This window comes from Myodes glareolus, chromosome 9 (assembly GCF_982192425.1).
Source record: "Myodes glareolus chromosome 9, mMyoGla1.1, whole genome shotgun sequence".
NCBI lineage: Eukaryota > Metazoa > Chordata > Mammalia > Rodentia > Cricetidae > Myodes > Myodes glareolus.
Window position 1 is genome coordinate 72,740,622 of NC_142034.1, and position 121,896 is coordinate 72,862,517.

The 121,896-nt window shown below is 43.0% G+C and overlaps 4 protein-coding genes and 1 pseudogene across 4 annotated transcripts; 4 read left to right on the forward strand and 1 right to left on the reverse strand.

Annotated features, from left to right (window-relative positions):
• Positions 1 to 4,947: 4,947 nt before the first annotated feature.
• Positions 4,948 to 5,872, forward strand: LOC148120971 (uncharacterized). Its single transcript, XM_087910669.1, has one exon. It carries the CDS (start codon positions 4,988 to 4,990, stop codon positions 5,678 to 5,680), a length of 693 nt encoding a protein of 230 aa, XP_087766795.1. The 5' UTR covers positions 4,948 to 4,987; the 3' UTR covers positions 5,681 to 5,872.
• Positions 5,873 to 6,219: 347 nt separating this feature from the next.
• Sar1b (secretion associated Ras related GTPase 1B) lies at positions 6,220 to 38,207 on the reverse strand. Its single transcript, XM_048437617.3, has 7 exons — positions 38,056 to 38,207; positions 23,770 to 23,844; positions 18,876 to 18,995; positions 15,990 to 16,055; positions 11,344 to 11,447; positions 10,270 to 10,401; positions 6,220 to 6,821 (listed from the first exon to the last, which is right to left on the reverse strand). The coding sequence occupies exons 2-7, from the start codon at positions 23,825 to 23,827 to the stop codon at positions 6,705 to 6,707; spliced, it is 597 nt and encodes a 198-aa protein (XP_048293574.1). The 5' UTR covers positions 23,828 to 23,844; positions 38,056 to 38,207; the 3' UTR covers positions 6,220 to 6,704.
• Positions 38,208 to 39,568: 1,361 nt separating this feature from the next.
• On the forward strand, positions 39,569 to 40,426 carry LOC125402684 (calmodulin pseudogene; annotated as a pseudogene).
• Positions 40,427 to 48,677: 8,251 nt separating this feature from the next.
• On the forward strand, positions 48,678 to 112,926 carry Sec24a (SEC24 homolog A, COPII component). Its single transcript, XM_048437615.3, has 23 exons — positions 48,678 to 49,039; positions 59,413 to 59,868; positions 66,141 to 66,293; positions 68,825 to 68,902; positions 69,599 to 69,759; positions 70,143 to 70,315; positions 71,318 to 71,420; positions 74,310 to 74,436; positions 77,491 to 77,600; positions 80,239 to 80,351; positions 82,980 to 83,098; positions 84,477 to 84,532; positions 85,601 to 85,807; positions 86,788 to 86,908; positions 88,203 to 88,361; positions 88,904 to 89,077; positions 95,380 to 95,490; positions 97,801 to 97,976; positions 100,188 to 100,325; positions 102,996 to 103,100; positions 103,316 to 103,408; positions 108,083 to 108,186; positions 109,971 to 112,926. The coding sequence occupies exons 1-23, from the start codon at positions 48,943 to 48,945 to the stop codon at positions 110,083 to 110,085; spliced, it is 3,249 nt and encodes a 1,082-aa protein (XP_048293572.3). The 5' UTR covers positions 48,678 to 48,942; the 3' UTR covers positions 110,086 to 112,926.
• A 3,452-nt stretch (positions 112,927 to 116,378) lies between these two features.
• On the forward strand, positions 116,379 to 120,475 carry LOC125402721 (trafficking protein particle complex subunit 2-like). Its single transcript, XM_048437614.2, has 2 exons — positions 116,379 to 116,533; positions 119,743 to 120,475. The coding sequence occupies exon 2, from the start codon at positions 119,779 to 119,781 to the stop codon at positions 120,199 to 120,201; it is 423 nt and encodes a 140-aa protein (XP_048293571.1). The 5' UTR covers positions 116,379 to 116,533; positions 119,743 to 119,778; the 3' UTR covers positions 120,202 to 120,475.
• The last annotated feature ends 1,421 nt before the right edge of the window (positions 120,476 to 121,896 follow it).

Below are 121,896 nucleotides of genomic sequence, written 5' to 3' on the forward strand. Positions count from 1 at the left end.
TACACTTGCTGGAGAAGACATTTGTTGGGAGACATATCAGCAGTTAAGTTTTGATGGGACAGTGTATGTCCAGGTTAGTGCAACTGCTAATAAGTTTGGAATAAGCTTCTGTCTTCTGGAAGGCAGGTCGAGGGCTTGTCGAAAGTAAGGCAAGGGTCTGATGAGCTGCATCAGGACTTTGTCCCTAGGCTAATGCAGACAGCAGCAGGTTAATTGGGGTACAGAATCTGGACTTTTGCTTGTTAAACAGCTAGCCTGTGAGAATGCCAATGCTGCCCGTCAGGCTGTTCTGAGACCTTTTAGAAAGAAAGGCAACATCTCTGATTACAGATGACTTTGTTTGGATATTGAGCCATCACATGCAAAGGGCTTGGCTATGGCTGCTGCATTACAGGGAAAAATAGTTAAGGATGTTCTCTCCCAGCAAAGAAATGAAGGTCCCGGGTGAGGGAGAACTGCTGGACCTCCTGGAAGTTGTTCTGGGTATGGTCAGATGGGGTACCAGGTCAAGCAGTGCCTGATAAGGAAATTAAGTCTAGGGGCAAAAAAGGAACCTGGATTGTGCCAAAGATGCAAGAAAGGGAAGCACTGGATTGATGAATGTAAATTAGAGAAGGATGCCTTCAGGAAAGCGAGCAGAGGGGCCACCCCAGCCCCAAGACAATGTTGTGGGGTGATTCATCAGCCTGCTCCTCTGCAGGGGAATCCATTCAGGACCTCTCCAGAGCAACCCCAGGCAGTGAAGGATTGGATCTCAGCTCTACCATTTGCGCGGTTTTAACTCTCGGAACAGGGCTACAAGCTCTATCTACCGATGTTTATGGACCTTTGCCAAAAGGCACAATAGGGTTATTGCTGGAGAGGAGTAAAAAGTTTCTGCACCCCAATAAACCTCTCCGCTGACGCAATAATCCAAATTAGACCAAATCAGACTGAATTAGAAAAGACCCAGATTTAATGGATACAAACACTCCCAGATGGCTTTCCAGCCCACCATAGAGGAGACAGGAAAGGAAGACGGGGGGGGGGAAAACAATGTGCTTGTTCTCTGAGGGGCAGTTTAAATAACCTGTGGGAGTGGTCTTGGGCATCTCTGGGGAGGGGGTCTTCCTTTGGCAGGCTTTCTCAGGGGTGGAGTCTGGACTGCGGCAACTCCCAGGGAAGAGGGCTAGGGGTGGAACTTCCATCCTAACAAGTAGTAGTGCCACCAGCAGGGGATCTTTGTTGCTCCCAGAGTGATTGATTCTAATTATGAAGGAGAAATCAAGGTTATGACTCACTTACCTAATGGAATTTCTGGGGTAAAGACAGGCCAGAGGCTTGCACAATTAATTTTACTTCCCCAAGTACAAACTAGAAATCAAGTTAAAGGAGGTAAGAGAGGAGAGGCTGGATTTGGTTTATCTGGTGCCTATTGGCTACAAGCCATAGGTCCATAGCGCCCAATACGCACTTCGTTTATAAATGGAAGGAGCTTTTCTGGTCTCTTGGATGCTGGTACAGATGTGTCTGTTATCACTGCCAGTCCATGGCCTTCAATGTGGCCAAAAATGAAAACTGTTACACAGCTACAAGGGACTGGTCAAACTCAGAGCCTGAGCAAAGCAGCAGTGAGCATTCCTGGAAAGATGAAGAGGGTCATGAAGGAACTTTTCGACCGTACGTTGTTCCCCACTTGCCTGTAAATTTGTTTAGCCCCAATGCAGTTATTGCTAATCAAGTGTTCCAACAAGGATTGTTACCTAATAAAGGGCTAGGCAAGGAGAATGAAGGAAGAATGGATCCTATCCTGCCTAGCAAGAGACCTCCCAAGACAGGATTAGGATATTTTTGGGAGAGGTCACTGAGAAACATGCACTCCATGCAGACCCTATAATTTGGAAAAGTGAGGCAGCTGTATGGGTGGACCAGTGGTCTCTAACAGAAGAGAAGATACAAGCCGCCCAGCAGTTAGTGCAGCAACGGCTGGATAATGTCCATATTGTACTTTCTAATTCTCCCTGGAATTCTCCTATTTTCCTGATTAAAAAGAAATCTGGGAAATGGAGATTGATACAAGATTTAAGAGGAGTTAATGCAACCAGGCAGCTAATAGAGCTTTGTAGCCTGATTGCCTTCTTCTACAGCCATACCAAAGGATACATATAAAATTATTTTAGATTTAAAGGATTGGGTTTTTTTGTTATTGTTGTTGTTGTTTGGTTTTGAGATAGGGTTTCTCAGTAGCTATGGAGCCAGTCCTAGAACTCACACTGTAGACCAGGTTGGCCTCGAGCTCAATGGGGTCTGCCTGCCTCTGCCTCCCAAGTGCTGGGATTAAAGGTGTGCACCACCAGCATCTAGCTTTATTTTTTGTTCATTGATGTGAAAGTGTCAGATCCCCTAGAACTGGAGTTACATAAAGATAGTTATGAGCTGTCATGTGGGTGCTGGGAATTGAACCCAGGTCCTCTGGAAGAACAGCCAGTCATCTTAAGCCCTAAACCATCTCTCCAGTCCCTGGCTTGTTGTTGTTTTTCTAAATTTATTATATATACAGTGTTCTGCCTGCATGTGTCCTTGCAGGCCAGAAAATGGCACCAGATCTCATTACAGGTGATTGTGAGCCACCATGTGGGTGTTGGGAATTGAACTAGGGATCTCTGGAAGAACAGTCAGTGCTCTTAACTGCTGAGCCTTGTCTCTAGCCCTAAAGGATTGTTTTTATACCATTCTTTTGGTTTCCCAAGATTGTCAAAGGTTTGTATTTAGTGTTCCATCACTTAATTTCCAAGAGTCCATGAGTTGCTATCATTGGAAGGTTTTGTCAATGGTGCTACATTGTGCCAGATATTTGTGGCTCAAGCTACACAAAATATTAGAGATCAATTTCCACAAGTTTATATTATTCATTATAGGGATGGTATCTTGCTTGCTCATAAAAATGAAGAAGTTTTGCCTTCAACATATAGACAGCTTCAGCAGGATTAGTAATTACCCCAGAGAAAGTGCAAAGACAATACCTTTTCAGTATTTGAGACATATTTTGTATTCTAAAGAAATTAGACCTCAGAAATTAGAAATTAGGAAAGATAGCTTGCAAAATTGGAATGATTCTCAGAAATTACTGGGGGATATTCAATAACTATGGCCCTATCTGAAGTTGTCTATGGGGGATCTTGAGCCCTCGGCGAGGGTCTTAAGGGGAGCAGTGATCCTAGGTTCCCTAAGCATCTCACAGATGCTGCTAGACAATTGTTGGCTCAGGTGGAGCATGCCATTCAAACCAGCATGTTGACTATGCAAAACCACGGAAAACCTATGTGCTTCCTATACAACATGTGCCAACAGCTGTGCTGTGGCAAAATGGACCATTAATGTGGCTTCATCTACATGTTTTCCTGACCAGAGTGTTGAACCCTTATTATGAAGCAGTAGCTTGTTTAGTACAGAAAAATGGGATAGAATCTAGGCAATATTTTGATAGAGAACCAAATGTGATCAATGTTCCTTATACTAAACAAGTTGATTGGTTATTTCAAATTAATGATTCTTGGGCAATTGTTTTTGCTCATTTTGGGAGGGGCTTAATTGATAATCATTTATTATTATTATTATTTGTGTACAGTGTTCTGCCTACATGTACACCTGCAGGCCAGAAGAGGGCATCAGATCTCATTACAGATGGTTGTAGCCACCATGTGGTTGTTATGAATTGAACTCAGGACCTTTGGAAGGGCAGTCAGTGCTCTTAACCTCTGAACCATCTCTCCAGCCCCGATAATCATTTTCTACCTGATCGACTATTACAAATTTGCCCAAACATATTCCTTTATATTTCCTAAAGTTATAATGAAAGATCCCATAAAAGGTGCTATGCTAGTTTTTACTGATGGTTCCTCCAGTGGAAGAGCTGCCTATGTTATTAATGATAAAGGTTATGTAGTACAAACAGCTCCAGATTCAGCTCAGAATGTAGAATTACAAGCTGTAGCTATGGATTTTCAGCTTTTTGCAAATAGCTCCTTTAATTTGCATACTGATTGATAGTCATATTTTTAGAGCCCTTCAGGTTATAGAGATTGTTCCCTGCATTGGTTAGGATGCTATTTCAACAATTTCAAGATGCCCCTCATCAAAGAAAGTTGCCATGCTCTGCATACTGGAGCTCTTTCCAGTCTTCTTGGTCCTCTAGCTGATGGCAATGCAGCAGCTTCTAAATTAACCCAGATGGTCGCCTTGTCCCAGGTAGAATCAACAGCCACATGCTCTTTATCAGAATAGCAGAAGTTTAAGAAAACAATTTGGCCTTACCAGGGAAGTTGCTTATCAGATTGTTAAGCGATGTGGTATATACCCACAGTATTTGCCTATGCCTCCCTTAGGAGTAAATCCTCAAGGCCTTCTTCCTAATCATTTATGGCAAATGAATGTTACTCACGTTGTGGAATCTGACAAATTAAAATATGTGCATATGACAGTTGATACCTACTCAGGGTTCTTGATGGCCACTGCATAAATTGGGGAAGCCACCAAGCATGTGACAGCTCATTGCTTAAAATGTTTTTCATATTTGGGAATTCTGAAAATTATAAAAATGGATAACGGATCCAGATATATTAGTAAAACATTTCAGCAATTTTGTTCCCAGTAGAAAATTGAGCATAAAACAGGCATTCTTTATAATCCTCAAGGACAAGGTATTGTTAAATGAGGCCATGGATGTCTCAAGATGCAGCTTAAAAAAATAAAAAAGAGGGAGTTGTACCCTCAGTCACCACATAAGGCACAGCGTGGATAAACAGTCAAACACACGGTCACAGATTCATTTTTGGAAAAACAGATAGGCGTTCCTTGGCTGGATCCAGAATAATTAAAACTCACAGAGGTCTGGGAAGTTGGTGCAGCAGGTCTATCAAGCTGGAGAAGTTTCTGACACAGAGAGCTCTTTAGGGAATGAAAACGCTATAGACAACTAACCATAGCTGATCCGTGAGCACCGCGGAACATGGGAGAGCCCGCAGCAGCAGAGCCCGCAGCAGCAGAGCCCGCAGCAGCAGAGCCCGCAGCAGCAGAGCCCCCAGTAGCAGAGCCCGCAGCAGCAGAGCCCGCAGCAGCAGAGCCCGCAGCAGCAGAGCCCGCAGCAGCAGAGCCCCCAGTAGCAGAGCCCGCAGCAGCAGAGCCCGCAGCAGCAGAGCCCGCAGCAGCAGAGCCCCCAGTAGCAGAGCCCGCAGCAGCAGAGCCCGCAGCAGCAGAGCCCCCAGTAGCAGAGCCCCCAGTAGCAGAGCCCGCAGCAGCAGAGCCCGCAGCAGCAGAGCCCGCAGCAGCAGAGCTCACAGCAGCAGCAGAGCCCGTAGCAGCAGAACCCGCAGCAGCAGAGCCCGCAGCAGCAGAGCCCGCAGCAGCAGAGCCCGCAGCAGCAGAGCCCGCAGCAGCAGAGCCCGCAGCAGCAGAGCCCGCAGCAGCAGAGCCCGCAGCAGCAGAGCTCACAGCAGAGCCCGCAGCAGCAGAGCCCGCAGCAGCAGAGCCCGCAGCAGCAGAGCCCGCAGCAGCAGAGCCCGCAGCAGCAGAGCTCACAGCAGAGCCCGCAGCAGCAGAGCCCGCAGCAGCAGAGCCCGCAGCAGCAGAGCCCGCAGCAGCAGAGCTCACAGCAGAGCCCGTCAGAACCCAGGCCTTGTGCTATTCAAGCTCAGCAAGTTGAGCACCAACGAGACAAAGATGGACCCGAACAAGCTTTCATTTTCCTCCTCTCAGGAAATCAGCATGGCCCAATGCAGAAGAGCCCCAGGACAGGAGCAGAATCCCACCTGACGCTGCTGCTTCCCCCAGGCATGCAGGTCTAAGCTAGGCTGCTCCCTTTTGAAAGCCCTGGGAGTGACTCTCAATGCGGACAGCCAGGTCACTTGTCACTAGTTTTGACAAAGAATCACTAAATTCAGAGTTGCTTAACTCAGCATCAGAAACCAGCGTGGGATTGCAGAGCGTGCAGGACAGGACAGGCCAAAGACTGAAGTCGTGGTAGTATCAGCAGGTCGAACGACTGGTAAGGAAAATGGAGGACTCAGGACCTTGGAGTCAGGCACACTGGACTCCAAGTGCTACGAGGTCACATTCTGATATTCTGAAGGAACCTCCTTGCCCATCAACCATCCTCTCCTGTGTATAACACCAAACTCACATTTTCAGAGCACACTAGCCACACAAGGCATCCAAATGAAACAGTTGCCCAACAAAGAGCCAAACGCTGGAGTTTGTTTTATTGCATGACGTTTGCATAAGAAAAAGTAGTCTTGAAAACGGTAAGGCATCATGCAATCGCTGATAAGCAGATTTTAACTGTACACAAGGTAGGTGGACAATCTAAAATGGAAAAACTATTTCCAAAAAGTACATAAAAGTTTCACATGATGAGCTTTTAAATATGGTTTATATTGTAGTTTCACATTGTTAAAAAGTGCTTCAAATGTACCGCTGGGAAGCTAATCTTTATAAACGGTGACGGGGTTGATGTGGGGCTGTAAACTGTAAAAACTATCTGTATGGAATTAGAAAGCTAACATTGTGATATTCAAACTTGAATCAGTTTTCATTTCCCACTCAGGTAGATATATTAATAATCTAAAAAACACCTATTCTGAAACCAACCAAAGTCTATTGAAATTCAAGTTATGCATGTCGGGGGATGGGTCTTGGAGGCCTGGATGTGAGTGGCAGGACCCCGGCTGCTAATCGATGTACTGGGCCATCCAGCGAAAGCCTTCTCCATAGCCTTGCCTTTTCAGCACACTGCACATGAACACTTCCAGAGGCCTGGCGTTCAGCTCCTTCAGCGACACACTGCCCTGGAAGAGAGGAGAGCTGTCAGACCGGGGTTCCACAGAATCAAAGTTCTACTCTCAGCTCTCCTTCAGAACAAGACATGGTTGCTTAGAATCCAAGTCCCCTGACACGTGAAGCTTTTCTTACTCTACTGTGATGATGTGGCCAATGAGTGGGAAAGATGTGAGCTTGGGACATGCAAAGGAATAAAACAATCACCCGGGTGCTGACGCACGCCTGTGTTTCTAGTACCCGGGAGCCCTGGGCTAGAGGATCTCAAGCTCTAGGACAGCCTAGGCTGGAAAGTAAGATCCTGTCTCAAAAAGAAAAAAAGAAAAAAACCCAAATTCTCTTTCCTGATATTTAGGACAACATTCTGCAAGGTGGTGGCATTCAAGAGGATCAGAGTTCAAGGCCAGCACTGGCTACAGCGAGATCACCGCCTAAGACTGGAGTGGAGCAGATGTATTACAAAGGATGCCCACAGCAGTAGCGCCGAGTCCCTTCCTTCCTCTGCTGCAGTATTTCTTTGTCCTGAAAGAGCCTGTGTGAACTAAGGAGGTTCTGTTTATAAACTAGGAAGTTCATTCCATGGTTTAGCAGGGAATATTTCTTTTCTTTCTTTTTTCTTTTTGGTTTTCTTGAGACAGTCTTACTATGTAGCACCCAGGGTAGCCTTAAACTTATGATCTTCTTGCCTCAGTTTCCCAAGTATTGAGATTTCAGACCATGTCCTGGTTTCTAGAACTTTTCAGTATTTACATTCCCCCTCCCATGCCTCAACAAATCCACTATAAATAAAAATAGGAGCTTCAGGGGCTGGAGAGATGGCTGAGCGGTTAAGAGCACTGACTGTTCTTCCACAGGACCTGGATTCAATTCCCAGCACCCACATAGCAGCTCACAACTGTCTACAACACCAGTTCCAGGGGACCTGACACCCTCATACAGACATACATGCAGGCAAAACACCAATGCACATAAAATAAAAATAAATACATTAAAAAAAATAGGAGCTCTAGTTAGGCAGTGGTGGTGCACACCTTTAATTCCAGCACTCAGAAGGCAGAGGCAGGAGGATCTCTCTGAGTTTGAGGATAGCCTTCTCTACAAACAGCCAGGGTTACACAGAGAAACCCTATCTTAAAAAAAAAAAAACAAAAAAGGAAAAAAAAAGAGCTCTGGTGTGATTGGTTAATGTGGTTGTTTATACTAACAAAAGCATAGTGTGTCCTGTCTGGGGCTAGAGAGACAGCCCAGTGCTAAAGAGCAATTGCTACTGCTCTTCTAGAGGACTTGGGTTCAATTCTCAGCACCCACATTGCAGCTCACAAAAGGCTGTAACTCCAGTTCCAGGGAATGCCCTCCTGTGGCCTCCTTATGCACCAGGCACATATGTAGTATACAGACAGGCATGTAGGCAGAACAGCCATGAACATAAAGTTAATTTTAAAAAAGAAGAAGGGGTATTGGAGAGATGCACAATGATTAAGAGCATGTGTTCTTGCAGAGGAGCTGGGCTCAATTCCCAGCACCCACAGGTGGCTCACAACTGCCTGTAACACCAGGCAATAGTATATTTTAAAGTTATATTTTTTTCTATTATTTATCTATTTTAAAGGCAGTGGTGGTATATGCCTTTAATCCCAGCATTCAGGAGGCAGAGGCAGGTGGATCTGAGTTTGAGGACAGGCTAGTCTACAAATTGAGTTCCAGGACAGCTAGGACTATTACATAGAGAAACTTTGTCTTGAACAGCCAAAACAAACAAACAAAAGTTTATTATAAAGTGTAAGTTCAGGGCTGGAGAGATGGCTCAGAGGTTAAGAGCACCGGCTGTTTTTCCAGAGGACCTGAGTTCAATTCTCATTACAACCATCTGTAATGAGATCTGATGCCCTCTTCTGACCTGTAGGGATATATGCAGACAGAATATCGTATATACATAACAAATAAATAAATCTTTTAAAAAAAAGTGTAGGTTCAGAACATAAAATATAGGCTAAAAATCTGGCTTAATAGTAGATTATATGTAGGGTTCTAGGTTAATTCCTGCTAACACACACACACACTAAAAGTACTTAAAGAAAAGAATAAACAACAACAAATAAATCAACTCAAGTAGTAGTTACAACTGTTAATCTCAGCATACAGGAAGCAGAGGCAGCAGCCTGGTCTAGAAAAGTGAGTTCCTGGCCAGTTAGGGCTTCAAAACTCAAAATAGAAACTTAAAATGGGATCTAGGAGTTCATGTATATATGTATGTATGTAACACATGTATGTATATATGTGTGTATATGTATGGTGTGTGTACATATAGATTTATGTGTATATATAGTGGCTCACAGCCATCTGTCATGAGATATGGTGTCCTCTTGAGGAAGAGACCTGATCAGTCGTCCTCATCAACTTAGACCATGAAATCCAATATGAACAAGTTCAACAGAACAGCCATATATAGGCTGCCCATGCATGCCTCAGCATTGTCAGGGCATACATTTCAAAATTTCAAATTAATATAAAGTATGTCCCTATGGTAAATGTGTTTATGCATATATATTGCATATTTATGTGTGTATGTGTGTATATTGTATATTTATATAGGTATATATATGAAGCATGCCCCATGGCCTGGCAGTGGCTATTTGTTTTGGTTTTGGGTGGTGCTGGTGACAGAACCCAGACCTGAGCTATATTTTTAGCCCTTGGAGCTAATGCCAAAAGTTTGTGATAATTAAAACTTTGAAATCTTGACTTAGTTTTCCATAAGCACAGCACATATGAATGATGACCTTGAAATGGTTATCATGAGAAAAGCTCTCTTGCACTAGCAGACAGGAATGGGGATATTAAAAGGACTCTCAAATGTATAATTTTCTCCTCCTCCTCCTCCTCCTCCTCCTCTTCTCTTTGAGACAGGATTTCTCTGTATAACATCCTGGCTGTCCTAGTCCTGGTCTCTCTGTAGATCCGCCTGCCTCTGCCTCCCGAGTACTGGGATTAAAGGCGTGCGCCACCACTGCCTGATGCGAATTAGGCTTTCTTGAAGGGAAAGAATGAGCTTGTGCAGCTGTACACAGTCACTGAAGATGTTCCTACTGCAGAACTAAATATTCATACTGGTCACAAGTGGGCACACCGGGGCACGCCTCTGATCTCAGTCCCTGGGAGGTAAGGGCAGGAGAACCAAGCTCTGTTAGCATTAAACTCTCACGCTAGCTAGGACTACATCACAAGCTCAGTTTAAAACCGAAAAAAAAAAAAAAAAAAACTAAACAAATCACTTTTTAAAGTTTTTTTTTTTTACTTTCTTAGCTAGGTGTGGTGGCAAAGGCAAGATCTCTGTGAATTTGAGGTTGGTTCAGTCTACATAGTGAGTTCAAGGACAGCTAGGGCTACACGGAAAGACCCTATCTCAAAAACAAACAAACAAACATATAAGAAAATAAAATAAAAATAAGAGGATTTTACCTTTCCTGTTGTCTGCCCAAATAAGCCGAACATCTCCCGTAACCTATCTTCGCTGATGGCTTCAGGTCTGTCAATCTTATTTCCAAGAATTAGTATAGGCACATTGGCAATGGTTTCATCTGTCATTAGTGACTGGAAGAAAGCAAATAACAAGATGTAAAGCTATCTGAAAAGCTTATTTTGAGAAGATACCAAATAGCCAAGGGCTCCTTCTTCACTGTATCATGACACCCTGATCTGTTTAATCACTTTCCTCACGTGAGCATTAAGAAACTGGAGGCTGGATCCTACCACCTCCCTACAGCTCTCTGAGAGGCTCATTTTGCAAGTCACTAAGGGAATGTGGACACCCTGGAGGTGGGGCAACCTGGTTTCATTTCTGGTTCTGCGACTAGGTTCTGATCTTGGGCAATTAGCCCCACGGAAGCTTGAGAAGGATCAGCAGTGACTACTTAGGGTTGATTTGAGTGCTGAGTGAAGCAATTTAGTGCTTGTAGAGGACCAAACACAAGGAAGAGTCAGCCACTACCTGACCCTGTGGCAGAACTTTTCTAAATAAAGAAATGATCGGGGTTAACCTTCAGTCAGATCATGGACCTCCTTACTCTGAGGTCTCAGATTTAGGTCTGCCTTGCTGGAAACTGCTGAGCCTCTTTACAAAGTATCTGACCTAGAGAGGGTGCAGAGGGTGTGAACATGCACCTGCTTCCTTCTGGAAGTGGTCACAAAGATGGCTGGATAATTGCCAAAGGCATGGGACCCTGAGGTGACACTGAGTCAGCTGGCATCAGGAGTGAGCAGCATGCACACACATGCAGGGCACACTCTGGAGAGGATGAGTGCCTCAGTCTGCAGAAGGGCGTGTGGCAGCACTTCCTCACTGGTTAGGGCTACTGCACTTTACTCCTCTCCATCCTAGAGGCATTGCCAGTGAAAACCATCACTGAGCCCAACGGACTGCTGGGAGTTTGCTCAGACGCTGCAGGAAAGCTGCTCCAACAGCTCAATCTCCACCTATTCCTTCAGGCTGCCCAAAGGGAGTTCACTGTGTTTAGTTTTAATTATTCAACTTACATCGAGTTCTTCTTTTGATTCTAACAGCCTTTCATGGTCTGCACAATCCACAAGAAATACAATGCCATTGATAGCAGGAAGGTAGTTTTTCCATACTCTTCGGGCTAACAAAAACAATCAGGAGTTAGGATTTATGTGTTGGTCAAGCCTATCAGGTGGTTCATGGGAATCCAATAAGGTTTCAAAAGTACTGAGGCAGCCCTCTGGCTGCTGCTGGACAGCCAACTGCCTGTATTGTCAAAGATTTTGGTATAAGCTTTTTCCCAGAATACCAAAACAAATTCCAGACTTTCCTTGATTGTGGACAATTCAATTCCTTAACTCTCCTCCCATAAAAAAACTGAATTAGGAACAGGTGAAATGGCTGAGTGCTTAAGAGTGCTTCCTATTCTCCCAGAGAACCTCAGTTTGGTTCCTGAAACCCATATCAGGTGGCTCACAACCACCAGCAACTCTAGTTACAGGGAATCCAGCACCCTCTTCTGCTTCCATAGGCCCCTGCACACACATGGTATATGCTGACAGACATAGTAACTCTCACTAGAGAACCACTATGACTATCATCAACCAAATTTAAAAAGTAAAAACCATATATAGAATGTGTGTGTGCAGTATTAACTTTTTGACATTCTACTTTCTCAGGTTTTCGCTAGTGATAAATATGAAGCCAATGACAGAACGATGTTAGCGCCAGGTACAGGCTTGGCTGAGTTACAAACTGTTGTATTCAAAACAGAAAAAAAATTAATGATGAAAATATACCAAAATAGCAAAATCATCTAGGGATTGAATGTTCAACACATAACCTTGTAAGGACATTTCATATGCAACTATAAGAACATTTTCATGGGTGCTAGAGAGATTGCTCAGTGGTTAAGAGGGATGCTCTTCTGGAGGACCAGGGTTCAGTTCCCGGCACCCACAAGGTGGCTCACAACCATCTGTAATGCTAGTTCCAGGGAATCTGATGCCCTCTTTTGACCCCTAAGGGTGCACAAACATGCATGCAAAACACTCAAAATAAGTAAATCTAAACAAAAGGTTTTTCAATATTTGAAAAATATTTCTCCACTGTCTTCATGTTTACCTTGTTTCTGATAAATGTGTTATTTATCTTTTTACATTTGTTATTTATTTTCTATGTGTGAGAATATGTGTGTGGGAGCAGTCATGCCACAGTAAATGCATGAAGATCAGAAAGCAATTTTTTTTTTAACTTTTTTATTTTTTGGGACAGGGTTTCTCTGTGTAGCTTTGGAGCCTGTCCTGAAACTCACTCTGTAGACCAGGCTGGCCTAGAACTCACAGAGATCCTCCTGATTCTACCTCCTGAGTGCTAGGATTAAAGGTGCATAGCACTACCACATGGTCAGAACAATTTTTGGGAGTCTATTCTTTCCTTATACTGTGAGGATCCCAAGGAACTGAACTCTGGTCATCGACTCGGCACAAGCACCCCTATCTGCTGAGCCAGCTCTGGCCTGATGTGCGTCCTTATCTCCATTCTGGGTGGAGTACATGTCTTTTTTCCTCTCAGTGCGTGGCTCAGAACACTTTCATTCTCGTGGGGTTTAGTGCTGTTTGCATCACACGGTGCTTGCAGTTCACTGAGCTCTTTGCACCTGAGAGGTGACAGTTTTCTTAGATTTATTTTATTTTATGTGCATGAATGTTTGCCTGCATGTATGTCTGTGTACCACATATGTGCCAGGTAGTCAAGGAGAACAGAAGGAAGTGGATTCCCTGGCTCTGGAGATGGGGTGGCTGTGAGTCACCATGTGGCTGCTAGGAATCAAATCTGCAAGAGCTTAGCCAGTGAGCTCTCTCTCCAGCCCCAAGTTTCAGTTTTCAGACTGGGAAAACTGGGGTCCACTATTTCACTTACTGTTTTCTATTCCCTTCTTGAAGAATTTTTGGTATATGTACATTATAACCAGTTTTTAACTTCATTAAATTTTATGTGTAGTGTTTTCCCCGGATGTGTATCTGACCACCACATGCATGCATTGCCCACAGAGGCCAGAAGAGGTCATCAGATCCCCTGAGACTGGAGTTACAGACAGTTGTTAGGCATCTTGAAGGTGCTGGGAACTGAACCCAGGTCCTTGGGAGGAGCAGTCAGTGCTCTTAACTTCTGAGTCATCTCTCCAGCCCATACCTCAGCTTCTTAAGCTGTGGGTCAAGAAAAAATGGACAACAATAAAAGGATTCTGAATGCCCAACAACCAGAAATGAACTAAAAAATCAGGGAGTCTTGATTCTGAGGTGTTTCTGGCAGTGCTGGCCCATGTGCATGGTCACAATTGTCTTCACTGCTGCCTTTGTTCTTACCACATGCACATGCACTGGGCATGCATGTATCACATCACACAGCTCCAGCCAATACTGCCTCAAACACCTCGGGTCAGAGTTCAGACTTCTGTATGTTAGGAATTGCAGTGTTTTAGCTGTACAGAAAGTTTTCTGTTATATAAAAATAATGGTTTAATTACAGAAAATAAAGACTTTCAATATTTTCCTACCATCATTTTCCACTAAGTATCAAATTAATATAACTTTGAATTGTATTGCTTTTGAATGATTCATTATAAAAACTGCTGGTTAAGTTGCTGACCTTAGTTCCATAAAAGGAGAGGGAAAACCATTAAATAAATCTAGACTGAAAGTAGGCTAGAATTTCCAAAAGTTTCTAATATGGCCCTGCACATACTTTTGCCATTTTGCCTTTATGCAAAGCAGCATTCAAGGCACTGCTGACTATATAATCAAAACATCAGGGCTGGAAAGATGGCTCAGTGGTTAAGAGCATTTATTGCTCTTGCAGAGGCCTTGAGGTTCATTTCCAGCATCTACACAGTGATTCCTAACCATCTATAACTCCAGTTCCAGGGGAATCTGACCTAGACAGACACCAGGCACACATGTGGTGCACAGGAAAGGCACGAGATCCCCTGGATTGGAGTTAAGGACAACTGTCCGCAGCCATGTGGGCGCTGGGAACCAAACCCTGAGAGAGCAGCTTTTAGAGCACCCCATGGGAAACCCTCTTTTCTAACTTGAGCTTTATAGTCCATCTAGTCAAACTCCATTAGATTCTAAGTTTTATTTTATTTTTTATTATTATTATTTATGATGTATCTGTGAGTACAAGTGTGTGTGTGTGTGTGTGTGTAAGAGCAGGCTTGTGGAATTTACAGAATAATCTTTGGAGTCTGTTCTCTCCTCTCCCCTGGGTTCTGGAAACTGAACACAGGTTTTCAAGTTTGCGAGGGAAGCACTCTTGCCCACTGAGTCATCTCCCCAGTTCTAGATTCCAATTCTCTAATCTTCATACTCCAGAGATGAACCAGTATATGTCTCAAATGTGCTTTTACTAGCCACAGTCACTGAAAATCTTTTTCAACTATATGCTGCATCATTTAAAAACATATTTTACTATTATTATCTTTATGGTGCTGGAAATGAAGGGCATATGAGGTGGTAAGCTCTACCACAGAACATCAGCACTAGGGGATGGCATCCCATCCTACCACCAGGCTTCCAGAAGCCCACTAGCTCTAACCATTCCTTAGCAGCAGGCTTCAGGAGGTTTCTAGGTCTGTTCATTAGGTGTGCTGTACCATGTACCTCACATGCTAAGAGCTATTGGGACATAAAAAATGGACAGGATGTTGTCACAGAGATCCAGCTTAGGGTTCAGATCCTGCAGAGATGTACACAGAAGCACTAGGTCTCACGTATGTACAGCTGGAGCACTCCCAGCTAGGGTGCCTTCTCCAGGGGGGCAGCCACATCTCACAGATGGGGATTTGTGAGCAAAAGCAGAGGGGGAGAACTGGAGGTCAGCTCTAGTGGGAGAAAGAGAAATGGGAAGAGAGAAAGGACCATGGAGAATGTTAGGACAATCACAAGTCTGTGTGTTATAAGAAATGGGTGGTCACTGGGAGCTGGGGTGGGGGGCTGTATCATGGGTTCATAGGAGCTGGGGGGGGCTGTATCATGGGTTCATAGGAGCTGAGGGGGGCTGTATCATGGGTTCATAGGAGCTGGGGGGGCTGTATCATGGGTTCATAGGAGCTGGGGGGCTATATCATGGGTTCATAGGAGCTGGGGGGCTGTATCATGGGTTCATAGGAGCTGGGGGGGCTGTATCATGGGTTCATAGGAGCTGGGGGGGCTGTATCATGGGTTCATAGGAGCTGGGGGGGGCTGTATCATGGGTTCATAGGAGCTGGGGGGGCTGTATCATGGGTTCATAGGAGCTGGGGGGGCTGTATCATGGGTTCATAGGAGCTGGGGGGCTGTATCATGGGTTCATAGGAGCTGGGGGGGCTGTATCATGGGTTCATAGGAGCTGGGGGAGCTGTATCATGGGTTCATAATACGATTTTGACAACAGGTGAGAAGAGCCTGATGAAAGGGAATGGGAGCTGGATTTTTTTCCTCCCTCCCCACCACAAGCAGTTCCGACTTCAGTGAATCAGAGTATCATAAAAGCCCTCTTGGCTTCCAAGGCCTGCACATCTGCTGATGACCCTTGACCTGACTCTGCCTTACTTGAAGAGCATGCAGTTCCAAGCCCTGGACCATAGCAGCCACATATACTAGTTAAGAGAAAACAGAGACTAAGGGGAATAGAACCTTACCTTGGATGTGCCCACCCAGATCAAAAGTTGTAAAAGTCATGCCAGCAATAGTGAGTTCTTCCGAAGCTAAATAAAAACAAGATATTTTAACAACATAATCAGAAATCTGTCAGGCACAGGGACTCTGACTATAATCCCAGCACTTGGGAGGTAGAGACAGGAAGAACAAGTTTAAGATTATCCTTGGCTACAGAGCAAGTTCAAAGCTAGCCTAGACTATAAAGACATGTTTATAATCTTCCATTTATCTCCTCATTGAGTACATATTTTCCTTTAAATCCTTAGTCACTTTAAATTTAAAAGAAAGAAAGAAAAAAGGGCCAGCAAGATGGCTTAACAGGTAAAGGTGCTTGCCACCAAGCCTACTGGCCTAAATTTGATACCCAGAGCCCAAAGGGTGGAGGAGAGGACTGACACTGACCATCTGTCTGTTGACTGCACTTGCAATACGACATCTATCCTACTCCTGACTAAGTCAATGTAATAGAAGAAACAAAGAGCCTTTCAGACTTCATTCTTCAGACAGGTCTCATGCAACCCCAGTTGGCTTTGAACTTCTATAAAGCAGATAACTGGTATGATCCACCATGTTTAATTCATGCAGATTCTGCCCAGCTTTATACAGGCTAGGAAGATAGTCTACTAATTAAGCCACATCCCCAGCCCACCAGAGCTGCCTCTCCCTGGTAATCCTTCACCTTCGTCACTTCTGGGTCCATTTCTTCTGAGAGATTTTTCTCTTGGTTATGGGTCACATTTAACCTACTTTCTGCATGTTTGACTGATTTGATGTTATAAAATTGTAATATATACTAAACTTCACTGTATTCTTTTGAACTCCATTCTAGTGGAACTGTTTCTTTCTCCAGATGTGGGTTCTTGGGTTCTGCTCCACAAACACACAGACAGGTATTGTCCATGCTAACTTCTGGAGTAATTTCCTCCCATTCTTTTCTCCAGGGCTGTACCTGGCAGGTTCTACCCTCCCAGTTCTGGTCTCTGTCTCCTTAGCTGACTGGACTGCTTGGGTTTCCTCTTACACCTGAGACTGAAAACTACCTTCTGCATAAAAGTTGGAACATGAAGAGTTGGTTTTCATTCTCTTAGGAACTCGTCCTGCATCGGCTATTGCTCAGGGTCTGAAAACAGCCGCTCACATGCATTTCGGTCTAGTTACCTAGTGTGTAGTGGGAAGACTTCCAGACTCTTATTTTCCTCCATAGCCTAAAGAGAAGTTTCCCATAATCACAATGAAAATTTCCACGTAACTACATAGCGCCAGAGCATTTATTCTGTTAGGCATTTATTGTAACCTGGCTCAGGTAGAACACACCAGAGCACACATATCTCCAGCACTGTGAAGCTAGGGAAATTGAGGGATGGTGAGTTTGAAGTTAGCCTGGGCTACAAAGCAAGAGCCTGTCTCAAAAACTAAAGGGAGGGAATTATACAGTGTTTCAAGTAAATTAAATATTTAACTGGGTCTGTATTTAAAGTCACTACCACAAGAAAGGACAATGCTTGAACATGGCTGGCTACCCATTCATATGGTCATACCCCTGAACACACTCTACTCTAAAAAAAGAAATACCTATTTAATAACAAAGGTACAGAAAGGAGACTGTCAACACCTCAGAATGCCCCATCTCCCTTCCCTGTCGGCCCCCCACCTAGACCTCACCCCTAGAAGCAGCTCAAGCCTATCCCCATGGATTATTCTTGCTAATTCTAACATTTCATGTGATGGTGTAACGCAGCAGGGAACGTCATGTGACCAGCTTCTCTCATGGAATGTGTCAAGACTGAGGTCTATTTTATTTTTCTTTTTTGAGACGGAGTCTTATTTATCCTGGCTGGCCTGGAACTCCATGTAGACCAGGCTCCAGTGTTGACTTCCAGCCTCTGCCTCCCACATGCTGGAACCACAGGTGTGCACGCCCAGCATTTACTCCTTTTTCTTGGAGAATATTTTCTGCTGCTTTCCTTCTCTTTTCCATACACGTCTTTTGGCAAATACATATTCTCATTTTTCCAGATAAATACCTAGTAGTAGAATTGCCAGATTAGAGGACACAGGGCTGTTACTTTTAATGAAAAAAACACAAGTTGGAATGAATGTGAGATGCAAGAGAGTTGAGACAGCACCTGCTCTGTGCTCTGCAGGGTCATGTGTCTAGATCAGGTGTGGCACACAGTAGGTGCTCAAGAAACACTCCTGGGGCAAATGAAGGGAGCAGCAGCAGCAGTCAAAGAGAAGTAAAAGTACTCGGCTGGCTCTAATTTTGCACACGGACACTCCTTGTCTTAACAAATCAAGCTCTTTTAAAACGTTATTTACTTTTATTTTACGTAGATATGAGTGCAGGTGGGTGCATGCTACAGGCACATGTATAGGCCAGAAGGCGACTCTCTTTTCATTTCTATTTTCTGTGGTAAGGTCTCACTGTGGAGCCCCAGTTGACCTAGAATTTACTACGATGTCCAAGATCTTGCAGATCCACCTGCTCCTTCTTCCAAATGCTGGGGTTAGAGGTGTGTGCCATCACACATCCTCCAATTAACTTGTTTTTAAACTGTATCTGCCTGGTTTAGCATCTTTTCACTGAGACAGTTACAGATATAAATTAGCCCTCTGTTTCTGCTGCTGGCTTTGTAGGTTCTTACTCTGTAACGTAGGCTGGGCTCATGGCTGTACAGGGATGAAAACGTCTGAGCGTTACCTCTAGATCTTAATTTGTGCTCAGGGAACAAGGTCAATTACTATTTACCCAACTATTTCAGGAACAGGTTGAAAAATCTCATACTTTATCCACCAAAAACCCCAGATAAAAAACTTTTGGGCAGGGCCTATGACTCAGCATGACTCGTGTAGAGGAAAATACTTACTGGGATGTAGTGTCGGGACATGCTGGCCAAGCCTGTCATCTTTCAGCATGTGTAGCAACGTTGTTTTCCCCGCATTATCCAATCCAAGGAATACCAGTTTACCAGTTTTTTTATATAATCCTGCAGAATAAGAGTTATGATCAGTAAGAGTGACATCAAACATGGATCATGAAAATGACTTTATACTGGACATGACATGAAAGTTACTGTTACTGTTGTCCTCGGTTATTGTTAAGACACCTGAAGAGTAACTTGAGAAGTCCTTCTCCTAAGTGTCCCTCTCTAAAGTCTGTGCTTACACTGACATTAAAACCCTAATAAACCCAACTTTACCATATCTGCAATCCCAAGAGCTGAAAGATTAAGGCAGGAGAATCTGAACTTTAAGGCAATTCTTAGCTATATAGCAGTGTGAGGTCAGCCTGGGCAACATGAGACCCTGTTTCAAAAAACAAAACCCAGGCCAAGTGTGGTAGCACATGCCTGCCTTTAATCCCAGCACTCAGGAGGCAGAGGGAGATGTATTATGCCTGGCCTACAGTTCCAGGCTATGCAGACAGACTGCTTTAAAAAATAGACAGCCAGGTGGTGGTGACACACACCTTTAGTTCCAGCACTTGGGAGGCAGAGGCAGGCAGATTACTGTGAATTTGAAGTTAGTCTGGTCTATAGAGTAAGTTTCAGGACAGCCAATGCTACACAGAGAGACCCAGTCTCGAAAAAACCAAACAAACAAACAAACAAACTAAATAAACAATAATCAATTCTAACTCTGCCTCAACATAAGTAATTAAGCACAAACAAGCTTGGCTTCCTAAGCTCATCTTCAGGCTTTCTGTACTCGTTCTTGTTTGTGTGGCAGTGCTGCCCTAAGTCAGGCCAGGCAAGTGTTCCCACCACTGCGCTGTACCTCTGTCCTTTCTGTACTTGTTCCTGTTTGTGTGGCAGTGCTGCCCTAAGTCAGGCCAGGCAAGTGTTCCCACCACTGCGCTGTACCTCTATCCTCTTTTTACTTTTTAGTGTGAGATAGGATCTCATCAAATTGCCCAACTTGGCTCTGAATTCATTCTATTGCTAACTTTTAATTTGTGATCCTCTTGCCTCAGTCAGGAGTCAGTAGCTGAGTTGCTGAGACTGGTCAACTGGTCTACAAAGTGAGTGGATCACAAGATCCACTTGCCTCTGTCCCCTGAGTTCTGGAATTAAAGGTGTGAGCCACCATCCTGGGAGAGTTATTTTCAGAAATAAAGGGAAATTTTTTAAAAAAGCAGCAAAGAGGGAAGAAAGAGATCAGAGAGGCAATGATAGCTGACCACAGATTAGGACTGCAGACAGTATACTTCTTAGCTAAAGTGCCAATAAAAATAGGTGTTGTTTTGGAAAGAATTTATCAGAGAATGGATGGCCTAGAATGAGTTCTTTAGTGACCTAAGACGTCAGTATAATTAGGTATATAAACATGCCGTGGCACACATGCAGAGATCAGAAGATGACAGGAATTGGATCTTTCCTTCCACCCTATGGGTTCTGGGAATCAAACTCAGGTCTTGGCTGAGTCTTGGCTGCAATGAGTGCACCCACCCAGCCATCTCACCAGCCCCAAGAAGATATTTCTTGAGCTGCTGCTATGGTTCATGAAAAGCTTCCTGTTCTTTTCTACTAACGTTTGGTGAAGCCAAACGACTAGATACATCAAAAGGAAAGCTCGGAGCTGCCTGTAGTGATGGGTACTGAGCAGTATGAGGGTCTGGGTTCCATCCCCAGCACCAAAGCCTTCTTTTCTTCTGACACAGGGCCTCTCCATATTCTTTTAACGTAAATGTAGCACTAAAATGACAGCCCAATATAGATAGGCCAGTGCTATCATTCTTCCTGATTCTTTCTTCCCTTTCTCTGTCTTTAAGATCGGACTGTTGGCCTGAAACACGGTTAGCCTCCTGGCTCAGCTTCCCTGGGGCTGGGATTATAGGTGTGAGCCAGCATGCCTTTTTCAAACTTATTTATTTATTCATGCATTCACTCATTAGTTCGTTCATTTCTTTGTTTTGTTTTGTTTTTTGTTGTTTTTGTGGTGCTGGGGATTAAACCTTGGCTTCATGTATGTTAGGCAAGCAGCTAACTACTGGGCAATACTTATTTCTTGAATGATTAATTTATTTCCACCCATGAAAAATTCCTTTCACTTTTCATTGTCTGTCTCCATGCAGACATGACATCAGGCATTGCATGGTGCTTCTCTAGCGCAGTGCACAGCATTACCTTTAGTTGACACGGTGCTCAACCTCTCCATCTGTATACGTGTGAGCAACAAGCTTCTGTTGACCAGGACCAAACTTAGTTATTTAATTATTTGAGGTCCCAAATCACAGATAAATTGATGCACTCATCTGTCTGACTGTTGTCCTGGGGATGCAGCCTAGGCCTAGATTATGTAGGCAAGTGGTTCACCACTGAACTGCATCCACAGCCCTATTTTTTTTTTAAATATATTTATTTATTTATTTATTTATTTTGTATACAATATTCTGACCGTGTGTATGCCTGCAGGGCAGAAGAGGGCACCAGACCCCATTACAGATGGTTGTGAGCCACCATGTGGTTACTGGGAATTGAACTCAGGACCTTTGGAAGAGCAGGCAGTCAGTACTTTTAAGTGCTGAGCCACGTCCTCAGTCCCTCCTTTTCAATTTTAAAATGGCAATTTAAAATCTATACATTATCCAACCATGGCAAAATGTATCTGTAATGCTAACTTGCACTAGTGAGGTGGAGGCAGGGGGATCATGCTAATTCCAGGCTAGCTAGGCTACACAGCCATCCTTGTAATCTTTTTCCTTTACTTCTTTCTTTCTTTCTTTCTTTCTTTTTTTTTTTCTGGAGGGGGGCAGGGATTCTCTGTGTAACAGTCCTGGTTGTACTGGAACTCACTTTGTAGAGCAGGCTGGCCTTGAACTCACAGAGATCAGAGATCCACCCGTCTCTGCCTCCAGAGTGCTGGGATTAAAGGCAAGCAACACCATGGCCCTATTCACCCCTGTAATCTTATGTATTTAGGAGATGGAGGCAGGAAGAACATGAGTTCCAAGCCTGAGCAATTAACAGAGACCCTGTCTTAAAACAAAAGTAACATGCCAGCTCATGTAACTATCTATAACCCAGTCTCAGGAGCCCCTCTGGTGGTCTCAGACACTGCACTACAGGCATAAAATCAAACCTGAAAATGAGAGCTAGGCCTTACTTGGTGGTACAGACACCAAGATTCTCAAAAGGGACACCTACAACACAGAATGCTTGAACCTGACTCTTCAAAGACTGTGTGGGGCAGCAGCTGTAGCTCGGTCGTGGATGGTTTATTTAGCACATGTGAGAGCCTGGATCCAATCCCAAGCACATTACCCCCCCAAATAAAAAACAAACAACCCATAAAATGTGTCCTGAACTAAATTCTTGGTTTGCAGGCACTTCTTTTGTTTGTTTGTTTTTTTTTTTGAGATGTGGTTTATCTGTGTAGCCCTGGCTGTCTAGGAACTCACTTTGTAGACCAGGCTGGCCTTGAACTCAGAAATTGGCCTGCCTCTGCCTCCTGTGTGCTGGGATTAAAGGCATGTGCCACCACCACCTGCCTGGTAATAAACTTTAATTTTTTTTTCTTTCTGTATTCCATGGGCTCTGGGGGAATCATCGGATTTGGCAGCCAGCACCTTAGCCCACTGAGTTATATAAGTGTTTTGCCTGTATGTATGTCTGTGGACCGTGTGTACACCTGGTGCTCAAGGAGGAACTGGTTACAGATGGTTGTTAGCTACCAAGTGGGTGCTGGGAATTGACTTGAGCCCTCTGAAAGAGCAATAAGTGTTTTTTGTTTGTTTGTTTGTTTGTTCGAGACAAGGTCCACATGTAGCTCTTCTGGAACTCACAGAGATTCGCCTGCCTCTGCCTCTTGAATGCTTGAATTAAAGGAGTGTGCCATCATGCCCAGCCTCTTTTTATTTTGTGGGTGCCGGGGTGGAGCTCAGGTCCTCATGCTTGAACAAGTACTTTACTGACTGAGCCATCTCCCCAGCCCCAGATATAGATGTTTATAATAAGCCTAATACTTGACAGGGCTAGGGATGGAGCTCAGTTGATACAGCAATAGCCTAATGTGCAAGAGGCCTCGGGTCAGAGTCTCTGTGCCAAAAGAAACCAAAAGCAAAAGTAACACACTGGATTGTACACTAGATTCAATGAGATAAAATGTTAAAAAATGCAGATAAACTAGTCAAGAAGCAATGCATATTTCTGTTAGGAATATTACTGGAAACAATTATAAGAGATAGAAGCCAGGCATGGTGACACACACCTTTAATCTCGGCACTAGGAGCTGGGGGCAGAGGCTGGCAAATCTCTGTGAGTTCCAGGCCAGTCAATGCTACATTGGTAAGACCCTGTCTCTAGATAAATAAATCATAAGAGTAGATTCATTAGAGCCAAGGCTGGGGATACAGCTCAGTGCTAGAGCACCTGCCCAACATGCATGAGGTCCTAAGTTCCAGCTCCAGCACGTTAAAAAAAATGGCCATTTTATAGATAAGTAAACTTGGGGTAAAATAAAAAAGGAAATTATTCAAGATTATATAATTTTTTAGAAATCTGAGCTCATTCTGAAGAGCAGGCTTGGCTGGAACCTGTTGAAACCCTCCAATCTCAGACTCCTAAGTGCTGAGACACAGGTGTGCTCTCCCACACCTGACCTAAGATTACGTGATTCCATGGGAGTGAGTCACTGGATGTATTTCATAATTCCAAAGCTCGCTGTCTTAACCACAGGCTTACACAAAGGAGCTCTCTACAAACAAGTACATTACATAAACAGGGTCAACGGGACGGCTACAAAGAGCAAAGCCGAGGTTACCTAGAAACTGCAGCACACTGCTGAAACCACTGTAAATCCAGTCAAATATGAAGGACATGTCCAGATCTTACAGGTCTGAAAAACAAGGTGTAGATTTAGCAGTAAGCATTGCCAACATACATAAAATACTAACAGATGTTAAACAAGCCTGAATAACCCTCCAACATTACACAAGTGTTAGGAACTATAATAGAGCTGGGGAAGAGGGCTCAGTACAGAAAGGCACTGCTGCCAGGCCTGATACCCTCAGCCCAGTCCCTGGGACCCTCATGGTAGGAAGAGAACCAACCCACAAGTTGCCCTCTGACCTCTACACATACATTGTGATGCACATGAACTTGTGCATGTGTGCACACATAAACACCAACAGACTGTTATTCAGGATGACAGAACCTAATCTGTGCTGATGCATAAATCTCAAAATGCCACTAAACTATCAGGCAGAGACCATTCTCTGTCCATGGAAGGAACAAAATTAATTACAACAAACAAGACTAGAAGAAATTAAGAGCCATGTATAGTGGCCAATAACTGTAATCCTAGCACTTAGGACAGAGGCAGGAGGATCACTGCAAGTTTGAGGCTAGGTTGGTCTATATACAGCAGTGCTAGGCCATTCGCAGCTACCTGGCCTCTTTTAAAGAGGAAATAAATTAGATAGCAGTATAAAATGGTATAAAACCTTTTCAAAACTAAGTTAGAGCCAACCATGGTGGCATAGACTTGTAATCCTAGCCACTGGGAAGCTGAGGCAGGAGGATTGTGAATTCAAGACCAGCTGAGACTACAGAGTGAGCTGGAAGACTCCATCTCAAAATAAGAAAAACTGGGGGACCAGAGAGATGGCTTAGAGGTTAAGAGCACCTCCTGCTCTTCCAGAGACCCTGAGTTCAATTCCCAGCACTCATGTCTGATAGCCAACAACTGCCTATGAATCTAGCCAACTCCAGGGCTTCCAAAGCTCTCTTCTGCCTCTGAGGGCACTGGCACACTTGTTACACACACACACTAAAATGCTTTAAAAATTTAAAAGATAAATTTTAGAAACCATCTGTGTTCCTCACATGCAGATGTGAGCTATTTATCAAATCTCTGTTGTGAGAGTTGGGGGCTTGGGAGAAAAAAACAGAGAGAAAGAAGACGACAGGTTTGCACGCCTGACTGAGGAGGTCAGAAGCAGGAGGGTCAAGCTTAGGGCATCCTTGGCTGCATAGCTACTTCAAGGTCAGCTTGGGCTACCATAGACTGTTTCAACAACAAATACTAATAATTAGTAAGGCCAAATGTGGCACAAGTCTTTAGTTCCAGCATTCTATGGAGACAGTGGCAGGCAGACCTCTGGGTCTGAGGCCAGCCTGGTCTATTTTCTGAGTTTTATAATAATAGTAAGCGTTTCCAAGCTGGACTTGGTGGTACAAGTCTTATATTCCAGTAACTCAGGAGGTTGAGACAGGATGATCACCACGTTCAAGTTTTGCCTGGGCTATACCATAGGCTCAAGACCAAGAGCCTGGCACACGTAGTGAGATGATATTTCAAAAATAACTAAATAAAAAGCCTGGAATCAGATGTGATGGGGCTTCAACTGTTGGAGGCAGGAGGAACAGTTCAAGGCCAGGCTCAACTAGACAGCCTGGGCTTACTGAGCACATCTCAAAAAATAAAAATAAAAATAAACAAGCCCACCCCATTCTCTCATACACTCCCTACCCCTGCAAAAAATAAAAATAAAAAAGCTCGGTGTATGGGCTGATGAGATGGCTCGATGGACTTGCTGCCCAGCCTGATGATAGGAGTTCAGTTCCTGGAACCACCCTGCAAACTGTCTTCTGACCTCCCCAAGGACACATGGCATATGTGTGCCCCTCCCCAATAAATAAAATGTAAGTTTTTTAAAAAAGTTTAGTGTAGAGAGCCTGTCTAACATGTGAGGCCCTAGGTTCAATCCCTGCTTAGGTTGCAGCCAAGAGGGCCTGACTTTCCAGTCGTCCAGTTTCCCTCTCCCGAGCACTAAGAACACTGTGCGGACCTCCATAGCAGCTCCTCATGGCATGGGCTCCAGATGGGAAGTTTGGGGTGTGTTATCTTTCTGAATTTTTCAACATTTAATTATTACCACATATTAAACAAATCTTTTAAGTCACAGTAGAAAACAGTACAATTCAGCATTTACTTAACATAGCCTGGCAAACTAATAGGGTAACAGGAAAAACAAGTCAGGAAAGATCACAGACACAGAAATGTACTTTCACAGGTCAACAAAGTTCACTTTCTAGATGTGAACAAATAGCTCTGGTCCAAACACTGCAAAGGCTATGCTAGCTGCCATCCTTTAGACATTTCTGCTTGCTTTAGTCGTCTCTGCGGTTGGCTGTCAAACGACATGAACGGCTATGGAGAGCAAGCAGCCACGCGACCCTGCACCACACCACCTTAGACTGACAAGTGGGCAAACCCACCTGCAGCCTGTATGAGCCCAGCTTGTTTTCTGAGATACTCCAAGTCTTGGCAATGGACTCCCCTTTTCTTCTCACCCTTTCTTAACTAGTTTGAGAGGGATGGCAGATGAGTGTCAAACAAGGGTCTCGAGAATGCTGGGCAAGCTCTCACCTACTGAGTTTAATCCCTAACCCTTTCATTTCTTTAATTTGGGGGAGCAAGGCCTGGGTCTCTAAATTCTTCAAGCTGGCCTACAACTCACAATCCTCCTGCCTCACCCTCCCAAGTATCTGAAATTTTTAAGATACACCCTATACTTAACTCAAATTCTGTTTTTATAGCCCAGGAATCCCAGTTTGAGATCAAATACTCAAAAACTATGAATGTGTCAGTGTACCGCAAGAATGAGGAATATGAGCAGGATGCTTACACATGAATTCTCGCACTTGGCGGGGCTGAGGCAGGGTTTTGAGTTCAAGGACAATCTGAACTGCACATCCAGTTCCAGGCCAGCTTGGCCTACATTGAGAGATCCTGCTAAAAAATCTCCCTTCCCCCAAAAGTTACACCTCCTGCTACCATTATGGTCTGGGTGACAGAAATTGAAATGTGTAGAAGTTGAGGGTGTGGGCAATGGTCTTCACAGGGCTCTGGGTTCAGTTTCCAAAACAAAATCAGAAGAAATACATTGGAATTTAACTGGGCATGGTAGCCTACACCTTTAATCCCAGCACTCAGGTGGCAGAGGCAGGTAAATGTCTGTGAGTTCGAGGACAGCCTGGTATACAGAGTTCCAGGACAGCCAAAGATACACAGAGAAACCCTGTCTCAGGAAAACCAAAGAAAGAAGAAAGAAAGAAATACATTGGAACTTAGAGAAAATATATGAAAAGCGTATCTTTCCAAAGCAACAGAATATGTTATTATTTTAATTCATGTTTTTTGAGTTTACATTAAGGCCAACGACCTGAGCTAAGAATACAAAGAGCGATGATTCCCGTGGCTCTTCACCTCAAAAAGGCTGTAGAGTGGCTGGGTGATGGTGGCGCTCACCTTTAATCCCAGCACTCGGGAGGCAGAGGCAGGCAAATCTCTGTGAGTTCAAGGCCAGCCTGGTCTACAAGAGCTAGTTCCAGGACAGGCTCCAAAACCACAGAGAAACCTTGTCTCGAAGGGAAAAAAAAAGGCTGTAAAGTGACAAACTAGCTATACAAATGCAATTTAACCAAAAATTGCTAAAACCCTACTAGTACACAGCAGGCTATGGGGACTGGGCTCTCACCAAGAATCCCAACACTTAGGCTGAAGAAGGGACTTGGGAGATGGAGCAGCAGTTAAAAGCACTTGTTGCTCCTGCAGAGGACCTGGGTTCAGTTCCCAACACCTAGACAGTTCCAGGGCATCTGACCCCTTATTCTGATCTCTGAGGGCATCAGGCACACATGTGATACACATACATACATGCAGGCAAAACAAAACACTCATACACCTAAGATGTAGAGTGTGCCTGCTGGTCTTCCAGAAGACCCAAGTTTGGTTCATAGCACCTACATCAGGTGGCTCACAACCTTATGTAATTCTAGCTTTAGGGATCTGATGCCCTCTTCTGTACTTCAAGAACAACTGTACTTAAGCGCATGAATTCTCTCTCTCTCTCTCTCTCTCTCTCTCTCTCTCTCTCTCCACACACACACACACACACACACACACACACACACACAAAAAAAACTCTTAAAACAGGGTAGTGGTGGGGCATGCCTTTAATTCCAATGCTCAGGAGGCAGAGGCAGGCTGATCTCTGAGTTCTAGGCTAGCCTAGACTACAAAGTAAGTTCCAGGACAGCCAGGACTGCACAGAGAAATCTTGTCTCAAAACAAAACAAAACAAAACAAAACAAAACAAAATCTTAAAATAGCAAAAATCTGGGTGGTATAATCCTAGGATTTGGGAGGTGGAGCAGGATGAAGGCGATCAGGAAGTCAAGATCAATCTGTAATTTCATAGCAAGTTTTCAGGAAAAACTGAGATCAATCAAGTCACACACTAGACAGGCATTAACACTTCTTGTTCCTCACCTACAATAAAGACAAAGGAGGCAGTGCTGAGTCACTCATTCAGTTATTCATTTCGGCTGCAGATGGGATGGGTGTGGAGATACAGGGTCTCGTTACATGTTCTATGCTAGCCCCAAACTTTCAAATCCTGTTTTTGCCTCCTGAATGCTGGGATCATAAGCGTAGGCCACCTCAACCCACTGCAGTCATTCAACAAAAAAGACAAAGGAAAACAAAACAGCTACTGCTCATTGACTAGATCTCTAGGCATAGTCCGGTCTAGCCCAGTGGTTCTCAACCTCCCTAATGCTGTGACCCTTTAGTACAGTTCCTCATGTTGTAGTGACCCCCAACCACAAGATTCTTCTCATTGCTACTTCAGAACTGTAATTTTGTTACTGTTATGAATTGTAATTAAACCTTTTTGGAGACAAAGGTTTGCCAAAGGGGCCTTTACTCAGAGGTTGAGAACGACTAGTCTAGAGATTAAGACTAGGAACTCTGGAACCAGGACTGGACCCTTCCTGTCTACCTTAGGTGACTGACTTCCTTCACCTGTTACTGTGAAGAAGTTAGTGTCACAAACACTCTCACTCAATAGCGCCCTGCAGGTTTATTCTTCTATGGCCCAGTCTACACTATACAACAGTCTTCTGTGCATGTATCTCTAGCTCACTACTAAATCTTTCGAATATACCGACATTCCGATTTTATAGGAGAAACTGGCTATTCTGACTAAAAACTTCAACTATCAGTGACTGGATCATCTAGGTTTCAAATCTGGACCTTCTGACTTCCACATCCATGCCTTTATCCTCATATTACATTAAGGTGGCTCTAAGCTTTAGATCAAGTCTGGGTATGATGGTGCACACCTTGTCACTGGTGGAGGCGGGATGAGAGGAGGAACCTGAATTCAAGGCCAGCTTGGACTACCTCCCAGTTCTAGGCCATCATAAGGTACACAAAAATACCCTGGCTCAAAAATCAGAAAAATGAGCTAGGTCTAGGGGGACAAGCCTGTATTCCTAGTTACTTGTGAGAATGAGGCAGCACATCTCAAGTTCAGGGTCTCACTGAGCTACTAGGTGCATAGTTTAAGATCAGCTTAGGAAATTTAGTGGGACCAGTCTCTAGCAAAAGGAGGGGTTCTGGATATAGCTTAGTGGTACCTTTTGGGAAGATCCTAAGTATGGCTCCCAGGAAAAATACATAAATAACATGTTTAAGTCGTTACCTTTTATCCCTGCAATGCTTAGGATCAAACCCATAGCCTTAGACAGGCTAGGCAAGCACTCCACCACTGAGGAATAGCGGTGGTTTTTATTGCTTGTTTGCTTGTTTGTTTGTTTGTTTAAACCAGTCTGGCTCAAGGCTCACATCTCACATCTCACATTCAGCTGAACCACAGTCCTACCATGGCTTACCATATAGACTCTGTTCGGTCCCCACGGAAGCCTCCTGGTTAAGGAATTTGTGTTGCTTAGAACAGAGACAGATGCATGTAGTTCCCAAATAAAAAGTTACATCCTAAACTACAAACTATCATTTCAAAAATCTGTCCCCACCACTATATGCTGCCTCCAGAGTAGCTCTGCCAAAATGCCATCTTGGAAATGACTTGCTGCATAGCCAGGGTGACCACTGGGCACAGTCTATTCAGTGTAACAATTTAGGTGACAAATTGTCTGTCCATGCTATACACCCTATATGATGGATAAAGACTTCCACAAGTTTTTGAGCTGAGAAATAATTCAAACTCCTGGTCTAGTATTTCAGAGTTTCTTCTACTTACCTCTTAGTTACCTTTCCAACTTAATATGTATTACTTCTCTTTTTGTGGCTTTCCCTGGGTCAAAGGATTGGTGGCCCATACTTGGTCATCAGAATGTCCTTTCTCCTGTCTCCGCTGATACCCACCAAAATACTATGAATAAGTCATGTTTGACATGATCTTTTAAAGACAAACGGGGGCGGGGAGTGGTGGTAAGACCATGGAACGCAGAAAAGTCAAGAGAGCCAGAAGAGTCAGTAGCAAAAATGAAAGAAAGTGACATCAAATGCAGCTACAGAGAAGCCATAGCTGGCTTCAGTTACACAGAGACAATTTTTTACTGCCTGAGAGGTCTTCTATAGAGTTGTGTTAAAGGAGGACTCATGGTCAGGACTTAAAGCAGAGGAGATCCTATTTCTGATTCATAAACGTTGACTTTGAACGAGTCACAAGTTTCTTCTGCAACATCTGCTGGCATGTGGTAAAGGCCAGATGAGCTAAAATGCACAAAAAAGCCAGGAAGAAGGCTCAACAGGTAAAAAAGGTAGCCATGCAAGCCTCACAATTCAAATGTGATCTCCTAAACCTACATAAAAAGCCAGATGCGGTGGGTGGTACACATCTGTAATCACAGTACTCCTGGGGCGAGATGGGAAACAGATGGGAAAATTACTAGAAGCTGGAGGAGGGGACAGCTAGTCAGGAATGGAGAACATAGCACAGCATTAGAACAAGAGAGACCCTGCTTCAACTGGTGGACAGTGAGATCTGACTCCCCATCTCCCCATATGTATTTATTCTCTGACCTCCATATGCAAACCATGCCTGTGCGGGCGTGCGCTCGCTCTCTCTCTCTCTCTCTCTCTCTCTCTCTCTCTCTCTCTCCATACAAAATGCATAAAGTACTGGGCAGTGGTGGTGCATGCCTTTAATCCCAGCACTCGGGAGGCAGAAGCAGACAGATCTCTGTGAGTTCGAGGCCAGCCTGGTCTACAAAGTGAGTTCCGGGACAGCCAGTGCTGTTACATAGAGAAACCCTGTTTTGAAAAACAAACAAAAAAAAAATGAACAAAACAACAACAACAAAAAACTGTATAAAGTTAAGTTAAGATAGCTGGCTGCTATTATTACTGAGACATGAATGAAAACCAGAGGCTAACAGATAGAGGGACAGTGAGGAGATACTCTTCCTCTTTCCAAAGTTTTAACTGTGGGCTGGAGTTGGCTCAATGGTTAAGAGCACTTACTGCTCTTACAGAGAGAATCCAATTCCCAGTACCCACATGGTGGCTCACAATCATCTGTAACCCCAGTCCCAGGGGATCTGATACCCTCTTACATCTATAGGCATACAGTACACATAACATAAACACAGGCAAAACACATAAAATAATAGATCTAAAAGTTAGAAAGTAAAATAGATTTCTTTAAGCTTGAAATGCATGTGGTAGTACACTTCTATAATCCCAGCACTGTGGAGTCTAAGGCAGAAGACCCTAGGCCAGCCTGAGCTAGATTGCAGAAGACTAAATATATAAATTTGAAATGCAATGAGAAAAATAAGATTTTCTTCTCCAGGAAGGGTGAGGTATAATGATAACAGAAAGGAAAAAACTTCTGGAAGATTTGGGCAAGGCGATGCATACTTTTAGTCCTGGCACTCGGGAGGCAGAGGCAGGTGAGTTCAGGGTCAGCTTGATATACAGAGCAAATTCAGGACAGAGAGCTCATAATAAACAAAAAGAAAGGAGAAATTAAACAAGAGAAGGACTAAAGGCTGACAGGGAGCTTGAACTGAGAGCACCCTTCCTGTGAAGAAGGAAGGGAGGAGAAGGGAGGCCCAGGAGATCTGCAGAGTGGGCAGGAATCTGACTCCAGAGATGAAGAGCGGTGGTAGGGCTGGTGGCACACACTGTAATCCTAGAATTTAGGCAGCTGAGTCAGAAGACTGACTTAAGGCTAGCTTGTGTTATATGTATAGTGAAACCCTGTCTCAGAACAGTGGCAGAGGAGAGCTGAGGCAATTCTGATATACACGACAGGTACTGTGGCAGTAGATCAAAGGCTGGGAATGTAGCTCAGTGATAGCATATTTGCCAAAAACATGAAAGGACCAGGATTTGAGCCCTAACACTGAGTTTATTTATTTATTTGTTTGTTTGTTTTGCTTTTTTGAGGCGACTTTCTCTATGTAGCCCTGGTTGTCTTGGAACTTGCTCTGTAGACCAGACTGACCTTGAACTCAGAATCCACCTGCTTCTGCCTCCAGAGAACTGGGATTAAAGGCCTGTACCACCATACCCAGCCAGCACTGAGTTTAAGAAAAAAAAATTGTTGGAGATCTAACAGACATTCATAGCACTGCCAATCAGCACTGATTTTTTTCTTTTTTGCCCTCAACACCCCTACCTTACAACCCACCCTCAGTGATGTTAGACTTTAGAATATTCAGACTTCCAAGATATATTTATTTAGAATATTTAGAATATCAGACTTCCAAGATAGAGATGAACAAGGGGAGAGAGAAGGCCCTGGGTCTGAGCCTAGCCTAATGCTAAGGGGGAAAGAAGAACATGAGGGACAGCACTTGTGGGTACCCTGAGAAGCACTGCTGTGAGCTGCCCTCAGTCCAGGCTGTGCAGACAACAGGACAAGGGTGAGAAGAAGCATGGTGACCAAAGGCTGAGGTGACAACTGGGGTGAGAACTGTGGGAAGCCTGCCTTCTAAAGAACAGAACCAACAGAGTAGTGGGAAGGTCTGAACCAGAAGATAAGTATGTCCACAGTAAAGGGGAAGGGGTGAAGTGGACCAGGGCGCATGGCAATAGGGAACAGCAAAGGTCAGAGAAGTTCAGGTCTGTGCGGTGGCAGCTCCAAAGTCTGACACCAGCATGGAAAGATAAAGAGGCACTGGGGTGAAAGGTCCAGGAAGCCAGGCTAGAAGGTGCAGTGTCCACAGTGACAGAATGCAGACTCATCTGGAAGACTAGAGGGCATAACTATACATGGCAGTGAATCAAGAGGCAAAGTCTTCACTGGGATGAGGAGGGTGGAACAGGGTTAGCCTTGAAGGAAAGGACTTGTCTGCACAAGGGTGGTGCCAATCTGCTGTTGTAAAATTTATCCTCAAAGACATTATCTAATTACACAGAGAAACCCTACTTGAGAAAATAGATACTATATTCCTATAAAACTACAACCCATAAAACCCTCAAAACATGCCAGGAATTACTAAAACAGAATTAGCTATTTGTTTTTTTTCAAATAGAAGTAAAAATAAAAACACCCAACTAAGAATAAAGCCACTTAGCTACAAACAGACACCTGAGCCCTGAGAACTCATTACACAACCCGGGAACACATCATAGAGACATGTGAAGAGCAAAGGTCGCTGACAAGGAAACACCGCACGTCAGCAGATTTATTTATTACATGAACACCAAACGGGAAAGAGCTCCGCAGATTAAAAAGCAATCTACTCAGGTAACATGAAAATCAGCGCAGTGAACAGAACTCAGGTTACAAACCACTTCCAGCTCTGCCCACTGAGTGTCCATGGATAACTCTCTTCCAGAAATGTCTACTAAGGCAGATCTCCAGAGCAAGCAAGCAGGTTAGAGCAGTCAGGAGGGGGAGGGGAGTCAGGACAGCTGCTAATGGGGTTTCTCTCAGAGGTGAGGAAAATTGTTCTGGAATTGGTGGTGAAGGTTGTGTAAGACTGTGACTATACTGAGAACACTCTGCACACTGCTAAAGGGTAAACATTACTGTATGTCAAGTCTAGTTCAACAAAGCTATCACTCAAAATAAAAGCAAATTTTAAAGCTTTAAACAGACATCTCTGTTTACAACTCATTTATGAGGAAACAGAATCCTTATGCTTGAGGTTTTGGAGGTTTTTTCCCCCTTAGGAAAAGTTATCACGTAGCTCAGGCTGGCTCCTCCCTCTCCCCAGTGCTGGGGTTATAAGCATGTGGCACCATGCCCAACTTAATATCAACAACTTTTAATAAAAAAGGACTGATAGCATTCTCATTTTAAAACCTATTGATTTATTTGTGTGTGTGTATACATATATGTGGGGAGGGGAAGGGGTTAGTGTGCCATCTTTTAAGTGTCCTTCATCATCATGCCATGGTACCTGTGTAGAGGTCAGAGACAACTTTATGGGTTATGGGACTTGAACTCAGGTTGGCAGACTTGTACAGCAAACACTTTACCTGAGGAGCCACCTTGTCAGCCCCATTTTCACATTACATATGAATACATTATCACTGGCTGCCATTAGAAAAAGTACTAGGATTGTGTCCTGCAAGCCCAGGTATAGAAATTTCCTACAAATCAACCAATGTAGCACACCTGAACACAACTCTAGGCTAAGGCAGTAGAATTCCTGGCTTGAAACTAGCACTGACTTCATCATGATTCTTTATATATTCTTATTGTGACAAGGTCTTACTGAGTAGCCCCTGTTGGCCTGGAACTCGCTCTATAGATCAGGCTGGCTTTGAACTCACAGAGATCTGCCTGCCTCTGCCTCCCCAGTGCACATGGAGGGGAGATTTGGGTATAGCGTGCTTGCCTGTAACTTGTAGCTCCAGCATTTGTGACTCGACAGGAGGCTCATATGAGTGAAAGTCAGTGTGGACTAATGAGACTCTGTCTCCAACAGACAACAGTGGTGACCAAACAGCACAGCAAACATGAGCAAGGTATGATGACGTACAAGAATGAAGACGTCAAAACAGGGGCTCAGTGGTGACAGCCTCTTGCTCTTGCTGACCCAGGCTCAGTTCCCAGCATCTACATGGTGGCTCACGACATCTATAACTCCAATTCCAATGCCCTCTTCTGGTCCACAGGCATCAGGCATGCACCTATACATGTACACGCATGCAGGCAAAACACCCATACACATAAAATAAAGCTTAGAAAGGTCACAATAAAACCCATTATTTTGTATGCTAGCTTAAAAAAATAATTTAAAAAAAAAAACAGAAAAGAAGGGCCAGCAAAATGCAAGATGGCTCAGTGGTGGGTAGGACAATGGCTGACGGACACACAGACCAGAGTTGGATCCCTAGGATCCACATAGTCAAAGGAGAGAACTAAGTTCTACAGGTTCTACTCTGATGTCTACATGCGCAACACGGCGCATACAACCCTGCCCCACACACCAGATGAATGGAATGCTGTCTGTTCTAACTTTCCACTAGAAATCCAAGACCAGGCTGGAGATGTAGCTCAGTTAGTAGAGTGCTTGCCTCACTCGCAGGGTTTGATCCCTGACAGTTTACGTCCCTTGGGAAGTAGACAGGAGATTCAGAACTCAAGGTCATCCCTTGCTACACATCAAGTTCAAGGCCAGCCTGTGCTACCAGGTAAAACCATGTTTGACCCCAGTTTCTGCCTGGGCACTGGGATTACAGGGGTGCTTGACCACACCTAGCCTGACTATGCTTTGGATATTAAATATTTCGAGAGAGTTCTATTAAACCTTTTAATTTATATAGTTTTTTAAAAGTTCATCCTTATTTCCTCTGGAAAAAAAGTGGCACCCAATTGAAAGAAGGTTAAAACATCATGAAATATGGCATTAAGAGTAAAAAATGGAGGGACTGGAGAGAGGCTGCTCTTCCAGAAGACCCGGGTTCAATTCCCAGCACCCACATGGCAGCTCACAACTGTCTGCAACTCCCCTTCCAGGAGCTCTGACACCTTCACACCAATACGTATAAAATAAATTTACATAAATTATTTTTTAAAAAAAAGAGTGAGAAAAGGAGAGGGAAAAAAAACCTCCTCTGTCAAAAGGCTAGTAGAAAAAGGAAAGAAGGAAGGGGAGGAAAGAGAGAGAGGAGAAAGAGAAACTTGGGGAGCTGATGGGGGGAGGATCTCAAAGAGGCCAGCCTGTGAGACAACAAAAAGAATGTTTCAGCCTGAGTACTGAACTTGAACTTGTCACTAGTGAACTAAGAAAATTCAAACTGGTACATGTGATAACAAATTGCGACCTCAAAACACGAATAGAGGGCTAGCAAGGTGACTCAGTAGGTGAAGGAGCTTGTCACTAGGCCTGAGGAACTGAGTTTGAGTTCAGAAACCCACACGGTGGAAAGCAAGAGCCAGCTCCCACAAACTGTTCTCTGGCCTCTACCTGTACTTCCTGGTGTGACCTTTAACACAGACACACTCATAATCATATGCATATATAAAAATAAAATATTTTAAAACAATAATCAGGGGTTGAGGATTAAGCTCAGTGGTAGAGTGCTTGCCTAGCAAGCGCAAGGCCCTGGGATTGGTCCTCAGCTTGGGGGGGGGGGGGAGACAAAATAACAAAAAACAATAATCAAAGTTGTTCTACAAACTACATACAATGGAGAAACTTTTTGAATTTCCTAGCCAGGCTGGTCTTCTCGCCTTTATAGAAAACCCTTCCACAATAACGGTCATTCCTCTGCTCCCAGAACAAAGTACTGCTCAGAGGTCCAGGTGACTAAGGGTCTTGAGGTGTGACACGGAGCATCCACGCCAGGCCCATCCCGCATTGAAAGGCTCTCAAAGTCCTTTGTGCATATAATGCTCCTCTGCCTGGAGCACCTGTGGCTTACTGAAGTTTTAATACCTTCTGGCAGCTAACGTTTCTGACCATAGCTGATTTAAATATTATGTGCTTCATCATATTTTGCAAAAAAAAAAAAGTAATTTCAATGAGTTTCAGCCAACTCTGCATGCAAGACAGGGAGTGGAGAAGCAGTGAATCACTGCCCTGGCATGCTGGTTTGTGAGCTTGAATGAGGTGGCAGTGATTTCCACTTCTGATAGATAAGACTACACCTTCATGTCAAGTCTGCCTCGCATTTCTCCTCCAGCACCAGGCCAAGGAAGGTAAAACGCGCTTCTTTAAACTCAATCACAATACGTTTCTAACATTTAGACAATGCGGCCACTTCCCTTTCCTGTAAACTCACAAAGGCCCAGGGAGTATCTTAACACTTGGGGGGGAAAAATTTTTTTTCCTTGAGATAGGATCTTGGGTATGTTGCCCAAGCAGTCTTGGCTCAAATGATGCTCCTGTCCTTTTGAGCAGGTGGAATTATAGGGTCAGAGTGCCTGCCTAAGTTCATAAAAATTTTAAAGGTCAAAATACTTAGGACTCAAACACAAATCTACTGAAAGGTGCAGTGGTAGCCGCTCGCTGCTCCGTTTTACCGACACCACTCATCACTGGCAAACTGTAGAGCCTCCCTCCTTGGTCATCTGTAAAACAGAGGCGATGGGACTGTCTTCCTTAGCGGACTGCAGCGTTGTACGGGGGCCACCTTCCTTCTTTCATTTCAGGGCAACCATTCTGACCAATATTTTTGCAAGAGACACAGATCTTCAGGGTAAGACACCTGCATACGTACGACTAAATTCACAACAGTAGATTCGATTTTCTTCATCCCAATACCTTAAACTCCGATTGACTTTGATTCCTTCAGTTAAAAAGGCCAGATTTAGATGTTTCAAAACAAATTTTTATCCTGTCGGATAGCCCCCCCCCATTAGTATCTTTTCCCTCCACTCAACTAGGCTAGAGCAATGGCAAAACGATAACTACTGAAAACGAGGGGGCTCAGTTGGTTCCCACACTAAATGGAACAACACAGAGCGTCTCCCCACCCCCAGCTGTCAATGACCCCCTGCTTCCTTCTTCACCTTACCAAGTGAGGAAACTGAGGCCCAGGGGAAGAAGAGAGGCTCGCGTGCCGTCCTGGCACTCTTTCCTGAAATAATTGCGTGTGACAACCACTGTCCTACCCCGAGGGCCACCAGAGCGGTCCCCGTGGGCAAGGACCGGACTTGTAGTTCCTCGCACCGCCAAACAAACAAACAAAAATACCAAGCTCCCAGTTCGCGAAGGCTCAGGGACCAGGGCTCCGGGCGATCGAGTGCACAGCCTAAACAATGAGCCTTCCGGAGGGCCACGGCTGTCGCCCGAACTCCTCCCAGACGAGGGCACTGCCACTCACCTGCGACTCCAGAGAACGCGACTCCGTGTTCCGCGACCGCCCTCCACGCTCTGAGCCGGCTCTGCAAAGCGGTATGGCTGCCGCGGCCCCAGCTCTCTTCAGCTCCTTCCGGGTCGGCGGGCGCTTGCTTGTGACAGTCCCCGGGACTCTAGCGCCGCTCGCCCTCGGTTCCGCCTCCTTGCGGTCCCACCGCCAATCCCTGTGGGCCAGCTCCGGGCCACTTCACACCAACCCCAAGAGGCATGAGAGAAAATTAATTAATTGTCTTTGGCATCTGTTTTTCCCCCCTTTTCCTCTCTGTACTAGGGGCTGCAGTCGACCACCGAGCTGCATCCACCACCCTTTTATTATGTATATTTTGAGACAGGATCTCACAAAGTTGTTCAGGCAGGCTGTGAATTTATCGTCCTCCTGCCCCAGCTTTCTAAGAAACTGGAAGTATAATCCTGCAGCACCAGGACCAACCTCGCTTCTGTTACCTAAAAATACATCTTTTGAGTGACCCCTTGGGCTTCCACTAGGGTATGTTTTACCTCCTACAGTTCTTTGAGAATCTCACACCCTTGCTCTTGGATGTGTCTCATTTTTCCTCTGAGTACCCATCTTTCTCTTATCCTTCATGCTTAAGCCTGTATTAAAATGTCTTTATTAGCCTCCACCCAAATGCATCTTTTAGGAGGCTGAGTAGAAATAGAGCCTACCTGGCCTACAAAATGCAGAGTTCAGTCTCAAGCATCATATTTTTTTTTTAAAAAAAAAAATTGGGTCCTGTTTTGTTTGAGATAGGGTCTCTCTACATAGTTTGCCTATCTTGGAACTCACTATGTAGCCCAGGCTGGCCTCAAACTCACAGAGAACCTCTGGAATGCGGGACTAAAGTCTTACCTGCCATGCTTGTGTCCTACCTGTCTTGTGTATGGGTGCACACATGTGCAGGCTCCAAATTGACTGTCAGAAATTATCCTGGCTTACTCTTTTTTTTTAAATTTTTATGATTTATTTATCTTTTATTTTTTATGTGCATTGGTGTGAAAATGTCAGATCCCCTGGAACTGGATTTTCAGACAGTTGTGAGCTGCCATGTGGGTGCTGGGAATTGAACCTGGGTCCTCTGGAAGAGCAGTCAGTGCTCTTAACCGCTGAGCCATTTCTCCAGCCCCCGGCTTACTCTTTTACCTTACTCTTTGAAGCAGGTGCTCCCAACCTACAGCCTGTTGATATAGCTAGTTTCTCTGGGAAGTCCTTCTGTCTGTCTCTACCTTCTAAGACTTCACAACCACACAACATTTATTAGTTCTAGTGATCCAAATTCGGGTTCTCTTTTTAAAAGCAGTAAACATACATGCACACACACTGTATGTCTGAGTGTGTCTATGTACACTCTGTGTATGTAGGAGCCTGAGGATCAAAGAGGTGTTGGATCCCCTAGAACTGGAGTTACAGAAGGTTGTTTGACATCATGTGGATGCTGGGGACTGAACCCAATCCTCTGGAAAAGCAATAAGAGCTCTTGACCTATGAGCCATTCCCTCTGGCCCCCAGATGCTGGTCCTCTTGCTGGAGCAGCAAGCACTTTAACTGTTGCTCCGTCTCCCCAGCCTCCCCACCTTATTGTTTGAGACAGTCTCTCTCACTGTCTCCGTTACAGTTTCTAATGCCATGATAAACTCCATGTCCAAAATTAACATGGGGAGGAAAGAGTTTCTCTTAGCTTATATGTCCAGATCAACTCATCAAGAAGGGAAGTCTGTGGTCCATTGGGGAGAGCATGTGGGCACTGCGCGCCATAGCAAGCAGCTGGAAAGGCTGACCAACTGACTGAAGAGCAGATTGCAGAATTCAAAGACGCCTTTCCACTATTTGACAAGGATGGTGATGGGACTATAACAGCAAAGGAGCTGGGGGCTGGGATGAGGTCTCTTGGGCAGAACCCCACAGGAGCGGAGCTACAGATGGTAATAGCACAACTGACTTCCCTGAATTTTTGACAACGATGGCAAGAAAAATGAAAGATGCAGACGACAGTGAAGAGGAAATCAGAGAAGCACGCCACGTGTTTGATAAGGACAGCAATGGCTACGTTAGTGCCGCAGAGCTTCACCATGGGATGACGAACCTGGGAGAGAAGCTGACAGATGCGGAGGTTGACGACATGATCGGGGAAGCAGATATTGATGGTGACAGGCGGGCAAACAATGAAGAGTTTGTACAAATGATAGCAGCAAAATGAAGACATTGTACAGAATGTCTTAAATTTCTTGTACAAAATTGTTTGTCTTTTCTTTGTTTGTAATTTATCTGTAAAAGGCTTCCCCCTACTGTCAAAAGATATGCATGTATAGTAATTAGGATTTTATTCCTCCATGTTTTCTTCCCTATCTTCTGTCATTGTCCTTAAACCTTATTTTAGAAAACTGATCAAGTAACATGTTGCACACGGCTTACTCTGGATATATCCAAGCCCTTCTGCACATCTTACATATAATATATATATATATATATTTGGTTTTTCCAGACAGGGTTTCTCTGTAGCTTTGGAGCCTATCCTGGAACTAGCTCTTGTAGACCAGGTTGGCCTCAAACCCACAGAGATCCTCCTGCCTATGCCTCCTGAGTGCTGGGATTAAAGGCGTGTGCCACTACCGCCCGCCTTCTGCCCATCTAAACTTAGATGGAGTTCTTCAAATGAGGGAACATCTGAGTTATGCCTTTTTAACATAGTTTTTAGGAACTGTCAGCATGTTATTGTTGACGTGTGGCATTGTAACTCTGCGTGAACTGTGGACAGTCAACAATATGTACTTCAAAGTTGCACTATTGCAAAATGAATGTTTTATCCAGGTACTCATACACTATTTTTTGTACTGCTGGTATTGTACCAGAAACATTTTCTTTTATTGTTACTTGCTTTTTAAGCCACTTAAAATCTGCTTATGGCACTATTAGCCTCAAATCCATTCCAAGTTGTATATTTGTTTTTCAATAAAAAATTACAATTTACCAAAAGAAGAAGAAGAAGAAGAAGAAGAAGAAGAAGAAGAAAGAAGAAAGAAGAAAGAAGAAAGAAGAAAGAAGAAAGAGAAAGGGAAGGGGAAGAGGAAGAGGAAGAAGAAGAAGGGAAGTCCACAATGAGCTAGGCCTTCCCACACCATCAATCAAGAAAACGCACAACTGGTCTGTCTGGTGGAGTGCCTTTTCTCAATTGAGGTTTCCTTTTTCATCCTCTTGGTTTTTCAAGACAGGGTTTCTCTGTGTCACCCTGGCTGTCCTGAAACTCACTAAGTAGACCAGGCTGGCCTTAAACTCAGAGATCTGCCTGTGAGGTTCCCTTTTCTGAAAGACCTCTAGCTTGTGTCACATTGACATAAAATTAGCCAGCACAGTCGCTGACCCTGAGGTTCACGGACTGCCTGACTCCCTGGCCGGCCAGCTCTGGGGATCCTGCAGTGCCCCCTTCTCCAACAGTGGGGCAATGAGCTTCTGCGCTATGATTTCTTTACATGACTTTGGGGGATCAATCTCAGGTCCTCATCTTTCAGAACAAGCACTTTACTAATTGAGCCATGTCCCCCACCCTAAATCCCCAATCCTCTTGATGGCCAAGTCTGAAAGAAGTCCAGGGAGATGGCTCAGCAGGTAAAGGCATCAAAGCTACAGTTTGATCCCTGGAACCCCCGAGACCGAATAAAGAAATTTGCCATCTGACCTCCGCAAGGGCATCATGGCTTGCTTATCATTTTTCCACACAGAAAGAAGAACAGAATTTTTTATTATTTGAAGTTTGGAAGAACAGGAAAAAAATAGAAATAAAGAACATTCTCAAACCTCAATATTACCAGTTTTTACATCATTGGCAGCATTATAAAACACAATACTTGGTCCATCCACACGTGAGTTCCGAGGTTACCGGTCACTTTAGCTTTCTTTTTAGTTCCTGCTTCTGTAAAATTAGGACTATTAACCAGAAATGAACAGTTTTATGAAGCAACAGTAACAATCGCTTAGCATGGTGGAGCACCCTTGTAATCCCAATTAGGAGGCAGAAACAAGGAGGGGCAGGAGCTCAAAGATCGCCTCACTTGAATACATAGCCAAGTCTGAGACCAGTCAGGACCACATGAGACCCTGTCTAAAAGCAGACAGAAAAGCAGACAGAAAGCAGTGACTATGGGAACAGCGTTAGCAAGCACTACTGTTTAACTAGGTGAAACTAGCCTGAGACACAGAGGACCTCAACTTGCAAACTCTTAGAGGTTTTAGCCAGGCGTTGTAGCACACACCTTTAGAGTCCCAGAATTCGGGAGGCAGAGGGGATCTCTGTGAGTTGGAGGCCAGCCTGGCCTACAGAGCAAGTTCCAAAACAGCCAGAACTACAGAGAGAAACCCTGTCTCAAAAATCCAAAAACCTCTGAGAGGTTTTGAACAAAACAGGAAAGGCACAGTTGGAAACTGTGTTTGGGGAGGTTTCATGTGGTAACAGTACACGGGTTAGAGTGAACAAGTCAAAACTGAAAGCTGAGATCAGATTGGCAATGAGGCAGCTGCAGTCAGGCAGCTGAGGTAGCCAGGGCCTGGGGTTGGGGAAAAAAATATAAGTTGCAAGGTTTCATGTGGTTAGCAGGGATAAAGAGAGCAAAGGTCGAAGTTTCAACAGGGGTTAACAAATACACATCCATTTCTGTTCTACACAGCGTACTTGAAGCCACTGTCATCAGTGGTTCCCAATTAAAACAACTCTCCATTCCTTCCCATCAATTAGTCTCACAGCAGCTGTATTCTCCTCAATGTTTCATCTTACTTAAGTGGTTCTTTTTTTATTTACAGTAACAAAATTACAGTTCTGAAGTAGCAGTGAAAATAATCTTGTGATTGGGGTCACCCACCACAACATGAGGAACTACATTAAAGGGTCACAGTGTTAAGAAAGTTGAGAGCCACTGTCTTAGCTGGATGTGAGGGCAGAGAGGTTGCAAAGCTGGGTCATGAGGGGCTTGAAAAGATGTGGGTAGAACTTCTGGGTTTATTCCGCAGGAGATAAGGAAAACCTTTGAGACGAATTTGTAAGTTGACTGTAACACATTTTGGAGTGCCCGAAGGTAAAACAGCGTCTGTACCTAGAGCTTGTAGTATGGACTAGGGAGGAAGATTCCAGAAGAAACATTCCAGTAGCTCAAGTCCAAGGTGCTGCAAACTCCACATGGTGGGTCATGAGAATGCGATGTCATAAGGGAGACTTCCAAGAGCTGGAAGCTCCTTGGCTTGCTCTGAGATGACTGTACTTGGGGCGTGCTTCACAGCAGCTGATGTTACAAATAAACAGGTGCCCTGGTCATACAGGCAAATGAGGGCAAAGGAACTGTTTCTAAACTGGAGCGGCAAGTGAGTTTCATACAAACGTCTACAACTGAAATTGTTCTGTCTGAACCAGAAACAGAATGCCTTTTTTTTTTTTTTTTTTTTTTTTTAAAGACAGGGTTTCTCTACATGGTTCTGGCTGTCTTGGAACTAACTATGTAGACCAGGTTGGCCTCAAACTCACAGAGATCTGCCTCTGCCTCCCGAGTACTGGGATTAAAGGCCAACACGTCTGATAATTTGACCTTTTAAAAAATATATTCCCTCTATCAATGCCTGAGGCAGGTGGGAGAGCTGCCCCTATACCCCACCGGCTGCAACACCCGAGACAGGTGAGAGAGCAGGCCCTGGACCTCGCCTGGGCAGCACTATAGAGCCAATCCTGTTGGTAGGGGTGGGGTGAGCCAGTCCTGAAGTTGTTAGCATGGGAGAGCTGTCCCCATTACTCATCTGTCATGTGGTGGCATGGGCTGGGGAGAAATTTAACCCCCATCAATGCCCGAGGGAGATGAGAGAGCTGGTCCTGAGGTCCCTGCCCCTCCTCAGCTGCAGCACTTGGGAGAGTGAGCCCTAAGCCACACCTGGACAACACAGTAGAGCTGGCCCTGGAGGCGTGGATGTAGGAGAACCGACCCTGAGGACTGAGGACACGGAAGCTGGAGAACTGGTCTCACCCCTTCTCATGGTCCCAAGTGGTGAACTAGCCAGGGCAATGCAGGAGAGCTCACCCTAGTGGTGAGGACAAGGAAGAGCTGGCAGCCCAGATCCAGGGTTAGGAGTTGGCGCACCCCAACATCCACTCCGTCTGTGATCTGCTGGAGCATGTGAAGGGACTGGTCCTGCAGACCCAAAACTGCAGGATCTCCATGACACAGGGCAACAGCAGGACAACCAAGAGGAGTCCCAGTGAGGGCTCAGCATCAAAAACAATGGAATCCAGAGGCCTTGAACCAGACCGATGACTCTTCACAATGGACACTTGCAAGTAGAGATGTATGGACAGAGGGGTTTACTGTGTGACTCACAGTGTCACACTGCAGCTTCCATGACGAGATTGGTTGTTCTTTTTTCTTTCTTCTAAATTTTATTTTATTTTATTTTCGGGGGAGGTTACAAGGGCAGAGGGTGGATACGAAGAGACAGGGAAAAGAATGGGATAGAGATGCATGATGTGAAAGACACAAAGACTAAACTAAAAATAATGTTAAATATATGTATTTTCTCACGTGTGTGTGTGCGTGTGCATGTGCACATGTGTATCTGTGGGTTCTTGGAGGTCAGAGGACAGCTACCAGGGAGTTGTTTCTGTCCACCATGAGAGTTCCTGGGATCAAACTTACGTCATGAGACTTGGCAGTGAGCACCTTTTCCTACAAAGTCTTCTCTCCACTATCCCTTCCTGAAAGTTTGATTTCATCAGCTGATAACCTAACAGCCCTGAGTGCATGGGCAAAGGAGCCTATTGTGAGCCTCAGTCTACTTATGCATATCAGCAAATTTCTTTCTTTTGTTTTTCTTTTTTCAAGACAGGGTTTCCCTGTGTGGCCCTGGCTGTCCTAGAACTTACTATATAGATTAGGCTGGCCTCAAACTCACAGAGATCAGTCCACCTGGTTCTGCCTCCCAAATGCTGGGATTACAGGCATATGCCACCATGCCTGGCATCTCCTTAGTATCTTTTCTTGTTTGTTTGATTTTGCTTTTCCAGACGGGGTTTCCTTGTGTAGCCCTGACTGTCCTGGAACTAGCTCTATAAACCAGGCTGGCCTTGAACTCACAGAGATCCACCTGCCTCCGCCTCCCAAATGTTGGGATTAAAGGCATGTGCTACCACTGCCTAGCTTCTCAGTATCTTAAAGTCGACTAACTGAAAATGTAAAAAACATTCAGAGATTTAACCATAGTTTGGGGTTAATAATAGCAACAGGGAAATTTAAAGATGGAACACAATTGTTTACTTATTAGCAAACTATTTATAGATATTTAACTAATTTAACCAATGAGGTTATGTACTTTTAAAGATTTGAACACACAGATATTGCTTAAACAGGACAAAGTTCAAAGAAAGATTCATGTAACCAAATCAAACCACTGTGCCAAGGTCAACAAACCAAGATTATTCCACAGGAATTGAATATAAAGAGACGATAAAGCCAACAGAAGTTAGAAATCATGGCATTTACCTCTTTGAAGAGTGATCTTTTCTTTTTCTAACCTTTCAAAGCTTTGTTTCCTCTTTGAGTTCTATTTTCTCTGTAAAGCAAGACGTGGTTTTGTTCTGTTTTTTTTTTCTTGTTGTTTTACTGTTCTTAGATATGTAATTTAGGGTGTTGTAAGAGATGCTTTAGGTGAAAATTTGAATATAAGTATCTTCATTCTAAAGAAGCCTACCTGGACTTTGTAATAAGGGGTGGGGGAATGAAGAGACAACTCAGCAGAGAAGAACACTGTTGTGGACTATTATTTTAAGGTGTGTTACATTTGTTTGTGCTGTGGAACATTTATTTAATGATGCAAAGATGTGTTGCATTCTTTTATATTGCATTTGTTTAACTCTAAGAAGCTGTGTTACTTTGCTTGTCTGAAACACCTGACTGGTCTAATAAAGAGCTGAATGGTGGATAGCAAGGCAGGAGAGAGGATAGGTGGGGCTGGCAGACAGAATAAATAGGAGAAAAAGAGAAGCAAGAAAGATCAAGGAACAAGAGAAGAAGGAGCACTCAAGGGGCTAGCCACCCAGCTACAGAACCTGCAATAGTGGGAGGGAGAAAGGAATGAAGGAAGGCAGAAAAGAAAGAGAAAGAAGGGAAAAAAGAAATGCATATAAAATAGAGAAAAATAAAAGTCCAGAGGCAAAATATAAACGGGGTAATTTAAGAAAAGCTGGCTAGAAGCAAGCCAAGCTAAGGCTGGGCATTGATAAGTAAGAATATGCCTCCGTGTATTTATTTGGGAGCTGGGTGGTGGGCTGCCAAAAAGAGCAAAGAGTCAAAAGAGTTTAAAAACAAAACAAATCCAAAAAAGCCAACAACAGAGCACTGACTGTTCTTGCACAGAAGACTAAGGTTCCTTTTCCATCACCCACATCAGGGACTTCACAATTGCTTGTTAACTCCAGCACCAGAGGATGTAATGTCCTCTTCCTGCCTCTGCGGGCACTGCATCCACATGGTGTAAAATACTTTCAGGTAGGCACTCATACACACAGAAAATAATCTTTAAAACAATCTTTTAAATCTTTTCCACTCAGAGAAAATAGATTTTAGTATGGTTTTGAGGTAAATGATAACAAATCAAGGTTAGGATACATTCTTTTTAAAATTTTTTTAAAATATTTATTTATTTGTTTATTATGTATACAGTATTCTGTCTGCAGGTCAGAAGAGGACACCAGGCTTCATTACAGATGGTTGTGAGCCACCATGTGGTTGCTGGGAATTGAACTCAGGACCTTTGGAAGAGCAGGCAATGCTCTTAACCGCTGAGCCATCTCTCCAGCCCCTCTTTTTTAAATTTTTGTTTTGTTTTTGAGACAGGGTTTCTCTTTGCAGTATTTGCTGTCCTGGAACTCACAGATATCCACCTGTCTCTGTTTCCAGAGTGCTGGGATTAAAGGCATGCCTGGCTAAAGGCTAAATTTTTATATAGTTATTTAAAATTTATTTAGTTAGTTAGCAAGACAGGGTTTCTTTGTATAACAGTCCTGGATGTCCTGGAACTCACTTTGTAAAACCAGACTGGCCTCAAACTCATAGAGATCCACCTGCCTCTGCCTCCCAAATGCTGGAGTTAAAGGTGTGCACCGCCACCCTCTAGAGAGGATAAATTTTTATATGTAGTTACTGCTTGCTCCTTGGGTCTGACAGTAGTTTCAGACTGTGCTCTTTTTCTGTGTAATACTTCACAGCAGGCACGAGATGTCTAATGATTAGGTAAGTTGTACTTTCCCCTGACGTTGTGAAACTCATGGCATAACATGACATTTTAATCAGCAGTGCACATCTGTGAAGGACTTTGTAGTCAGTGTGGAGCAGGAAAAACCAAAGCAGAAGGAAGGTAGCTAAGATTACTATTGATATCACTAGTTACATTGTGTAACCAACCAGTTTCTACTTTGGTTGGGCCTTAAAAGTCAAAAAGTCTATTTGGGGTTAAAAAAAAATAAAAATTAAAGAAGCCCACAAATTACTTGTCTAGAAGGGAAGTGTGAATTATTCACCTTAATGTAAACTCCTAAAAGAGGAATTAAAACTGCCTTTAAATTTTGAACTCAGGTTTTCTTCCTAACAAGGTTAAGCAAACTCTCTATCAGTAACCTACATCCCTAACCCTTTTTTGAGAAACAGAGTCCTGCTAAATTGCCCAGGTTGGTCTTGGATTCAAAATCACCTCATTTTCCAGTACCCAGAACTCCAGGAGTACAGTACCACCTCTGGATTAAAACTACTATTTAATGTGGTAGGCCCCGAGCCTCAGTATTAACTAAATACTTGCTGTTAGAAGTTGTGCGCTGAGTGGTAAAGGAACTTCCTAAGACCTTAGGTTCCAAGGTCAACATTGGGAGAGGAAGAATGGGGAGTGCCGATCCCCGTGTGGGAGCGTACTTTGGAGTGACTATGTTATGAATACGCTAACGTTAAAATTAAAATGACCTTTCAGTCTTCCAGTTAAGAAAAGACTTCCTCCTTAACGTCATCCCACTTTTTTTTTTTTCTTTTCACCTTGACCTCTCCAGCCCTGCCAGACCTTTCACGCTTTCGAACTTTCGAACCTCCTGCTTCGGCCTCTCAGTTGCTACCAGGTTCGGCCCGTGACACTGACATACACATATATTTTAGCATCTTTTTAAAAAAGTCTCTTGCCCTCTACACCCGGCATAGCACGGACTGAGTCACTAGCGATGGCTGGGTCTCGACCGTAGACGATGACGTCTGTCCCAGGTAATCCTCAGAGACTCCTAGAGGAGAAGCGGGGTCTGTCCTAGCCCACTCTAAAAGTCCGCACCGCCCTCAGATGCCCGATCTGTCAGGGAGGTGACGTTCTCCACGCCGGGGATTTTCGTAGTGGCCACACTGCCACTTCCGGTGGGCGGCGGGAGTCAGTGACGTGGCGGGCGAGTCCGTGCACGGTTCTCCGGGCCCGGACTCGGGACTGTCAGGTGGCCTCGGGGCAGCTCCGCCGGGACTCAGAGCCGCCAGCCGGAACCGGAAGTGCCACGTGTCCCCACTGTGCCTGCGCGGCCGGCGGCTCCGCCCAGGACCTCCCTCCTCTCCGGGTTCGGCTGGCGCCTCCGAGCCCGGCGTTCGCGGCCCCGCCGGCCTGACTCCCGAGCCTCTCCGCGCCCAGGCCGGGTCGTGGCCGCCGGCGGGCTGAGGAGACCGAGACGCCATGCCTCGGCCTTGACGTACCGCCCTCGCGTGTCCCGTTTCTCCGGCCTTCAGCTCCCTTCCCTCTGCTTTCCTCTTAGAGCTCTTGGCTCGGCGCTGCGATCGACCCCGAGGACTCAGTCCTACCCTAAGAACTCCGGGCGCCATGGCCCAGCCCGGGATCCCGGCTGCCCGCGGCGCCGCAGCTGGCCTCCAGGCCCAGAACGGGGCAGCCTCGGCCTCTGGGTCTCCCTTCACCAACGGTGAGTGCCGCATGGGGGCGGGGAGGACAGCACGGCCAGGACCCGGGAGACCTCCCTGCTGGGTCTGCCGCGGGGAGTGGCAGGTGACGGCTCTGCCCCGCCGTGCACCTGCAGTCCCGCGCTGGGGGCACAGTTTCGCATGTATTTATACATTCGGCCAGCAAACTGTAAGCACCTGCGCTCTGCAGCGTCCGAGAGAAACAAGGGGTGTAAAAAAAAAATCGCAGACGAAATCAGTTCTTTAGAACTGCCTTACAGGGGAGGGCATAGTGTCTGGGTGTCATCACCCTCCGCGCCAACCTCAGTCCGGTGTCCTGGAGGGCAGGGTTCGTGAGTTCGGAGCGCAGTGGGGTGCGGATCGTGTTTATTAGCCCGAGTTTGCAGAGACGAATGAATGACTCCGCCTTTGGCAGACCCCTTTAGGACTACTCATCTCTCCAGGGATCTTTCTTCAAGGATCTTCCCACAGCTGTCCCTTGGCCGCCTGTGCAGTTTTTCGGTTGTGGGCAAGCCAAATAGATGGAAGACTAGGGATCGTTTCTAGAGGACTCTTCCCCACTTGGGACGTAGACACAACTCTCTGAACCGGGGGAGAGTGTACATCTGGCACTATGGTTTATCATTTGACATGAGAATATCTTATAATTTGATACCTCTTCTAGGATTCCTGAAGCTTTTCTACAGCGTGAATTGCTAAGCGTATTTTAATTGATATAATAAAGACACATTTCCTGCCTACTTACAAATTAGCCTACAAATCTTTGCTTTGTGGGAAGAAGACAGGGAGAATAATACTCAAGTACTTACTGTGCCCATTGGAGTTGGAGAAAATAGCCAGTGACTAAAATTGCTGGTTACAATGCGTTTAAAGACGACTACTGTTTTCTTTCCAAAAAGGGCTCTTTTATAAGACTTAAAAATGTCTGTGGGTAGGCAGCTATGTGGGCAGGGCAAGAGAAGCTAGAGGCATTGACAAGTCAACTTGAATTGGTTCTTAAGTTTATAGTAACAAATTATGTAAACTACATTTTCTTCTGTGACAGTAACATTTGCACAGAAGATGAAACCATTCCCTTTAAGGTGAGAACAAGCAAGATGTCTCTGGTATAGGTTTTTCTTATAAATTGCACTTAAATAGCAAATTCTGTAAATGTGCCTGTGAGCTTACATGTCAGTATAGTTATTAGGATTGTGGGATGCTGCAGGAATTTAACCAGGATGATAGGCTGTGCTGGTGATATTTCATTGATTTTAGTTAGTTTTTTGAGACAGTGTCTCACTCTGTATCTGCACTTGGTCTGAAACTTGTGGTGATCCTCCTGTCTCAGTTGCTCGAGTGCCAGGATTAGGGAGCTGGTATTTCCGTGTCCTACTTACTTCGTTAGTTGGTCAAAGCTAAACACGCACCTGTTGCACATCCATGTTCTGACCTTGACCGTAAGAGAGAATAAGAGAGCACTCACGGGTGGGTTTAGATCCATTTGTGAATTCAGATATGGAGCTGGTGATTGTGGTTCAGTGTGATAGGGACTGAAAAAAAATGTGCTTAGTTAAAGTAAGGAATAGAATCATATGCCTGCAGATAGAAAACTCTTGGGTTTTTTGAGACAAGCTTTCCATTTGTAGCTCTAGCTGTCCTGGAACTAGCTCTGTAGACCAAGCTGACCTCGAACTCACAGAGATCCGCCTGTCTGTGCCTCCTGAGTGCTGGAATTAAAGGTGTGCACCATCACTACCCAGCTTTTATTTATTTTAAATTGTGTATGTGTGTGTGTGTTTGTGTGCACTCACAGGTGCCCACATAGGCCAAAATTGTAGGATCCTCTAGAATTGGAGTTCGGGTGGTTGTGAGCCGTCTGACATGGGCTCTGGTAATTGAAGTTGGATCCTCTGGAGGAGCAATTCTCCTCCTAACTGCTGCTAAACCATCTATCTCTTCAAGTCACATTTTCAACTTAAAAAAAAAAAGTTGTGTATGTGTGCATGCTTACACTTAGTTTCTCTGTATATGTGTGTGTGTGTGTGTGTGTGTGTGTGTGTGTGTGTGTGTGTGTGTCACGTGTGAAGGTGCGCTCAGAAACCAAAAGAGGGCATCAGATGCCCTGGAGCTGGAGCTACAGGCAGTTGTGAGTTACCTGATATGGGTGCTTACAGCTGAAATTGGGTCCTTCGGAAGAGCAGCAAGTGCTCTTAACTGCTGAGCCACTGGTTCAGCCCCTTTTATGGGCAGTCTTTATTCTGAAACAGGCTCTGCATAAAGGTTATGTCTAGTCCCTCCTACTGGCTATTGTGGCTGAGCTCCATTTATTGTTCTCAGAATGGGCAGAAACTGAGCTCCCATAATTCTTTATGTACCTCTGTATTATGTCTGCCAGAGATAACACTAGGAGGTGAAGCACCTGCTTAGCTTGTACAAGGTTTTGGGTTCAATGCTCAGCACTGCTAGAAGAAAAAAGCAAAGTCCCGAGAGTGCAACATTGTTGCATGTAGTAGCTAGTGAACTGCTTCTCTGTCACAGCTGGTTGGCGGGACTCTGGGAAGAGACAGTAGCAGGAGCTAGCACTCCCACCGCCTCTGGCCAATGGCACAGTGTCATCAGATTACTTCCCTATTCTTCTTGAACTAGTGCAGGAATCAGGGCCCAGAGCCTAGTTTTGGGTTTCCTTATATAGATATATACCTATATCTGCAGCACAGGATTGCTGGCTTTTTGTTTTTTGAGATAAAGTTTCTCCATGTAACTGCTCTGGTTGTCCTGGAACTCATTTTGTAAACTAGGCTGGCCTCAAACTCACAGAGATGTGCCTGCCTCTGCCTTCCTAGTGCTGGGATTAATGGCGTACACCACCACCCCTTGATACTTTCCTCCTTTTGTTGCCGTTTTATGGTGCTGAGGAGCGAACCCAGGCTCTCTGAATGCTAGGCCAACACTTCCCTGCTGAGCTACATCCTTAATGCACCCCCACCCCTGCTTTTTAAACCTCTGTGTGTGCCATCAGAGGCCAGAAGAGGGTGTCTAATCCCCTGGAGCTGGAGTTACGTGGAGTTGTGAACCATACGTGGAACTGACCTCTAGTCATCTAAAAGAGAGGCAAATGCCCTTAACCATGCCTTCAGCCCTTTTTGTTTGTTTTTTTGAGACTGAGTCTCAGGTAGCCCAGACTGGCCTTAAGCTAACTGTAGCAAAGATTTCTGTACAGGCCTCCACCTCACAAGTGCTGTGGTTATAGGTAAATACCATCACAACTGGCTTTTCTTTCCTTTTGTTTTCATTGACAGATTCTTCAGGTGAAGAATGTATTTTGATTAATGGTGTGAGATAAGGTACTAAGTTAGGCCCTCTGGATTGTCCATTCCCTGGGACTGGATTTACAGGTTTGTGAGTTGCCATGTGAGTGCAGCAAATTTAACTCAAATCTTCTGTAAGAATAGCCAGTGCTTTTTTAACCACTGAGACACCTCTCCAATCTTTGAACATGTGATCCTCCTACCTCAGCCTCCCAAGTTATAGGCCTGAACTGCCAGGACCAACCTTCTCTTCTCCATGGACTTTGATGTAAAGGAGGTAGTTAACTCAGTGTGTCTTAACTGTTTAGTAGGCTTACTAGGCAGCTTATAAATCATGGTTTTTGTATTAATTGGCGTGATGCTACCTGAAGGATTCTTTTAATTTTATGTTTGATTTATGAAGAATAATAAGGACATCAATTGTTTTATAAGTTATCTATATCAGTTAGTTTTTTGTTTTAGGGTTGCTGGGGATTGAGCACATGGTCTCACATAGCTAGCAAGCATGCTGTCATAGAGCTAACATATCCAGGCATTCTGCTTTTGAGACAGTGTCTTGCTAGTTTAGCAGCGCTGACCTGAATGTCTGTGTGTGTGTGTGTGTGTGTGTGTGTGTGTGTGTGTGTGTTTGTATGTGCATCATCCTTCTCCCTCTGCCGCCACTGTCATTTTCTCTTAGGACAGAATCTTACTGGGTGTCCATCATTGGCCTACAACACTATGTAGAACAGGCTGGCCTTAAACTTGGTGGGGTCCTCTTGTCTCTGCCTCCAAATTGTTAGAATTTCAGATGTATGCCGTAACATCCAGTTTAAAGCAGTGGTTTCTAAGGTCTATTCCAAAATCTATGTGAACTATCAGTCCATGAGGCATGCACTCTTCCAGGTGCTAGGATTCTGTTGAGTTATTTATCTGTTTGTTTCTGGAGGTTTGGGAGGTGTGAGGCAATGTCTCCTGTAGCTCAGGCAGACGTCCAGCTCACAGTGGCCCTCTAGTATCTGCCTCCCAAGTACTGGGGCTACAAGTGTGAGTTACTGTCTGAAGGTTCCTATTGCTGTGAAGACACTGTGACTGTGACAACTCTTACAAAGGAAAACATGTAATGGGGTGGCTCACAGTTTTAGAGGTTTAGTCTATTATCATGGTGGGACATGGATGTGTGCAGCAGACATGGTACTGGTGCTGAGAGACCTACAGTTTGATCAGCAGGCAACAAGAAGTGATCTGAACCACTGGGTGTGGCTTAATCATGTATGAGACCTCAAAGTCTGCCTCCACAGTGACACAAGGCCTTATCCTTCAATGAGGCCTTACCTATTCCTACAAAGCCACAATTCCTATTAATGCCACTCCCCATGAGCTTAAGGGAGCCAATTACATTTAAACTACCACAGTTACCATGCCTGGCTTCCATGAGTCTTATAGAATGGAAATTTACTAAAGTTAGACCTAGGGTCTCAATTTGTACCCTTGTTACAAGTTCCTCTTTGATTCGGAAGCTGCTGTTGGCATGAACGTGAAGCACTTTTCTATACTGAACTGATGCTCTTTTGCTTTGTTACTTTTTTTGTCTAATTTGGCTGCTGTGGTGGTTTGAATGAAAATGGCCCCTATAGGTTCATAGAGAGTGGCACTTTTAGGAGATGTGGACTTGTTGGAGGAAGTGTGTCATGGGGTGGACTTTGAGGTTTCAGATGCTCAAGCCAGGCCCAGTGTGCCTCTCTTTTCCTGCTGCCTGCAGATTCAGATGTAGAACTCTCGGCTCCTTCTCCAGCACCATCACAGCCTGCCTGTGATGCCACCATGTTTCCTACCATGAATGATAATGGACTAAACCGCTGAACCTGTAAGCCAGGTCCAGTTAAATGTTTTCCTTTATAAGAGTAGCCATGGTCGGGCAGTGATGGCGCATGCCTTTAATCCTAGCACTTGGGAGGCAGAGGCAGGCAGATCTTTGTGAATTCAAGGTCCAGGCCAGCCTGGTCTACAGAATGAGATCCAGGACAGCCAGGTTTACACACAGAGAAACTCAATCTTCAAAAACAAAGCAAACAAACAAAAAGAGTAGCTGTGGTCATGGTGTCTCTTCACAACAATTAAAACCTTAAGACAGCTTCTGTTCCCACATGTTCCCTAGACTGCCCTAATAGAGCCACAGATGACTACCTGTAAAAATGTTAATCCCGGCTCTTGGCAGGTGGAGGCAGAGGATCAAGAAGTTCAAGGCCAGATGTCTTTCCTACATAATGAATTCAAGACCAACTAAGACATCTGAGATGCTGTCTTAAGAAGAACAAGAAAACTAAACAACCAAAAACCCTAAATCCCATGGAGTCAGAGAGATGGCTCAGTAGTTCAAAGAACCTCCTGCTCTTCTAGAAGATCCAAATTCCATTGCCAGCACCCACATTATGCAGCTCACAACTACTTGTAACTCAAGCCCTAGGGGATCCAACTCCTCTGACCTCTGTGGGTACCTGCATATAAATACACACACATAATTGAAAGTAATAAAAGAAAAAATTATAAAATACAAAAACTGGAAAAAAGTATTTAGGGTATTTATTTGCTTGTTTGTTTGGTTTGGTTTTTTGAAGACAGGGTCTCACTATGTAGCTCTGGCTGTCCTGGAACTCACCTGACTTTGCTTCCCTAGCAGTGAAATAAAAGGTGTGCATCATCATGTCCAGCTACTTATGTAGGGTTTTTAAGGCAATCTTAGTAGGGAAATAAGAAGTAGATAGGCAATTAGGGGAAACAAAGGACTTTGAGAAATAGTTGTCCCTCACCCCCTACCCCCTTGCTTTAAGATAATAGAGTGCAAAACACTGACTGGGAACTAAATTGCCCAGTAATTGCTATGAGGGGACTGTTGTGTGAATGGGATGTTACTACAGGTGTTTCTAAGCCCCTATGAGTCTGTGGGGGAGGGAGGGGCACTGCCTCTTGGAGGACATTTAAATGGCGTTATGAAGAGGTCAGTAGTAAAGGAACAAACACTGCTTCTGTCTGCTTGCTCTCACACAACAGAGAGCCCTTCTGTGACCACGCTGGGGTGTGGGCACATATACTTCAGTAGACACCAAGTGCAACAACTACAATCAACCTGTCCTGTTCATTTGTGACCCCACAAGTTGTTTCAAACACCAATACCAAGCCCAGACTTCCAGCCTGTGCTTCTGATTGGTTATATCAGTGAATCCCGTGACCTTTCTGCTTGGATGTAGTAATTTGATAGATAGTTCACAGAACATGAGGAAACATTTGTAATGGTTCATATGAGCAAGCAGGGAGTGGGGAAGAGCAACCCTCTTAGACTGTGTCTTCAGCAACCTTGAAGGTCATCACATCTATAGGATGGAATAGTTTTATGACAATGACCAGGTGTATAATATGGAAGCCCACCTCCAACACGGTCTCTGTTCCCTAGGGCTGGCCTCATATTCTGAGGTCACAGAGATCCTCCTGCCTCAACCTCTGGAATATTGAGATATATGGGTATGAGCTACCATACTTGGCACTGGTATGCACACTTAAAGAAAACAACGTTTTATTTTTCTTATTTACTGTGTGTTTGCATGTATGTGTGGTAAGGTGTACACATATCATGGTGCATACATGTGGAGGGCAGAAGACATCTTTGGTGAGTTGATTCTCTTCTACTGTTATGACTTCAAGTTGTCAGCTTGCATGGCATATGCCTTTCCCCGATGAGCCATCTCAGTAGCCCAAATTTCAGAACATTGCTACCCCCAGAGACAAGGAAAACCCAGTGCCCCAGCCATGAATTGGTTTTTGTGTCCGAGTTTTCCTATTCTGGACATTGTATATAGGTTAATTATACAATGCATGTCTAATTACACCCTCCTGTGTCTGGCTTCTTTCAACTAAAAGATTGTGTGTGGTGGTGGGAAGTGAGCTCCAGGCCTCATATATAGCAACAGACACTGTTCTTCTGAGCAAGAACTCTAGTCCCAACATACGGTGATTTTTTTTTAAAATATTTATTTTTATTATGTATACAATATTCTGTCTGTGTGTATATGCCTGCAGGCCAGAAGAGGGCACCAGACCCCATTACAGATGGTTGTGAGCCACCATGTGGTTGCTGGGAATTGAACTCAGGACCTTTGGAAGAGCAGGCAATGCTCTTAACCTCTGAGCCATCTCTCCAGCCCCGTGATTTTTTTTTTTTAAGGATTTATTTAGTTAGTTATGTATACAACATTCTGCCTGCATATATGCCCACATGCCAGAAGAGGGCACCAGATCTCATTACAGATGGCTGTGAGCCACCATGTTGCTGGGAATTGAACTCAGGACCTCTGGAAGAGCAGCCAGTGCTCTCAACCACTGAGCCATCTCTCCAGCCCCCAATATGGTGATATTTTTAAGGTTTATTCATTTATAACATTTTGCAGTGCTTTGTTTTTGAGATCAAATCATATTCCACTGTATAGATATATCCCACAGGGCTATCCTTCTGCTGATAGTGGTTGTCTCCATTTTGGGGATATTGTTTTAGTCACTGTGGTAGTGCTATGAAGAGACACCATGACCATGGCAGTTCTTCGTTTGTTGTCGAGGCAGGGTTTCTCTGTGTAACAGCCCTGGCTGTCCTGGAACTTGCTTTGTAGACCAGACTGGCCTCCTCGAATTTACAGAGATCTTCCTGCCTCTGCCTCCCAAGTGCTGGGATTAAAGTTGTGAGCCACCACCACCCAGCAAGACCAAGACAACTATTTGTTTTTTAAGTTTTTTTTTTTTTTTTTTCCGAGACTGGGTTTCTCTGTAGCTTTAGAGCGTGTACTATAACTAGCTCTGTAGACCAGGCTGGGCTCAAACTCATAGAGATCCACCTGCCTCTGCATCTCGAGTGCTGGGATTAAAGGCATGTGCCACAATCACCCAGCTCCCAAGGTAACTCTTAAAAGGGGGAGCATTTAATTGGGGACTTGCTTACAATTTCAGAGGCTTAGTTCATTAGCATCAAGGTGGGGAAGATGGCAGCCCCATATACACTGTAAGTGAACATTTGTGTAAATGTGCTGTGCAGCCTAAAGGAACTGTAGGATCATACAGTAACTGTTTCAAATGTTGGGAGCAGGGGTGGCAGCTGCATGAGTTAATATTCCCACCAGCTGACTTGTTACTTCTTTTTTGTTTTAACCACCTAGCTTGTCTGAGTGGTTCTGTTACTGTTTAGTTCTCATTTGCCATTCTCCAGTGGCTAGTATGTTGAATAAATGAATGTCTGGTTTTAGATTGATTTTATTTACTTATGTGTCTGTGTGAGTCTGTGCATGTGTGTGTGCAGGTGCATGTGCCTTTGCCTGTGTGGGGCCAGAAGAGGGCCTGAGACCCCTCAGAGCTGGAGTCAGGTGTTTGTGGGATACTTGGCTTGTTCTCTGAGTGCTGGACACTGGTCTTCACATCAAGTTCTCTTACCTCCTGAGCCATCTCTGCAGCTCCAAGTTAATGTCTCTGCACATAATTATTAAGCATGTATGTTTTATTTCCTTTTTTTCTTTCTCCCCACCCCCGACAGTATTTATCTGTATAACAGCCCTGACTGTCCCAGAACTTGCTTTTTATTTCAAGCTGGCCTCAATTACACAGAGATTCACCTGTCTCTGTCTCCCTGGAATTTAAGCAGTGGTTCTCAATCTTCCTAAAACTACAACCCTTTAATACAGTTCCTCGTGTGGTGACTCCAACCATAAAATTATTTTTGTTACTACTTTGTAACTGTAATTTTGCTACTGTTATGAATCATAATATAAATAGCTGTGATTTCTGATGGTCTTGGACAACCCCTGTAAAAGGGTCATGCAACTCCCAAAGGGGTCGAGACCCACAGGTTGAGAACCAGTAGATTAAAGGCATGTACCTCCATGCCCAGTTTATGTATGTTTTCTTAATATGACTTTTCAGATCTTCTGCTGGCTGTACGATGGTGGCGCAAGCCTTTAATCCCAGTACTTGGGCGGCAGAGACAGGTGGGTCTCTGTGAGTTCGAGGACAGCCAGGGCTACACAGAAAAACTCTGTCTGGAAAACAAACAAGAAAAGATCTGTTTATTTTTAATTGAGTTGTCTCTACTGTTTAATTTAACATTTAAGGGGAAATTAAGACCTCTTTAATATTTTTATTTTTATGTGTATGGGTATTTTGCTTGCATGTATGCCATATATCTGATGCCTTTGGAGGTCAGAAGACAGCGTTGGATCCTCTGAGACTATAAGTTACAGGTGGTTTTGAGCCATCATGTAGGTGCTGGGAATTGAACCCTGTTCTCCAGCAAAAGCAGTCAATATTCTTAACCATTGAGTCATCTCCTTAGCCCTTGAGTGTAATATTTAATATTTGTTAGTTTTGTGGGGGGGTTGTTTGTTTGTTTTGATAATAGGTTCTCACTGTTGTAACCCTTCACTGGCTTGGAACTCCCTAAGTAAATCAGACTGGCCTTCAACTTCCAAGGATTCACCTCCCTCTACTTCCCAAGTGCTGGGATTAAAAGTTTACCCAAGCACTTGGGAGGCAGGCAGATCTCTGTGAGTTTGAGGTCAGCCTGGTCTACAGAGTGAGTTCCAGGCAGCCAGTGCTACATAGAGAAACCCAGTCTCAAAAAACACAAAAGACAAAACAAACAAAAATTATATACCACTATTCCCAGTTTAGTAGTGGTTGCCTTGGAATTTGTCATTTAGACCAGGCTGGCCTCATACTCACAGACTTAACCTGCTTCTGCCTCCCAAGAGCTGGGATTAAAGGCGTGCACTACCATGCTCACCATATAGTAAATGCTCTTCACTCCTAAACCAGTGCTCCCCATGCCCCCTTTTTTTTGTTTTGTTTTTGTTTTTGTTTTTTTTTTTTGATATACAATCTCACTGTAGCTCAGGCTATCTTGGAATTTACAATCTTCCTGCAGTAGTCCTCTGAGTGCTATACTTATTGTTCCCTACTCCTGGGTATTGGAATCAGGAGCTTTTGTATGTGCCACGCTCTTAGCCCCTATTGTATTTTTTAAAATATTGTTACATTTATTTGCAAGACTGATTTTTCTCATGTCTCATCTGAAGGTCCTGTCCAAAATACATTGATGTCATCACAAGTCTCATCGAGCCAAGGATATGAGTCCCAGCTTCTTCGTCCAATGCCAGCAAAGACTTTGAATCCATTCTCTGCACAGTCAAACTATGGTGGTTCTCAGGGATCTGGGCAGACTCTTAATAGACCACTTGTGTCTTCCAGTCCAGTACCACCTTCACTTCATGGTGGTCCTGTTCCCCGAACGCCACTACCTGCTTCTCAGAACCCAGCTGCTACACCAATGCCTTCTGGTAGCTTTCTTCTTGGAGCCAACCTACCACCACTTCTGAATTGGCAATATAACTATTCATCTACAGGACCACAGACTAATAACCATTTTCCTCATGTAGCTCAACCAACTATATCTGGGAATACAAATTTAACAGCAGACCATCAATATGTTTCTCCTGGAGACCCTGCATTTCAAACCAGCTTCGTCAAGCCAGGTATTCACTGAAGAGTGCTTGAAATGTAGAAATATGAAACTTGCTCCTTTAGATTTGCACTGAATACTTGAAACCTTACACCTTATAGAAAGATGGTTTAAAAAATTAATCTTTAAATAAATTTCCCTCACATCTCTAAGTTGACTTAATAGACTGCTTACATTCCTGAACTCTTACTGCTCTTGCTTTGTAGGTGTTTTGTTTTTCTTTTCTTTTCAAGGAGACAAGGTCTTGTCGTGCTATCTATGCTGAATTGCAACTCTGTACGCAGCCTCCCAAACATCTGGTTCTCCAAGCTATCTTCCTCTCAGTCTCTCCTAAGATTTCTAGGGATTATTTTTGTGCAGTCCTTTCATAGTCCTGAAAGATGACAGCTATGGTGGCACGGGCCTTTTTAAACCTTAGCACTTGAGATATACACACACGCAAAAAGGATTTGGTGGTGTCCTAGAAAATAATGTGCATTTTCTAGCTGTGAGGGGAAATGAATTTCAGATATTGCTCTGGCATGAGGATGGTCATGGAGAGAGTGAACTGAAGGGTCTGGGCTCCACCACTTGTTCAAATTTGCTTTTCTCTTTTTCTTTCAGCCTTTTTTGGGGGGTGGGGAAGACAGGATGTTCTTTAGTTTGGGCCAGCCTTGTTCTTGAGTTTACTATGCAGCTAAAGATGACCTTGAACTGGTCTCCTATGGATGTCCCATGGCGTGGGGGGGGGGGCGGGTTGCAGGCATGCACTACCAAGCCCAGGGACTTGGGAATATTGTTAAATTGCAGGTGTGTGCATAACAAATGCCAGGACTTTGAATCAGTCTTGAATACTGTCCACTCTACCCCTCTAAGATCACTTTCAACAGCTAACAAACTACATGCTTGATGGAAGACTTCTGTATATAATTAAGGGAATATGAATAAAAGAAGATAACTATTGATAATAGCCATTTCATTTGAAAGTTTTTACTGTTTCATTTCCTCAGAGTATGTGCTAAGAATAAGCCTGAAGATGTCAGGTTGATGAGATGGCTCAGTGGGTAAAAGTGCTTACGCAAGCTTGATCTGAGTTCAATTGGTAGAATATGCAATGGTGGAAAAAGAGAACTAACTCCAGAAAGTTGTCCTCTGACCTCCACACAATTGTGGCATGTGTGCCTTGTGCCCCTCTCATTATTCATACACATGCACACGATAATAGTAAAATATGCTGGTCATGGTAGCACGTGGCTGTAATCTCAGCACATGGGAAGCAAGACAGGTGGACCAAGGCTTGCCTGGGCTACACAGTGATTAAGAGTGCATATTGAGACTGGACATGGTGGTGCATGCATTTAATCCCAGCACTCAGGCAGAGGCAGGTGGATCTCTGTGAGTCTGAGGCCAACTTGGCCTACAAAGTAAGTTCTAGGACAGCCAGGACTGGGACAGTCAGGACTGTTACACAGAGAACCCCTGTCTCAAAAAAACCAGAAAGAAAGAGTGCATATTGCTCTTAGAGGACTGGAGATGAGTTCCCAGCACCCAAGCGGGGCTTCTCCAGAGGCTCTGACATCCTCTTCTGGACTCCACGCCCATCACACTAGTGTGCACACAAGCCCACACATAGACACACACATACATTTAAAAAAAAAACTCTCATAAACTACACAAAGAGCAAAAAACGGCCACATGAGCCAGGGCCCCCCCATGTGACATTAGTTTTCTACCAAACTAGTATATACATTGTGTTATTTAATCATCATTTCAGAGCAGAGTTGGATATGATGATGCGCATCAGTAGGTTCTCTTTTGGGGAGCTAAGGTAGGACAATCATGAATTTTAGGTTAGACTGACCTCTATAGGAGATCTTGTCTCAAAAATAATTGTTTTCAGCCGGGCAGTGGTGGTGCACGCCTTTAATCCCAGCACTTGGGAGGCAGAGGCAGGCATATCTCTGTGAGTTCGAGGCCAGCCTGGTCTACAGAGCTAGTTCCTGGACAGGCTCCAAAGCTACAGAGAAACCCTGTCTTGAAAAACCAAAAAAACAAAACAACACAAAACAAAAAACAAAAAAAAAATAATTGTTTTCATAGCAATCTCTTTGACAGCTAAGAAATGTGAAGCTTGAATAATTTGTTCAGTGAACAATAAAATAGTTTGGGAAAGCATATTGTGTATCATCTATTTTAGAGTCTGGAAAGATGACTCAGCCATTAAGAGTGCTTGCTGTGTAATGAGGAGGACAGGCGTGTAGATCTCAGCACTCATGTATTAAGTCATGCAACCTGGAAATACCTATAACTACAGATCTGCAGTGAGTATGGCTCAGTGGGTGAAGAAGCACCACCTACCAACACTGGTAACATAAGTTCCTTCTGTCCCCAGTGCACTGCTCACGGGAGAGGACAGAACTGGTTCCCACAAGTTGTCCTCTAACTGCCACATGTGTGACATGCACAGGAAGTAACTGCCATTAAAAACTAAAAACGGACTGGAGAGAAGGCTCAGCAGTTAAGAGGATTGGCTGCTCTTCCAGAGCACCTGGGTTCAACTCCCATTACACACATGGCAGCTCACAGCTTGTAACTCCAAGCTCTGACTCCCTCACATGGACATACATGCAGGCAAAACACCAATGCACTTAAAATAAAAATAAATAAGTAATAATTTTAAAATACATACCCACCCTCCTTTGACACAGAACATTGAAAAAAAAAACCTCTAAGTTATACCTGTTTCTAGTACTCACATTCTATTTTCTGTTGTTTTTTTCTGCCTTTCTCACCCTCACATTAATTAGGTTTTAGGGATCTGAAAAGGCTGAGTTTAGAACTCTTACTCTTCATGTTATAAATGGGCGCTAATCACTTAACACTGCCTAGCATGTTCCAGGCTCTAGGACCAATCCCCAGCAGTGAAAAACCAGGAATCACTCTGCTTGTAAAAAGTCTCTTTATAGCCTGGCATGGTAGCACACAGGTTTGATCCCAGCACTTGGGAGGCAAGGACAGGCCTGAGTTCAAGGCCACCTTGGTTGTCTACAGAATGACAGAATGAATTCCAAGATGGCCAGGGCTACATAAAGAAACTCTGTCTTGAAATACTTTTATGAAATACAGAATATTCTGGATTCAAGAGTGATCTAAAAGATATGAAAAACACCTGTAAACTAGCTTGTGTTTTGTTAAACATTAAGCCGTGGCAACTTTGTGGTTAGACATCTTTTAGTGTTGTAGATTCTTATTAGTGCTGAGTTGGGAGTGCACCTTGCCCTTTGTTCTTTCGAACTGTATGTATTGTCATAGATGAGTGGGTGCCTTCTTGATAAAGGAGTTGCCTGGCAGCAATCTTTATCTTTACATTTCCAGTGAACACTGATTAATTCTTGCTAAGGTCAATAAGGTTTATTAATAACAAAGGTTTTTCCATTTAGTCCTGGAGTATTTAACAGTTTAAGATGGCTTTCTCAAATTTTTCATATTTGGCTACTTTTGTTTCTTTGGTTTATAAAATGTTTACCATAATTAAAATTTATTAGCAATGTCACTAATGTCACTAGTATAAAAACAATAGGGTTATCTTGAGACAGGATTTCTCTGTGTAACAGCTCTGGCTGTCCTGGAACTTACTTCATATAGACCAGGCTGGCCTCGAACTGGCCTCACAGAGATCAGCCTTCTGATTCCCGAGGGCTGGGATTTGTTTTTTAAGTCTTGGAACTAGGTATAGGGCTACATGTCTATAACCCCAGCACATGAAGAGCTGGAGAGATGTGGTTAAGAGCCCTGGCTGCTCTTGCAGAGGACCCAGGTTTGGCTCCCAGTACCCACATGTGAAACCCTGTCTTACAACCATCATCCCAGCTCCAGAAGATTTGATACCCTTTTATTTCTGGTCTCTGTGGTACTGCATGCATGTATGTTCATAGACATACAGATAAAACACCCATACACATAAAATAAAAATAAATCTTAAAAAATACAGCACTCAGGAGGCTGAGGTAGGAGCATCATTAGCTCAGGCCTGTATAGTGAGGCTTGATCTCAAAAACTGGAGAAGGGCTGAGAGTAGGGCTCAGTCGGTAGAATGTTTACCCAGCTGAAGCTCTAGGTCCCCAGTTCTCCAGAACCTCATAAACCAAGGATAGCAGCCTGTGCTCAGGAGGTAGAGGCAGGAGGGTCAGAGTTCAAGGTCATCTTCAGCCACATAATAATTTATAGGCTCACCTGTGCAATATGAGGCACTGTCTCAAATAGGTAAGTAGGTAGGTAGATAAGTAGACAGACAAAGGACTGGAGAGGTGACTCTGGCTAAGAGTGTGTAATACTCTTACAAAGGACTTGAGTCCAAGTCCTAGCACTCACATAGCACTAAAAACTACCTATAACTCTAGCTTCAGGGTATCTAATATCCTCTTTTGGCCTCCACCAGCACTGCTTGCATTTGGGGAACCTACATACACACAAGCACACACACATTCACGTAAATTAAATACTCTTTTAAATTTTAGATTTTTGTGCAAAATGTTTTGCCTGCATCTCTGTTTTGTTTTGAGATACAGTACCTCTGTGTTAACAGCCTTGACTGTCCTGGAACTCACTCTGTAGTCCAGACTGGCCTCAGACTCACAGCAATCCACCTGCCTCTGCCTCCCGAATACTAGGATTAAAGGCATGTGCCACTACACTCCGCTGCCTGCCTCTATGTAAGTGCACTACATGCTTGCCTCATGCCATGCCAGAGGTCAGAAGGGGGCATCGGCTTCCCTGGCACAGGAGTTATAGATAGTTGTAAAGCCAATGTAGGTTCTGGAAATCAAACCTGAATCATCTGCAAGAATTCTTTATTTGGTTAGTGTGTATGGACAACTTGTAGTAATGGCCCTGGATGTCCTGGAACTTTCTTTGTAGAACCAGACTGGCCTCGAACTCACAGAGATCCACCTGCTTTGCTTCTCAAATGCTGGTATTAAAGGTGTGTGTGACCACTGCCTGGCATAATCTCTTCTTTTTTTGGTTTCGACTTTTTTGTTTTTTTGTTTTTTGTTTTGTTTTGTTTTTTTGAGATAGTTTCTCTGTGTAGGCCTTGCTGTCATGGAACTCACTCTGTAAAACCAGGCTGGCCTCAAACTCAAAGGGATCAGCCTGCCTCTGCCTCCCTGCTGAGATTAAAGGCATGCGCCACTATTCCTGGCCATAATCTCATTTTTAAGCAGACTGAATGTGCATTTATTAGAGGAAGATGAGACAGAACTCCCCATAATGACTTTAAAGAGCCACCAAAGGAGGAATGTCCTATAATTTCACTTATGACAAGTTATACCATAATAATAACAAGCAAAACAAAATAAAAATTGGAGAATTGGTGTAATACTCTATTTTTATCAAGTAGACAAAATGAATAAAATGTGCCAGACATGGTCACACACCCTGGTAATCTCAGTATATGAGAAGCTAAGGCATGAGGATTACATTATGTTTGAGGTCACCTGTACTATATATATAGTGAGAACCTATATTTTAAAAAAATTGCTCTGGACATGGAGGCAGAGGCAGGCAGATCTCTGTGAGTTCGAGGCCAGCCTGATCTACAGACTGAGTTCCAGTACAGCCAAGGCTACGCAGAGAAACCCTGTCCTGAACTCCCCTCAAATTTTTTTTCATAAATTTTATTCATTTTAATTTATTTCTGGGATATTTCATATGGCTTCTTAAAGTTTTATTATCAGTTTGTTAAAAAAAAAATCAGAATATTCCATTTACCCTAGAAGTGATTTGGTGCTAGTGTGTATGTACTCTCTGTGGGGACGAGGTCTTACTTCCAGTCCGCCTTGGACTGGCTTCCAGCCTGCTAATCCTCTTGTCTCAGCTTCCTGAGTGCTGAGGTCATGGGTTGTTGGTTTATTTATATTACATTAAGAACTGACAGATAGTTAGGCGGTAGTGGCGCACATCTTTAATCCCAGCACTCAGGAGGCAGAGGCAGGTGGATGTCTGTGAGTTCAAGGCCAGCCTGGTCTACAAGAGTGAGGTCCAGGACAGCCAGGACTGTTTCACAGAGAAACCCTGTCTTGAAAAACCAAAACAAAACAAAACTGGCAGCTAAGAAGCATGGTAAGAAAGCATTAGAAAATGTAGACTGCACGTAGAGTTGCAAACTCAATTTGTGTATTTCTATTAATTTATTGGTGGTTATTTTTATTAAAAATTTTGATCTAGAAGTCTGCTTGATTTTGGTACAGATTGTTTGAGGCATTTGTCTTAAGTACGTGCATGACATGAAAACCCATGTTTCCATAGGTTCTGCACTTCCCTTACAGAATCCACCTCTGCCCACCACTTTTCAGCCAGGAGCTCCTCCTGGGCCCCCTCCCACTGGAGGTCCACCCTCCCAGAAAGCACCTCCTCGGGCTGCACTCCCACCTTCATTGAATTCAGCTGTCAACCAAGAGGGTAAGTCAGTCGAAGTAATTTCAGCCCATCAGTGACAGAAAGGAGAGCGTGGACTACCCTGGGCCTTTGCAGCCTGTTTCTAGACTCCATTAGAATTAGAATATGTAAGATCCCTTTCCAATCTCCAGGGAAAAGAAGATTCCAGGACTGATGCTCCTTTTCCATAAAGCTGCATCTAGGTTATTGGAAACATTTGTGGATTTGGTGGCACACACCTGTAATCCCAGCACTTTGGAGTCTAAATTGGAGGCTTACGTGTGCTAAACAATCATTCAGCCACTAAGATATATTCCTGGCCTTTCTCCTGCCAGTATTTAATTTTTTATTTTCACATTTGAGCTTTTTAAGAATTATCACTTAAGGTACATATGTAGAAGGTGGAGTGTGGTGGTCTGGTGTACAATATGTGAAGATCTGTCTAGTCAGAATAATTGTGATATCTGCCATCTCCTGTACCTGTTCACTCCCTTACTTGGTGAGCACTTACAATCATCTCCTCTAAGCCAGACTTGGTAGTCATGCCTGTCAGCATTTGGTAGCTGAAACAGGAGGATTTTGAATTTGAAGCCAACTTGGGCTGTATAGCAAGACTTTGTTTCAGAATAAACGAAAGCCCTTTAGACATTTTGAAAAATGGTGAATTGTTCTTAACTTAGTCACCTTTGTGTTCTGTAAACTCTGAAAGTTGACTGGGCAGTGGGGGCACACACCTCTAGTCCCAGAACTTAGGAAGTAGAGGCAGGCGGATCTCTGTGAGTTTGAGGCCAGCCTGGTCTACAGAATGAGTTCCAGGACAGCCAGGGCTACACAGAGAGACCCTGTCTTGAAGCAGACAAACAAACAACAGCAAAAGAACTCTAGAGGGGCTGGAGAGATGGCTCAGTGGTTAAGAGCACTGGCAGCTCTTCCAAGAGGATCTGGGTTCAGTTCCCAGCACCCGCATGGCAGTTCACAACTGTCTCTAACTCCAGTTCCAGGGGATCTGACACCTTCATACCAACGCACATAAAATAAAGTTAAATAAATTTTAAAAAGAAAAGAACTCTAGAAATTGTCCTGAGACTAATTTTCTACCCTTAACCAACTTCTCTTTTACCTTCTTTCCCCATCATCTGGTTACAATTCTCCTTATTCCCTGAGATCAACTCTTTTAGTCGCTATATGAATGAGAATGTATAGTATTTGTCTCTCTGTGCCTGACTAATTCATTTAACATAGTATTCTCCCTTCCTTTTTAGGACTAATATTTCATTGTGTAGATATACCTCAGTTTCTTTGTGACCAATTAAGTTCATTCTATATCTTGGCTATTGTGTGGCGTGTTCAATAAATGGGAATGCAGGCATCTCTTTGATGCACTAATTTCAGTATTCCTAATTTTACTTTTTGAAGCACTTGGATACTTTTCTGTAATGACTGTACTGTTTTACATTCCCAATAGCACTCTGGAACAGTCTGCTTTCCCACATTCTTATCAGCATTCGCTTGTTTGGGAGTTTTGTTTGCTTGTCTGTCTCTCTCTCTTTTTGTCGTTTCGAGACAGGGTTTCTCTGTGTAGTAGCTCTGGCTGTCCTGGAGACAGCTTTGTAAACAGGCTGGCCTTGAACTCACAATGATCCACCTGCATCTGCCTCCTGAGTGCTGGGTTTAAAGACATGTGCTGCCATACCAGCTATTTTATTTTCATTTTAAATTATGTTTTTGTTACATTTATATGTGTTAGTGTGTATGTGTACATGCACACTTGCAAGAGTCAAAGTATAATTTACTGAAGTTGGTTTACACTTTCCAGCCCATGATTCCATTCCTTTACACCTTCCTGGGGATCAACTCGGTCCATTCACAGGCTTGATGGCGGCGCCTTTAAAGATTTACTGTTATAACGAGGCAGTGGTGGTACATACCTTTAATCCTAGCACTTGGGAGGCAGAGGCAGGCGGATCTCTATGAGTTCGAGGCCAAACTGGTCTACAGAGTGAGTTCCAGGACAGCCAAGGATACACAGAGAGACCCTGTCTCAAAAAACAAGCAAAAAAGATTTGTTATTCCTTCTCAATATATATCTATGTGTAGGTATGTACACATGTGTGCAGGTCCCTCAGACACAAGAACCAGAATCCCATGGAGTAGGAGTTACAGGTGTTTGTGAGCTTGGTGTGGGTTTCTGGGAACCTACCTCAGGTCCTCTAGAAGAGCAGTAAGTGCTCTTAACCACAGAGACATCTTTCTAACCAGATTTTTATTGTTTGTGGTGGTTTTGTTTTTGAGATAGGGGTTTGCAGTGTAGCCTTGACATGGAACTCATCATGTGAACCAGTTTAGCCTCAAACTCAGAGATCCGCCTGCTTCTGCCTTCCCAGTGCTAAGATTAAAGGCCTGCGCCACTGTGCCTGGCAATGTTTGACATATTTGATAGGTTATGATCTAAATTTTTTTCAACAATTTTCTAAATTTTTAGGAATTAGTTCATTTCTTGAAGAAACTATAGCAGTCATTCTTATTTAAATCTTGTTGATGAATTTCCTTTTTAGGTATTACATCAAATGCCAATAGTGGATCTATGGTGGCTCATAGTACTTACGATGAAATTGAAGGAGGTGGCTTCTTGGGTGAGATGCTTATGAACATTTTTCTTTCTTCATTGATTATAGAAGTAATATGTGTTCTTGTAGGGAATTAAGAGGGGAAAAGTTTGTTATGTACATGTACCCACTGTTGATATTTTTACATGTTATATACCGTAGCCACTGTTGATATTTTTACATATATTATATACATGTACTCACTGTTGATATTTTTATATATATTATGTACACGTACCCACTGTTGATATTTTTATATATGTATGTACATGTGCCCACTGTTGATATTTTTACTTATGTCATGTACATGTACCCACCGTTGTTTTGTTTTGTTTTAACTTCCAAGCATCCGAGTTTCTTCGTCCTTTTAGAATTGGAGTTTTGGGCTTTCTGTGCTACATTTTAATCAATTATACATGTTGAAATTCATGTACCTAACCTGCTAAAGTACTTTTAGGTTGTAGTCATTATAGTTTTTTTAAGTCTGAATATGGATGTAAGTTAACTATGTTAAACTTTTTCTATGTGTTTATGGCTGTAGTCTATATTAACTAGATTTTGACCTTGCTATTACTTGTTACTAATGATTGTTTCTTTTTAAGTTGATAAATGAAACTATAGTTCAAAAGAATTGATGTTATAATTTCATAGTTTAATGGATCATTTTGGTGTTTTAAGTATTCTGGAATATAAAATACAACTTAAAAGTTACCTTATTTCTAGCAACACCACAGCTTATTAATCAGAACCCCAAAACAAGCCGAAGCGTGGGATATGCATACCCCTCCCTACCACCTGGCTACCAGAACTCAGCGCCACCTAGTTCAGCTGGAATGCCACCCTCCTCTTTGAATTACCCAAGTGGCCCCCAGGCCTTTACTCAGGTAAACTTTTTAAAATATATGTTTTTTTACCTTTTAAAAGGTACATTAAACATTTTATAGCCATTTAGAATAAAAGTGAATGTTTCATAAGGCTTTTCTTTTAAGATTTAGTTTTGTTATATATACAGTGTTGTGCCTACATACCAGAAGAGGGCACCAGATCTCATTATAAGCAAGCCATAATGTGGGTGCTGAGGATTGAATTTAGGACCTCTGGAAGAGCAGCCAGTGCTGCCAACCTGAGCCATCTCTCTAGCCCTTTTTCATAAGGCTTTTTTATGTGCTTACTTCTCGAGAACCTCAACGCAGTCAGGAGTTTAGATGATGTTCTTCTAACCAAGCCGTATACACTACAAAGGTTACTCACTTTGAAATGTCTGTAGACTCCCTTAGGTGCTAATCATTTAACTGCAAGCATGAGTGGATTAAGTCTACATCCAGAGGGTCTAAGAGTTGTCAATCTTCTTCAAGAAAGGAACATGCTTCCCTCGACACCTTTGAAGCCTCCAGTTCCAAATTTGCATGAAGACATCCAGAAACTCAACTGTAGCCCAGAGTAAGGCTTCAAATAGTGTTTCTTAAGCTTTCTGGTGTTCTTTTCGGGTGTTATGAGTAAGCTGTGCCCGTAGACTATATCCCAGGACAGGACTGTCATTGCTTACCTGGAATTCGCATGCTCTGAATAAAGAAATGGAATTGGCAGTCTCTTACAGAGCGCAGCCATGCTGCTTCCTAAGTCTGCTCATTTTCTCAATTACCCTGGAAAGTGTGACTCCTCCTCTTCTGTCACCCCTGTTCTTAGCTTGCTTTCCTTACTGTTTCTCTGAAACCTCTCCCAGCCATGTGATTCCTTGTCTACGATGAGTTTGACCTCTAAGCCAGCTTAAACAGCAGCTTATAAGAATTGTTTGTAGCTTGCCTGGCCTATTTTTCCTTTTAAAGTCTTGTAAAATTGTACTGGAACTTAAAAAAAAAAAAAAAGTGGAGGCCCAGGGAATGGATTTATCTCCTTTGAATTGATTGTTCCTTTTATTAGCTCTACTAAAATTGTTATATTCATGATCATTACTGTAGCTACATTCCAAAGTACAAGGATTATTTATTTGTTTATTTTGTTTTTGTTGTTATTTTTTATTTTTGGTTTTATTGAGACAGGGTTTCTCTGTATAACTTTGAGCCTGTCCTGGAATTCACTCTGTAGACCAGGCTGGCCTCAAACTCATAGAAATCCAACCTGCCTCTGCCTCCCAAGTGCTGGGATTAAAGACATGTGCCACCACCACCTGGTTTATTTTAGTTTCTTGAGAAATGTTCACACTGTGGCCCAGACTGACTCAGGCACGTAATCCTAGTGCCTCAGCTTCCTGGATGCTGGAGTCATGGTTGGTTATGGGTGACACACATGGCAACTTAAATATTTTAGTAATATAAAATTTAAGGTCTATGATTCATTTGTAATCTGATCTAAGATTAAGATATGCACTTTTTTATTTTTATTTGTTTTTTGTCATAAAGTACTGATAGCAGCAATTGACATGTGCATTTTCTTCCCTGACAGGTTATTTCGATGCACACTGACGGGCGTCCCTCAGACTCAGGCCTTACTGAATAAAGCCAAGCTTCCTTTGGGGCTGCTGCTCCACCCTTTCAAAGACCTAGTGGTATGCTTCTTTAGAGAATGTAAATGTCTTGTGGAAATTATCTAGGGGGTGAAGTATTTCTGCAACAGTGTAAGAATGAATTTAAAGTCTGTAATGTGACAAGGTTATTTTCTTTTTTAATTTCTAATTCAACCAACAATTTTATTACTTTTTTTTTCTTTTTTTTTTTTTTTTTTGAGACAAGGTTTCTCTGTAGCATTAGAGCCTGTCCTGGAACTAGCTCTTGTAAACCAGTCTGACCTCGAACTCACAAAGATCCACCTGCTTCTGCCTCCCGAGTGCTGGGATTAAAGGTGTGCGGCACCACCGCTAGCTTAATTTTATTACAATTTAAGAACAAGGTAAGAGAAGTATTATTGAAAAACCCAAGGGGTGCTATATAGATTGGCATAACAACAACAAAAGATGGACTCAGGCTCGGCGGTGCACATTTGTAATTCCAACATTCAGGAGACTAAGGATTTTTAGTTTAATGCAAGGCTGGGCTATATATTGAGACACTTTCTTTTTTTAAAAAAAAATATTTATTTATTATGTATACAATATTCTATCTGCGTGTATGCCTGCAGGCCAGAAGAGGGCATCAGACCCCATTACAGATGGTTGTGAGCCACCATTTGGTTGCTGGGAATTGAACTCAGGACCTTTGGAAGAGGAGGCAATGCTCTTAACCTCTGAGTCATCTTTCCAGCCCAAGACACTTTCTTAAAATAATTTTATTTATTCTTATTTTGTGTGCATTGATGTTTTGTTTGTGTGAAGGCGTCAGATCTTGGACTTATAGACAGCTGTGAGCTGCCATGTGGGTGCTGGGAATTGAACCTCGTCCTCTGGAAGAGCAGTCAGTGCTCTTAGTGGTTGAGCCATCTCCAGCCCCCAAGACACTTCTTTAAAAACAACAACAAGGGGAAAGCTGAACTATTCTATTTAACTAAGTTGTAAATGACCATTAAAATAGTTTACCCTAGTGTCCTCACTCTGCTGCTCTTGGAGGAAGCCAATTACTCTTAAGAAGTTGCTGCCCACACACAAATAAAATAAAATAGAAGTTGTTCCAAAATCTGAGAAACTTTTGATCACGTTTGTCCTAGTTCTCTAGGACCCAACGTGTTCACGTGCTGTGGCTGGTGGGCTTTCACCATGTGTTCACGTGCCGTGGCTGGCGGGCTTTCACCATGTGTTCATGTGCCATGGCTGGTGGGCTTATACCATGGGTTCACATGCTGTGGCTGGTGGGCTTGCACCATGTCGTGGCTGATGGGCTTGCACTGTTGGACTCTTGACTGATCTTGGTTGTCTTAGGGATACAATGAAGGGCCTCAGTGAATGCTAGACAGGTGCTGCCACCTGAGCTAGACTCTGTAACCCCTTTATTGATTTTTGTTTCTTCATTTTAAAAAAACTGTTTTGCTAAGTAATAGCCCCAGCTGGCCTTGTATTTGTTCTGTAGCTCAGACTGACCTTGAACTGATAAGAATTCTCCTGTCTCAGTCTTTGGAATGCCAGAATTACAGGTATTGGCCACGAGATTCAGCTTCCACTACTAAGTTGAAATTTTTTTGTTTTGTTTTATATGAAGACTTAGAAAGTTAATTTTTATTTTGTTATTATTGTGTGTGTGTGATATAGACATGTGAGTTTGAATGCTTGCAGGTGGAGGTCAGAAAACTTTCTGAGATAGTGCCCACCTTCCAGCCTTATTGAGATAGTCTGTCTTGTTTCTGCTGTGCTGTGAACTCTGGGCTAGCCAGTCTCCTGTCTCCACCTCATCCCTTCATAGAATTGTTGAGGTTACAGATGCTTGCTACATCATCCAGTTTTTCACATGGGCGCTGGGGATCGAACTTGGTTGTCAGGCTTGCACTGCAAAGTGTTTTACGCACTGAACGAGCTCTGTGACCCGTAACTCTTAAATGTAGGTGATAAGCTTTAAGCCATTTGGTATTGTAATAGTTATAGGAGAGCTAAGAGGCATCTTAATAGAAAATCATTCCTCGTTGTTTTAGAATGTACTTTTTCCTCTGAGAGCAGACAGAAAGAGGACTTGAGTTCAGGAGTTTGAAGCTAGTCTGGGCAACATGGTGCGACCTGTCTCACCAAAAGGGACTTTTGTTCCTATTTGTCATTTGTCCCTGAAAACACATTGTACAGTGTACTGCCTTGGTCTGCATGTGAATGTTTAGTGAAAAGATGAGTACTTTTCTAATTGATACATTTTATTGTGGCTGCCACCTCCAGATGGTGTTTTGGGATTAAACTCTTGCTCTGTAGCCCAGGCTGGCCTCAGACTTGCTGGCATCCCCTTCCTGTAGCTGTAGACTTTCTTTTCTCTGTCCCTCCTGGTCGCACTGGACTGGTTTCTCTCCCATCCGCTGGTCCCCACAGCTGCTTATAAAATAAATCATTGAGAGGATTAATATTAATTATAATTGCTCAGCCGATGCCTCAGGCTAGCTCTTACATATAAATTAACCCATTTCTATGTTAATACACAGGTAAACTGTGTATTACCTGTGGTTTACCGGTAATGCTTTGACATCTTACTCCTCTGCCAACTGCTGACATCTCCCTGACTCCACCTTCTTTCTCCCTATTATCTCTGTTTGGATTTCCCGCCTGGCTATATTCTACCCTGCCACAGGCCAAAATAGCTTCTTTATTAACCAATGGTAATAAAAACATATTCACAGCATACAGAGGGGCATCCCACATCATCTTCATCTTCCCCTACACTCGGTGTGAGCCTGCGCCCACACTTATTTTCCAAGGTTTCACTCCACAGTTAAATGTCCTGCTAGTTATTTAGAAGGGATAGATTAACATCTGCTTGTTCAATTTAATGATCATTGCCTCCAACAACTTTGCTCTGCTTTTTTTTTTTTTTTTCAGCAATTGCCTGTGGTCACCTCCAGTACAATTGTAAGATGCCGTTCATGCAGGACTTACATCAACCCTTTTGTCAGCTTTCTTGATCAAAGAAGGTGGAAGTGTAACTTATGTTATCGAGTCAATGATGGTATGCATTTTTGAAATATTGTCTTAAAAAAGCATATTTATGTCAGGCAGTGGTGGCACATGCCTTTAATCACAACTCTTTGGAGGCAGAAACAGGTGGATCTCTCTGTGAGTTCAAGGCTGGCCTGGTCTACAGAGTTCCAGGGCAACCTTGGTTACACAGAGAAACCCTGTCTCAAAAAAAAAACAGAAAGAAAATATTTGTTTTAATTATGTGTGTGTGTGTAGATGGTGTGTGTCCCTGACGAATGCAGGTGCCCTTGGAGGCCAGAGGTATCTGATCCTTCTGCAGCTGGAGTGACAGGTGTTTGTGAGCTGCCTGGTGTGGGTGTTGGGAACTGAATTAGGATCTTCTGCAAGAACAGTGTACACTCTTTTTATTTACTTATTTAATTAATTTTTTAAATGAATTATTAATTTATTTTATGTGAATTGGTGTGAAGATGTCAGATATCAGGGAGCTGGAGTTACAGACAGTTGTGAGCTGTCATGTTGTGCTGAGAATTGAACCCTGGTCCTCTAGAAGAGCAGTCAGTGCTCTTAACTGCTGAGCCATCTCTCCAGCCTGTGGTATGCACTCTTAATGATGAACTGTTTCTCCAGCCCCTTGAAACATTTTCTAATTTTCACTCACAATGTAGAGAAAACCAGATAATAAAAATATAAAATGACAAAAGAGTTGAGCATGGTGGTTCACCTCTTTAATCCCAGCACTCATAAGGTAGAGGCAGGTACATCTCTGAGTGAGAGACCAGCTTGATCAACATAGAGAGAGAAAGACACAGAGACAAGGGCCTCTGATTCTCACCACTAGGGAGTCTGAGCAGGATGATGGTATGGTGAAAGCCCATCTCAAAAGAAAAAGAGCCTTTTATTTACTTGATATACAGATAACTAGTCTTAGTTCAGGTAGCTATTGTTAACTTTTTTATACCTTTATACTTAAAAATAAATAAATACTTTCAGGTAGAAATGAGATAATCATTTTGAGACAATGTTTTAAATTTTTTATTATATCAGCATATAAGTGAAATAGTTCACAATATTTTTTAAGGTTTTTGTTTTATTTTATTTGAGACAACGTCTCATGTACCCCTGACTAATCTGAAATCACTGTGTAGCTAAGGAAGCCCTGACCTTCCAATCCTCTTTCCTTCTTCTTACTGAGTGCTGGGATTACAGGTATTTGCTACTATAGCTGGTTTATGTAGTGCTGGAGAGTGACCCAGGATTTCTCCCATGTCAGCCAAGCGCTCTGCCAGCTAAGCTATCTCTCCAGCCAGAAATAGCTTATTTTAAAATTAATTTGTGTAATTTCTCCCCTAGAGTAAAAGAAAATAGGTCCATAGAGTGCCACTACCTCATTTCCTCTCTGCTTTTGACTGGAGTGGGCAGTACTAGGTTAGCTGATGCATTTCGATCAGTAACTGAAGAGGTGTGCTCTCTCAGTGACTGCTTTATAATTTATGTGTGAAGGATATCACATAACCACCAGCATTGTGTTGGAATTAGCATTTAGGAGGCAGAGGGAGGAGGTTATTGCTAGACTTTACAGGAGAGTTCAAAGCCATCCTGGGCAGACTACATGAGACCTTGACTCAAAGACAGAGAAGGGAAAAAAATATCTTTTTGGAAGAAGTTTAATTAAGTGTTGAGACTATAACTGAGTGTAGTGTTATATACCTATCATCTGAGCCCTTGAGGAGGCTGAGATTGGCCTGGGTTACAAAACAAAACCAAGCATATTCTCTACTTTATAAAAATTCAGGAAAAAAAATTAGTGCACCTCACCTTTTTGTTGTTGTTTTGGTTTTTTTGAGACAAGGTTCCTCTGTGTACCCTGACTATTCTGGAACTTGCTCTGTAGACCAGGCTGGTCTTGGACTAACAGAAATTCCCCTGCCTCTGCCTTCCAAGTGCTGGGATTGAAGGTGTGCACTACCACCAGTGAGCTTCACCTTTCAAATTAAGTGTGTGTGCAGGAATACACAAATGAAGTGTGGTAGAGGTTGTGACCTCCTCCGTATGCCATTGAGCTATCTAGTAAAGTACAGTTTACCCTTTGAATACGTAAAGATTTCAGATTGGTGGTGGTCATTGTGACTGAATGACTTTTTTCATCACATTTAGTGACTGTGTGTGTAGGGGTGGGGGCACATGCCATAATCCGCACATGGATGTAAGAGGATGACTTGGCCGGAGTCAGTTCTCTCCATCCACAGTGCGGGTTCCAGGATCAGACATGGCTGCAAGTACCCTGACCCGCCGAGCCATCTTGCTGGCCCTTTGTTTGATTTTTGAGACAGGGACTCAAATTATACCCCAACTTGGCTTGGTATTTATCTGCTATGTGGCCTAGGTTGGCACCTAACTTGGTGGTGATCCCACTGGCCTCAGTCTCTCCCGTGCTGGGATTAGATCACCACCTCACTCAGGCTTAGGATTTTATTCTTGAAACCATTCCTGGGAAGGCAGTTTCAGCGGCAGCTAGTCCCTGAAGCTCTCTAGCACAGGAAATGACAAGTTGAGGCATTGGTGTTGTATAAAGGCAGTTGGTGTTAATGGAACTTGCTGATTCCTCCTGACTTTCACCCTAAAACACTTGCACCTTCATTTTCTGGGAACAGCGAGCCTTTATATCTTCTGTATCAAAGGTTGATTGATGTCCTTGTACAATTGTGAGATTTAAGAAAACAGCTGGCATTTAATGTGAGTCTGAGGCTAGCTGCTCTACAAATTGAGTTCCAGGACAGCCAGGGCCATTACACAGAGAAACCCTATCTCGAAAAACCGAAAAACAACAACAGAAAGAATTTAGGCAGGACGTCAACGTCAGGCCCTGGGGGAGTCACAGTGATTACTGTGTCGGCAGAGCCTCTTACTGCCATCTCTTGTGGGAGGAGTTTAAATGGGACCCCTTTTAAAAGTCAATTTGTTACTTTATTTTTTAGCTTAGATTAAATTAATTACAATAACCCTAAATTAAGAAACTGTTGTCCAAATGCAAAGCATTGAATGAATCAGTGTATCATTTTTTTGTGTTTGTGCTGCACAGTTCCTGAGGAATTCATGTACAACCCTTTAACCAGAGTTTATGGAGAACCTCACAGAAGACCTGAAGTTCAGAACGCTACTATTGAGTTTATGGCTCCTTCAGAATACATGGTAAGCTTTCTTTTTCTTTTCCTTTTTTTCGGGGGATGGCATTTTTGTTTTGTTTTTGAGGCAGGATCTTGCTGTATACCCATGGTTGGACTGTAATTTGTTTGTTAACTGAAGCTAGTTTCCAAGTTCCTGTAATTCTCTACTTTAAACTTCCAAGTGATGTGATTATGGGTGTGAGCCATATCCCCAGCCATAATAATGAATTTTAAGTAAAACAATGCAATAGCCTTTATCAAAGTTCTGTTTTTAGCTGGAAAAGTGTCTGTTCTCTAAGAGAAGTGCTTGCCTGATGGCCTGAGTCCCAGCCCCGGAACCACACAAGGTGTAAGGAGAAAGCCAGGTCTTTTGACTTGCATACATTCACTATGGATGGTGTGCATGTGCCCACACATGCACACGTCATCACATATGTGCGCATGCTTGCACATACACAGATGTGGTTAGATATGCAGAGAGTAAAGGTGTGGAAGTTTCACTTTAATATCTTGTCTATATCAAGTAATTTGCAGTGTAATATTGGGATCATATTTATATTTCATATATTTTAGTCAAATCAGACTTCCATGTTTTACAAATAATGTTGTGTAATTCAAGCAATTAAGAAGTAGTGGCAGGAGGATTAAGAATTCAAGCCTGCATTATATGTGAGTTAGGCCAGTGTGGGCTATATAAAATCATCTGCAAAACAAACAAACAAACAAAAAAACCCAGGGGCTGGAATATGGGTTAGGGTTTAAGCATTCTGACTACTCTTACAGAGGACCCAAGTTGTAACTCTGGTTTCAGGGGATCTGAAGCCCTCTCCTGGTCTCTGTACATGCTGGCATTCACACATACACATAAAATAAGCTAAATAAATAAAAGCCCTCTTGATTTATTTAGGACCTCTGTCACCAAGCCTTAATTGCATCTAAGAAATGTCTGGGCGGTGGTGGCACACACCTTTAATCCCAGCACTTGGGAGGCAGAGGCAGGTGAATCTCTATGAGTTCAAGGCCAGCCTGGTCTACAGAGAGAGTTCCAGGACAGGTTCCAAAGCTACAGAGAAACCCTGTCTTGAAAGGAATATGAAAATGATGCTAATATGTAACGCCAGCCTTTATAACTAGTTTATTATTTGTGTGTGTGTGTGATCCTGTGTGTGTGTGTGATCCTGTAAGTCAGAGGGAAGCCTCTAATGTCATTCCTCAGATGTCATCCTTCATGGGTTTTGCTCTTTTTTGTTTGTATCAGGGTCTCATTATGTAACTCTGACTGTTTGGGAACAGCCCAGACTGTCCTTGAACTCATAGAGACCCACCTGCTTCTGCCTCTGCCTCTGCCTCCTGAGGAAAGCTAGGATTTAAGGTGTGCATCACTAAGCCAACCTATCTTGTTTTTTTGAGACAGGATCTCTCATTGACCTGGAACTCATTGACTAGGGTAGACTAACAAATAGAGAACCCAAGGGACCTTCCACTCTGCCTCCTCAGCACAGGTTACAAACTCATGCCAACACCTTAGATTTTTCACATGGGTTCTAGAGATTAAACTTGTGTCCTCATGCTTGTGTGGCAAGCACTTCAAGTGAGCTGTCTCCCTATTTGGGATGTATATAGTATTTTTTGTACTTACATCTGAGATTGAGTCCGTTTTACTATGTAATTTTATGAGGGATCAGTCTTCCTTATTATTTTTTTTTAATTCTTTGAGTTGCTGAAGTGATTAGTAACAGTTCTCTGTACTTTCTCTGTCAATAAAGAGCCCAAGCATCTGCTTTTTCAGCCAGGTGTGGTGGTGCAGAGGCAGGTGGATCTTTGTGAGTTTGAGGCCAGCCTGCTCTACAGAGTGAGTTCTAGGACAGCCAGGGCTATTATAGAGAAACAAAACAAAAAAAATGATCATGATGATGATGAAGAAATATGCTCAACAGACAAGTCAATCAAACATAAGTGTCCAAATTACCAAATAATTATGAAGTAAACCAACTTTGTTAGCACTGTCTTGGTCACTACCCTAACATTAGGTGCTGCAAAGATGTCTCAGGAGTTAAAAGCACTGATAGACTGGGCAGTGGTGGTGTGCTCCTTTAATCCCAGCACTCGGGAGGCAGAGGCAGGCAGCTCTATGTGAGTTTGAGGCCAGCCTGGTCTATAGAGTGAAGTTCCAGGACAGGTTCCGAAACTACGTAGAGAAACCCTATCTCAAAAACAAACAAACAAACAAAGAAAGCACTGGTAGACTTCCAGGGGACCCAGATTTGATTCTCAGCACCTGCATGAGCGCTGATACCTATCTGTAACTCCAGGGATCCAACATTCCCTTCTGGCTTCCATACTCTTTCCTGCCGGGAGAGACGCTTCTGAACTATGCAGACACACTTCTTTTCTCTTACGTTTGAATTGGATAGTGTCTTCAAAATGAACAATCAGGTTTTGCAGAAGTCCATAATTATGTTTTAAAGAACCACTTAAATGTGTCAGCTTAGGCCTTCGTGTAAATGGGAAGAGGAATCTGAGCCAGGGAAGTGGTTCACTCTGCTTCCACTTAGCCCTTTAATAATAGTGCTTATGTTGTAGTTTTGCTGTGTGTGACCCCAGCTTGTAAATTTAAATATAATACTATTGGATATATTTAATTGAATTCTTTTTCCCTCTAGTTACGACCACCACAACCTCCAGTGTACCTCTTTGTGTTTGACGTATCTCACAACGCAATAGAAACTGGATACTTGATTTCGGTTTGCCAGAGTTTGTTAGACAATCTGGATCTGTAAGTGTCTTAACTCAGCTTAATTTGAAGTGGATAGTGTATGCAAAATGAACAGTTAGTTTATTTTAAAGTTACATAATTTGTTCTAAAGGACCACTTAAATGGGTTAGCGTAGGCCTTACCTAGAGCCTGCAGTAAATGGGAAGAGGATCTGAGCGGCCCCGTCCTTGTCACCTCACCATGCTGCTGTCTTCGCTTCATGTAATCCTCTTTCACACGCTTTTTCTTCTTGATTATCTTCAATCAAATCTCAACCATTGGAATCATTTCACCTTTCTTTCTTTCCTTTTTTTTTTTCAAGTCTAAGCCACATTTATTTGCACATATATAGTAATGGGCATCATTTCACCTTTAAATACCTCAAGGCTTTTAAAGTAGATCTTATTCTAGTCAAGGCAGGCCTCAAACTCACTGTGTAGCTCTGGCTGACCATACACTCTCAGCCATCTTTCTGCCTCGGCCTCTTGAGTGCTGGCGTTACAGACATGAGACACTGTGCCTAGTCATGGTATGAATTTTAGTTTGTATGCATACACATATTTTACATCCAGACCCCACAGTTTCCCTTCCCTCCTCTCTTCCCAGTCTCCTCACCCACCCTTACCCACTCCTCCTCATCTCTTGAGAAAAGGGCAGGCGTCCCGTGGATATGAACCAGCCATGGCAGATCAAGTTGCAGTGAGACTAGGCACCTCCTCTTCTAATGCTGGACAAGGCAACTGGGTAGGAGGAAAGGGTCCCAAAAGTAGGCAACAGAGTCAGAGACAGCCCCTGCTCTCTCTGTTAGGAGTCCCACAAGACCAAGCTACACAACTGTAACATGGTCCAGAGGGCCTAGGTCAGTCCTATGCAGACTCGCTGGTTGTCAGTTCAGTCTTTGTGAGCGTCTATGAGCCCAGGTTAGTTGATCCTGTGCGTCTTCTTGTGTGTCCTTGACCGCTCTGGCTCCTATAATCCTTCCTCCTCTCAGGGTTCCATGAGCTCTGCCTAATGTTTGGGTGTGGATTTCTGCTTCTGTTTCCATCATTTGCTGAGTGAAGTCTTTTAGATGACATTGGGCTAGGCACCAATCTATGAGTAGCAGAGTATCATTAGGAATCATTTCACTGACTTTTGGTTGGGGGGAGGCTTTCAAGGCATTTCTCTGTTTCAAGGATTTCTCTGTTTCACAGTCCTGGCTGTCCTGAAACTCACTCTGTAGACCAGGCTGGCCTTGTACTCAAAGAGATCTGCCTGCTTCTGCCTCCTAAATGCCGGAATTAAAGGCATGTACCACTATGCCCAGCTATAGCTCTGTCTCTTAAAAGAGCGATTTTGTTGTTGTTGTTGTTATGGGGGGATATTTGGCTTGTTTTTTTTTTTTCTTCAAGACAGGGTTCCTCGGTGTAACATCTCTTGCTGTCCCAGAACTTGCTCTGTAGACCACACTGGCCTCGAGCTCACAGGAATCCACCTGCTTCTGCCTCCTGAGTGCTGGGATTAAAGACATGTGTCACCACACCTAGCTAAAAGAGCTATGTTTAAGTGTTGTATACATGTGGTAGAACTTATAAAAATTAGTGTGAACTTTTAATATAAGAAATGCATAGGCCAGATTTCATCACAAACTGAGAATTCCTTCACATCGGCCCAGAGGGCGTTCTTGCTCCTGTCTGTATTTCTATTTCATGTTCTGGGCTGTTGGAGGTTGTATGGGTCTAAGAGGGTCCAATAAGTCACCTAAGCATGGAAAAGCCTGGTTCCTTTCCCACTAAGAAATTTTGTTCCATATATTGGGTCCTTAATGCTGCTCTTTGTTCTTAAAGGCATTAAATCATATAAAAGGTTTATGTAATTGTTTTAAGTACATGTAGTAGCTAAATTTACATGGCATTTTAATTTTTTAAGATTTTTTTTTTTATTGTGTGTATGAGTGTTTTGACTATACGTATTTATGTGTACCATACGTGTGCCTGGTGCTAGAGGCAGTCAGAAGAGAGCATTCTATCCTGTGGAACTGGAGTTACGGACAGTTTTGAGCTGCCATATGGGTGCTGGGAATTGAACTGGGTTCTTTGAAAGAGTAACAAGTGCTCTTATCCACTGAGATATCTTTCCAGACCTTACAAGGCATTTTAAAATGCTATATCATAATTTTTAAAACATTCTTTTTCCTGTGGTGCTAGAGACTGAACCCATGGCCTTAACACCTATCTGCCATATTTTCCATCATTGAACTACCACGTTCTCCACCACTGAACTAAATCCCCAACCCTTGAAGCATTCTTTTTAAAATAACTTAAAATTTGGCCCAGTTTTGTACATGTTTTTCAGATTTTTAAAAAACTCTCATATGCCAAGAAATTATTTATGATTTTATATAGAAACAGTTGGTTTTAAACTGCTGTAGTATTCCTGCTTTTGTTGATTGTTTGGTTTTCCACTTTAGGAGGATGTTTTCACGGCAGGTAAATGTTGACTGATGTATATACCTGTTTATACTGGGCCACTTTCTATACTATTACACTGGATGCTTACATGTGACACTTAGCAAAGGGAGGCATGAAAGGGAAAGAGAGGGTATGTGTGTGTGTGTGTGTGTGCGCACGCGCGCACACACTGATTAAAAACTTGTGAATTTATTTCTAGGCTTCCTGGAAACACTAGGACAAAAATCGGCTTCATAACGTTTGATAGCACTATCCATTTCTACAGTCTTCAGGAAGGTCTCTCCCAGCCTCAGATGCTAATAGTTTCTGATATTGATGGTAAGTGTTAATTAAACACTTCAGCTCACTGGAGAATTTTCTTGAGGGTTTGCTGAATCAGAAATGTGTGGATGACCCTAGTATAATGAAGAAAATACTTTAGTATCTAGTAAAATCCTGTAGCGTCCGTGCTACACCTGTAGTCCTATAGCACCTGTACTACGTGCACTATGGTACCACACCTGCAACAGGACCAGGCAAGGGAAGGGCCTGGAGATTGACACACAGAGGGTGGGGGGTCATCTTTGAAACAAGAATGCCCCCTTTATTGTGTTCCAGGGCAGCTTATATAGGGATCCTTGCCTGATAATCACACCCCAGTCAAACCCGCCAGAAACCACTCCCCTGTCATCAGATTTTTCTGGAAGAGCAACAACTGAGCTCTATCTCCAGCCCTAATAATGAATTTAATGTGGAGCATACATTCAAAATTTATTTTTCTTAAGAATTAAATTTCTTTTCTTAGATGGAATCGAACTAGGAAGAAAACATAGATGCATGGAATGTTATAAGGAATCAGTTTCTATATTTACTTATCAAAAAGTAAGGATTTTAATGAAGATTCTAAAAATAATTAAGTAAAAAAAATTTGTTTCAGACAAGGTCTCATGCACCCTAGGCCAGCCTGGAGCAGGAGTTTGTCTTTTAACAGTGTTTATAAGCTGGGCCTGGTCGTGCACAACCATCTCAGCACTAGGGACACAGAAACAGAAAGATGATCCAAGCCAGTTTGGGCTACATAGTAAGACCCTGTCTCAGAACCAAAGGAGGGACTAAGGAGACAGCTCTGACAGCAAAGGCTTGCGAGCCTAAGGACCTGAGCTCCTCCTCCAGAACCAACTTAAAAATATCGGACATGGTGGTATGCTTGAAAGCCGGTCAGATCCCTGGGCCTAACTGGGGAGCGCCAGACCGATTAAAGATCTTGTCTCAAAGGAAGTAGATGGTATTTCTGAAGCTACTGCTCAGGCTGTCTCCCGGCTTCCACATGCACTGGCATAGAGAGCACATGGACATTAAAAATTAAAAACAAAACAACAACAAAACCACACCACCAGATGGGTAAATGAAGAACAGATACTCTGAGAGACTCACCTAAAGTGACCAGAGTACCTTCGAAGAAGCATCAGCATTCTGAGTGACAAAAATATTACTAAACTATTATTTCAGACAAAAACAAAACATTGTTGCTGAACATAGTGGCGCACACCTTTAATCCCAGCACTCAGGAGGCAGAGGCAGGCGGATCTCTGTGAGTTTGAGACCAGCCTGGTCTACACAGTGAGTTCCAGGACAGACTCTAAAGCTATACAGAAAAACCCTATCTTGGGGGGGAAAAAAGATAAATAATAAGATGAACACTTCTTTATTCTTTCAGATGTTTTTATACCTATGCCAGAGAACTTACTAGTAAACTTAAATGAAAGTAAAGAGGTAAGGCATATTTTTCCTTCCTGCCATGTTTAATTTTAACACAATGCATATTTCCGAAATGAACTTGAAATTTTGCTTTTCTTTGATACTTTTAGGGTATGTAACATTTTATATCTAATCTTAGCTTAGGTTTATTAGATGGATAGTTCTTGAGATCAGTCTTGAACTGATGGTTTTTTAGTCTAAGGCAGCAGGTTCTTTGTAGTGGAGCAGAAGACAAACCTCCTCCAGAAGGAAGAGCACCTGGAGGAGGCCTGGCCTGAGGCCGTGTGGGAGAGGGAGGGTTGCCGAAAAACACTGCTGGTCACTGCACCGAAGCACATAGCCAGGCTGCTCTCAGTGCTTTTGCTTTTCTGATTCACAGAGTGTCATTGGTCAGTTCAGAAGAAACTCTTATTACCTGCCTGGAAATTGCCATGACATAATACAGTGAGAGGTGAACAGAATGTGTCTGAAGGGGGGATGTTGTCTACCCTGTACCTGCATATATGGCGTAGGGTAACATTTAACTAGCAAGTCTGTGGTCCCCGCTCCTGTCAGAGGGGACTGTGCAGTAACATGAAGTATTTTCCCCATTAATTCTCTTTCATCTGCACAACCTAACTGAAATAGGCAGCTGGTTTGACGTTGTTTTTCTTTTGTAGTCATGCTACTAGTTGGCATCGTTACTGATTATCTTAGATTTTGCAACAGGGAAGAGTTAAACTCACTTTGGAACTTAATAGAATAAAGTATGTAAAGGTGATGGAGAAAGCCATGTTTCGTGGCATTAAAACAGATAAATTTCTAAATTGCCATGGTTCTTTTGCTGCATTCTAGACTCACAGTCTTGCTGGACTGTTGCATGTGCAAGAACTGTAAGGCCCCAGTTTTGATGTCTTGCTTGCCAATTTATAATGTTTACTTAAGATGGCTCTCTTGTCATTGATCAACTTCATTGTTTCCTGTAGTGTCCATAGATTCTCTGACCATCATCATTATTCAGTGTCCTGTCTATTGTATTAGACAATGATTTATTGTGAAAATTTAATTATAACATTCTTGAATTTTTTTGCTTTATTTCACAAGCTTGTCCAAGATTTACTGAAAAGTTTGCCACAGATGTTTACTAAGACGCTGGAGACCCAGAGTGCTTTGGGTCCTGCCCTTCAGGCTGCATTTAAGTTAATATCACCAACTGGTGGTCGAATGTCTGTCTTCCAAACACAGCTCCCAACTCTTGGCGTGGGAGCTCTGAAACCACGAGAGGAACCCAACCAAAGGTCATCTGCTAAGGTTAGACCACCAGGTATATAGCCTGGTCTGTACTGGTGCTGCCTCTGACCTAAGAGCTTGTTTTCCATTTGTTTGTTTTATTGATTGTTTTGGCTGTGAGGAGACGGGAATGTAGGTAATTAATCAAGTGTTTCACTTTTATGTACACATAACTATTTTATTATTTTCTCTACTTGCCTGATGCACATCTATGCTTTATTATCTTTAGTATATTAGGTTCTTAGAAGTCCAAACTGGTTTTGATGAGAAAGTCTGGAAGACTAAGAGAATGCATTTGCTAGGGACAAAGTGGAACCAAAATGACTGTTAGAAATGGTCATAATAGCCAGCTGCACGTCTTTAATCCCAGCACTTGAGAGGCAGAGGCAGGTGAATCTCTGTGAGTTTGAAGCCAGCCTGGGCTACAGGACAAGTTCCAGGACAGCCAAAGCTACACAGAGAGACCCTGTCTTGAAAAACCAAGAAAGAAAGAAAACAGTAAATCCCTTGTAGACTAATAGCCAAAGATTGCTTTTGAGCTCCTTTGGCGTGTGAGTTAGGAATTTGCATTTACCAAAAGATAAGAGAAAAGTAGGGCAACCGCATAGTTCCATGTCATTCCTGACCGGCCAGCATAGGTTCTACTGGATAGAGGTTAGACTTCAGTAGCTGATTTATTACACCTTCTGTTTCTTTGTGTATGAAGGGAAGATGATACTAATGCCTGCCTCTTAGGGAAACTGAAAGGGCTAAATACATGCCGTGTATGAATTGTTGGGGTGTCCCCAGCATATGAGCATTTAGTAGGCAAAAGTTAAAATAATAATTACCTTTGTCTATTACAAAATTAATGTAGTAGAGGCTTTTTTTCTTTCTTTTTTTTTAAAAGTATTTCTTTTTAATAGTAAACAGAATAAACATAAGCTCTCAGAGAGTACTTTAACACTGTAGTATAACTAAGTGTATTTACATTTTTTCTCTTTCTGTTCTACAAATAATAGGAAATACATCTGACACCATCTACTGACTTCTATAAGAAATTAGCCTTGGACTGTTCTGGACAGCAGGCAGCTGTTGACTTATTCCTTCTCAGTGGACAGTATTCTGATTTGGCCTCTCTAGGTATGTTCTTGCTTTTTGCTTTTTTTTTTTTTTTTTTTTTTTGAGACAAGGTTTCAGGTAATCCAGGCAGACCTTAAACTTCCACTTCCTCTCAGTCCCAGGATGATCTTGTGATAGGAGGCTGGAGTGGCCAAGTTAGCGCAAAAAAGGTCACAAAAGGGCGCAGTTGGCGCCAAAAACATGACAGCTACGCCAAAAGCGTGATAGTGCAAAGCCCATGAAGAATACTCCCAGCCAAGATAGCGCTGGAGGGGAGCCAGGGGGTTGAATATCTGACTTACCCACAAGAAGATGATTGGAGTTAGAGATGGGCTAAGATGATGTAAAGTGCCTGATGCCCATGTGATCCCCATTAGGGGCCATAGGAGCTGCCGCTCATACGGACATGACTGCTCACGTAATTGGTTAATTTCCCTTCCACTTCTTCTGGGATTCATGGGTTTTTGCTTTATAAGTTGCATGTTGTAAGGAAATAAACGAGTTCCTGCTCGATTCAACTTCCCACTGCATCTGATTGTCTTGGGTGGGGGGATCTAGGTGGCTAGCTGCGCACTTCCCCTTCTTAGCCAGGGCCAGTCACGGGCGGCTGGTTTGATTCTGCAGTGGGGTCCACAGAGGGACCCTGCAACCTTGAGCTCTGGATTTTCCTGCTGCCAACTCCTGAATCCTGGAATTACAGACTCGTTCTGTCACACCCAGCAGCGAGTTCTTTTTTAATGATTTTTTCAATGAATGTCATAATTAAAAAACAAAACTATCTTTTCTCCGCTGGGTGATGGTGGCACACGCCTTAAATTCCAGCACTCGGGAGGCAGAAGCAGGATCATCTCTGTGAGTTTGAGGCCAGCCTGGTCTACAAGAGCTAGTTCCAAGACAGACTCCAAAGCTACAGAGAAACCCTGTCTCAAAAAACCAAAATAAATAAATAAACAAATCTTTTTTAAAAAAAAATAAAAAGAGAGAGAGGTGTGTGCATAGATGGATAGATAGAGATCTAGATAGATAGATAGGTAGATAGGTGTAATATAACCCAAGTTATGTTTCCAGCACCACATTGTGGCTTACAACTGCCTGTAACTCCAGAGAATTTGGTGCCTCTGACCTCTGTCAGTACCTGCACTCGTGTAAATAAATCCAACACACACTTGTGCATAGTTTAAAATATAACGATAAATCTTTAAAAATTGGAAATTTTTATCTACATATCTATATATGTGTGTGATAATGGAGTCACACACGCATATACACAGGAGCGAGTAAAGTGGTAACATAAAGGATGTGTGCTCTCTTGCAGGCTGTGTCTCTCGGTACTCAGCGGGCAGTGTTTACTACTACCCCTCTTACCATCACCAGCACAATCCAGTCCAAGTGCAGAAATTCCAGAAGGAACTACAGAGATACCTCACTCGGAAGATTGGCTTTGAGGCAGTCATGAGGATCCGGTGCACCAAAGGTGGAAACACTTTATTTCCCTCATGAGGTTACATACTGTTTTTTATACAGTAAAAATATGTATCCTACAGGATTTACCCTGCAAAGATACACTGCTGAGTTCTAGAATGTGAAAATAGACAATATACAATCAAAGGGGAAACTATTTAAACACAGGGACTAGAGGTGCTAGAGAAATGACTCAGCGGTCAGGAGCAAATACTGCTCTTGCAGATGACTCGAGCTATGTACCTGCGTTCACGGATGCCTCTGGCCTCTGTAGGTCCCAGCACTCCTGTGCACAGACCCACACAAACATACATGCACATAATTTAAAATGATAACAACAAATCTTTAAAAAATAGGGACTATTTTTCACAATGAATGTATCTAAAACTACTGAACTGTGTACATTGAAATCATGAATTTTATGCTGTGTGTTACTTCAGTTTATTTTAAAAAGAGGCCACATCTCCAAAAAAAAAAAATGCATGACATGAAAGTGAAAGAATTCATAAACCAAAAGTAACCATAACTATCATGGTGATAATTTCTTTATTTCAGGTCTTTCCATTCATACTTTCCATGGGAACTTCTTCGTCCGTTCTACAGACTTACTTTCTCTTCCCAATGTCAACCCAGACGCTGGGTATGCAGTGCAGATGTCGGTAGAGGAGAGCCTGACCGACACTCAGCTAGTTTCCTTCCAGTCGGCGCTCCTGTACACATCAAGTAAAGGTGCGTGTGTGTCTACATTTATTCTCACAAAAGGTATCATACCTATACTTTTTTGTTTTTTGTTTTGGAGACAAGACCAAGATCTCACTCTGCGGCTCTGCTGTAACTGGCCTAGAACTAGCTGTGTAGATTAGGCTAGCCTCAGACTCATAAGATTCACCTGCCTCTGCCCCGACCCTCTCAACAGATGTGTAAGTATACAGTGCATGATTAACTAAGCACAGAGTGTAAGGATCAAGAAAGTTTTATGGTGAACTGCTGTCTTTATGGCTTATGATACTCTCTTCTAATTACTAATATCTGTTGAACTAACATTTTCTAACCATAAGAATCTTGTTGCTGTTCTTGATAGTCAAAAGATTTGTCTTTATTTTCCTAAACCATTTTGTTTTAAAAGAAAAAAAGCTAGGCGGTGGTAATCCCAGCACTCAGAGGCAGATGTAGGTGGATCTCTGTGAGTTCAAGGCCAGCCTTGTCTACAAGAGCTAGTCAAGGACAGGCACCAAAGCTACAGAGAAACCTTGTCTCAAAAAACAAATAACAAAAAACAAAAAAAAAAAAAAGAAAAGAAAAGAAAAAAGAAAAGGAAAAATTTTTGGCTTCAGCACCTAGGAAGCAGAGGCAGGTGGATCTTTATGAGTTTTTTTTTTCCTTTCTTTCCCTTTTTTAAAAGACGGGATCAATATATGTGTACAAACTTGAGCTCCTCCCTCCTCCTGCCTCAGGTTCCCAAGTGCTGGCATTACAGAATTAATGCACTAATTAATGTGCCTGCACTACGCACTATTCCCAGTAGCAGATATTTATCTATGATCAGATATTCTGGTTTAAAAAATTCTCTCTAGACTGGAGAGATGGCTAGTAGTTAACAGTGTTGCTTCCTGCTCTTCCAGAGGACCCACATATCGGTTCCCAGCCCCTATGGCAGCTCACAACTGCCTATAGCTTCAGAGGATCTTACACCTTCTGGCTTCTGCAGGTACCCACAGGCATGTGGCACACATACATAAATAAAAATACAGTAAATCTTTAAAAATCCCATTAGGGGCTAGAGATATGGCTCAGCAGTTAAGAGCACTGTTTGCTGTTGAGAGGTTTTGTGTTTGATTCCCAGCAACCACATGGTAGCTCACAACCATCAGGCAGAGGCAGGTGAATGTCTGTGAGTTCGATGCCAGCCTGGTCTACAGAATGAGGACTGGCTCCATGGCTACTAAGAAACCCTGTATCGAAAAACAAAAAGTTAAAAATTAAAAAGGGTTCCATTAGGGGCTAGAGCTATGGCTCCATGGGCAGTGTTGCTGCAGAGAATCTGGATCCCACTATCCACTTATCTATAGCCCCAGTGCTATAGGGCAGAGACAGGCTGATACTGGGACCTTGTTGATCAGCCAGTCTGAAGTGTGAGATCCTGGACTAAATGCTCGGCACCAAAAATAACCCCAGCAGTCTGACATTGTGGTGTGGGTGATCACTAAAGGGAAGCTGCTGTGGTGTTAGAATGAGAGGCTATCTTCATAGAGAAGGGGAAGAAGTGACCAAGGAAGACATCTGATGTGGATCTCTGGCCTACATGTGTGCATGCAGGGTACACGTGGATATACCAATACACACATACATGCACGCACACACAAAAATCTTTTTAGAGCTGAACATAGTGGCTCAGGTTTTTAATTCCACCACTTGGGAGGCACAGGCAAGCAGATCTCTATGAGTTTGAGGCCAGCCTGGTCGATGTAGTAAATTCCAGAGCAGCCAGAGCTACATAGTGAGACCCTGTCTCAAAAAACAAAACAAACAAACAAATACCTATAAAACTGGGGGCAGGAGAGATGATTACCATTTCCCAGAGCATTGACTACAGTGAGCAGTGATGGCACACACCTTTAATCCCAGCACTCAGGAGGTAGAGGCAGGCAGATGTCTGTGAGTTTAAGGTCATCCTGATCTACAGAGTGAGTTCTAGGACAGTCAGACTACACTGTGAAACCCTGTCTCAACAAAAACAAACAAACAAAAAAGAGCATTGACTGTCTTCAGAAGACCCAAGTTCAGTTTCCAGTGTCCCGCGCTACTGTCTCGCCAGCAAGAACGACGCGGCACACTTAGGATCCTTCTGTAGAAAAGCTTTAATGCTTCTTGGGAGAGAGAGCATAAGCTTACAAAGCAGAGACCCAGAATGAGGGGAACCCATCCCTTATATAGGAAACAGTCCTCGCTTCGGACGTGTCATTCTTGGATTGCTCCGCTGTCCATCAACCCAGATGACGCCTCGGGAGTAGGCAGGGACGCAGCAGTGGAAAGTTACCAAGCACATGCGCATTATAGTCCCACTGTCTCTGCTTCCCCAGTGCTGGGATTAAAGGCGTGTGCTACAACACCTTGAACTCACAGAGATCTGCCTGTCTCTGCCTCCCAGGCATTGGGACCAAAGGCGTATACTACCACACCTTGAGGTCACAGAGGTCAATCTGCCTCTGCCTCCCAGGCATTGGGACTAAAGGCGTGTACCACCACACCTTGAGGTCACAGAGGTCAATCTCTACCTCTGTCCCTTGAAGCAATGGAGAATGTGGTTGCGGCCCTCCACATCTCCCCCCTTTTTACTTCTTTGCAGAAAGGCAACTCCCTCAGAAGGCAAAGATAGAGGTCGCACTTCCCAGAGTAGAAACATTATAATGGACTTGCACGGAATCTGTCCCTAGGTTCATGACACTTGGAACTTATCCGGCCTGCCCTCTGTCATTTTTCTGGGAAAGGGAATATATGGCAGGAAACCCTTATGTAGGGCGACATATCTCTCAGAGAGGGCCATTCTCTGTGCGATGCTCTTCAGCTCGACAACCTTCAGGGCTAGCTAAGCCAAGCACTCCACCCTGTGCAATGGACCATTGTCCTAGGGGTGCAGGAGCTGGTTGGCCTAAACCTTACTGCTTCAGCATAGATAACCACACATCAGTAGAGGCCCCTGTTCCAGGGCAGCCAGCGCTTGTGCAATAACCACTTTGTCCCTACGACTTTGGGATTTGAGTCGGCAGACCATCCAGAGGAGAGAAACTACTTCATAGCATAGGGCTGCTTCAAACATTCCCACCTCCACCCATTCTTTGAAGTAGGAGATGAAGGACACAATCCAGGACTGGAATCCTTTAGCCAAGCTTATAAATCATCTCTAGGAAGGTAGGGAAGCCCCAGAGTCTTATTGGTTGTAAAAAACCGAGGAAACACCGCCAATCTATGACTGACTGGTGTCGGCTTCGGGAAGGCTGAGAGTATCCCCCATCACTGCTCCATCATAACCGTTGTCATCCATCCGCAAAAGGGCAGGAGGAACAGAAGCCAAATCTTTAGGCGAGTCCGCATGTTGTGGGTCATTTTTCATCATTTGGGTCAGTCTCTCTGGCATCCAGAATGGATTTTTCTGATCCTGTGGGAACACACAAACAGCTCCCCTGGATCTCAATAGAATGGGATCCGGGCCTTTCCATTCATTAGAAAGCACATCTTTTCATTTAACCAAATCCTTGGGCCGCTGCAGATCCGAACAATGTCTCCGAACAATGTCGTGTTGCCGCATTCTGGCCATTATCATCCAAATTTAAAAAATTTATAGTGAACAGAGCCATGGCAATGGCCATTTTTGGCGTCGGGGGCAACTCCTTCATTATTCCCCCTTTTTGTTTAAGTAGATATTCCACGGAGAGATGGCTGATTCTATGTGTCCCAGAACCAATTGCTCATTAACTAGCTGATTCATTGTTTTTTATTTTTTTAGAGGTAAGTGGCCATTGGGGAACCCATACTGGGGTCTCTGTTTTTCATGGTATGGGCCGTGTTGCCCCAGTGGCGCCTAGGAAAAACCCAGGCCCTGTTTGTTGATATTAGGTTTAGGATTTATTGGCTTCCGTATTCCTTGCTTGGAGCGACCCAAGCCCTTTTCTGGCCTATGGCCCATTTTTATCATTATATCTTGGGCCTGAGATGAATAGAGGTAATACGGTACTGCCTGTTTACTGTGTCTAAACCTTAATTGTGCTTTTATTATGATAATTACGACCAGTCCTGCCTGAAGTCAGCACAGTTCAGCTTAGCCAAGTGGAGCAGGAGCCACTCCAGCCTCAGAGCCCCTCACAGTTCCAGGCACACTTCATTGTTGTGGCATCCGCCAAGCTAGGCACCGACTGGGCTGGTGCAATGTGCCTTTTACCACAGCCACCTAGCAAAGCTCTGCTCCAGCTGCCTTCTAGCCCCAGCTGCATTTGTTTTAGGTCCATACTGGTGCACGGAGTGGAGTGGAACTCAGGGAAGCAGGCTTGTTGCTCTACAATCATTGAAAGGACCCCATTTAAACAATCTTTTAGGGAATTTGGGCGTTGTCAGTCTGTCTGGCTATTTCCTGCTGAACGGGGATGCTGTATTCTTAGGGGTATTTACTACAACATTTCAGGAGGTCTCGGTGATTCAAACCATATAAATCTCAAGTAAATCCTTAGGCTCTCATTTTCTGTGGAGACGAAAACAGAACCTCTTTTCCAAAACATCAAATCCTTAGGCCCATATTTTAAATTTAAAATACCTTTCTTAGCAGTTCCTAAGTTCAAATATCTTTCTCCTGTCCAGTACACAAAAGACAACACAAACAACATAATATACATCTGTATATATTTACTCTTTTCTTTTTTTGTTGTTGTTGGTATCAGAAAGCTTTTGACCTTGTAAGTCAGTCTTCTCCCCCGTTCTTATTTTCTTAGAACCACCGGGGGGTCCTTTTTCTTATCTGGGACTGTCCTTTTTTTGTGCGCGCCCAACCTCTCATTGCGCTCAGTTTCTGACATGTTATCCTGGACTTCCTCCCCTTCTGCAACAACCGCCTGGCAGGATTTATCTTCTAAGCAATTTCAAAGTGATTCCAAAAGAACTGCTAAAAGAAGTACCAAGGCCTCTACGAAACCTTCCCAAGGCAGAGACAAGTCAAGCCCAAAATCAAAAAGTCTAGGAATAGTCATACCTCTCTGAGCATACAGACCTGCAGTTCTGAATTCTTGTGTCCAAGGGGCCTCCAGCGGTGCAAGCAGTGATTAAGGTCCCCCGGCGTCCCGGGTTTCGGCACCAGATGTCCCGCACTACCATCTCGCCAGCAAGAACGACGCGGCACACTTAGGATCCTTCTGTAGAAAAGCTTTAATGCTTCTTGGGAGAGAGAGCATAAGCTTACAAAGCAGAGACCCAGAATGAGGGGAACCCATCCCTTATATAGGAAACAGTCCTCGCTTCGGACGTGTCATTCTTGGATTGGTCTGCTGTCCATCAACCCAGATGACGCCTCGGGAGTAGGCAGGGACGCAGCAGTGGAAAGTTACCAAGCACATGCGCATTATAGTCCTACTGTCTCTGCTTCCCCGATGCTGGGATTAAAGGCGTGTGCTACAACACCTTGAACTCACAGAGATCTACCTGTCTCTGCCTCCCAGGCATTGGGACCAAAGGCGTGTACTACCACACCTTGAGGTCACAGAGGTCAATCTGCCTCTGCCTCCCAGGCATTGGGACTAAAGGCGTGTACCACCACACCTTGAGGTCACAGAGGTCAATCTCTACCTCTGTCCCTTGAAGCAATGGAGAATGTGATTGCGGCCCTCCACATCCCAGCACCCACATAACCATCTGTAACTCCCATTTCCAAGGGATCCCATGTCCTCTTCTGGCACCAAGTATGACTATGGTACACTGGCATACATGCGGGCAAAATGCTCATAAAATAAAAATAAATCTTTTAAAAGGCAAGGAATTTTTTAGACATAGTTGTGTGTGCCTCTGTAATCTTAGCAGTCCAAAGGCCGATGTAGGATTTTGAGTTGGAGGCCTGCCTGGGCTGCATCTTGATGCTATTCAGTAGGAGAGAGAAAGCTAGCATTATCAGCATTCAGGGACAGCGTCTGCTGCCTACTTAGTAATAACTCAGACACAAGGAGTTTCATAGTTACAGTGTAAAACCTGAAGGCATTTTCTGATACTGCGTGGTGTCCCTGCTTTTTGTGTGATCGTCTTAGTTCTAAGTTAGAGAAGAAATGATTCTAGGGGCTGGCAAGGTAGAGCAGGTTAAGGTGCCTGATGGCTTAAATTCGATCCCTGATGCCCCTGGTGAGAGAGCCAGCTTGCAGATATTATCCTCTGACCTCTACATACAAATAAAGAAATAAGCAAAGGGATTGATAAATATTTTTTAGTGGGAAAAAGGGAAAAAGAAATGGCTTTAACATAACCTTTTATAAAAAAATAGCTATTGTGTTTTTTCCCTAAAGGTGAAAGAAGAATTCGTGTCCATACTTTGTGTTTGCCAGTTGTTTCCACCCTAAATGAAGTCTTTCTTGGAGCTGATGTTCAAGCGATTTCAGGATTACTGGCCAATATGGGTAAGGATTGTTTTCGGTTTAAGTACTTTACCTCATACCATTAAACACATACATAGTCTTTGTTATACCTAAAGTTGTTACCTTAGAGGTTCTGTCTGTGTCTGTTTAAATGAAAAGGTCCACTGCAGCTGATTGTGCCTGTTTTGTTTGTGGAAACAGGTTTACTGAGGCATAATTATGTATTATAGGAACTTCAGGCATTTTAATTGTATAATTCATCATTTTTAATATTTACAGAGTTGTCCAGCCATCATCACAGTCTGATTTTAAAGCATTTTTGTCGACTCAAAAGAATCACATGCCCAATTAGTGCCCACTTCTTGCTCCTTCCTTCACTGGCCTTACGCCATCATTAAATGACTCTATAGATATTTGTCTGCTTTGAACTTAAATAACTATAGCTTTATATATATATGTATATATATATATATATATACATATATATATATCCTATATTTTCTTTTGAAACTTTTATTTTTTAAATATTTTTAAATGGACTGGAGAGATGGCTCAGAGGTTAAGAGCACGGATTGCTCTTCCAGAGGTCCTGAGTTCAGTTCCCAGCAACCACATGGTGGCTCACAAACATCTGTAATGAGATCTGGTACCCTCTTCTGGCCTGCAGGCATACATGGCAGCTGAACACTATGTACATAATAAATAAATTAATCTTTTTAAAAAATTTTTTTAATTATTTTTATTTTTACTCTATGTGTATGGGTATGTCTATACACACACTTGTATGCCTGGTATCTGAGGAGGCCAGAAGAGGACATTGGAGCCCCTAGATCTATAGTTAAGGGTGGTTATGAGCTGCCATGTAAGTGCTGAGAACTGAGCCCAGGTCCTTTGCAAAAGCAGTAAGTGCTCCTAACAGTGGAGCCACCTCTCCAGCCCCTTAAACATTTCTTATGTTAGTATGAGCATCTGTTGGAACTGTTGCCCATAGTGCTTTATTGCCTCTTCCTTGGATAACAGGTGGCAGTGAACTGTGAAGCACTCTTAGCATGTATATTTCATGCAGCCCCAGATGTGCAGATGTAGGATAGAGGTATACATATACAGATCACATTTTTATTGATAATGAATTATAAACTTTACAACAATTTTTTGACATATGCATAGTTTCTCCATTTAGCACATACAGAAGCAAACTGTATATTAATGAGGTGGATGTGCTTGTTTATTTTTTCACGAATTAAATCTTGGATATCTAGGATGCAGAGTGTTTTCAGCATTTCTTGGAGTTGACGTATATTTTGGTTTTATCATCAATACTGAGAGAATTACCTCATATAAATACATAATACAAAATAGCCAAAATATGGTTAGGGGCATTATTCTGTCCTATTCTCAAGATGAACTCATTTAACAACTTTTTGTGAAACTCAGCTCAGCAACTCAAACAACGATTTTTAAAAATGAAATATTCCAATGTGATACAATTCAAAGCTACTTACATACGGAGGAGGACAGAAAAGTATTGGATGTGCTTTCTTCCTAATTAAACCATTGTGTCTTATGAGAGCAGAAAACCAAGTATTTAAACCCTGCCGTTCGTTACCCACAGTGTCTGATTCTGAGCCAAGAGGTCTCAGGTCTCAGTGATTCCACTGTGTGTTCAGAGTAGAGGCTACTGCAGCAAATTCACACAGCACAACATAACTGACTGTTCCCAGAAAAAACTTGGGTTTGTTACATGTGTGTTTGTATTAACTTTTGCTTGTTCCAACTTCAAAAACCTTTTGCTATTGCCAGATTTTTTTTTTAAATCCCCCTCATCTAGGGTGTCACATCACAATTTTAAGGACCTTGGCTATAAAGAGTTGGAACCAAATTTGACATTAAAAAAATACATATATATGTTACTTTCAAGCATATGCTTTCATAACCTTGCTTAAATCTGCTGTTGAGAAAAAAATTCATTGGGCCCTGGATGTGGTGGTGCTCCGTTTAATCCCAGCACCCGGGAGGGAAAGGCAGGCAGATCACTGTGCGTTCAAGGCCCACCTGTTCAAGTTCTAGGAAAACCAGGGCTGTTACACAGAGAAGTCTTGTCTTAGGGAAAAAGAATTCATTGAGCCAGCAAAATGGCTTGACAGGTAAAGGTATTTGCCAGCCAGCCTGACTAGGACCTGAGTTCAACCCCTGAACTCATGTGATGGAAAGAGAACTGACTCCTGCAAACCATCCTCTGGCATGTGTGCGTGCGTGCGTGAGTGCACGCGTGTATGTTCTATTCTGTCCTTTCCAGTAGATTCACCAAACGTCTATCTTGTTTCTTGTTTGTTCCTACTGTCACCTCCCTAGCTGTTGATAGGTCAGTGACTGCCAGCCTGAGTGATGCCCGGGATGCTTTGGTGAACGCGGTCATCGACTCTCTTTCGGCTTACCGCTCTTCAGTCCTGAGCAGCCAGCAGCCAGGCCTCATGGTTCCTTTCTCTTTGAGGCTTTTCCCACTTTTTGTGTTGGCTCTCCTTAAACAGGTAAGAAAATAAACTTAACATAGTAACAGTGTTAAAAAAGCTTTTTATTCCATGAAACACTAATATGTGTATGAGTGGCCTTAAACCAGTTAAATTTTCTGAGGATGGAAACCCTATCTTTTTTAGAGCACTGAAGGGATTTAGAGCCAAAGAAATCTGTGGGTAATGTAGTCTAAGTGCCTCACACACAAGAGATAGCTCACTCATGAAGAATTCAGTTATGTGACCATAAATTCAAATGAAAGAAGTGGAAACACAACAAAATTGTGTTGTTGGTGTAAGAAGCCACACATGTGCTGCATCTTCTCACTCACACCAGAGCTCATAAATGAGCACATGGACTCAGAGAGCAGAATGGTGGTTGTTAGAGACCAAGGAGTGGGAAGGACGGAGAGATACTGGTCAGGGGAGGCAGTGTTATCAGTTAGATAAGGAGAATCCTATATGTGTACAACATGAGTGGTTAAGTGTGTGCATGCCATTACATCGTGTAGTTCTAGCTTCTTTAACTCATTCAAGTCATAAAAGTTACATAAGTACTTAAATTTTAACATCTAACTATCCAGGTTCTTCTCTTGAAAGCTTTTCTCATAGCCTGCCTTACTTGATTTCCTTCCCGTCACACAGCACCGTGACACTTTTCTGTCCCTGTCCTTCCTATATTTTTATGCCAATTATCACTGATCACATAGTGTGCTTATTTATTATTTTTCCTTTTTTTGTTGTTGAACCAGCATGTCATTATGTAGCCCTCAATGTCCTAGAACTTGCTTTGTAGACCAGGCCTAGCCTTGAATTCACAGAGATCCCCCTGCCTCTACATCCCAAGTACACTGTTACACCTGATTTTATTTCTCTTTTTATAGGAAATAAACTACAAACACGATAATCTGGTCTTTTTTATTCACTGTTTAGTCCCAGCACCCAGTATGTAATAGACACTCAATAAATGAAATAAATTATTTCACCTGTAACTGTATATGCAGTGATTATTTTATACTTTGTTTTATTTGTTTTATTTTAATATACATGGTTGTTTTGCTTGCTTGGGTACCTGGTGCCTGTGGAAGTAAGAAGACATCAGATCTTCTGGGACCAATTTTGGACGGTTTTTAGCCTCCATTATGTGTGCTGGGAACTGAATCTGAGTCTTTTGCAAGACTAAGCAGTACTCTTAACCACTGAGCTATCTCTCAAGCCCCTATTTATTTTATATTTACAGGTGAAATCATTAACTAAAATCGTTCTCATGCTGTGCCAGAAAAGTCTCTATTGCAAGTACCTAGGCCACCAGTTTTTACCATGTGCTGGCTAATGGCCCATCTCATGAGTGCAGTTGTCCTGGGCTTAAAAGGATGCTCTGACCAGGTAGTAGGCGCACACCTTTAATCCCAGCACTTGGGAAGCACAGGCAGGCGGATCTCTTTGAATTCAAGGCTCGCCTGGTGTACAAAGCAAGTTCCAGGACAGGCTCCAAAGCTACAGATCTGGGTTTTTTGGGACATTGAGCATAGACGAACAGCAAGCACACACATTTCAATGAGTGACATGTGACAGTCTGAGTTAGGTGAAGTGAGGTCAAAGCTGTCAATCAGTGTTTTACCTGAGTGTGCCAGCAAATGCCTCCGTTCACCTGAGCCTGCCTTGAGAAACTTTCTGCTCACATTTGGTTCATTGTTCCCTGCCTCTTTTACTCCTTCCTACCAACTGGAAGACTTTAAAACCTCTCCTTAGACCTTCACTTGTCTCACAAAGTCGGCCGCTGTGCTGCTGTCCCACCCGTGTCACCTGTATAGGTTGTAGGGTCTGGTACATTGTTTAGTTCCTCTGATTGTGAAAGGAGCCGCTGTTAATTACCATGCACTTAATTACATGAGTTTTTCTGTATGTCAGGTGTGCCTTTATCTTGTCTCCAGTGTCCCTCGCTGCTCAGCTCCTTCACCATCACTGTGCAGGCAGTTCTGGGCCTAGTTTAGTGATAAGGAAGCAGACACCAGGGAGATCAGGTAGCTTCACTGTTGTTGGGTATCTGATTACTTGAGACTTCTATGTGAGGGTACAGTGTAATTTAATACAGACTTCTTAAAAAGATATTTTCAAAGGATAACATGATAAATTTGCTAATTCTTCTGAAGATCTTTAAGCAACTGACATTTGCAAAGTCCTGTCTTTTTTTTAATATTGGGGGGCATGTTTTTTGTTTTATTGCAGAAGTCTTTCCAGACTGGGACAAATGCTCGTCTAGATGAACGAACTTTTGCCATGTGCCAAGTGAAAACCCAGCCGTTGGTTCACCTGATGCTCACCACACACCCCAGTTTGTACAGAGTTGACAACCTCTCAGATGAGGTAAGATCAGCTCCTGTTCTGTGGGTTCTTCTGGACATTGTTAAGCTTAATTACATTCACTATGGAAATGAGAATTTGTTGCTTAATTCTTTGTTTGTTTGTTTTTTCTAGGTAAATATATAGAAACTTTGATTTTTAGAGAAGTTTCTGAAAATGGTGACTTTAAGTTTTCTAAGACAAATTCTCTAATTTTAGATTTAAAGATAAGTTACAGATAAATTATAGACGGTGTCTCAGTTTCTATTGCTGTGCCAAAACACAATGATCAAAGGCAACTTGGCAAGGAAAGGGTTTATTTCAGCATATAGTTGGTAGTTCATCATGCAGAGAAGTTAGGGCAGGAACTCAAGGTAGGAACTGATAGGAAGGCCAGGGAGGGGTGCTGTTTACTTGCTTGCTCTTGATGGTTTGCTCAGCTTGCTTTCTTACATACCCAAGACCACCGTGGGCTACTCTCATATCACTCACTAATTGAGAAAAATGCCCCCCAAGTCAATCTAGTGGGACATTTTCTCAGTTAAGATTCCTTCTCAAAGGACTAGGCTGTGCCAAGTTGACATAAGACAGCCAGCACAGAAGATTCTTACAGACCCTTGCCAATTTCCCCTAATATTTCATGTTCTAGATAGCTGGGCTCTAGCTGATTGGCCTATGCCTCCAGTTCCAGTAACTCTGGGAGGCTACAGCAAGAGGATCACTTGAGCCACATGACTTTGAAACATACCCTGTCTCAGAAAACAAAACCCAAAAAATTTCAAAGTAAATACAAAACTATATTACTTTTGTTGTCAAATTCAAGGAAATGAAATTGCTGGGAGTAGTAGTAAATGCCTTTAATCCCAGCACTAAGAGGTAGAAGCAGGCAGATCTCTGAGTTGAAAGCCAGTCTGGTCTATATGGAAAGATCCTGCCTCCGTGAGTTCTGGGATTAAAGGTGTGTGCCACCACTTTCTGACTGAATTTATTTTTTTAAATAACAATAAAAATTCAAACTGGGTGGCACATATCTGTAGTTCTAGCATTTCAAATGGATCAGGAGTTGAAGGCCAGCCCCGGCTATAAAGGGTGTTCCAGGCCTGCCTGGTTCTCTCAAAACTAAAAAATCAGAGCCAAGGATGTACTCATTTGGTAGAATGCTTGCCCAGCATGCATAAAACCTGTATTCACTCTTCAGCCCTACATAACCCCAGCGTGATGGCCCATATCTACAGTCAGAATGTGGAGCACTTGGAATGTGGAGGCAGGAGGACCAGAAAAGAAGTTCAAGATTATCTTTGTCTCTATAGGGAGGTGGCAGCCAGCTTACCCCTAAAGATCTGGTCTGAAACAAAAAAGGAGGCCTGGAGAGATGGCTCAGCAACTTAAGAGCACTGGCTGCTCTTCCAGAGGACCCAGGTTCAATTCCTAGCTCCCACATGGCAGCTCACAACTGTCTCTAACTCCAATTCTAGAGTTTCTGACACCCTCATACATACATGCAGGCAAAACACCAATGAACATAAAATAAAGATAAACTATAAGACAACAGAAGATGGGAATGGGCTAGAGAGATGATTTGTGGGTGAAGTGCATGCTGCAGTGGATCGGAGCATGAGGACCGGAGTGAGTTCCCAGCACTAGTGGGAGAGCAGAGTATGACAGCATGGGCCTGTAACCAGCACAGGGAGCAGAGGCAGGACAGTCTCTGGAACTTGCTGGCCAGCTGGGTCAACAAGCTCTGGGTTCATTGAGAGAATAAGATGGAAAGTAACAGAAAAGACACTTGCCATTAACTTCTGGCTACACACACAAAGAAATATGATCAGAATTTTATTTCAATTATTAGAGCCACAGTGGCTCTCTTTATATGTGTGTGTGTGTGTGTGTGTGTGTGTGTGTGTGTGTGTATCCATTGTACTATGGATAATTGATTTATGTAATTAAGGTCTAAGTTCTTAGAAGTCAAATCCATTTAGTTATATTTGTCATTTAACTGTATCTCTGGAGAGCTGGGCATGGTACCACATGCCAGTAATTTCTTTTTTTTTTTTTTTTTTTTTTTTTTTTTTTGCTTGTTTTAATATTTTATTCTTCATTTTTATCCATGGAATTCTGATTTTCTTTTTTTTTTTTTTGTAAATTTTATTAAATTATAAAAGTTTCCATTTCCGCCCCCCCACATGCCAGTAATTTCAAAATTGAAGATGAGGAGGTGACAATCAGAAATTCAAAATCATCTGCAGCTACATAAGAAGTTTGAGGCCAGCCTGGGCTATTTCAGACCCTTTCTCAAAAAAAAGCACCCAGGCTGCGGGTTTGGCTCAAAGGATAAAATGATTATTATGGGAGCATGAGAACCAGAGTTCAGAGCCCACATAGAAAGCAGGGCAGGCATAAAAGGCAACAATCGGGCATGACAGGCACCTGTAATTCCATCACTGTGGAGACAGTGATCCCTGGAATGAGCTGGTAGCTATACTATCTGGAATTGGTGAGCTCTAGGTTAAGCAAAAGACTGCCTTGATAAAGTAAAAGGCACCCAACACCAACTGTGAACTTGTGCACTCGTACAGACATACATGCCCATGCACCTAGACTTGAACACATGCAATATACATGTACGTATGAAAGTATATGTATATTGTGTCTGTGTGTTACCTGCATCTGAAAACCTTTCTCTGCTTCCTTCAGGGAGCTCTCAACATCAATGACAGGACCATACCTCAGCCCCCCATTCTTCAGCTCTCAGTGGAGAAGTTGAGCAGAGATGGAGCTTTCCTCATGGATGCAGGCTCGGTGAGTGGATTTACTCAGCCTGATGAGCTCAGTGTGCTGCTGAGTCTCCTTAGCACTTGACTTCAACTGCCTCTTTAATCTGTATATTGGCATTGTTCCCCCTCCCCTCCGCAGCCTCCTGTCTCACAGTGTGCAGCGGTTCTCTGTACATCCCACTAAGCATGCTCACCCTTTGACCTTTAAGACCTCTCAGAACAGTGTGTTCCTGTTTGCAGGTACTGATGCTTTGGGTTGGAAGAAATTGTGCACAGAATTTTCTCAGCCAAGTTCTGGGAGTTCAAAACTATGCATCAATTCCACAGAAGATGGTAAGCTTTTTATATTATTAATCATAGGAGACTTAAAGGGCATTTTAAATATGACAAAAACATGAAACCCATTTTCAAATCAGAAATTAATACTCTATATTTCTCCCAAAGAGTAAATATCCTCACAGATAATCTCTCTTCCATCTGTGAGTGCTCATTTTATGGTTTTGTTTTGGTATAACTCTAGGCAGGATCTTGCAGTGTTGCACAGGTTTATCTATGATCCAAGGACTCAAAGGGATCCTTATGCCTCAGCCTCTCTAGGAGGTAGGACTACAGCCACACACCACTATGCCAGGTTCATCTTGTCTTTTTTGTTTGGTCGGGTTTGGAGTGATTTATTTGTTTGTTTGTTTGTTTTTAGATGGGGTCTCATTATGCAGCCCTGGCTGGCCTAGAACTCACTATTTAAGACCAAGTTGGCCTCAAACACAGAGAACCATTTCCTCTGCCTATTGAGCCACCACACCTGGCTCATCTTGTCTTCTAATGGTATTTGGTTAGCCTCAGGGTTGTTTTTATTTTATATGTATGAATGTTTTGCGTGTATGCAAATGTGTATATCACATGCATGCCTGGTGCCTATAGAGGTTAGAACAGGGTGGAGGATACCCTGGGACTGGACTTATAGATGGATGTGAGTACCATATGGGTGATAGGAATTGAACCCAGGTACTCTGTAAAAGCTGAGCAATCTCCAGCCTCTTCCCTCAGTTTTTTGACAGGACTTGTTGTGTAAGCCAAGCTAACCTGGCTTAATAAGTTGAACCTATTTCTCCTTCTGAGAATGGAATAGCATAGGTGCCTGGGTGCATGCTCATTGGTTTTGTTTTTGAGGTAGTTCTTGTGACTGGGTGTGGTGGCACACACCTTTAATCCCAGCATTCAGGAAGGGGGAGGATCTCTGAATTCCAGGCCAACCTGGTCTACATAGGGAGTTCCAGGACAGCCAGAACTACATAGTGAGACCATCTCAAAACAAAAAAAAACAAAACCCACCAAACTTGAGATGAGTCTTGCTCTGTAATCCAAAAAAATCCAAAATCTCGCTCCAAAATCATGGCCTCAGCCTCCCTGTTGTAAGGATTATGGGTGTGCACTATTCTGCTCAGCTGAGAATGACATTGTTTTCTTGTGGTAGGGTGATTCTTTTCAGTCAGGGTCGTACTACATAGCCCTGGCTCACCTAGAACTCAGGATGTAGATCAGACTAGTCTCAAATCTTACAGCACTTCTATTCCAGCCTCCGAAGTGCTGAACTTACAAACATGCACCATCATCAGCTGTATTTAGAATGGTAATTCTCAGCGGGGCGTGCTGGCACTCCGGAGGCTCTCTTGTGTTCTAGACAAGGCACAATGAGATCTGAGTGTGATCCCCAGAATCCATGTAAGGTGAATGGGAGAACCAGATCCACAGAGTTGTCCTCTGGCCTCCACATGTCCCCTGTGGCATTTTCCCCATGTGTACATACATCATGCACATATACACACAATAATAAAAAATTTTAATGTATTGGGGGGTTGCTTGCATGTGTGTCTATGCACCTTGTATATGCCTGATGCTCAAAGGGGCAGGAAGAGGTTATCAGTCTCTTGAGACTGGAGTACACACAGTTGTTATGTAAGACCCTAGTGTCCAATCACCAACGAGGAGGAGTCGCCCCAAGAGACCATCTCTCACATCACAGCTGATATAAAAGCATGAAGATTTTATTAATTCTTTCATGACAGGGTCTTCCAGCATTCGGGAGGCTAGAAGACCCCAAATGTCTGGTACAGGCTATTTTTAAAGGGAAAAACCACAGAAGGAAGGGGTGTCTGGGGGTTGTTCTTTAACTATTATGATTGGCTTATTCAAAAGGGCTATTACCAATAATTGGCTGGAGAGTGGCTGCCAGATCAGATGAGGTAAGGGAAAACATCTGAGGGTCGCTTTGCCCCTTTCCCAGGGCCTAAGTCAAAACATCGGTCACCGAGTCAACACCTAAGGGTTATCTTGCCCCTATTTCAATAACTGAGTTCTATTTGGAGAACATTCACAAGGAACATTCCCAACATTTCAGTACGTGTGTGGGCAATTGTTAGGTTCTTGGTTCCCAGGGGGAAGGGGGAAGCATTACTGCTGAGACTGAGAGTTGTCAGAAATGGCTTCAGAATTGTCTTAAAGTTTTACAGTTAACCACCCTGCAGAGGCTGGAAATCAAACCCTGATTCTCTGGCAGAATAGTCAGCACTCTTAACTTACTGGAGCCACTTCTCCAGCCCAATAATAATTTTTTTTAACAGTTAAAAAATCAGTATTGTCTTTCGAGGAGAAAATAGTGAATTTAGTTAATGGGGAAAAAAAGTGTTATGTTGCTGCACATGTGATTAGTGCCTGCCTGTCTCTCTCTCTTCCTCTACCAACCCCCTCTTTTAGGAAGGATTATTGAATCCAGAGCCTTGTACACACTAGGCAAGCATCAGATCTACCAATGAGCTTATGTACCAGTCTTTTGTTTTTGTATTTTGAGCAAGTGATTTCCTGATCTTTGACAGGGTTTTTTAAAAATTGCTGTGTGGTGCTAGATGTGGTGGCCTCCAGTTTCCAGCTTTAATTTCAGCAGAGGCAAGCAGATTTCTAACTTTGAGGCTGCATGAGCTACAAAGTAAAACCCTGCTTCAATAAATAAATAAATAAATAAATAAATAAATAAATAAAATAAGCAAGCAGGTTGGGTGGCGGTGATACATGCCTTTAATTTCAGCAGAGGCAAGCAGATTTCTAACTTTGAGACTGCATGAGCTAATAAATAAATAAGTTGTTTATATTTAAATATAAATATAAAAATTATTTATAAATAATTAATAAACAAACAAACAAACAGGTTGAGTGGTTGTGGAGGACATTTCCACCGCACCTGAGGTCTGCATCACCACCCACCTGGTATGGACCTAGTCTCCATACCTTCCACGAGCTAGGTAAGGTCCTAGGGGTTAAACATAAGATGCACAACACAGAGAGTTCGAGTTATTCGCCAGAGGAGAATGCCCATTTATTCAGCTTAATCCGGAGTTAAAATACCCTTTGGCCCCAGTAAAGGAAACCCCTCCCAGCCAGAGGGGGATGAGGAAGCTGACGCCGAGTGAGCTTCTCTGGAGGCAGGTGGGTGAGGGGTGCAGGGAAGTGTCAGACAGGTGAGAGGTACCTTGGCGCCTGGTCTCTCCCCGGCAGGTTGAGAAATTACCGTTTTAAAGTAATATAAAGCCCTAGGCTATTTTACCAGGCTAGAGCAGAACAAGCACGGAATTTAGCAGGAAGCTTTAGCTGGTTAGCCAAAACAGTCCTTGATTTACACCTCGAGAGGCAGGGGAAAACCTGGAATCCCAACAGGTGGTGGTGATGCATGCCTTTAATCCCAGCACTTGGGAGGCAGAGGATAAGACCAGCCTGGTCTACAAAGCAAGTTCCAGGACAGCTAGGACCATTACGTAGAGAAACTTTGTCTCGAAAAATCAAAGGCAAAATAAAACACCTGCTGCACATGAGTGAAAAGTAAATGTATGACCACACTATTTATTATATAACAAATAACATGATCAGTTTCAGTTAATATTGATTAATATTAATTAATATTAATAGATTAATATTGAGTACTGAAGTGCCCTTATATAGGAGTTAACCAAGTACATACTATTTTAAATTATGAAGTTAAATTTGACTTATTTTTCCAGTACCTACTGTTAAGTGTGTATCAAACTTTAGAGTAAATATTTATTTAATCACTTTATATACCAATAGGTTTCATCCAGATGGGTTCTGTGTCACATTCGTGGAAGCAGTTAAAGTACTCATTTTTAAATTTTTATTTTATTTCTTCATTGCAATTGGCTATGCATGTCAAGGCTCAATTGTGGAGTCAGAGAACAGTTTTGGGGGTTGGTTCTTACTGTCTACCAAGCAGGTCCCACAAATCAAGCTCAGGTCCTGGGCGTGGTGGAAGAAGGTGCCTTTCCCCGCTGAGTCACTCATCTCCCAGTCCTCAGGACTCGTCTCTTTAAGAAGACTTAGATGTCAAGATTAAAGCAAGGGTATTAGCTTTTAGTTCTTGAGCAAAACTCCTGGACTGGATGAGTAGACATTTTAAGTAATGAAATAAGAAAACTGTCATAGGTGGCTGGAGAGATGACTCAGCAGTTAGGAGCATTGCCTGCTCTTCCAAAGGTCCTGAGTTCAATTCCCAGGAACCACATGGTGGCTCACAACCATCTGTAATGAGGTCTGGTGCCCTCTTCTGGTCTGAAGGCATACATACAGACAGAATATTGTATACATAATAAATAAATAAATATCTTAAAAAAAAGGAAAGAAAACTGTCATATTAGTATTAACCACCTTGATGAGTCAGCTGATTCTAAATCCCGTCTGAAATGAAGAGCTGGAAGGTTTTCCTAGACACGACTGCACACACTGGGTCGAGGAACTCTGGAGTTAGGATTTTATTGCATTGCAGCACAGCACAGCACGTCTTACTTCAGTGTAGCAGTGGCAAAGCCGCATATTTGCAGCAGAAACAGAATTACTTCAGAGCCTAAATTATCCACTTGGTGATCAACAGACTGTTAAATGTTAAAGTCTGAAGAGTGCTTTAGACCACACAATAATAGCGCTAACTGGAACTTTGTTTAACAGACAGACCTTCCCGAACTTGATACGCCAGAATCTGCCAGAACAATAGCTTTCATCTCGTGGCTTAGAGAACAGAGGCCATTTTTCCCAATACTCTATGTAATCAGGTAAGTGAGATTTTTAATGTGTCAATTAATGAATGTCTGGCCTTAAAAGGACATGTTTAATATGTATATGACCCAATTTGTAAGTAAACCTTTTAAAAGAACATAGGAGGGTCAGGGGATGTAGTTAGTTGGTGGAATCTTATATAGCATATTTTGGGTTCAGTCCCCAGGATCAATATAAAACAGTGCATGGTGACACGTGCTGTGATCCCGGCACTTCAGAGGTTGAGGCACGAGCATCATCAGTTTAAGTTCATCCTCGAGCCCAAAGACACATAGTCTTTTTTTTTTTTTTTGAGACAAGGTTTCTCTGTATAACCAAAAAGAAAGAGAAAAAGAAAAATAGCTGGGCAGAGGTGACATACGTTTAACCCACTACTCCAGAGGCAGGCCTGGTCACAGAGTGAGAGTTCCAGGACAGCCAGGGCTTTTACAAGAGAAACCCTGTCTTGGAAAACCAAGATAAATAAATAAATGATAAAATGAAATAAAAATAATATAGAATAAAATATAATTCAATAAATAGTCATCAACTATGCATGATAACCAATTATTAGAATTACTAAACTTTCACTGTGTGTGGTGGTGCACACCTTTCATCCAGCACTCAGGAGGCAGAGACAAGCAGATCTCTGAGTATGAGCCAGCTCGGTCTAAAAAGCAAGTTCCAACAGCCAGGGCTACACAGAGAAACCCTGTCTTGAAAAACCAAAAAAATAAAGAAAGGAAGAGAGAGAGAGAGAGAAAGAGAGAGAGAGAAGAAAAAACTAATCTTTTAATAAATTCGCTGATAAAAAAAATACCAGTAGTTTCTCCTAACCCTGATGTAAAACTTTCCTAAATACCATGATGTTTACATATCAGCCACATATTCTCAGAGGAAACTCTATACATAGTTTTTTTTGTTGTTGTTTTTAGATATATGCATACGTGTGTGTGTGTGTGTGTGTGTGTGTGTGTGTGTGTGTGTGTGTACCAGGCTTTGTCTTTTGGTCTGCCACCCAGCCAGCCCCACAGAGACTTATTAGTTTTGAATACTTGGCCTAGCTTAAGTTCATTTCTGGCTGTCTCTTTTATCTTTTTCTCTTTATCTACCCTTTGTCTTGGGTCTTTTTACCTTTTCTTACTTTCTTGCTATCTCTATGGCTGGCTGATGACTGCCTAGCTTCTTGCCCTGAGCGTGTGGTGTCTTTCATGCTCTTTCTGTTTATTCTTTCTGCCTGGCAGCACTGCCTATCCTCTCCTGCCTAGCTATCAGCCATTCAGCTTTTCATTAGACCAACCAGGTGCCTTAGGCAGATGAAACAGATGCAACACATCTTTTCATAATTAAACATACATCCTGTCAAAAAATGCAGCATAAACAAAAGTACCACCCCTTCACACAGTTAGAGTGATGTTCTGCAGCATAAACCAATGTAGCACATCTTTGCCTAGTTAAAATAATATTCCACAACATAGGTGTTTTGTCTACATGTATGTATGTGTATCATGTGCATACCTGGTGCCCTTGGAAGTCAGAAGAGGGCATTGGATCCTCTAGAACTGGACTTAGAAGCAGTTGTGATCCACCATGTAGGTACTAAAAACCAAGTGAGCCTAGTTCCTCTCTAAGAGCAGCAATGCTCTAAACCACTGAGCCTTCTCCCCAGGCTCCCCAGGCATAGCTATTTATATGGTTAAAGTTATTTTAATTACCATAGTAAATCAATAGCCTATGAAAAAAAATCCAGGGTTTATTCTGCATCTAACGCACATAACCATTCTTGCCTTTTCTTTCTAAGGGAGGAGAGTCCAATGAAAGCAGCCTTTCTTCAGAACCTGGTAGAAGACAGAACGGAATCCGCACTGTCGTATTATGAATTCCTCCTGCACATACAGCAGCAAGTGAACAAGTGAAGAGACCAGGGCTGCTGAGGAATCACTTCGCAATTCCCGAGAATGCAGCACCTTCCTTTCCTTCTGCAGATTGTGAACAAATGTGATGATTAAGATGTTTCACTGTGATTTCAACAACTATAGCAAATAATGGACCACAGCAGAGAGTCGGATGTGCAACTCCAAAATACTGTATTTTTCAAATCAAAACAGAGGTCTGTAAGATTGGAAGCCTTTTTTTCCTTTGCTGCCAACTATGTTTGAGTTGTTACGGATTGAGACGAGACAATATCGCAGAGGCAAAGTACATTTTATAAAATAAAGACTTCTGTGTTCTGCATTTCTAGTTCTCATTTTTTTTATTTTTCTGAGTTTTTGGCTGCTACATTTAAAAACCTCACAAAGCTAAGTGTTGCAGGGAAGTTTCAAACCTACCAATAATGATTTTTTAAATTGGAAAATCGACTGTAGAAAAGCTAGAATCATTCTCTTTACATTTTTGCCCCACCCTTTTTTTAAGGAAGGAAAAGGATCATGTTAACAGAAACTGGAGGAAACTAGCTCTGGCCTTGCTTGGAAAGAAGAGAAAGTAATCGTCAAGCTTTAAAGTCTGTCAGTATTCTCTCTACTTGAACAAAGTCACTTTAATTTGAGATGAAAACTGTAACTAGGTGGTTTTCTGCTGTTTTATTCTGCCATTAATAGAATTAGAGCTGAATTCATAAACATATCAGGACTGGCAATGATAATAGGAGCTGGGAAATTAGGGTTATCTTGATTCTGTGCATGGGATTTTGTTTGGTACATTTCTGCTGTGACTGGTAAAACATTAAAGTGGTATTTTGGTAAAATAAGAGTGAAAGAAGCTAAAGGCTCAGTAAATGTGACCTCAGAGTGAATAAATATTTCTCCAAGGAGTTTAATAATTGGAAGCCACTCGTATATTCTGGGATATTAAAATCTGCTAAAGTATGAATGCTGCTCTTGGCGTTGGTAGATAATAAGACTACAAATCCATCATGTTAAAGTTATAAAAGAAACTTGATTTCTGAACATGCTCTAAGGACTGCTTGTTTTGATTCAGTGAGAGAACTATTACAGTCAAACTATCAGGTGACTTTTGTTTACATATAGGTAAATTATCCATGTGTATTTAAAGTGCTGTGATGTTTTTTAAAAGTTTAGTTCAGTTTTCACAGGTTCATCTTGTCTTGTGTGAACTTCTTCAATGATGTTTGTGTGTAATACTTAATGAAGAGATTTTTGTTTTATGTTTTCATAGATTAGAAATGTGTTGACAATCTCAGTCTCACGTGATCACCAATAAACTTGTAACTTTCAGGTTGACACCCCCATGGGCTAACTTAACTCCTGGGAAAGGAAGCAGCAGGTCCCTGGAGTACACAACTACTGTCTGCCAGCTGCTTCAGAATAACTGTGCTTCATGAGAATACAGTGTTAAGGGTCTTGTTTATCCCAACCCAGACATGATGGTACATTATCCCTAACTGGTCCTTGCGTGGCCAAGGCCAGAGAATTGCTAGCCTGGGCTATATAGCAAGTGCCAGACCAGCCAAATTTTGTCTCCAAAAAAAAAAGGAAAAGAAAAATTATTTTGTTTCAGTGTACACATAGCACACTGAACTGAATTTCTCTTGAAAGCTGCTTCATTTATTGGGAAGCACTTTTCAAACTATAACCCATTAAATATATATAATTTCCCCTTTTTAAGAAACAGTCATTATGTACTGATGTTCCTCTAAATGAACTAGTTTTCTTCTTAATGTGGTTTTAAATGTTGGCATTTGTAGGTTCTTTCTTCGTAGTAAGGAATCTCCCAGAGGAAACGTTGTGCTCCTAGGGAAACCTCCCTTGTGCCTCAGTCCTTGAGTGAGTGCGTCTGACCCTTACTAGCTAGCTTCTGCTTGGTTATTATGTTTCACAAATTTGAATTTTATTTTAGATATTATGTAACGTGCAATCCAGAGTAATTTTATAACAGTCATAAAAACATAACTATTTAGGGTTCATGATTTTCATTCTCCAGATAAGAGAATGAACCTTTGTGGGATATTGATATAGTTATTTTTTGCGATATTGAATGTGTTTTTTAGTTAGTTGTTTTGTTTTGGCAGTAAGACACTACCCGTACTACCATCCTGTATTACTTCCTGATGTAAAACAACTGATATTTACACTATGCCATATTTTTTTTATTGTAGTTGTAAATTATGAAAGATCCTTGAATTTTCTACAGATCTACAACTACTAAAGTAACAGACAAGGGCAATCTTGATATATAAATCTGAGCATGGCAGTTCTACCATAAAAAGTACTCTATTTTTCTAATTTCTAGAATTTTTAAAATAATGTTTCTCTAAGTCTGACATACTAATATTCACTCAAGCAGTACCATTTGTTTTAGCTTGCATATGTTTTAATTTAATGTAATGTATTGAGTCTAATAGACTGTTTGCAATAATTAGAATAAAAGGTTTAAACTCTAATCAAAGATGCATAACAGCTGTTATCTAGGGGACCACCAAATGTGATTTCACAGTTTTAACTATTAGAAACACAATCCTTACATAGAAAATTTAATTTTGTAAAGTAGTGTATAATATTGTAACATTAAGTCGTTGTTCGCGAATCAAAAATAAGTATTGATCTTCAATGTGTTGTGTTCGTCTCACTTCTCTGAAATGTTAAACAAGATTTGTCTTCCTTTTCACAGACTGTAATTTTCACTGGTTTATTCCTGTTTTTTAAAAAAAGTCATTTGTAACCCATGCGAACAGTCGTCTGATCTGTGCTGACTTATGAATCTGATATTCAATAAAGTTAATTAAAAGAGCTTATAAACAGTGGCTGGTTATTTATAGTCTGGATTGGTGGCCTCAGCCAGGAACTTGCTCTGTAGACCGGGCTGGCCTTTAACTCACAGAAACCACCTGCCTCTGTCTCCCGAGTACTGGGATTAAAGGCGTGCACCACCACTGCCCACTTTATTGTGTTTTTATCCTTAATGCTGTACAGTTTTATTCCTCTGGGCTCATTGTTTCAATGATTATCCTGCTTGCTCTTTAGCTGCCGACTTTAACCATAAGATCCTTGTTCCCCAACCCCACAAAGTCCCTAGCTATCTTCTTTTCAAATAGTTTTTCTATTTGGAGAATTTTTTTGTTTTGAGGCAGGCAAGCAAAGAAATAGTTAAGTAACATGGTATCTCCTTGAACTGGGTGGTGCACACTCCTTCTTGTGATGCACTTTGGCAGCCTATTTTCTTTACTCAAATCTCTCAAAAATGGACCTAGCAGGGGCTGGAGAGATGGCTCAGTGGTTAAGAGCATTGCCTGCTCTTCCAATGGTCCTGAGTTCAAATCCCAGCAACCACATGGTGGCTCACAACCATCTGTAATGAGGTCTGGTGCCCTCTTCTGGCCTGCAGACGTACACACAGAATATTGTATACATAATAAATAAATATTAAAAAAAATGGACCTAGCAACCTCATACCCCAACTGCACTGGGCAACATGTGTACCTTAAGTTTCTCCTACCCTAACAATAATCAGATTTAGTTTCTTTTCAAATATATCCCCAATATACTGGAAGCAATGTGTATAAAGAGCAGACAAGGGCTGGAGAGATAGCTTGGGAGGAAACATGCTTACTGCCACGCTGAAGACCTAAGGTCGATCCCTGGGACAAATGACTCCAAAAGGTTGTCTCTGACCTCCACACACAAATAAATGTGGGGCAGAAGTTAAAATCTAATGACTGATCTGTCCTGAAATGGTCTGGGGAGCATGTACAATACGGTAAACTTAAACTTGCAGGGAGAAGCCCAGTTTACCTTTTTGGCCTATGCATTACTGAGCACACACATGATAAAGTCATGCATCTTAATGAGGGACATGACTATTGACCTAATTATCAAACAGAGCCACCCAAACTATGCCAGTTAATACCTATTAACTACTCTTTTTTTAGTATTTATTTATTTATTATATTTACAATATTCTGTCTGTGCGTATGCCTGCAGGCCAGAAGAGGGCACCAGACCCCATTACAGATTGTTGTGAGCCACCATGTGGTTGTTGGGAATTGAACTCAGGACCTTCGGAAGAGCAGGCAATGCTTTTAACCTCTGAGCCATCTCTCCAGAACCCCTAACTACTCTTCTTAAACTCCATTAAAGAAAGCCCCTAACAGTAACCTGGCCCTGCAGTACCTCAGTCTGTGGCCACTATCCATCTTGACAGGGTATTCCTTTCTAAACTGTTTACTGCTTTGCTTTGAATAAAGCTACCTTACAATTTTTGTGAATTGTATGAAGACTTATTTTTCCATTATTTGGACAAGAGGTAAAGTACCTGGAAATACCCGATCCCAACCACCACTAACAAGGCTGGTCTTGAACTTACAGAGATCCACCTGCTTCTTCCTCCCAAGTTCTGGCATCAAAGGCATGTGACACCAGCTCAATCATGTGTTTTTAATGCATATAATCCACTTATTTCTGAATATCTCGAGTATACTTATTGTAAAACTTTCCATAAGATTCTCAAGCTAAGCATGATAGTAAATTTAAAGCTGGTCAGGGATACATAGGGAGACTGCCTCAGAAACCCAGGGGAGCAGCAACAAAGGCTGATGCGACTTCAGCTTCCGGCCTCCACACAAGTACCCACACCCGAAAGTGCTCCCACAAATGAACATAAGACACCTAACTATGCTCGCACAGAGATAATAACGTTTTCTGAACCGGAGGTGGAAACAGCTGTCAAGGGCTCACTAATGTAAATCTGTGAGCAGCTTGCTCAGAGCTGACATGTTCATATTTATATGGGTCAGATGATACCTGAAGCCAGGTGGTAGTGGCACACACAGCACTCTGGGGACAGAGGCAGGTGGATCTCTGAGTTTGAAACCAGCCTGGTCTACAGAGGCAGTTACAGGCTAGCCAGGGCTGTGCAGAGAAACCTTGTCTACAAACACAAAACAAACAAAAACAAGCCAAAAAAAAAAAAAAAGAACATAAAAACCCCACAAATGATACTTAAAGCCTTGTAGAGGGAACTGTCAATTATTTTCCCCCTCACTTCCATCCTGACCAAGGTAACCAGAGGTTTAAGACAATGCCTTTTTTGTGCCTTCAAGTTTGAAGGGCATGAAACAGGTAGATAAGCACTCTGCCTAGACAGAAGTGGGCAAGTCTCTAACCCAAAGCGAAGGAGACTGTGAGGTGCTGATGCTTTTCTAGCAAAGGTCAATACTCCATAAACCTACCCCACCTGGTAATTTTTATTTATTTATTTATTTTTTACACAAACTAAACACATCCTTTCTCCTTCCAGAATTCTCTGCTGCCTGGAGCACAATGCTTTATCTCTTTTCTTTGGTTAGTTTTAAAAAATAACCAATCACGAGGGTGGGACCCCAGCCAATGAGGAAAAGACATAGTCTTCACCTGTTAACCAAGTGAACCTCCTGCCCCGGTTTGGATCCAAACACCACTTTTTACAAACCGAAAAGCCCCGTGCAGAGCTACTTGCTTTGTTCATTTGTTCCTTTATGGGACACCTAGATTATTGTTTTCAGTACACACAAAATGAAAGCAGAAATGCCAAGCTTCATCTTTAATCACCCTTTTGTCCCCAAAAGAGAAGTCAATGCTTTTTAGCAAAAGCAGCTTCTGGGGTTACAGAGTGCCGTCACCAGGAAAGTCTCTTCTGGAATATGTACATAAGGAAAACCTGTGAAAAATTAGGCAGACACTTGAAAAAGCCGAGTATGAGGTGAAAATCTACACGAAACACAAACTCCGGCGGCATTACTCCCTAAACCAACTTCCACCTATTACGCATTTCTGCCCACGAATAAGGCCACAGACTGCACACAGGAGCCTGGCGCTGCGACCTCCATTTTGGTTTCTGGCACCGATGTAGTCTCAGGCTGTGCCTCGCTTGGCATGTCTGTCCCACCGCTCACGGCACGCGCCGGTCCTCTACGCCTCCAAGCGAACATCGGTGACAACAGCAACATGTATTCGTGTAATAAAAAGGAGTGCTGTAAGAACCGGACAAGGTAGGGTGCGGACCCTACCATGCCCTAACCCAAGATGGCGGCCAAATTTCGCGCGCGGCTTTGACCGGTGACACATGAACGCATGCGCGGTCGACCGAGACACCCAGATCGAAGATGGCGCCCGGGAACCTTGTCCTTGGCACTCTAGTGAGCATGTTCAGTCTCCTGTCACTTTCTGAGTCAAGATGGCCGCCAGGGCGGGGCCGTTCAGGCGCTCGCTGACAGGCGCGACCGTGTGCGCATGCTCGGCCACCGCCTCCTCCTGCGGTGGGCGGGGTTCTCCCGGGAGGTGGACGTGAAGTTTAGGTAATGGTCGTTTGTCCCCGTCGACGCCGGAACCACGACTACTCCTGAACTAGAGGGAAGGCGACTGATGTGAGGTATTTATAGTTGTCAGAACCCCACTCTGGACAGAGTGGCGCTCGCCCGTCATCCCAGCGCCGCAAGTTCGAAGCCAGTCTGTGGGACAGCAAGACCCTGTCGCAAAACAAAGTCCGGAGCTGGAGAGTGGGAGAGTGGAGGTTGTCTGGGAGGCCGGGAAGACATCTTAATCGTTCTCATGGGCTCGGACTTGCTTTTACCTAGGATGGGGTGTGGCTCAGTGGCAGAGCTCTTGCCTAGCACCGAAGCTTTGGTCCGGAAATAAAAAGTTAAAAAAAAAAATTAAGATGGGCATAGTGGATAATCCCAGCACTGGAAAGAGAGAGGCAGAAGGGCAAGGAATTCAAAGCCACCTTCTGATACTTTGAGGCCAGTCTGGACTACGTAACACCTTGTCTCCAAAAAAAAAAAAAAAAAAAAAAGTAAATAGTAAATCAAATGGCAAAATGTGCGGGGTTATTTAGTGGATTCCTGTCCATTTTTTGTTGTTGTTGTTTTTGTTTTTCGAGACAGCCCTGACCTGGAACTCGCTCTTGTAGACCAAACTGGCCTCTAACTCACAGAGATTTGCCTGCTTCTGCCTCCCAGTGCTGGAATTAAAGGCGTGCGCCAGCCACCACCGCCTGGCAATATGTCTTAATTTAGGCCAGTACCACTCTGTCATAACTTCTACAATTGTGTAGAAAGTTCAAAAATAAGTTTGATGATATTTGAAAGAAACAACAGTGAGTTTATAGGCCAATAGGCATTGCCATCTTTAATCCATAAACATGGATGACATTCCATTATTTAGAATTATTATCCTTTGACAATTTCATACATGTGTACAATGTGCTTTCAACACACCTCGCTCCCCTCTCATCCCACTCCCATTGAACCCTGTCCCAATAAGTTCCCTTTTATTTTCATATCTTTACATTCTTTAAATTACTATTAATTGTGTTTGTATTCAGTACATTAGTGTGCCTATACATGTGTGAAGGTCAGAGGACAACTTTGTGGGGTCAGTTTCCTGTTTCAGTCTTTTCTCTCTCTCTCTCTTTTTTTTTTTTTTTTTTGAGAAGGTCAAGGTTCCTCTATGTAACTTTAGCTGTCCTGTAAGAGATCATTTTGCCTCTGCCTCCTGAAGTTCAGGTTTTGCCACCAAGCCAAACTTGGCTTCTACCTTTATGTGGGTTCTAGAATTGAACTTGGGTCATCATGCATATATGGCAAGTACCTTTACACACTGACCTCTTTGACCCCTCTCTCTCTCTCTTTCTCTCTCTCTCTCTCTTTCTCTCTTTCTCTCTCTCTCTCTCTCACATACACACACACACACACACACGAGACCCACAGACTGTTTGTATGAGCATGGATTGCAGGTTATTTACTGGAACAGACAACAGTGGCTTCACCACTGAAGAAAGTGACTCCCCAAACCAGCAGCCATTCTTTGCCTGTACCTTTTCAAGAATGGGTGAGAGTCCTTAATTCTTCAGTGATTTTCAGTGGAAACCTTGGGACTCTGCGAGAGCAACCAGTGTTCTTAACCACTGGGCCTTCTGTCCAGCCCCGCAGGTGTTTCCCTTGTCCTGTTCCTTCAGCACTCTTGGAGTAGTTGTCGGTCTAGAGAAATTCAGCTGCTTGATCTTGTGTCCTGTGACCTTGCTGAACGCACGTCTACAGTGTCACCAGGAGAGGGCTATATAGAAGTGGCAAAGGGGGGCACTCTCCCCGAGTTCCTAAACTTGATCTTAGCCAAAGGGCCAAGGCCTGATTCTGCCTTGTTTCTGATTTTAGGAAGAAGGCTTTTAGCTTGTAGTTTTGTTTGTTTGTGTGAACTATTTGGGTTTTGTTTTTGCAGTCAGCACCTCAGACTATAGCCCAGGCTGGCTGCAACTGGCGGTGTAGCCCAAGTGACCTCAAATTCCTGACAGTCCTCCTGCCCCATCTCCCCACCTGGGATTTCAGGTGTGAGCTACCGCTGCCCTGCACTGTGACCATTATTTGTAAAATTACTTTTGGATTTATTGATGGTGATATACTTTTTTCAGGTTAAGGAGATTCCCTTCTCTTTGTATTTTTCTTGGGTTTTTTGTTTTGTTTCTTTTGAGACAGGGTCTCTCTGTGTGGCTGTGGCTGTCCTGGAACTCCACCTACCTCTGCCTCCCAGGTGCTGGGATTAAAAGTGTGTGCCACTGCTGCCCAGCTAGTCTTTTGTTTTTAATCAATGGGAAGATGGTAGGTTTTTGTCAATTTTTTGTTTTGTTTTGTTTGCTTTTGCTTTTGGGTTTTTTTTTTTGTTTTTTTGTTTTTTTGTTTTTTTTTGAGACAGGGTTTCTCTGAAGCTTTGGAACCTGTCCTAGAACTTGCTCTGTAGACCAGGCTAGCCTCAAACTCACAGAAGTCTGTCTGCCCCTGCCTCCTGTGTGCTGACATTAAATATGTGCCACCACCACCTGGCGGGTTTTGTCAAATTTATTTTCTGAACCTATTGAAATAATCTAGATAATAAGCAGCCTTCTGTTTGTTTCATAAAAATTACAAAATCTGGACTGGAGAGATGGCTCAGCAGTTAAAAGCACTGCCTGCTCTTCCAAAGGTTCTGAGTTCAATTCCCAGCAACCAAATGGTGGCTCACAACCATCAAAAATGAGATCTGGTGCCCTCTTCTGGCCTGCAGGCATACATGCAGACAGAATACTGAGAATACTGTACACATAATAAATAAATAAATCTTTTTTTTTTTTAAAGATCTTATTTATTTATTTATTAAGTATACAGTGTTCTGCCAGAAGAGGGCACCAGACCCCATTACAGATGGTTGTGAGCCACCATGTAGTTGCTGGAATTGAACTCAGGACCTCTGGAAGAGCAGCCAGCGCTCTTCACCTCTGAGCCATCTCTCCAGCCCCTAAATAAACCTTTTTTTTAAAAAAAAAAAAAAACTACTAGATCTGAATTGTATACTTCTTAAAAAAATTACAAAAACCAAAAGATAAAGGAAATACATATGCAAATTTAGTGTATAGTAGAGGTATCAGATTAAACTGGTTGGGGGGCTGAAATTTTAATAAATAGAGCTAGGGGTGGTAGCTAATGCCTATAATACCAGCGCTTAGCAGACGAAGGTAGAAGGATTGAGGTTTCAAGGCTAACCTGGTCTCAAAAATAAATAAAACAAAATAAAAATGTTCATGCATTGACTGGGTGTTTCTGTTGCTAGCATCTTACTACAGGAGCCGTACAGATACAGAAGACAATGTCTGGAAGCTTCTACTTTGTAATTGTTGGCCACCATGATAATCCAGTTTTTGAAATGGAATTTTTGCCAGCTGGGAAAGCAGAACCCAAAGATGAGCATCGCCATCTGAACCAGTTCATAGCGCACGCCGCTCTGGACCTGGTGGACGAAAACATGTGGCTCTCCAACAACATGTACTTGAAAACCGTGGACAAATTCAATGAGTGGTTCGTGTCGGCGTTTGTCACTGCTGGGCACATGCGATTCATCATGCTTCACGACATGCGGCAGGAAGACGGCATCAAGAACTTCTTCACTGATGTCTATGACTTGTACATCAGGTTTGCCATGAACCCCTTTTATGAGCCCAATTCTCCTATTCGCTCAAGTGCATTTGAAAGGAAAGTTCAGTTTCTTGGAAAGAAACATCTTTTAAACTAAATGCAGAAAACTTAAGAATCACAGTGGGGTATGCTCAGGTTTGTATGCATTGTAAGTAGCTGGATAAAATGCCTGGCAAACTTCACATGTCTCAGCTTATTCGTATATAATGAAATTTCTTGTATATTTAAAAATCTCATTTTTTTCATGTTAGTTATCGGCATTAGCATTTGCTTGTAAGCAGTTATCGGTAGTTTAAAATATTTTATTTCAAAAATTAAGAATAAGTCTATATCTTTACTAATTAAGATAATTAAAAAAGAATTTAAATTTATTTTATGTGTATGAATGTTTGTCCTGCACCCAAATACACACCATCTTCATGACTGGTGCCTGAGGGATCAGAGGAGGGCATGGGATCCCCTGGAACTAGACCTGCTGATGGTTATGAGCCACTCATGTGGGTGTTGGCAATCAAACCTGGGTTGTGCCAAACCACTAAGCCACTCTCTGACCCTTTACCGAGATAACATTATCTTTTCTCTCTACCCCTGAGACAGGGTTTCTTTGTGTAGTCTTGTTTGTCCTGGAACTTACTCTGTAGACCAGGCTGGGCTTGAACCAACTGACTGAGATATATTCAGCTGCCTGTGCCTGGGATTAAAAGTGTGAACCATAACTGCGTGGTGAAGTGACATCATTTTATAAAGCTCTTGGTGGCACACACCTTTAATCCCAGCACTCTGGGAGGCAGAGGCAGGCCATCTCTGTGAGTTCCAGGACAGGCTTCAAAGCTATAGAGAAGCCCTGTTTTTAAAAAAAACAAACGAGAGAGAGAGAGAGAGAGAGAGAGAGAGAGAGAGAGAGAGAGAGAGAGAGAGAGAGAGAGAGAGAGAGCATGCAGAAGCCAGTGGTTTTCTTGCCTGGCTACATAGTGAGATCCTGCCTCCAAAAAAAAGTGGGGTGGGGGGAGGGTGGCTCAGGGATTAGAGCACTTGCTGCTCTATAAGAGGGCCTGGGTTTGAGTCCCAGCACCTACATGATGGCTCATAAACATGAAACGCTAGAAACCGGTAGCAACCCCCCTCTAAAAAAAGAAAAATACAGTTTATCTGAGTGAACCACAGTCCTTCAGAACTCTGAGGCTCAAGCACCTCTGCAAGGATTTGGTGTCTTGGTGGAGAGTTTCTGCTGCCAAACTGACAAGGCCCTGAACTGAATGAAGTCTTCTATGGCTCGGAGGTGAGAGGTGTACACACCACATGTTGGCCTAAGTTTAGTCCCATGTTTGCTGTCATCTTAACTGCTACTAGGGCATAATGTGTGTGGAGCATCACAGTGGGTGGCGTGAAGGCTGCCAGGACACACCAGGCAGATGCTTACAATCTCCTTCCCAGAAGCAAAGCTGAGACTTGGTGATGCACAGGCCCCAAGCAAGGCAAAGACTGAGCAGAATCTGGATCTACTCTGCGTCCCCTAGTCAAAAGCCACAGATAGCTTGTCTTGCATAAACACACCACAAAAATCCACAAGGAAGAAAAACAAAGCAAGATGAAGAGTCAGGCAGTCCTGAGCACCCACCATGGCCCTTCCTGACCCACTGAGTCACCTGCACTCCACTGAAGATGACCACAGCAGTTAAAGTAGGTATCCGGTTAACCTGACACCTCAGCTGCCTGGGCACCACATTCTCCAGGCCCGTACACAGCCCCTCTTGGTCAGGTTGAGGCAGCTCCTTCCCATTTCTGATTGTGC

Bases quoted from the DNA above. Each gene is read 5' to 3' on its own strand.
- LOC148120971 (XM_087910669.1), top strand. From the start codon at position 4,988: ATGGGAGAGCCCGCAGCAGCAGAGCCCGCAGCAGCAGAGCCCGCAGCA.
- Sar1b (XM_048437617.3), bottom strand. From the start codon at position 23,827: ATGTCCTTCATATTTGACTGGATTTACAGTGGTTTCAGCAGTGTGCTG. The intron at 16,056-18,875 runs GTAAGTATTTTC...GTTTTTATTTAG, and splicing joins TGTCCCGACACTACATCCCA to CTTCGGAAGAACTCACTATT. The intron at 11,448-15,989 runs GTAAGGTTCTAT...TGTTTTTGTTAG, and splicing joins TCTGGGTGGGCACATCCAAG to CCCGAAGAGTATGGAAAAAC.
- Sec24a (XM_048437615.3), top strand. From the start codon at position 48,943: ATGGCCCAGCCCGGGATCCCGGCTGCCCGCGGCGCCGCAGCTGGCCTC. The intron at 49,040-59,412 runs GTGAGTGCCGCA...TCTCATCTGAAG, and splicing joins TGGGTCTCCCTTCACCAACG to GTCCTGTCCAAAATACATTG. The intron at 89,078-95,379 runs GTGCGTGTGTGT...TTTTCCCTAAAG, and splicing joins CCTGTACACATCAAGTAAAG to GTGAAAGAAGAATTCGTGTC.
- LOC125402721 (XM_048437614.2), top strand. From the start codon at position 119,779: ATGTCTGGAAGCTTCTACTTTGTAATTGTTGGCCACCATGATAATCCA.